Here is a 130867-nt window from a genome sequence, read left to right as displayed (position 1 = left end):
TTTAATATTGGATAAATGCCTACAACCTCAACTGGCATGCAACTTTGTTTGGCTTCTGGACTGCGAGGATATCGAAGAATGATGAAGGTGAAAAGCCCATTAGTAAAGTGATGTAGGACGTGCTCTTCAGAGTATGAAACCCTTTCGATCAGGAGATTCCATGCTCAACTGACCTTTGCTCGACATCTGGTCGATGACAATAAGGGCAGATATTGTCACATCTATGTCAAAATATCGTTTTCGGATGTCGACATAGTGAAGGGCGCAAATCCTATTCACCAGATGACTGCCCGTTCTTATGTTGTACAACAGTCCAGGTACAAAGTTGAATTTCATCAAAGTCTAAGAGCTTAACCTTTGAGAGCCAATTTTTTGTCCCCTTTATAAAATAAACCGCAGTCAAGTTTTTCAGATTTTTGCCAGAATTTTGAGAAAAAGAAACTAGCCAATGAAAGGCGATACCCATTTGGTCCAAAATTATAAAAAAGTACAGAAAAATTCATAAAAATTGGTAAAATGTTGGACTAAAATTTGGGCGGGAAAAAAATTAGAGCTCTCAAAGTTTATGATAGGTGCAGTTATTTGCACAACTCTCCTCTCCTTGTAAAAGTCGATAATAGCACAAACTTGAGTAATGGTACTACATTCCTCGATATACTCGCGTATAATACGATTACTTACAAATAGCCCTTGTTGTTAGACACGGTGTCTTTTGACCTTCAATGGTGCTGTATCGATGGTAAATGGGATGTTTTGCAGCTCGAACACAAGGAATCTTTATATATATCTGAAAAGAAAGCATCGCGCAATTTGAAATCTCATCGAAAAACCACCACAACAACAGTGACTTGATGACATCCTAAATAAATATTGAAGTTCAAAAAATAACCGGATGTGAACTGAAAATCCCGTGTTTCATTATATGTTGCAGTTGTCTGTAAATTTATTTTTCTCCGACATTATTAGCATGAGTTTATAACCTCATTACAATTGTTGTAATCAGCATCACTAGTAATATTCATCACGAATACCTTTCATGAGGAAAATCGTTAGGTATATGAATTAGAAATTAACAGAGATGGAAATGCTAAATTTCTTTCACTGCTGTCATATCATTTAATCATCACTTTATGTAACAAGTTAAATTACTTTCGGTCAAGATCTTTGAGCTGCAAATGCCAAACTGTGAAATCTCATTAAATATGCAAGTTATAATTAACTGACGCAAAAATGCAGAATGTGTTTCTATACCATTATATAATTTTGATCAAGTCAAGTCAGATACACAACACGCAACACGTTGACACATATTGGAATCTTCAGACGCCCCATACGAGCCGCATGAAATACAAAATGCTTGAAATGATTTATTGCGGCGGGCAGAGTAACAGTTTGTAAATAATACAAAGAAAATAATAGGAGTCATAACGTAAACGGTGACCACAGACAAGACTGCTTGTCCGTGCTGCGTCTTAGCCGAAGAGGCAAACTGGCGAGGATCCACTGTATATCCTTTATTAGAAACGTTCTTTAAAATGCAAATTAATATGTAGCTGACGTAAAAATGCTAAATGACTTTCAAAAATGTTATATCATAGTATCTTCAATGTTTGTAGCAAGTTTTATCAGCTTTGATCCAGTCAATTCACATATATCTCTAATTATAAAAGTTCAGTAAATATGCAAATTTGATATTAACTTTCATGTCACCCCTTCCATGGCTGATGTATCCTAATGTTATCATCATTTGAATCAAAAGTCATTAAATTTTGTGCAGTAGTTCTCCATTTATATCCGTTTATAATCTTAAATCATGAATTGCGCGATTAAGCACAAAATATATAAGCCAATCCCACCAAAACTAATCAGTTCTTGCCATTCCTAAACAAATCAAGAACCAGATTTTATTCCAAGCCTATCAGCTGTTCTTCAGATATCTCGCCAACAGACAGACACAGACACAGCCACCGGTGTGACATTAGCTCCCATGTGTGAACAAGTGGACTAAAATTGAAGAATGCAATATGTCGATGCGATGATTGTTAAAGTTACGTCAGGGAAATACTCTGTAGGTGTATCTTTGATTGAGTTAGTTTCTTTGTAGTTTGACTGACAACACGACAATCATTGACCTTCTATCATATATATTATTCGTTCTTCCGGAAGGCATTTCTTGGAAGAACGATAAATTATTGATGCCGTTTTAGCTGAGTAATCGCCATCATCTATTTTAAATGTCATCATGCATTTTCCAAATTTGAACTCATTTTCCCCATGCTTTTGAAGATATGGCTACTGCATGTATGTTCATCAGAACATCTTGAAGTATGAAATACGATCGGTCAATAGAAAAATGATTTTACCCAATTTGCCACCACATAAATTGGCCATGCTATGAGTTCATGCAAAATCAGCAAGCATCATTCCATAGTGATGGTGCGGAGCGTTTGTGTGAAAGATGTCTTTACTTTTACTTCGTCCACATTTTGTGAGTGGTAGCAGTTAGGTCAACACTCGGGGAAAGCATTGCGCCAACACAATAACTTAACTCTATTGCTAATTTGATATCTCGAAGCGGAAAATGAAATACGTTTTTTTCAAAAAAGCTACGCAGTATCATGAATGGATTTACAACATTTCCACTGTTCCTATGCTAGCTAAACATAAACGAATAGAATGGATTTAACAAATTTAGCAGTGAAAAGGTCCCACTATAAGGCTGCATCAACAAACAACTCTGGCGGGGGATTCTAAAAAAGTTAGAATTTTTCAAATGCCCTCTAACAAACAATGCGTTCAAGTCAAGCAACCCTTCTGACTTGCTATTATTTTGAAGCCCACCTCCACCCCCAAATCAAAGGAAGGCAAAATGTGGCCGATATAGTGCTTCGTTCAAAAATATCAAACTATATCTCTAAATTTATATGTATTTGATAATTCATGTAAATGTTCTTTGCTTTAAGTGGCAGGTAAAAGGTGCACGTGTGTACAAAAACACTTATTTTGGACTTCATCGATAATGTTGGTTCACCATACATGGTAGTTTATGAGAAGACTATGAACATTTTTTCCAGTATAAAACCAGAGTTTCTCTACTCTCTATGATAAAGCTAATAATATCTATGCATTTATAGACGTTTGATAAATAATATAAATGTACTTGATTCGCATATGGTGGTTGCAAGTGTACATGTGGACAAGAAATTTAATTTTTGAATTTCACCGAAAATGTCGATTCACTACACATAGTATTCTATGAAAACTGTGAATTAACTTTTCCAACATAAAACAAGCAATTACCTTGCATTTATAGACGTTGGATAATTGATATAAATGTACTTAAGATAGAATAGGGCGGTTACAAGTGCATATGTGTACAAGAAATTTGATTTTGAAAATTTTACTTAAAATGTTGATTCACATTGATGTACATCGGAGTCTATGAGAAATATATATATATTGGAATTTCGCCCAAAATGTTGATCCACTATATAGGGAATCTATGACTAAACGAATATTTTTCCCAATACAAAACTTACTAAACTTGTGCACATAAATCTTGTATACTTGACATAACTGTACTTCGTACTTTGCTTCGATAGCTTTGCTGGTGGACAGAATTGTCCCCGAGGCTGTCTTTAGCCCGCTTCGTTAAAGTTTGTGTGCGATGTGTGATAGTGAGTGTACGAGCGTGAGTGCTGTAGAACTCTACAACGTGAGATGAAAGTCATTCAACAGCAAGCGTATGACCACCACATGAATGACCCTTTCATACAACGACAAATGCCAAGAGACTGACATGGACAAATGTACCACATAAATTGATGAACGCTCCGCTCATATAATTGTGAATATTACGTGCCTCATATATCGAACGTAGCCGGCCCCATAAAGGATTCAATGGTAAATTGTTGATGACGAAGCATGCTTCATAGTCATCATTTGACTGGAAGCGAACCTGAACTGTTTTCAACTTGAAAACTTCAGGATTTAAAATGATCAAATTAAATGTTTGACATAAGGAATATTTAGAAAAGTCTGTTTAAAAAATCGAAAAGCGGCACGAGTGTACTTAAAGATATCAGGACGACATTTGATGATCAAAGACGTTCGTTTTAGCGAATTTTCGTCTTCATTTAAATAGAGCATAGGATTGTCTTTGGCAAATAAATACTAAACGTTGGAGAGAAAAGTATGTACGAGAGACATGTACTATTTTAAAATGTTGTAGCCCAAACAAGGGTCTGTGTATCCTCGCGGTAGGAGACCATTTGCCCTTGGGTACATGGTCCCTTGTTTGGGCTGTAATCTATAAACCCTAAGCTACAAATTGTTGGTGATCGATGGGTTTCGACGATGAAGAAAATGTCATAAGGATAATCAAAGAATCTCGAATGGGCTTTCTTCACTTGTATTTATTTCAGAAGAAAGAGTGCTGCTTATTAAGTTATAAGTTCACCCCTCTGCTTCACATAGTTATCTTGAGCTGGAACCGAATCATGAATATCTTATGACCAGTTATAATTTTCCATAAGTGCGTCTCGGGGGCGCCTTTGGACTGACGCTTCCGTGAAGCTGACTGATCAAATATTTAAAGACGCGAGACGGTGTTTCTCCCGTCTCGGTTTTGCCGAGAGCTAAACCTGCGACTTTTGAAGAGATTAGTGAACAGGATAGTACTTGTATCAGCGAGCAAGGACTTAAACGATGAATCAACCAGGAGACCGGGATATTCTCAAGTTGTTGTTTCCGGCGAATATCTATTAGAAAAGCATCTGTTTAGGACAGCAATAACCCACTCGGTCCTCGTTCTGATATCACGTAGTCTTCAGATTTACTAACCACTCCGGGAATCTGGTGAACTTAGCGTGCTTTCGGAATGGTCATCAACTGCGTGTAAGTGACCCGAAACAATGATTTTCAACTTTAAAAACTACTGGGGGCAAATGGTCACGTGCCCTCAGGCACACAGCGTACGTGCCAAAACTTACACAAAAACACACAAACACACAAACACATACATACATACATACATACATACATACATACATACATACATACATACATACATACATACATACATACATACATACATACATGCATGCATGCATGCATGCATGCACGCACGCACGCACGCACGCATGCATGCATACATACATACATACATACATACATACATACATATACATACATACATACTTACATGTTTTGATTATGATCCCATTATTTATTGGTGTGTTGTAAAGAGTATAACTCGCTATCACGTCTCTGTGCTCATAGGCGAGCTACAACTATGAAGAAGCTGTTTCTTATTCAGTTCTGTTTCCCTTGGTAGCTGCACTTGTTAAAGGGTCGTATAACTATTGATTTGATATCACTGACATGTTAAATTCCAAGTGACAGTGTCGTGTGCAGGTTATAGCGTGTCGGTACACCAACTGTAATGCCTATGTTCCAATAGATTTGAACAACTCTGCTAAGCCAATGGAATGCTGCATTTTCTCGAGATCGACAATTCTTGACAGGTCCTGTGCTCTACACTCAACCAAGTCTGGTACTGATACATTTCTCATGTCACCTTGGCACTGTCTTATGGGAAGATTGAAAGAAGAGAGAGAGAGAGAGAGAGAGAGAGAGAGAGAGAGAGAGAGAGAGAGAGAGAGAGTGAGAGTGTGTGTGTTAAACCTACGGACCCTTAAATCTTACTCTGATTGCATATTTCAACTGGCAAACACAAGGGAGACGAGGTGAGTACCCTGTTTACAATAAGGAGAATATCACAAGCATTAAGCTCCAACAGTAAGGATGTTTTAATAAGCAATCCCCCATAGTAACCTCTCCCCCTATAAACCGGAATCACATTTATTTCTCTATTGTTTAGATATACCTCCTATAACACGGAATCATACTGATTTCGCCATCGGTTAGATAAACGAAGTGTTATTAATTACACTCTTTCAGTGTCTGTTATTGCTCTTCATCTTTATAAAAGTACATTGAATTTCAACAAGTCTACATTGTGGTCACGTCCTTCAGCAGATGTAAGTAATAATTCTGCTCACCAACGAAAACAATTTGAAATGTTACAACAACGTGGCTCATATGTTTACATGTTGTGTGAAATCAGAATCACGTCAACACTTATCAGAAGCAGGCAACAAGAAAAGGAATACCACGGTCAACGTTGATTCCGTTGATTCAGGCCTAGAAGTTGCCCACGCATTCCTGGCTGTGCTCTGTAGATAAGTGGGACGCTGATAGCAAGGGTGAACGATGAATCGTAAAGGCTAATATACAATCAAACAAAATGCATGATTTGCAAGAATATTCAAAATTGGCGAAGTTGATTTATTCCAAATGGGAAAACCGACCAAGGGCAAAGATTTTCAGGGTACATGACATATACTTGTTTTCCGAGTTCAGAATTTTTTATAGTATTTCTCTTACTTTGTGGCTTTAGTCGCGAATGCGCAAAGGCCTGCAGTATGTGTAGGTAGATAACACTTACATTTAATATAGTTGATTCAAAAGTAATTTTAGGGCACTGAGACGAAGGTAAGAACACTCACTATTATCTCAAAAATGTGAGAGTATTTACCAGACTGTTGAATTGCCTGACGGAATCATTGCAAGCCCTGTCAAATATGTATAGAAAATACGTAGGTTGGAATCTTGGGAACACAAATGGTGCTCCGACTTCGTGTAATACCTTGCTGGGTCGCTATAAAAGCTTTTAGTTGAATCTAGTTCATAATGCACGTCATCGTATCTGTTCAAAAGTGACGCATACACGATCATACTGCTCCTTTTCATAAAGCAATGATAGCGCTGAATTGATCACATACAATTCGCTTCATTTTGCAAAGAGACTACCGAATAAAAATTTTGAACGAATGTCGTGATATCGTCTGTGGCGAAAATGATGCCACGTTCCAGATCATGGGCAAATGCATGACGAAATTTGGAATTATGTGTTTTCTTTCCAGAACAATGACGTGGATCAGATCTCCAGGGGAGATAACAACATACAAAAAACGAATGAACCTAATTAAAATCGTTTTATGGTTGAATTTCTTTTCCATAGGGAACAACAAACTGACATTTGAAATTGAAAATGACAGTTAAAAGTTGGGTTTTCGTAAGATGTTTTGGTAAATTGTCGATGTTTTTCTCACGGACAAAATTACAGAGACATACGATACAAAACAGCTATACCGAAAACATTTTATCGGAACTCAGTGATGTTCGCACTAATGGTGTACAAGTTGTGCAAACAGTATCTCCGCGCCATTAGTAAGAGGAAAAAAGAATTCTACACGTTTTGTTATAACTAATACCTTCCAAGGATTTACGCTAAAGGCAATATATTGATGCTGTAGAAATTGATTTGAGCATGGCATAATTAGTCAGCGAACCTCTAATCGTGAACATGACCAAGCAAACGTTACACGACCACAGGAAAGAAAGTTGGAGAACTACATTTTTTAGCTGATTTATCAATACTTTTACCCTTTGTGAAAGGTGCAAGCCCTTCAGGAATATTTTCCCGCCCAAAATGAAAACAGATTTCATCTTATAGACTTCCAGTTACTCGCCATTAGATGTTGATTTGGAGCGGAACATAACGTACCTATCACACACAGCTATTTGATGTTTTCCGTGTAAGTGGCGCTAATGTTTCATTCCCCTGCCTTCATTACTTCATTATTCGATGAGGACTGACTTCTAATTTTCTGGAAAGATCACATAATCACATATTTAAGACAGTCAATGCGAATGAATAAACCATAGAACTATTTTCTGTCGTAAAGAGCCAACGATGATAATGATGTGTGCAAAATGCTATTGCTAATAATAACGGCTCCGTTCAATTTGGACAGTATATTCCTTTAAGCTTCAAGGTAGTTTTAACCCCTTTATTATCTTTCAGTTTTCACTAAAATACATCCGAAACTCAAACATTTCGGTTTTCACGTCGACACGCTGATGTTGGAATACTTTGTAAGACAGTCTTACGGCAACAGGCGGTGAAATGACGAGACATAGAAATTAGGTGAGGAAGAAAGTTACATTTTTAGGTCAAGTAGGGGACTGTCGTGATGACCGAGTATCGGCAAAATGTACCAGATGAATGTAAATCTTACAATTTTATGCCTATGCAAACCTTAAATGCCATGGCAATTTCATAATGGTCCTTACTCTGCGCCAAAAGGGAAATAAGTATTAGAAAATGATATCTAGAAAAAGGACGATTTCTTGGCATCAAGCACTGTCAGGGGCCAAAACAGGAAACTTACTCGAAGATTTCTATCGAAGAGCTTTAGGAGAACTTGACTCCTTAGCTTTACGCCGGCTAAGAGGGATTTCCATTGCATTTAGAAGTATAACTACACTCTTTTCGGCCTTGTTCTCTCAGTGAGCGATGACTTTGATAGATTCTAGGTTGCAGGAGTGAGTTGTACTGATGATCCTAGTACATTAATAATTCATTGAAGCTCATTTGGGTTTTTTGACGGTAAAGCGTTATCTACTATCAGATACTTGTACACAATAAGAAGACTATTACGCTCTGTTTTGTTTGTTTGTTTTCTTTATGTTTTGGGGTATTTTGACTGACTAGGAGTAAATCTTTTGTGGTCCCTGGTTACGTATTCCTAGATTAGTCTAGTCGGAAGGTAGGGTTCCCATGCACCCCATGGATGTATTTTTTAACCTACATTTTTGTAATCCTTAGGGTCTATATTTAATGAATTTTGATGTTCCCAAAATCAAATCGTGTCCCATGGGGTTCACCATAAGTTCCCGTTCCTCCAAACAATTTTTCATAATGTATTTATATATTTTTTGGAAGAACTCAGTGCAATAAACAAGAAAACAACATTAAAAGTATGTGTCTTGAGATTTAGTGGGTGCATGAGCTTGTTTTCTTATTACGCGGTATGCCACATATCCGTGTGTAACATAAGGGGTAGGGGTAATGTTTCCCTTTCTGTTTCGAATCATGAATGATGAAACCATAAAAATGTTACATTTTTTGGAAGTGCTGTATCAGACCTTTCTAAAAATATATAGATTTATGGGGAAAAGTTGCATAATTTAAAGTTACAAAGCTTAAACCTTTCGGTTTGTGTCGATTTCAAGTAATTGTTTAAGAACGAAATTACAACATATGGGGTAGGGGTAATGTTTCCCTTTCTGCCTCGAATCATGAATTACGAAACCATATAAATGTTACACTCTTTGAAAGCTCTGAAATTGGCCTTTCCAAACAAGTATAGTTTTATAGGTAAAAGTCAATATTTTAAACTTACAAAGCTTATGCCTTTCAGCTTGTGTCAATTTTAAGTGATTTTTTAAGAACGAAATTACAACATATGGGGTAGGGGTAATGTTTCCCTTTCTGCCTCGAACCATGAATTATGAAACCATATAAATTTTATACTATTTGAAAGCTCTGAAATTTGCCTTTCCAAACATGTATAGTTTTATTGGGAAAAGTCCATATTTTAAAGTTACAAAGCTTAAACCTTTCAGTTTGTGTCAATTTTAAGTCATTTTTAAGAACGAAATTACAACATATGGGGTAGGGGTAATGTTTCCCGTTCTGCCTCGAATTATGAATTATGAAACCATATAAATGTTATATTGTTTGAAAGCTCTGAATTGGGCCTTTCCAAACATGTATAGTCTTATTAGGAAAAGTCCATATTTTAAAGTTACAAAGCTTATGCCTTTCAGTTTGTGTCAATTTTAAGTGATTTTTTAAACAAAATTATAATATAAGGGGTAGGGGTAATGTTTCCCGTTCTGCCTTGAACCATGAATTATGAAACCATATAAATGTTATACCGTTTGAAAGCTCTGAAATTGGCCTTTCCAAACATGTATAGTTTCATTGGAGAAAGTTGCATATTTGAAAGTTACAAAGCTTAAGCCGTCCAGTTTGTGTCAATTTTAAGTGTTTTTTTAACAATATACACAAAACAGTTAGTCCGTTGGCCAGGTATCGAAATCATCCCCTATAAGGCATTTTACCCACTATGATTTTCTGTTAGCTAGTATTCTCAGCTGTCATAATCTGCTTATTTCCATTTAACTGATAGTGTGTGAGAGTGTAACGACTTGTTTGTGAAGGGCTGTCACGCCCTCCGTAGTAAAATAGGAATGGGTTAGGGGTAACATATTTACCGCTAGTCGGAAACAAAAACAAAAAAGTACCATAAACAATACATTCTTAGAAAGCCCGGATATTCCCCTTACCATTGGTATACAACTAAATGGGGATAAATCGATATTCAAAAATCGATTAGATTTTATATCGGACATGAAATGTAAATTGTAAAATTTGCTTAATTTCAAACCCAATAATTAAGTTCATGTTCCTCCAAACAATTTTTACAAGGTATTTATACATCATTTGAAAGAACTTAATGCAGTAGAGAAGTAAAAAACATTAAAAGAGTGTATCTTCTTGAGACTTATGGGGTGCGTCGATTGTTTACCTAATATATGGTATGCCGTACATCCCTCTATAATATACATTTAAGGGATAGGGGTATGGGTACTGTTTCCTCTCCTACCAAACGCAGCGAATAAGGAAGCCACATAAATATCATATCTCTGAAACACTAACGCAGTTGCTTTTCCAACAAGATATGGCTTGATGGGGTAAACTCAAAAATTATGCAGTGAAAATGCCTAAACTCAAAAGTTTGTGTTACTTTACTGACATTTACTTGTTAAAAGGAACATAAAAAAATACTCTTTCTATAGGCATTGAATAGCACTAAAAAGCTAAAATGGTGGTTAATAAAAGACGTTTTACTCATTTCAATAACTCAAATTAGGGAAAGAAAGTTAACAGCTATAATATGTCAAAAATTATATATTCCAAACCCACAAACACTAATTTGGATGTCATAGTCGTCATGAAAAGTTAATATGACAGCAGCAACAATCAATCCCTTTTCTTTAATTGTATCGCGAGAGATATATAAGCAATAAAGCACCACTTTGAAAGGATACCACACGGTTTCGACCGGTAAACAACATATACGCACGAACTTCAGTCGTGTGTATAAGGAGTGAAATGGTCAAAACCGAGCTCGAGTGGTGTACCCAACTTATAGGGGTTATTTATCGCTATATTATATCAGTATATTGAAACTTGTGATGAAAATACAAACAATGTGAAAGAAACCCACTTTGGAGATAGGAATGGCCAACTTTACAGTATATCGTAAATACATGCACAGTCACGTGACCGTCTGGGCAAATCAGAGCTCACTATTAATAGTGTTACTTTTAATACACACGGGAACACGAGAGAATCTTTTATCGCTGAAAACCAATCACCATTAATCCACAATATAGCTTCTCCATAATAAGATAAGATGGATCGACAACACTTTACCTTCCTTACCAGAAAACAAGAGATCATAACCAATTTTTCGAAATTATTTTACAACGCAGAACACTATATACTCCCAATGAGGATTACATTTTCGACTAGGTACTGAGATTCAATAGCAAAATAATTCTGGAACTAAAACCCGAAAAGCCAAATGTCACAGAACGCATTCAAATTACGCAACTAAATAGTAAACAGAAGGCGAACAAACACTCTCTACACCAAGCAATAAGAAGGCGAGACAAACCTCAGAAAATGACTAAAAGGCTTATATTCCCATTGACACCTCAATGTTTAAAATGCCTTGTGAGTTAATCTATCATTAGTTTCTTATCATGGATGACATTTAAGCAATGTCAGACCCTGACGTCTTTGAAGCAAAGACCCTACAAACGGACGTTTTAGGGTCAATGCTTGAAGATACCATTCCCACCAGCATGATCGAATCAGAGAGACTAGATTGATCTAACTTTCGAGCTAGATCAGCCACCAGCAGCTGAGAAAAAACAAGTCAACATAATCATTAGAGTCAAGCGAGCTAGACAACGGCTTCACACATTATACTCCACAGAGAGGACATTCTTACACAATTCACAAAAAGCGTTCAAAAGCTTCGATAAAGGCAATGTTCGCGATCCCAGGGACGGGCATGGCTGGTTGCGTGGCAAATGCAAAATGTTGGTCATGCTGAATCAAGGTGTAATCAAGTAATAGCTTATTTATAGATTTGGAAAATCCTAATCCTGATAGTAGTGATGGAATATAAACTTTGTGAAAAGTTGAGAAAATTTGCCACTTCTTTGATTTGTATGTTTTACATTCCATGTTGTACTAGTCTGTTACTATACATGAACAGTCAATACATCCGGCAAGTATTCTGTGCTGTTCTTTTATAGTTAGGTCCCCGCAATCCGAGATAAGTCTTTCTATAGTGTCAACCATTCTCTTCGATTACTGTAATCTACTCCAATAAATTCCCATTTAACTCATTGTATGATTACAGGGAAGCTTAAGCCTATCTCTTACAATCTAAGATTTGAGATATTTGACAACAATATATATGCAATTTTCATATTTTTCATAGGCCTAAATAACACACAGAAGAAAGTCATACTCAATGTTTTGTCCAATTGAAAGTCAAATTTTCACCGAAACAAATAGAGGTGGCCATCTGTAAGCCAAACGAGAATTAATATTAGCAAAGATGGATATTAATTAAGCCTTTCCCATTTCCGATCCCAGTTACTCATACAACGGGGTATAAGCGAAAGCCAAGAGTATCGAATGTGTTTGAAACCTAAGTGGCCCCTATTCAGTACCACGTAGCCTACAGGTACACCTTAAAGAATACTTACCAGGCCAAAATACCGAGTGTTGAATTCCTTCAAAAGTGGCAACACCTGGAAAGACACTGCGGCAACCAATTTATCACCCTGATCTCTAACTATTTACCTCTACACCCAATAAAGCACCGGGACTCAAGACAGTTGTACATCACAAACTTGAGAGAGCGATCGAAGACACTCGCTACACAGAACGCAGGATGGAAGGCTGCAAAGACGATTCTTCAAATAGGCAAAAAAAGAGGCTAAAAACAACACAAACATTCACAGCAACGACGACAGGTCGGGTTTTTTCCTATACTACAGTACAAAACCAAACCAAAGGGTCTTTCAAGGCCACTGCACTTACCTTAAAGCGCGGCTCGAAATGGACTGGGATCATGATTAGTGCCAAGTATGGCTCTGCATAATGAGTCTGTTGGTAACGGTTGCGATCGTTCGCATTATCTGCGGATCTGTTTGCTCTCAGATCACGCTCAGGCTCAGACTAATATAGATACGTACAGCCTTCGTTTCAAGGTTCGTTTCAGTCATGCCATGGCAAATACTCGAAATAAAAAAGAAAGGAAAACTATCAACTTAATCAAAGAAGAGTTTGCTTGAATGATTTACCGAAGTTTCAGGCCATATCAACGTTCGTTATGTGAATGATTCAGCTGCTGACCGCCATGTACATACGGTATATTGGCGCCATCTAAAGTCGAATAATTATCAAAAAAAGTAAAAAGCTTATATCTGGACTTTCTAAGAATGTATTGTTTATGGTACTTTTTGTTTTTGTTTCCGACTAGCGGTTAATATGTTACCCCTAACCCATTCCTATTTTACTACCGAGGGCGTGACAGCCCTTCACAAACAAGTCGTTACACTCTCACACACTATCAGTTAAATGGAAATAAGCAGATTATGACAGCTGAGAATACTAGCTAACAGAAAATGATAGTGGGTAAAATGCCTTATAGGGGATGATTTCGATACCTGGCCAACAGACTAACTGTTTTGTGCATATTGTTCAAAAAAATCACTTTAAATTGACACAAACTGGACGACTTAAGCTTTGTAACTTTCAAATATGCAACTTTCTTTAATAAAACTATACATGTTTGAAAAGGCCAATTTCAGAGCTTTCAAACAGTATAACATTTATATGGTTTCATAATTCATGGTTCAAGGCAGAACGGGAAATATTACCCCTACCCCTTATATTATAATTTTGTTTAAAAAATCACTTAAAATTGACACAAACTGAAAGGCATAAGCTTTGTAACTTTAAAATATGGACTTTTCCCAGTAAAACTATACATGTTTGAAAAGGCCAATTTCAGAGCTTTCAAACGGCATAACATTTATATGGTTTCATAATTCACGGTTCAAGGCAGAACGGGAAACATTACCCCTACCCCTTATATTATAATTTTGTTTAAAAAATCACTTAAAATTGACACAAACCGAAAGGTTTAAGCTTTGTAACTTTAAAATATGGACTTTTCCCAATAAAACTATACATGTTTGGAAAGGCAAATTTCAAAGCTTTTAAACAGTATAACATTTATATGGTTTCGTAATTCATGGTTCGAGGCAGAACGGGAAACACTACCCCTATCCCATATGTTGTAATTTCGTCCTTAAAAAATCACTTAAAATTGACACAAACTGAAAGGCATAAGCTTTGTAACTTTAAAATATGGACTTTTCCCAATAAAACTATACTTGTTTGGAAAGACCAATTTCAGAGCTTTTAAACAGTGTAACATTTATATGGTTTCGTAATTCATGGTTCGAGGCAGAAAGGGAAACATTACCCCTACCCCATATGTTGTAATTTCGTTCTTAAAAAATCACTTAAAATCGACACAAACCGAAAGGTTTAAGCTTTGTAACTTTAAATTATGCAACTTTTCCCCATAAATCTATATATTTTTAGAAAGGTCTGATACAGCACTTCCAAAAAATGTAACATTTTTATGGTTTCATCATTCATGATTCGAAACAGAAAGGGAAACATTACCCCTACCCCTTATGTTACACACGGATATGTGGCATACCGCGTAATAAGAAAACAAGCTCATACACCCACTAAATCTCAAGACACATACTTTTAATGTTGTTTTTCTTGTTTATTGCACTGAGTTCTTCCAAAAATATATAAATACATTATGAAAAATTGTTTGGAGGAACGGGAACTTAATTATTGGGTGTGAAATTTAGCAAATTTTACGATTTACGGCCAATGGCCGATATAAAGTCTAATCGACGTTCGATTATTAATTAATCACTATTAAATTATATATCAATGAAAAGGCCATGATCTTGGCTTTCTAAAAATGTAACGTTTATAGTATTTTATTGTTTCTGTTTCCGTCGAGCGGTAGATACGTGACCCCCACCCCATCGTTGAAATCCAAGATGGCGGCCAAGATGGCGGCAAAGATGGCGCCAAATGAACCCCATGGGACACGATTTGATTTTGGGAACATCAAAATTCATTAAATATAGACCCTAAGGATTACAAAAATGTAGGTTAAAAAAATACATCCATGGGGTGCATGGAACCCTACCTTCCGACCCGACTAGATCCCCTAAGAATAATTGTTGTAATCACGGGGTAGGTGTGCGCTTTTACATGCATCTCCAACTACATCGAAACCTTTTTCTGGATAAAAGATACATACAGGGTTTACTTTCAATCAGAGTTTCAACATCTATCGTGTTTAATGTACTCAATGTCTCAAACCTTTCAGATACTCTATACGGACAGTCCTATAGTATATAGCGCAGTCCGTACTGCTTATTTAATACCTCATTCCATGTGGTACATGACAATTACATACGTTTACTTGCACACTGCGCAAGGACATTTTTGTGGCGCCAAAATGGCTCAATTCGTGGATGGGTCAAGATTAGTATTCCTTCTTCTCCTGTAAAAAGTTAGATCGAAGTAGAAACATTCTTTGTTTTGCGTAGCCTTAGGTTTTTGGAGTTTTTCATGAAAGAAAAACCAGTACATTGAAATATGACTGTAATTATAGGACTTTACCGTGTAGCTTTTCTGCCGACAAATCCATATACAAATTAAGTAAAATGTACTTGAAACGCCGAATTGCCGGCACATGCTTGCAGAAGGTCATATTGTAGTTTAAATTATGCAGATGAAAAAGAAACTTCTCCTCTGATCCTTGAATGAGCAATGGACATTTTTTATGATCTGCAGCACAAATATAGTTAACTACCTTTAAGTATTATTCCGTCATTTCCTCTATGTAAAGCTATTTCCTAACATGGATCGTTAAACATCAATTTGCAGTAGATGTGTAGCCATTACACTGTTTGATCGACGACTATGACTTCAAGAACGAATACTGTTTTGTATCGAAGTGTTCCGTCTGTCGTTAATGTACCAGGAACCAAGCTGGCAGAAAATTGCACAATGTCACGCTATCAGGCTTTGTGTCCTGTCAAGTCACGCCGAGACGTTTATTGAGTCACATCCATTTTTATTGAGGGCTTGCTCCCGTGTCATGATTCATAGATGCGTGTTGCCAGGGTTCGTTTGTTTGTTTTATGATTGAAATCTCAAGGGAAGGCTTGACGTCGACGGATTATAAATCAGAAAGATTTCCATAAAATAAGAAAACCCGTGACTGTAAAATTGGAAAGGCACTGCAGCTGCAAACTGTTGTACATCGTTGTGCCATATTACGATGCAAAATTATCCTGGGAATATTGTTATTTAATTGTTAAGAAAGGCACCCAAGGGTTAGAACATCACTGCGAAAACATAATTTGAAATTCATCCATTATTCTTTTGGCCAGGAGCACATTGGAAAGATACATTTCCTAAACCTTTGACATAACGGTTATTGCATACATCTTCGTCTTAGCGTTCTGGGTCTTTAGTTCACCGTACAAGGAGATCTCGTGTCCTAAAATGGATTACATTCAAGGGTATATTTGCAAAAACTTTTAAAGATTGAGGCCAGATAGCGGGTCAATGGATGTCAGAATGCCTAAAAATTTACAATATATCTATTCAGGGACGCTCCCTATATAATGTCTAGAGTCACTTATACTTCTTCGTGAAGCTGTACAGTAAACGTCACTGAATCATAAGCCGAATTGCAATTTCTCGTATTGAAGAAAATGATAGTTTTTTCAACATCTACCATTTCTATTTTTTGTTATTGCGTAAAAGGCACTTATTGTGACTGTTTTTTTCATGGTGAGATGACACAGAAACTAGTATAAATAACCGGATGTGGATCACATCTAGCGAGGTTAAATTGTTTTATAAAATTTGCCAGAATAATAAGACAGAATGGAATGGTACGAGAAAAGAATGAAAGCGTCTCTGTCGCTGTGCGTTCACGACAGAAAACAGCCCAATCTACTTCCACGTAAATTGCGCACCTACGCGATTATAATTAATCCCCTTGAGTATCTAAAGTCAATTCAATACAGCGTTCAATCGAAATATCTTCAAGGGGTATGTGGATTCTATTTCACGGTGAAACAGACATGCGATAGCCTGAAAATCTGAACTCTATTTTGATCCCATGCATAATTATTTTCCTCCATGCAGGAAATGGGACAACAGGTTATTACCAGAAAGCTTGCAGTGTACGTCAGTGATCGTAGGGTTACGTCTGTTAGCTCTAGCTTCTCGGGATTTGATCGGATGTACATGCAATCAGACGCGTGCACATTGGCAGTAAAGAAAACCACAGCAAATTAGAATTATATTATACTGGACTTCAATGCATTTGACTTCTCCGGGAAATGAGTCAGTCGGTATTCCACATATGTACCGTAATTGCGGTTGGTTTGGACATTAATTTTGTTTGGATTCTGAATGTTGATTGTCAGCAAAGTGAAGCCGGTACGTCCAAACCGTGTGTGACTGTGCTTTTACAGGTTTCAATTTTCGATTAGACCAGCTGCATGACAGTAAAAGGATATGATGCAAGTCATCAATATATATTGGTTACCAAGGAGATGGCTTCGATTTTGAGAATGATTTGGGAAGTGAGATGGATTGCAAACATTTGTGGTGAACCTCCTTTCAGAACACTGCGGAGCAAGCATCATTCTCCACAGCCTTAAAAACCAGAGAGATGAAAGATAAATTTACATAACAATAATTGTATATTCTTTTTTTATGAAAACGTTTCATTTTGTGTGGATATTAGCATACACGGGTTGTTCATAAAAGCAGAGCTGTGGTCTGCCCTTAAAATCCTCCAGCGACGAACCTATTCAGAAGGGAAGTCATTTCCGAAGGTGAAGTCGAAATACGTTGTTTTTCGAAAAGTGGATGTGACCTCAACAATTTGTTGTAAACAAATGATTAGAAACTGCATTGACGTCAAAGTCTATACATAAGCCAGGAAGACAATTTCAAAGTCACGCAGTCCCCGCCGCCGGGACCAAGAAGCAGTCTTGGTCAATTTGTAAACATTACACTTTTGTGTACATTTGATATCATTACAGCAAACCCATTATATATCTTTTCTGTGTCACGTGTTCGAATAAAGCGATGGAAAGTACTGTACAAATGTATGATAATGACTTATACAGGTCAGTACAGATGAAGGCTCGGATTATCTTGATTTCAATCAAGGATGTTCAGATGGCCTGCTGTCTCAATTGAAACGAGTTTTTGTACTCGAGCACTTTAGTGATCGACACAGAAAGGTCTACTTATTTGTGTTTCGTATATATTTTATAGTTGAGAGTGAAATCTCATAAAAGGAAGACCGAAATAGTATTGTAACTTTTTGAGAGTCTGAATATCTGTCCCTAAGGTGCATACTATCTTAAATGTCAATAACTTGTTTTGTTTGAATATGCGTGTATCATTATCTTTCCAAAGTTCGAGTGCTATCAGGGTAGAGCATTCCATATCGGAGGGGTTTGGGTGCGGGGTTAGTCTATGAAAACTGATTGACATATGTGTTTTGCGATATCCTCTTTGGCTAATACCATACCTCTCAGTCACTCGCATTAATTTTGTTTAAAGTCCTGAGCCAACCTAAGAGATCAATGAAAATATTCCCTTTTGTGGTCTAATAAAACCCATTTGAATGCGCTCTTTTGCATGAATTTCTTTTCATTGCATGGATTGCCTCGTTCAACGAAGATAGGTGTCTGCGTTGGAGCCCTATGGATCTATAGCGAAAACACAGACAATGTTATTGTTAATAAGATATCATTAAAAAGTTGAAAAGGAAAAATAATATTTCATGCTTGTGTAAATTACTTGTATAATACTGGGATTTCGGTCTTGGAGGTACATATGTATCTATTTTGATTAAATCCATACATTAAAATAGAATGGACTGTACTTTTAAGTCTTTTGTCAACAAACCATCCTTGTAATTGAATGGCATTTCGAATATATTGAGATTGGGTGTAGGAGTCTTCGAATTTGATGAAATTTCAGTATTCGCATTTACTCCTCATTTTCAGTAAAAATGTCCTTCTAGGCCTATATGAAATCACTCATCTAGTAGCGTTTGAGTTTGGGCTGTAGCTTCTCTGATCAATCTCATGAAGATTGGAATAATTGTGATGAAGGTTTCAATATTGTTATTTTTATGAAACAGGCGTTATTCATTGTTAAGTTTTTATTATTTTTAGTTTTTTATCTTTATGAAACATTGTAATGAACATCGTTGGCAAGATATGTTCTTTAGCTAGAACTTTGTTGGGCAAAGTAATCTCAAGAAAAAGATCGTTTTCTATACTGACAGAGTGATATCGAATGCTATACGAGTACATAAAGAAAACCAAACATGTTTAAAAATCTCATTATATTGTGAAGTCTGTTCATACCGCTCATAATTGTTGCTAGAGAAGCCATGTTTTAGTCTTATACAAGGAAAATGTGAAGGACAGCTTATTCATTTCAAAGAATTTGGCCTACGGATAGACACGTTGGATAATGAAATAATCTGCCATTTTCACATAATGCCCAGATGACTCGAGGAAATAAAACAAAATACGATGTCATACAATATATGTACTTGCAGGTTGGACAGAAATGTGATACGAGATGCCAGAAGGTTCTTGATTATGTTTCTTTCCAGTGTCTACAGGGCGAGGTCGTTTTCCTCTTGTAATCTTGGACAGGACATTCTTTTTCGAAGTTATCAACAGAGGTTCGTGTTTTTTGCAAAATCTTTGCAAGATACGCCCATAGTCATTCCGTAAGATTTAAACGCACGATCATGAATATCAGGCTAAATAAAAACATGATTCCCATGAGTGGAAAGCGGTTTTCAAAAGTCAAGGAACATTTTCCGGAGCGTGTTCAAGTCCATATTTACAAAATGAAGCCGCCAAAGTCTGATAAAGCTAAATCACAGGGGCTCATAAATGGCTATTTAAGTCAATATTACAGCGTTTTTCTTTCTTTTTCAATGTTACAAATAAACCAGCTGAAGAGCACAACACTTGTGTAGCTGTCTTTTGTGTAGCTTGTATTGGCATGTATAGTGCGTCCTCGTAAATGTGACCTTTAGTTCTGTGACCTCTAGCCATGCCTATTTCCTGCCCTGCCCTCGCTATGCTTACTGTACTAATATTTAGTACAGTAAACACGGCGACGTCTGTACGCATGGCCAGAGGAATTGGCTAGAGGTCACGGAACTAAAGGTCGTATTTACATATGATCACATTCCCCATTGAGGACGCACTATACATGCCAATACAAGCTACACAAAAGACAGCTACACAACTGTTGTGCTCTTCAGCTGCCATTTGTAACATTTAAAAAGAAAGAAAAACTCTGTAATATTGACTTAAATAGCCACTTATGAGCCCCTGTGGCTAAATGCGTGACCTTCGCTCCATTCGTTGACTGTTATATTCAAATTGATTTATTCACGTTCTCTGTATGTGTCCACTCAAAAAAAATCATAAAACAATTTGTTCTTAAATCTATTTGATAAAAAAGAAAATTGCATGTTTCAGCAAAAATACAAACCCCCCTGTACAATCTTCTCAACAACAAAGTTAGTTTTCCAGACAAGAGTAGTTTTATTGTAATTATTGTCCACATTTGACCAGGGTGATCTTATCCATGGTACTAATACCAGATATTAGAAGGAAATTAAACTTTAATCTTTGTAATCACTACGGGGGCCTAAGAAGACGAAAGATAAATCCTCATCAGCGTCGAGACGGCAGGTCACTAAATCATGAGCGCATCTGGTGAATTTGTTTGTGAAGGAAATATTCCTACAGAAAGTAATATTTCGCGTCATGTGTAGCGCATTTATAGGGGTCATTTCCAAGCAGCCATCTCCGTTGAACTAAATGACGTATTTTTCAATTCAAGCGTCTTATTTTCACCATGCTTGGTTCAAGGTCATCCATAAATGAGCAAGTGTATTTTAATTCAATATTGATCCGATGAAAACCCAACGATGAAGACAGTTGTGCATGACTCATCCTAATTAAAAACCTCGACTGAGCAAATATTTTACAACTTGCTGGCGAGAGGCGCAAATGTGTCTTCCCAAAGCAGATGATTAAGTATTAGCTATTTAACTTTAGATTGAGTGAAGCTATATGTATAGATTGTTAAATCGAGAATCACACACCCTTATTCAATAAAGACTGAGGATTAAAAAGTATGAGTCAAATCATTTGACAGGAGAATTAGTCGGTAAATATCAAGCTACTAAGGCGAAGCTGTAGCAGCGACCTCTCAGAATTGTTACTTGACCAAAGAGTGGTTTTTGACCGTTCCGTTAAGGCATCTGTAAGCCTTTTTTATGACGTTATCGACATGATTAATTGCTTCATAAGAAGTATACACAACTCTCTATTAGTCATTTACTAGTAAAAGCGGAACTTGAAGATGTCCTCAGCAACTACTCCAAACAAGTCTTATCAGCCTTTCAGGTATCCAGTCGCCATTGACCATATCATTGATATCCGATCAGAAGTAAATGGCTATTTTTGTAAAATGTCTTTCATCGTTACGTTTTATATGAGTCATTAGGTAAATGGCGTTACTTTTGTAAGATCTCTGTTTATACAGGTCCCTCTAATCCCCTCAATCATTAACATGAAACCGGAAACTAATAAGGATTGTCAAGTGACACAATGGCGCTTATACATCGATGTCAATAAGCCTACATGTAGCCTTGAAGAACTTGAAGAACTGTAACATATACATCATCATAAACATACATACATAAATACATACATAGACACACACACATACATACATACATACATACATACATACGTGTATGTGGGTCTCAGCGGTACGTCTACGATTACGCTCGGCAGATATTTTAAACGCAGTTCAGATATCGACAAGTAATGGCTACACTCTAAACTGCACTGTCGTGTAACCTTGGAAGGGAAAATGCATTTCGCTGGGAAGCATTTGGCCAGTAATCCAATTTTGATTTCATGGACGACTGAATAAAAAAGTAATGAAGACTAGCTGCAGCTCAATCGACATCTTATTGAATAGTTTAACGAGCAAAGGCGATACAATTGATCATGAATCGCACAAACGAGCAATCGTTGTGATAATCTGCTGTGGGATTCAGGTTGTAAAAGACGTCTGTAAAACACCATTCTATGAAGCACTCTTTCTCGTTAAAGTTGTTGTTAAACCGTTCTTGCGAAAACGATTTATAGACTTCAATATTCTTTTACTTAGCTTCAAGGCAATTTTGCCAATAAGATTGTCATTTACTCAGACCAGAAGTGTATTTTTGACTTTCCAAAGGCCTATAAATAAGTCACGTTTCAAACATTACAATGTATGAAATTCTCCAGATCTGGGGTACCGATGTGAGTTGGCTATCTTTTAGCCTAGGGCAGTTGTCGCTAGCGATGACAGTCCTTAGGCACAGTATAACAATTTTCATATAAACTTACCAATATCACTCCATCGTGGTGATGTTTACCATAAATATCAGCTATGATATATGTTGGTGTTGCAGAACTACACTTGCACTTTGTTGTACATGTATATGTTTGGAAGTATACAAAACCAAACGATTTTCACTCTCCACCTACGATGTAATCTCGCAGACATCAATATGTGAAGTGCTCTGAAAGGATACTTGGGTAGCTTAACAAAGAAATAATATGGTGACTCCCATAATGCTATTCATGCTGATACGACACTGGAACAGGTAATATTGAATAATAACTTATGAATAGTTAAAGTCTTGTTGAGAACAATAAAAAAGGAATGCTTTTCAAGTGTCGAAAAAACTGCAAAATCCATTTCCCTACTTATAAAAAATGGGTTGTGCATAGACGACTGTGATATGAAGTTATTACAGGACTGTGACTTCATTTCTTAACATGTATAAGTCCCGGAAGACCGTAGAGCTGTGTTCTGGAAGGTGATTCTTGTACAAGGTCAGGTGTGGCTGAACAAGACAATGCGGGAGTAACAGTCCCTCTCACATTGGATACAGGTGAAGGCTAATGTCAATGCGAGGTCTGCTCTCCTTTCTCAAACGATACGATTTCTACCTTTAAGTTACTACATATACTCAAAAGAGTGATCAGTGTCACAGAAAACACTGTTAGCTGGAAATCTACTTTGCCCCTTCAAGCGCTCACCCTGTAAAATGCCAGAAACACATCGATTCAAGTAATCTAATAGCAGTAACCCTCTGTGAAGGCAGTATGCATTCGTTTTTTTGTGCAGTTTAATTCGTATATGCTGTATGTGGTACACTGTACTCACTTCTTGTTTTCATCAGACTTTGGCGGGGCTATTACTACAATAAATAAATCAATCAATCAATCAATCAATAAATGACACTATAAACATGTTTAAGTTTTCGCTCGCAGTACCTTGACCTATCGAAATTTCTTAAAGTAAAAAGGCAAAACATTTCGGACAAATTAATTATATAGCAGTTACATTTTATTTACCACTTCTTACGTATTTATACATTATTTTCGGTATTTTGCCATTTAGTCTCCAATGAAATTTAGGGGCACCTCCCATCGTTGCCATGGCAATTGACGTAGGTACAACATGTTTCTATGGGAACATTTCATTTTTATGAAGATCAAAGTATGGCAATCTAGCCTTTGGCTGTACGTGTGCGAGAGGTTGTTTACGATCTATTGACTTTCAATCAGATCTCGCAGGAAAAATTCCGAAATAACATCGCCGATTCAAAGTGAAAGCTCTTCACTTGCACGCATTTCGTTCCATTGAACGCATGGATGACCTCATTTTGTTTCGAAATAGTAAAATTTGGGTCATCATAAAGATCGTGGACCAGAAAATAATTATATCTCAAGTTGAGTGGTAAAATTCAGAAAAGCCAATACAATATAATTACCGTGTAATTTACATATTCCCAATTGTAGAATTATTGCTGTCCTTTGCGGTCTGCATGCCTGATGATAGAAAGCGACTACACAGTAGATTTTAAACGAGACATATTGGAGAAATATCGTGGGAGGTTTGTTATCAGCTTTATTGTCCTTGTCACTCATCCACCCTTGAGGAACTTTACTGTATCTTTGTGTGGTTTGCAGAGTAGATTTGTAGCTTTACAAATTAACCCAAGAACACTTTTAAAATTCAAACACTTAGCCTAAGGATAGAAAACATGTGTAAATCTTAGATTAAAAATATGTCTATTGAACATGCTTAATAATAGATAAGTCATGAGCCATCAGTCTCTAGAAGGACAGATCAAAAGTTAAGAGTGAAAGCGATGACTAGGAAGTATGCGTTCAACCCGAGTGAAGTTGTGAAGGTTTATGAATATTGCACATTGTCATTTATTTTTAAAGACATTGATATTTTTCGAGCCAAGACAATGTTTATCTTCATTCTGACAACACCTAAGGTTTCATATCACGTGGATTCCCGACCACCATCATATCGCCAACGCAATGAAAACCTGCAATTTCAATATAACAATAATTCCTTATGCAAAATGTTTAGAAGTTTTGGCTTTGTATACATTTATATAAAAAGGGAAAATCGGAATCCTTATGTAAATATGAATATCTTCTTATTAGCCTTGCTTTCAACGGACAATTTATTGGTAGTGTCACATAGCCGTTTTGCTCGTTTTCAAGTGTCAGGCATGTGGCACTCGGACAAGATAACTTGCACTAAAGTGAAACATGCCAAAGTCACGAGAGACAGACAGACAGACAGACAGACAGACAGACAGACAGACAGACAGACAGAGACAGAGACAGAGAGAAAGAAAGAGAACAGACAGATAGACAGACAGGAAACCTGAGATACATCTTGACCACAATGATTGCCTTCATGCACCTACATCTGATTTCACGCCTTTGTGTTTTAGTAATGTCATGATGAAATGCAAACTATCCGTGAGGTTTGCAAAGATATGACGTACATATATATCTTACACTTTTCTTGACAACGATGTAGCAAATGTCTTCAAACTACACAGACTCGTACAAAGACTGAAAGACAAACTATTCCGATACTGTCCACCTGAGGGAAAGTGACATAAAACACAATTGGAACTAATGTGGGATATCTGGGATAACTGGATGGTGAAGAAATGTCGATTTAATCTGCGAATGTAACCTCATCTGCTTTTCTTTATAAGTTCCACCCATTTTTATGATTAGTATGTAATATCGCAACATTCAGCTATAGGGCACGCAACACTTTTGAGAAATTTGAAAAATATAAAGATCCAAATTAGTTCTAATCGCGTAATAATTTTTCTGATTCAAACTGGTAGTTTTATTTCAAGTACTTAGATACCAAATGGAAATCACATCATTGTCTCACATATGGTTGATACATCAATGTCACTGATGTAATCGCCACACTTTAAAACAATATTTTAAGTTCTTGTACTATCCGCAGTTGATCAGCATGTATTTCTGGGAAATCATAGACTTCATGACACAGCTTTCTCTATCTTGTCTGTACACGAAGGTATAGTTTGCCAATCAGCATTGCTCATTGTTTCATAATGCCTCAACAGTATTCCACCTTTCGTATTACAGTGTGGTAATACAATATTTGGTCCTGGCACGGTGATTTTATCACTCCAATTGGTACGAACAAAAATGTTCCCTACTGTTATGAATGTATACACAATACAAAGGAAAAAACTAGACACACATGTAAAATGGTAATATAATGTTCTTGTAAAGATAAACATGAAAACTAGGGACAAAAACTCTAAATCGACAGGACAAGATCTAAATACTGAAAACAACTATAGAAACACGGCCTCTTCACCGTTATGTGCTGATCATTCAAAATGTTAACTCAAAGCATGGTTATGAATGGTCTCGTCGCGACAGATAAAATGTATTGATTTCAAACTGGCTTACTTTTTAAAGAGAAGATGTGTGCATGTTTTGAATAGAGCTACCTCTTCAACAGTGCATAATTCGCATTACGTCTTTGATGGTGGCGAACACAGACTGAGCAGGAAGCAAAGTGAGTGTTTAGTCAAGGAACAGTAGCAACGCCTGCTTGCTGAATCATCTACTTCAAGGTCATTAAATCTTATTCTCCATGTTTTCCATATATCTTCTCATTTAGACTAATGTAATCAATTAAGTTCGGAGGGACATTAGGACAAGAAACGTTGAACGTATAAGAAGGATGTCTGCTCAATGACCAAATTTATCCGGTGATAAAGAGTAAACAGAAGCTCTAATTCCCATCACGACTTGAGACATTTCCTGGAAACGCTTCCGTCCTTTGCTTCGTGGGACCGATAACTGATTGGGAGTAGTTTTCCAACCATCTTTTCATTTGAATTTCACTGATTTTCCAGTCAAGTGAGAAGATCTGTCCGAGAGCTGCATGCTGTGCTGAAAGTTTGTTGTCTTGGAATCTGCACTTCGAATCTCTGTCAGCTGTCCATACACGTTCTGTTGAACAGAGATTTATTATAAGTTGCTCCTCAACACAGCGATCGGGCATAATCCTTAAGTAGATAGGTAATTTGAAATCCGATTTTCTCTTCGTCGATTAGTCGTTACAGACCTCGAAGGGAGTTTCGATGATTGCATGGAGTGGACTGCGACGAGACAGCACCGACAATGAATACGATGCAACTATCAAATATCGACACGATACGGAGTCATTGACGCGGTCTTTGACCTATAGACACGGAGGGAAGACTGGAGTTCGCATTTAAGCTTATCGCCACATCGTAAACCATAGTAAACCAACAACAATACAAGATATAGATTGCAACCCATCTATTTTGAATTATATTATATGTGAGGGAACATGTAACTACTATATTCCTATGTAGCAAACTTGGAACTACCGAGGAATATCCCTACAGTTAATGTCTCACGCCAGAATGTCAATATACTGCTCTTGTAATATGACAACAATAAACAAACTTAGCAACGGGCATGCCCGGTATACCTTTCTGTTCTGACCAGTTCACTCTGTCTATACATTCGCCATCTTACACATATGTCATGAACTGGTCAAATTTCTTCTGGTATACCCGTTGCTGGAAGGGGCTATTGTATAAATGTCAGAAATCTACCTCTGAGCCTAAATATACCGGCATGCGTAACTCATTGCTCTTCAAGAAACAAATGTGGTGGAAAGGTCATAAGTTCTTTGACAATATGAAAGCCTTTATCACTTTGTGCCAAGTGATTTAAAAACATGATTATAGGAGACAAGCTGATACATCATGGCCAGTAATAGATAAATTCCAGCGACAAAATGTAAATTACAGAGCTGTAGCACTTGAATGCAACTTTTTACTTAATTTTTGCCGTTGAAAATAATGAAAATCGTCTGAAAAATGCAAGATGAGCATGTTCATGTTTCGACACATTCGAATACCTAAAGTTATTCGATGTTTAATACTATACGAATATTTCCCATGTGGCATACTTTCAAGTCACAGATGTTCGTCAACTCTTCCGCTGAGTTATTGTCATTTATGAATATTGCAAAGAGTGCATTGATTTTTATCGACACTTTCAACATCTTATCAAGTTAGCCGATGAAATATGCCCGCGCTTTACAAAAAGAACAACTGTATTCGATATGAGCCGGTATTACGTATAATTTGCACAATTATCATCAGCGAAAGTCAAATTGATGTGTTTAGATTGCATCCTCTTTTTGTCAATCCAACGTGCAAACATTGACACCTCACGAAATTATATGAGCTGACTTTTAATTGTAATCTGAATATTATGAGCGAAGAATCTGAAGTCTATACTTTTTTTCAATCGTCCCTGTTGAATAACATTTTGCAACGTAAAATGTTACCAATGTTTATTGCAGTACCATTTTATAATTGAACTCATTAGTTTTACATGTCGGCATTGACGTATTTCCAATGCATATAGAGCACGCGAAAAAGTACAATTTCCATACTTTGTACAGGAGAATATGGAAGCATAGCGGCGACTATACAGACATGATGCCGAAACAGTCAGTAAATTGAAGAGGGGAGATATTGGGGTTCAGTGTTGATATAACGTTTTCAGGCTAATTTTTGAAATTTGAAAAATATCAGGCAGTCTTTAAAACCTCCGTATTAGATAAGATGGCACGTGCCACTCTAATTCCAAATGGTAGTTTCCATCTAGCAGCCTGGGTCGATCTAACGGAAGCATCCTGCCGGTCATTGAGGAGCAGTGCACATCCTCCAGTTTCCTCTCCTTCATACTTATGGTGTTTTTTCTTAAGGCAAATAATGATGACCGTAGTCAAAGTGGTCTGAAATGTGAAAATATTCCCAGAATTCATCTCAAATCTGTACCTCGAAAGTCAACAACCTCTTCTGCTTATACGTACTCTCAGAAATTGCGTTCTTTTATACATGTAGCAAAGAAAGGACTTAAAGGTCTCTTTACTCAATCGAGAGTGGATAATGAAAGTCAGCTTTGAATGGCAACCCCGAATAGTGACACATACTTTACAAGTGCAAAATACAGGACGGCGCCCTCAATGTCTTGTGTAAAATTCAATTCTGTTGAAGGATTTGTTCGATTAATAAATAATCAAACTTGAAACTTTCATTTACGATAATACGTGATAGTTGAGCATGACTTACGCAAATTATTGACATTCAATGTTTTGTTTTTATTTATCAATTTATGCGCGGAAAATATAAATACATTGTTTACCCTAGTGTAAACGCACATAAGCTTTTCTCATTACGTTTTTTTCGTATTAGTATTTCAATAACTTCGGAGGGGTGTTGCTATTTAAAAGCAAATATTAACAGTGACAAAAGATTTAAAATGTAGAAAATCATCACTTAACGTCCATGGGAGACGAATCAATGAAATTGTTCAAAGGCATCATGCCAGCTAGAACGTCAGCACTTGAACATCTCTCATCAACATTGACTTTTGCTTGTCTGCTCTGTACGCAAATACAAAACCGCAAAAAGGATATTTGTCCAGGTCAGGAGATGGCCGGCTCGTGAAAATCCATCCATAGTTATCCTTCTCTCAATATCGATACAATTGGCGTTTTGAACACATAAACTCCGACTAGAACTGAGAAACTGTCGACGCTCAAACTGAATTCACACTCAACATAATGTACGCCTCTGTTACATTGATTTCGTATATTATCTGTAATATACAACAACCATGGAACCTTGGTACTCCTGCTTTTTCGATCTGCCTACGTCTTGTCTCTTGCGAACACCACTGTTGCATATAGATGAGTAAAAAACTAACAAACTTAATTACACACTGTGATAGATAGATAGATAGATAGATAGATAGATAGATAGATAGATAGATAGATACATACATACATACATACATACATACATACATACATACATACATACATACATACATACATACATACGTACGTACATACATACGTACGTACGTACATACATACATACATACATACATACATACATACATACATACATACATACATACATACATACATACATACATACATACATACATACATACATACATACATACATACATACAGAATGTGCATCAATTGAAAAGCAATAAAGGTGGTAATATTATCTATCTGAATACTACAATAAAAATGTCAGTATGATACGTCAAATCGAATATGGCGCATAATTTATGAATATTATGTTTATCCAAGCCTGTCATTGTAATATTTCAGGATTTTCTATTATTTCCAATGAGATATTGCAAAGGACCGATTTATTGGCATTTTGGATCTCGATAAAGGGTTGACACATTGTCAACAAAAAATCTTCCCTTGATGACAAAGGATCTGTGACCGTTACACGAGGAGGATATTCCTTATTTCGCGTTGTCGTTATGGTTACAGACACTCTGAAATATCTACTACAGGTTGCGCTCGAAGACTTTAAGTGTAACCTTGAGAAGTAAAATGCGACTCATCGGGAAACGCTGCGCCGTCATCACGAATTTGATTCCATGAAAAGATAAATGAGAAGAAGAATTAAAAAGTAATGAAAGCAAGCTGCAGTTAAATTGACTTTCTATTGAATAGTTTAACGAGAACGTGGGATACAACTGATCGCGAGTCGCGAAAATGAGCAATCCTCTTAATAATCCACAGCGGGATTCAGATTGTAAAAAAGGTGATAAAATTCTCATACCTTTCGATGGGAGGCATTTTCTCGTTAATGGGATTGATAAAACCACTCCTTCACGAAATTAAAGTATTTTATGAGCTTAAACATACTGAACTTGCATGGTGATTTGATCAATATATTTGTCATTGTCAGACAGGTCGTGTATATTTATTTTTTAAAATTTTGGTCAAGTTGTCTAAGGTTAAACCACATGGAGGCCCTTTAGATCTGCGATGCCGATGTGTGTTGATTGCCATATACAATAACACTACCAGTAAGAGAGTAGGAATTATAGGCCAATAGCTACAGCGATATATTTTGTACAGGAGGAGACGACGAAGTGGAATGCATAGCTGTGTAGAGGGTGAGGGCAACTGTAGCAGTAAACCAACAGTTTCTGCTTCAAAGAGAAGATAGCTACTTTGAAGAAATAACTTAGGGGTGTGAAATTCTTTATTGGTATAAGAAATGCTGTTCCATCGAGCGTATATATACCATCAGTTACAAAATCGTAAGTGAGCGTCACCGAATCGAAGGCACAAAAAGGCGCCATGTCTTCAACATGACGGATGTCTCAACGGTTGAGTTGCAATTCACAGTTTTAAATGTAAATGTTTAGGTTCTATTGCTTTTCAGCGCATTAGTCCAAAGTGTGACAATAACCGGCATTTTAAACGAGACGCCCCTTTTGAGGGATCTTGAGAATGTTTTGGGGTTAACATTATTATTGCTGCCATGGCATGCACCTGACACATATAAAGTGACTACAAATGATCACACATGGAACACTCTGCAGATAGAGTATCTAGACTCAACAAATCTAGAGAAGACAAACGTACACATTGCTTCAGTCATTTCAACATAAGGAATAAAATGCTCTTCCTGGATGATCTTTACTGTGAAGAAAAAATAATGCCCGATTAAAGTAATCATAAACTAAAAATATTTTTGTGCATGATATAATGAATGTAGACTATATACTTACCGAACTGCACTTTGCAGTTTTATGATTTGTTAGATCAAACATTAGTTTACTCTGCAAATATCTCTCTTGAATTTAAGTTTGATCATAAGGTGACTTAATTTTACACAAAAAAATTGTCCGGAGATTCAATAATGTACTAGCAGTATATGTTTCTGGTCTATTCCGGTCATAATATTAGCCCTTGCATATTTGCTTTGTAAGCGAGTGCTTTAAGCGTGTTTATTTAATTTGTTGATCACTTTTTTGGGCTTAATTTACAAAATTGCGAACAGCGTAGCTTACTTCTCAAATACCAAAACCCATCAGCGCGTTATCCATGAAAGAGACTTGTGTCGCTACGATTACTTGAACACAGACGCAAAAAGCTGTTATTATTTTGGCTACAATACAAATATGTCATAATAAATACAAAACATAATATTACTCGCAGTAGCCTTTCCTATTCTGGTCCCGTCCTTTTCAATGCAAAATACGCTTACGTCAACTCACGGCACGATATATCCGCCAGGGATTTCCAAGCATTTTACTTTTTATTCCACATGATTGTGTTTCAGTGAAATCATGAGCATCATCAAGCACACAGGAATTGCAGATAGTCATGATAATGTTGGTTTTATTTGCCACGACGTCATTGAATTTTACGTGATTTACGGTTATCAGTAACCTTCACTAACAATAACACGACTGACCCTCTTTCGTCAAAGGCTGGACCTCCAGTAAATGATTACTTCTTGATATCTCTATCAATGGATTCATCTGGAATACTAGAAGTAGTTTCAGGGGCAAACGATCTTGGAAATACCGATGGTACTCAAGATTATTCCATGCTATTTTTATTTGAAAGAAGTACAATTTCCTGCGAAAAATATGTAAAAAAGTCACAATGAAAGGATGCGGGGCACTTGTTTCAGCCAAAGAATGCTTGTGACGTCTGAACTCACTACTTACAGGATCTTATTTCTTCAACTCCTTGAAAATGTTCTTTTCTCATTATGTTGTCTATTTGCTTCGGGGCATCAAAGACCTTTAAGGAATTAAAGGGATGCCTGCTCGCTGACTACTTTATCTTGTAATGACGAGTGAACATTAACCCTAATTCCCATCACGACTGGTGACACTTCCTGCAAACACTTCCTGTCTTTGCTTCAAAGGGGCTGTAACTAATCGGGAGTCTTTCCGTTGCTATTTTGGATTTTGACCTTGTCAATGATTTTCCGGTTGAGTGAGAAACTATCTTGGAGAGGAACCGCAGTTTTATTATTAAATAAATCGCCAGTCCACAGCTATACGACTGTTGTGTGTGCACATTGCCGAAATTCGGTCAAACTGCAGGGTTAAGGTGAAGACTGGATTGAATCTCGACACAGTAGAAGAATATATCCACCCAGTGCACGACTAAATTTTGAATACAATCGACTCCAAGATGATTAGAAGGCGGGAGAACCCGAGAGAAGGTTATATAATTATATGGAATGGACCACAGGTTATAACCTGTGAGTGTCATACGACAATAAAATGTCAACGTGCAATATTTATAAGCCTTTGATTCATGGGAAAGAAAGAATTTTGAATTTTGTATATTTTAAATCTATAACTTACATTTTGAAAACTATACTGCTTGCTTTGTAAAACGTCAATCATTACTTAAATGGAAACTTAAGGGATTATTACTTTTCTCGACTGATGTCAAATCACGCGTAGCAGACAGGTCGGTATACCATTGGCACGCATGTTTTTTCATTCCGGTTTTCATATTTCGATACACTACCAACACGTGTCGGTCTGCCACTGCGCAGGCGTACTTTCAATTATGTATAGACGAGGTCCAGCATCATACTCTTAACATCATTGAATGAATACCCGTCATCCATATTATCTTCTTGGACATTGTTCTCTTGGCTTCCCTCTGAAGTTTTCACTGTTTGTATCGTTGAATTTTACAGCTTATTACAGGTGGGCACTATAAAGGATATTCAACTATCGTGTTCGACAAGTGAATAGACATGATTGACGTCATAGGCGTGTCGATAGCCTTCCTCCATTGTCGATTTCTTTTGATATTATGACCGTACCCGCCACAATTGCAATACAAACAATAATCTATTTCTACCGATTGCTATTTATTTCATATGAGCGTCTTTACTTGAACGTACTTTCATTCTTCGGAATAGCAGTTGCATCAGAGGTAGTTACGTCGATCTGTTTATAACGGTACAGTGACATGTCGACAGCGAAATCCCACTGTACCAAGATATGAAATTTGTGTATCGTGTTGAACTTAGGGAGCCTTCATTATATTACGGCCAGAGGTCGGAGGAATAAGAGTGGGGGTCATTCAAAAGTTTAAAGCTACAGCTAGGGGTTGTTCAAAATGTGGAGAGGAAGAAAGCTACTGACTTTTTTGGAAAAGATACTGATGCATTTAGTGCAGTTATGAAATGATACAAAAAAAAGAAATAATTAAAGTCACTGTAGATTAAAAATGATACAATCATATATATATATATATATATATATATATATATATATATATATATATATATATATATATACACCAAGTATATTGACTGTTATTATTAAATGAGTAATTTTTCAGTATTTCCTAATAAAAAAAATTACATACTTGCCTGATCAAGCATAGGAAATATATACTCTCTTTTTTATAGGGTACTGATTATTTGGGAGATATGTGAAAGCAAACTAATTATACAAAGTATACAAAAAAGTGGACTGCCTCGATGACAAACATCTTTTATTGCAAGAAAATAATTTGTCATTGTCAAAAAAATTCAGAGCGAAAAAAATCCTTGTATCTTTCAATATAATATAAATTTAATCTCAAATTCATCATGGTTGGCGAGCGGGATGGAGGGGGGTTACTCGAAACTTCGGAGTTTCAAATATAATTCCTCCGATACGGTGGCCACTACACGCCACGGAACTCTATTACTTTTGAATATAAACTCTAATTTTTCTTGACAATATCTTTAATATTTGTGAGAGATTTTATTTCTCCAACGCAAACTTTTAATTTTGTACGGGCAACTTTATCTTAACATTATCTTAACTTTAACTTCTCGAAAGTAGCTTTAGTTTTAACAATAAAGAAAATATGTTTCTCAAAAGTATTTTTTATTTTGTAAAACAAACGTAAATTTTTTCAAGATAACAGACTCCCCTACACGTCATGGAAATTTATTACTTTTGAACATAAACTCATATTTCTTGGCAATATATTTAATATTTGTAAGAAATTTTATTTCTCCACAGCAAACTTTTATTTCTGAACGCAGAAACTTTATTTTTGGGGTAAACTGTTTTTAAAAACTTTTAACAAAAACACTTTAACTTTTAAAAAATAACATTAACTTTGAACAAAATATTTGTTTCTCAAAAACGTTTTTTATTCGAAAAGAAGTAAAAATTGTTCACAGCAAGAGTTGAAGATATTTGCTGAGCGCAAACAGAGTTACTTAAATGACATAACCTTATGTCCTTTACGAAAAAGGGATGAAAAAGTCAAACTTACTTTTCTTCAGAGCGAAATTTATTTCTGAGAGGAGAAATATTTCATGTGAGGGCGCAATTACCTATAATGCATAGCAAACTCTTTCTAGCGAGAGTAAACATATTTTTGGGAAGAGTAAAACAATTTTTCCGACGAGCAAAACTATTTTAACGGCGGCGGAAGTTAAAGTATCCCACCATGCAACACCCAAGTTTGATGACCCAGAGTCTCCGAGTTGGTAGCCGGTATCGGACAGTTCGTGTTCATGTCGGCTACATGGACGATCTGCTCTCCGAGACAACCATGACTGACTTCATCGGCGATACGGGCACGCCTGCCCGCCCTACCCTGCCTGCGTACGATGCTGTGTGTTGGGGCCGTATAACGCCGGGAACTCACAACATCGTACACAGGGCTACGGGCACGCGGGTCAGTTGCTGCGGATCCATAGCCCTACCATTCCCTGTGCTGGTTATGTTAACCAGCACAGGGAGTGGTAGGGCTACGGATCCGCAGCAAGCGGGTCAGTTGCCACTTGTCTGAGTCCCCGAAGAACGGTTTTATGTTTGAGTGATTCATCCTGACGGCAGACGGTGTGCAACTGGACCGCATTGGGGTTCTTCATTAGCTCTGCATGACATAGCCCTGCGAACAGGTCTGTGTGTTCCCGGCGTTATTATACGTTATTAGAGAGGTTTAGTTAGGGGAGAACCATTTGATTTCTGGGGGGGGTATGGAGGATTTTGAGAAAAAAAATTTGTCACCAGGTGAGAGAGAAGAAAAAAAAAAATTGATCCTGTCATGGCCTGAGAAAAAAAAATTGTCATAACAGACAGAAGAGAAAAAAAAATTGTCACAATGCACCAGAAATAAGCAAAATTTGGAAACCTTATTCTCATGTATTCTTTGCCGGCGCGCCGCCATAGGCGGCGCAAATGTTTTACCACAAGCAATTCTTATGTTTCTTTTCCCAGCACTTATGATATAAGCATGCAAGTTACATAGGTCTACTTTACACCTCAGTACACTCAATGTTTTCCTTCCATTTTCTGACCCAAGAAATCATTTTCACGATTTCTGTTGCAATATCTCAATGGCATAGGCACTATCTAAAGGGGACTATTTGACTTCTGTAAATTGTGAAAATTTAAAACACAAGACAGGAGTCAATCAACTAGTGTTAAAGCCAATATATTATTTTCTCAATATAAATTTGTTAGAAAGATGTACCTTGACAAAGAAAAATTGAGGAAAAACAAAATATAATGAAATACAATGTGTGAGCCTTGTTTTTCTGACCACAAACACCGGATCGCAAACATACCATATTCAGGCTTTTCATTAGAAGCTGGCAGCTGTAGAAATGACACAAGAAGGTCACAGATTTTCCGTTCCTGTATATTCATTTGTCTTCAGTCTCTGGCAAACAGAACTGTTTTTCACAAATTGTATTGTCATTGTTTGGTTGTTGAATATTGTGACTCAAAAACTGATCATGCAAAAAATGTAAAAAATATCAGTGTTCAATGTCATTTTCAAACAGTTTTACCGAGTGCAAAATAAACTGAAACTCCTCTCAGATTGCACCATTAAACACATCAATTTCTCAAAATTTCCAATACGAGAGGGGGAACCCCCTCTCGTGCTCTCCCCCTATGGGTATTCTAACAGTTTCACTTAGTAAACAAATTAAAAACCTCTCAGATTGCACCAGACTGCACCATTGCTCACATCAATATCTTAAAAATTTCCATGCAAGATAGGGGAAAGCCCCTGTGACACTTTCCCCCTAAGCCTCTCTCATGTTCTCCCCCTGTACTTTCAAATTATGCCCGGTCAGATATCCTAGTGAAAACCCTGTCATAATATCCATCCAAATTAAACAATATACTATATGATTAGATACTGCGTGATCTTTTATATCTTTATTTTATTGTGACTTTGAATTTCATTTTGATATGTTCACCTTTTTTGAACCATCATGAGATAACTGATGATAGTCTAGCAAGGTACATCAGGATTTGAAGAGTCTTTACTGTTGCTGTATTTTGTAAATTTTACAATTACATGTATTGGTATTTAACTTTTCTAAGTGGGGAATGGTCAAAATTTCAGAGTTAGAGAGGAAGGTTACTCAAATTCATCATGGTTGGTGAAGGGGGGAAGGTCACTCGAAATTTCGGAGTTTCAGGCCGTCAATAATGACGGCCCCCTTATATACAACGCATTACAAACTTGATGACCAAAAAAAAAAAAATTTGCACTGCTACTCCATTTGGAAAAAAAAATTGATGCAGGTCTGACAGTAGAAAAAAAAATTGCTGTCACTCTGACAGGAAAAAAAAATTTGCTGCCATACCCTCTTCCTCCATACCCCCCCCCAGAAATCAAATGGTTCTCCCCTTACACGTAATTACGTGTAACTAAACCTCTCTACTATACGCCGGGAACACACAGACCTGTACGCAGGGCTATGCATGACAGGGCTGTGTGTTACCGGCGTTATACAGTCTCCCACCACATAACACCGGTAACACACAGCACACACAGCCAATGTGTGTGATATTCATCTTTTCTAAGAGGAGAAGCCAGATTCGTAATTTATAGAAACTGAAATTGAACCGAGCCCGCCAGATTTGACCACAGTCGCGGACTGGTTTTGACTTTCACGTACGTGTGGTTTGCGGGGTCAAAAACGTGAAAGTCTACCAGCCCGTAAAAGGCATATCCCATCCGAAAACACCACAGCTGTGGACCCACAACTACTGTTTTGAACCACGCTCGACTGTGGTCAAATCTGGCGGGACAGGTTCAGTTTCAGTCGAAGACTCTATCAATTACGAATCTGGCTTATAGAAAAGATGACTATCACACAACATAACATTTCACAACACAGCAACTGATGAGGAATAGCTCTGGATGGCAGGGCTGTGTGTTACCGGCGTTATGTGGTGGAAGGCCGTATAACGCCGGTAACACACAGCCCATGCACAGCTAATGAAGGAATCCAATGCGGTCCATCCCGTCGCACAACGAATCACTCAAACACAAAACCGTTCTTCAGGGACTCAGACAAGTGGCAACTGTTGAACTGACTCGTTTGCGTGCCCGTGCCCATAGCCCTGCGTACGATGCTGTGTGTTCCCGGCGTTATACGGCCCCAACACACAGCATCGTACGCAGGCAGGGTAGGGCCAGGCTAGCTGCAGTACAGTACGGCAAACCGTCCGACCCAAATACCTAGGTAAAACCTCGAGGTACTGTACTGCAGCTGGGCCGGGCTAGCGTGCCTGTATCGCCGATGAAGTCAGTCATGGTTGTCTCGGAGACTCTGGGTCATCAAACTTGGGTGTTGCATGGTGGGATACTTTAACTTCCGCCGCCGTTAAAATAAAGTTTTGCTCGTCGGAAAAATGTTTTACTCTTCCCAAAAATATGTTTACTCTCTCTAGAAAGAGTTTGCTATGCATTATAGGTAATTGCGCCCTCACATGAAATATTTCTCCTCTCAGAAATAAATTTCGCTCTGAAGAAAAGTAAGTTTGACTTTTTCATCCTTCCTTTTTCGTTCTTTCTCAGTTCAGTTTTACCAAATTCTTAAACCACACTCATATGTGGAAAATATATCTTGAAAGAATTAGTTTTGTTGTCGTCAGAAAATAATTTCTCGCCATTGAGAAAATAGTTTTATTCTCTGTATTTCAATTTGCTGCTCTGAGAAAATCTTTTTTCCATAAAGAAATTAATTTTACTCTTTGAAAAACAAAACTTTTCTTTAAGAATTTAAGTTTTCTACTCTAAAGACATAAGGTTATGTCATTTAAGTAACTCAGTTCGCGCTCAGCAAAAATCTTTAACTCTTGCTGTGAACAATTTTTACTTCTTTTCGAATAAAAAACGCTTTTGAGAAACAAATATTTTGTTCAAAGTTAAAGTTATCTTTTAAAAGTTAAAGTGTTTTTTGTTAAAAGTTTTTAAAAACAGTTTACCCCAAAAATAAAGTTTCCGCGTTCAGAAATAAAAGTTTGCTGTGAAGAAATAAAATTTCTTACAAATATTAAATATATTGTCGAGAAATATGAGTTTATGTTCAAAAGTAATAAATTTCCATGACGTGTAGGGGAGTTTGTCATCTTGAAAAATTTTTACTTTTGTTTTACAAAATAAAAAATACTTTTGAGAAACATATTTTGTTTATGGTTAAAACTAAAACTACTTTCGAGAAGTTAAAGTTAAGATAATGTTAAGATAAAGTTGCCCATACAAAATTAAAAGTTTGCGTTGGAGAAACAAAATCTCTTACAAATATTAAAGATATTGTCAAGAGAAATTAGAGTTTATATTCAAAAGTAATAGAGTTCCGTGGCGTGTAGGGGCCACCGTACTCCGACGACCCCTCGCCCAAAATTATGATGGCTTCCGTACTCTGATATTTGAGTACTGGTATATCCATGAGTGGCGGAAGATGCGTGTCTTTCATATTCACTTATGGAACGTCATGCGTCACTGAATATAGTTGCTGTGGGTGCCACTCAAGTTGTCTAAGAAAAAAAGAACACAGGGAGGTAACTGAATTACTTCAAGTGATTTTGACACTGAACCAGGCTGTCTTTGGTTTCCCGCCAGCAAACGGACGTCGTCAATAATAACAATGACTCGTCCTGAAGCGGGCACCTTAGATCTCGCAGAAAAGAGAAAAATATTTCAAAATGCTACGACTTACTACCAACAGGCAGAGATAATTTGAATTAAACACGAATTACATTGATCCATTGAAAGCAAATAGTTTATAGCTCAAGACGAAAATCATGATCGACTGAAAAACAAGTCATGTCTGTACTCTCTTATTTCATAATAGCATCACCCAGCTTATCTGTGTTCGCCAATGATGGATACAAAATATGATGGCACGTTGTTTGTCAGAGCGACCCAACACTGCTGGATAATCAATACTACATAAGACCGAACAAGAATATGTTCGTAAGCATAATCGGACACGCACACACTACGGTGCTCTAATACTTCTAGGCTTAAGTTCTATTAATGTACATTATCGGCGAGTCAGAGTTGCCATCGTAGTTCAGCTTATTTCATTCTCTCACTTTCTGAATAAAACATTTTCGAAGGAATTATTGGAAAATGGCCTAAGCGCAAAAATATGTGATGGCCTGGAGACCGTATAATTGGTTTACGATTTCAAAGTTACCAGAAATAAAGATTTAAACAATACCCCCTCCCCCATCTCCAGAAGATCTTTTTGAAAATCCGACTTGCAACATAAGTAGACCTGCTCCCGACGAGACTTGCTTATATCTGGTTTATGTTAAGGTGGTACGTGCCTGGAAATTGACAGACTTTAACTTTTCTTAAACTTTCTGTACGCAAATTTTAAATCGCTCTCCTTTGAAATCAAGAATAAAGCATTGGAGTCACCGTGCAAAACGTGCTACTAGAGCAACAAACTACCCAATATTTACCGACTCTGAAATTCAAAATGGCCGCCAACCCAATTCTATGGGTACAAATTAATTAAGCAACTGAAAACTATGGTAACTCAGTGGAATCAAAATGAAGCCCCGCGAAGCGCTAGACCTAACAAAATTGTAAGAGTTTCAGATTCCGAATATTTGTTCCCGAGGAGAATCTTAATTCAGCATGCAAAGATTGATATCATAAAAACCGAACGCTTTCACACAATCTAAACTTCACGAATGGAGAACTGAGTTGAGCTGAAATTTAAAACTTCAATGCCAAACACCAAAGACTTTGGAAAAGTCTGATGGTGACACGTTTGCTAAATTATACCTCAATTATCTCATCATCATGTCAATTTTTATTGCGCATGTGTGTTCAAATATTGCCTGCTTCCTTCTAAGTCATGATTCTGTACAGAATTACGTCAGTCGACTGAATCACGGCAAAATGTGAGACTGTTTTTGCAATAAAAATCCCAGAAAATATATGAAACTGCGTATTTTACCAATAAGAGCTTACTGCAATTTCAGATAGATTTAATTTGCCATTGAGGGGGAGGGGTAAATACACGGGAAATGCAACCTTAATTCTTGAGTCAAGTAGAACCCCCCCCCCCCCACCGCAGCTTTGCATTCACAACAAAGCACGTGTTCTCCCTCCTGCGGAGCAATGTCTGTTCCCCTGACACACAGGGAAAGTCGAAAAGCCGTGTTCAGCCAAAGACACCATGTCAAATATAATATAGTGCTTATTAAATGTAATTTAAAGCGTCATTTAATTCACTTCGTTGGACACGGGATTAGCAAATGAATACATTTGACACGTTTTGACATTCAGTTTTGCGAGCAAACAAGCTTATTTGTCGATGGCAGAGTCTAAATTAGTAGAAATTATTCTCTGGGGACCAATTTGTGCGACAAAAATAGGAAAATTTGTAGAAACACAAGAAAAATGCTCATCAAATCTCATAGCCGAAGAAGCTTGTTAAGTTGTCTGTCTGTGTCCGTTTCTTTCCTAAACTGGTCATGCTTACGTGAAACCTATGGATTTTCTCAGTAAAACGTAATACATCAAACGCATTCTCGGCAGTACAAGCTCGACATGAAAGTAGCTGGTATCCTCCCGCAAAAGTAATTACAGTAACATTCGGTTATATATTTTCATCAAGCATATTTTGACCATGAAACGTCGAGACGATCGAAGCCTAATCATTATCAGAGCATTCACAAAATGACGGGAGAAATTTCAGTTGGTAGGAATGCAAGAAACGGTCTACTCCATATCGATTAGGCTGTTAAGGAGAAGGAAGGTATGGTGAGTTGAACATGTGCGGTGAAAAAACCACTCATCTGAACTATTTTCCTACATAAGAATACTTTAAGGAAATTGCGTGTTTTACAAACGTATCTGTAAATGGTTCCAAGTTCCATTACAGAATTTAGAGCGGACAATGAAATCCTATCATGTGTGGCAAATTGATCAGTAATTTAAGTGCACAGCTGAGTGCACATCTATGGACGGTGCCCTCAACGTTTTATTGGTTTACATGATAAGTAGTTTTCAAGATATTTTTAAGTCTCCCTTATTTCGGTCACACAAATTGGTCTTTTTTCAGAGAATCAGTATGCTTCAACTTGCAATCCACTTTCGAGAAAGTAGCCCAATTTCTTTCAAAACGATTAAGCGCCAAACATATTCATTCGCTGATTAATTGTGCGAATCCAGTCCAAAACAACATCAAATAGCAATTAAAGTCAAATGAAGGGTAAGCTAATATTTTAGAATCATGCCAGATACGTGTCTTGGGTTTTCTTAATTGCAGTTGATAGACTGCATACTGCGACAGTGTTCACTGACAATAGCAGACATACTGTATACAGTTCTTGTTAAGCTAGTACACGCCTCCTTGGCAAATTAAATTGATAAAACTTATGCTAAAACTTTCCGTATGGAAGCATTCTATTATTGTCTTTCAAAATCAAGAATAAAATTTGGGTGGGGGTGTCATAGTGGAAATTTGGTACTATGGAAACAAATTACCTATAAATTTAATGATATTTTCAAAGTGACATCAATTCCTTTGTTAAGCCGAGCGGACTATTAAATTTTAGATTTTCACAAAAATAAAGGCTGAGCATTGTATTTACCCCAAAAGCTTCAAAATGAGTCTAGGCAAACGGTACATCAGAAAATGATTGTAACCACGGAAGCATGATTTTTTCTTCAAATATCAATTTAGCTTGTCTTTGAATTGTTCAAACCGATAAAATTACATGTATTCACGAAGTTGAACACACAGGCGATGTTCACAAAAATAAGTTAAGAAAGAAATAGCCTACAATACATTGGCAGATGTATGTATGGGTTGAATTCTCTATTCATGCCATGTGGATTATAGGTTTATGCAGCTTTCTGCTTTGATAATGTCACGAACAATCAATGTTTGCAGGCTTGGTTAAAATACATAAAGCTGTAATCCAATATTTTCTTGAGCTCTTCTATTCGTGCTGCCAGTCAGAACTCTAGATTGATCTGCGGGCGGTGAGGCACTATGAAGTTAATCTTTGTTTCCATATCTTTACCTTAAGTAACCAGTGAAATCATAAACTGTTGTACAAATGCTGCCATAGTGTAATACAGGGGATTAGTTGGACAAGTCCCCAAAAAAAGCATTAGTGTTAGTGTTGCATTTTGGGCGTTAACACGGGCTGGCTCCAAGGTCGTGGATGCTGTGCTATGCTTTGTTGTTCTAGCACCTTTCCACCGATTCCCAAGAAACCTGCCTCTTTCTTCAGCAAGCGATCGCAAAGCGTGTCTTCGACATATCGCAATGTATATGAATAGACTCGAAGCCTTGAAAGGCGCTGTCGTGAGAGCTCTGTCTGCCATTATTTAACCAGATTATTTGACCTTCTGAAAGGCAATTGCCAACAATTCCCCTGGTCTCTAGAAAACAAAGTATTGGAAATGACTTTCTATAGTTCTGTTTGTTTCAACCCGAGCGAACGAGTCGAAGATAGGTTACTCCTCCCTGAAGTACAGCATTAAAAAGGGGATCAACTTGTGATGGATCCAGATTCAAGTAGTCTCAAGATGTTGATTTATTTTTTTTCTTATCGAAGGCGGTGCGGTTTGAAATTCATCTCACATTTTCCCCGGTACTCGGGCAGAAACGGTCCTGGGATAGGTGACCCCTGACACTTTCCCGCCAGGTCGCGGACACTTTCCCTAGTAGCGCCAACTGTGATGGGAAATGTCCAGAGTGTCGGTCTTGATACCGTTATAACAGATGCCAAGGAGTTGTTTCAGAAAATGTTTAACGTTTCAAAACGAAAGCCTGGAATATTAATCAATGGAGAACCTGGTATGGATAGTATTTTATTTACACGGGAAAAGAGCTACCATGTTGCAAGCAAGGTCGTGTTTCACCAGTAGATGGTAACAGATCAATCCGCCTCCTTGGTCACGTGAATCGTATACCGCTGCCAACCGCTGCCAATTGGCTTAGTTTAAATCACAAAATATAAATCACTAAAATCTCTCCGATTGCTTTGAAATTTAAAATACAGGTTCCAAAGGGTGACCTGAGCTAAGTTTCTTTAACTGATAGTTAAATTTGCATATTTGTTTTTGGGGGCAGTTTTTTCCCCTTTTAATTTAATATACAGGTTTCTGAGGTAACCTTAGCAATATATATATATATATATATATATATATATATATATATATATATATATATATATATATATATATATATATATATATATATAATATTTGTTTTGCTGACGATATATTGATCGATTGACTTTTATCTGTCTTAAAACTGAATAATTCGCCACAAATATTGTCAGATTTCCCATTGTAGAGCATTTCCCACTCTATATTCATTACTTTGGTATTGTGCGTTGCAAAAGTCGTCGTGGAAAGCAATATCCAAGGCGCGATGTAGCCCATTGTAGTTGTTTCAAAATCTGGAGAAAATAGAGTGGACAAAAAGATAAACTTTGCAATTTTGATTCAAAATTGAATGAACATGCGTAATTATTTTATGACACATAGGATCAGCAACAGTGCACATTGAGGAAGATAGCTGTTACATTGTCAGCTTAATCTATGGCGTCACCCGTGCACTCGTATGGGAACTACGGCGTTTAAGCCCTATTTGGTACTGTGAAAATTTGCTCTGAATGCTAAGCATTTAACGTCATTTTAAAGCAAGTGAATTTGAATGGCAGAATTCGTTTAGTAAATAAGCCAACAAGCAGCAGAGTCTAGAATAAATGAGCATTAATATTTATACATCGAGCTGAACAATCCTGGAACAATTTATTCTCCATTGAAAACTAGGAAGTTCCAATTGTGACAGCAGCGATGTTACTCTTCTCCGCCAGCTACTTTCGTTTTCTACCCTTGAAGAACGTTTTTCTCATTATATTTCGATATCCCCCTAGCATCCTGAGGCGCCAAATTAACGCTTCACTACCTAACCACATCTCTTTTAAAAGCCCGAACATTTCTCCTCAGTCTATATACGTGCGTGTTGTTTCCCGTACTTCCTTGTTCGGTACTTTTTGGGTAGGTTTCAATGTTTCTGGCAACGATACGGCGTTTCATTCATAGCCTGTAAACTTCCTGTCTATACGGAAATGTGGTGTACTGCCACCGCCGGTGTTAGCTTTCATATATATCTGTTGTATGATCTCTTTCAAGTTGCCGCTGTAACCTCCATAATAATCTCCATAAATGTAACATCAACCATAATTGTAATAAAATGCACCCATAAATGTAATATCTGTAACAAAAATCGACCATAAATGTAATAAAGACACCGACCATAATTGCAATAAATGGCAACCATAAATATAATACTAACCATAAATGAAGTAAATATATATTATCATCGCAATTGATGAATCAGCCCATAAATGTTTATCTATGTAATAAAGGGGGAGCAACTCTGTACATCGTTCATATCTTGGTTGTTCGCGTTCGGTGTATTTTGTGTATTTTGTAAATTTTACGTTTCGCTGTTTTGTGTATAGAACTGATTTGCCATGGCTAGACACAGCTGTAATATGCGTGTCAGTGCAGTCCCTACTCCAGAGTGGAACGACTGTAGACGATCCTCTAATGCTACGCTTCGAAGATTTACCATACTTGTCTTCACCAGTCGCCTAAAACTCAACATCAATAAATAAATTGTGTGAAATAATTGACAGATTATATTACTATGTTGTCCCACTTGAAGTTTGGTCTTTCATGGGGGAAGCCAGGATGTCTAATTTTGTTCTATTGTGTTCAAGGTAGTGTTCGTATTATGTTTACCGGATTGAAATATAGATATGTTCTCGTCAAAATGTTTTGTATCGTACGTTTCTGTTATGAGGTTTTTTCTCAATTGAATTCTTAGTCGTCCGTTGTTCCACTTTATCTAACGGTATGATTAGTATCTCTCTCCGTTTTCTAATAGCGTTCTCAATGTACTATCTGTGTTTCGGAAAGGAAACCCCAGGAAAGTATGCAACAAAATTACACTAGTCTTATTAACGATTTTTTACTCAGGGCATTGATAAACAAATGATCATATATACAAGTTCAAGTTCATTACATCTATGGTTAATATAATTTGTTTATTACATTTGTGGTTCTGGGCTGTTACATTAATAGTTGACTGTTTTATTAAATTTGTGGTTGATTTTATTACAATTGTGGTTAATGTTACATTTATGGAGTCTACAGCCGCCTCCTTTAACGTAAACAAATCTCTGTGACAAATATGGCCGACAGTGTCTGTACGTACCACGGTTCCATAGGGTGACTACCTCAGCCAAAATATCCTCATGTAACCACAGGCGACCCAAGTATTACTGAGTTTTTCACACTGTTTTCTCTATCATTTTCTCTTCTTTCTTCATGCTCTGAATGATCGGAATAAATAAAATAAATGGTTTATATAACCTAACCTAACCTGTATTTATTTTACACTCCATTACAAGGACGTATATCTCTCATACACACATGCTGTAATTAATTAGTCAACACAACTAATTATGCTAATCCGTGGACTTATCAGGGATTTTACGGGTTGGTCAACATCGCTAAAGATAGGAATGGTCACTTTTTCATTAACATCACTATCTTTCCGATGTTGACCAACCTCTGATAAGTCCACGGATTAGCATAATTAGTTGTGTTGACTAATTAATTACAGCATGTGTGTATGAGAGATATATGTCCTTGTAATGGAGTGTAAAATAAATAAAGAGTCACAGGTTAGGTTAGGTTATATAAACCATTTATTTCATTTATTCCGATCATTCAGAGCATGAAGAAAGAAGAGAAAATGATAGAGAAAACAGTGTGAAAAACTCAGTAATACTTGGGTCGCCTGTGATGTAAGTAAACATACGGGTTACATTACCCAGAAACCTGGATAAAAACTGGGTAACTGCTTCAATCACTTTCTTTTCTCAGAAGAGTCCCTTCAACGATCTCCTTGAAAACCGTGTTAGATCGACACGGTTTTTTGTCACAGTGCCACTCCTATTACAACTCAGATTCTACTGTAGACTATTACAAATATATTGCTTGTTAACGCGAATCGTGATCGTATTTTATCGCTGCACTCGTTAAACTATCCCATAAAATGTCAATAAATGCGCAATTTGTCTTCATTATCACATCTTAATTGATGGCGTAGTGCCCACTATTGATTACTGCAGTGCGTGGTGCGTGGGGTTATAAGAAATTTCAGTGCTATTATTTCGTTCAGAATAGAGCGATACAATTCTACCGAGGAGCCGATCGCTAAGCTTCTACTAATGCAGCTCCTGGAGATATGTGGTCGGCCTCACCAAGGAAAAGACAGAAACTAAATATGACGATAATGTGGAATAGGTTAGTCTCAATGTCAAGCTACAGGCTGACAAAGAAGATTTTCAAATTGGATTAAGCCTTGGTCATTTGAAACGTATCAAATTTTTGATGAAATAGGATGGGCAAACATTTTTTCTAGTTTCACCATGCGATCTATCTACAGCAAAGATCTGTTACATAACCACACAAAAATGAGTGGGCAAATATTATTCTAAACAAGCCAAAGCTTTCTACATATTACATTCAAGCAGAGTTGTGCGGTTGAACAGTTCTTGAAAGTTAATCTCAGTCGCAGTCAGGTACTCCCCCACCTTCATATTGAAACAGGTGGTTACCTAGGGCTTGATATTGAAGACCGAATCTGTGAGTTTTGTGATATGTGTTTTCCAGAAACAGAAACACACTTTCTGTTTTATTGTAAAGTTCAGGTTCATCAAAGGAAACTGCAATTTGATGATTCTACCGTGAAATTGTCAGTCTTGGGTACAATGTTTTCTATCCCTGTAAGTGCAAATGTCACTATAATAAATGAACCATACCATACCATATCGAGCCATCGATGAAATCAAATTGCTGGCCCAATGCTTCCAAGCGAATTGTATTGTCCCTTCCAAGATTGCGTACAACTCGCGTAAGTCAGATTCCCTTTATTCTTCTCAAGTATACATGTCTTCACTGCTCATAAATCGTAGGGAGCGATTAACAGAACTAAAGTATGTTGTTTTTAATCAATTTAATGTGTGAAGTCAATTTTTCTACTACCATTGGCACACTAACTGACTGAATGTTGCACAGATAAACAATGGTAAGACAGAAATAAAGCTGAGGTTTTGTCATCAATTCTAGCGGTCAAAACAACCTTGAAACTGTCAAACACCCGTCTTTAAATCCCGGTTCAGTGCAATAATAGTATGTTTTACCTCAACACAGCTCCTTTGCACGGCCGAAGAGCTGTCAATGGTCCATGCGCTACAAATATTTCGGACCCTGCTTTCAGTTGTGAAAAGTTTAGTCAAATTTGTATATAGCTTTTTGATCAGTGATTAAAATATATCAATTTTCAAGCACATGCAAATAAAACAGCAACTATAAAGTTCGAAAATAAATTGTGCTTGTGTGCAGACCCTCGTCACAAAAAAACAAGCGAACAAAAAAACAACAAAAACCTAATTCTCTAGATGAGGGCGCTATCTATTTCAACGGTGATTTTAAGCCTGACGACCATCCGGCAATCATTGAGAGGGATAAATAACCAGTAACTGTTTAATGTATGCGGTTTTTAAGTATTATAACTTACTTTAAAGAATCTTCAATCTGTGCAAAATAATAAAAACTATAACGTATTTCATTTCAGACAACAATGCCGACGATTTAACTGTCATCGCTTTACAATAAAATATTTATAAAATTTCTCACGTGTACTATCATCTCTTGAATAGAGATCTTTTTTTTTTTTGAAAAAGATAAATTTATTTCAACATAGTGGCAAACAAAACAAATCTACATAACTGTGAATGCATTAAAATTACAATGAAAACTTGTCTGGAAAACAAAAACAAATAATAAGCTGTTTAATTACAAACTTAAGATCATCATATGAATGCATTCAGGATGCATTCTTCTCCTTCAAGTCTTACAAGGCTTGAAAACATTGCGATAAAATCCTCAGCTTTGTTCATCATCTTATAAGTGACATATAATGTATTCATCCATGAAGAAAGATAACATTTTAATTGCATAACATAGTATTGAACGGAAACTTTAATCCCATCAAGACTCGAGTAACCGAATTTCGAATATTCTAAACTGTATATTTTACAAGGAAGTAATACAGTAAATAATGCCAGATGTTGCATTATTATCATTTTGAATAGAGATCCCATTGCTTGCTGCAAATAGGGACGCCCTCAGTCGGTGCTGTGAGAAGCTCTTCATGTTTTTTATTCTTTTTTTAAGATGTCCCTGAACTTCTCTTTAAGCTTCGATATGCTCAGTCGGAACATTGGAGGAAAGCCTACGTTTAGATAGTTTTTCTTAAATTGACAAAATCAACAACTTAGGTATAAAAGGAATTAAGTTTATGACATCGACATTCTTCGGACAACCAGGCAGGGTTCAGTAGAGTAACTTCTGGCATGAGATGTTGGCCGCGAATACTGAAATTCAAGTACAAGAATCAACAAAACTGGTATCAGTTTTGCATCATAGTGTCTTATAGTGAATATCCTTCCAACATATTACATAGTTTTGCTTTTGAAAGATGTTGACGTTTTCTCTGTAAAAATTACGGTAGGGAATTGACAAGTCTCTGTTTGCGGAGAACCATTTGGTGTTACTAAAATATGTCGTAAATATCAAGCTGCGTAAGCGCGCGCAAAAAAAAAAACAAAAAAAAACAAAACACAAAATCAAAGAGAATTATTTTTACTTGGTCGGTCAAAAAACACAGCCGGAAAAGTTTGTCTAGTCTGTGTTTGAGGTAAAAATAGGGACTATCCAAGGGGGAAATAACAGATGGTTGGAGAAGATCCGTAGACATTATTTTGTTATATTTTTTCTTTGTTCGGCGAACGAAAATACAAGTGACGTAATGACCGTGTCACCACGAGTCGAAGACGAGTTGTGACACGGTTATTAAATCACGACTCGGAGTATTTTCCGAGCTAAACGAAGAAAAAGATAAGAGAGTAATATATTTATCATATACACAAGCCAAGAATTAATTACTTTTTGCGAAATGAAAGTAGTTTTCCTCAACAATGCCATTCTTATGTTTGTGTAAGGAGCAAATGCCAGATGACCTAACACACTGCGTTCCTTCCGCGAAGTTGTACACGATTTCAAATATAGCGTAGGCCTAGAAATTTAACCCAGGCAAAGTTATGTTATTTTTCGAGGACAAAAACCGACTGAATCTCAAGGGCTCGAACACTGTGTAACGTCGCTCCCGACCGTACCCTGATGGCTGCAATGCTCACGGAACCCACGGTAATGCGACCAGATTCGAGCTTGTTGTTTCCGAAAATTGTTCACGTGAAATACACAAGTCTGAGTTTTCGTGGTTCGCATTATTATTGGTATACTCTATGAAAATAATTATTTCACTACACGACTTTTTGAGGCTCAGCGTGCGACCTGGATGAGCACTTTACTCCCTTAGTTGCAGTGAAAACTGCATGTCTACTGAATGAAAGTACTGTAGCTGCAATAATTGTAGCCCACAGGCCGTTATTGCAGCTAGAAAGTACAAGTACTCTGTGCGTCGAAAGTTCAGGCGGCGATGGGGTCTATACGGATACGGACCTTCATATATTGTCGACAAAACTAAAACAGAATGACTCGAAATTTGCTATGATCAAAGTTTGGAAAGTGGTCGTGTCTTCTTGATCACCGACCTGTTTGCCTATCTATATAGGATGCGAGTTCGAATTATCGTAGTTTCGCTTTCAAGACCTTGTTCGCTTCGCTGACGCAAAGTAAAGTGCGCCGCTGGCGGTATGGACAGACACATCGATGTCATGGAACGAAGTGACCGAGGGTAAGTAGACTACCATTGCATCCATTATGATGATGTGAACTAGGGCTAGTATCGCTAATTTTTGATGATTTTTTTCTTTTTGAATGTCAAGCATAATTTCTTGCTCTACTCACAAAAGTATGTTGAGATACACAGTATTCAGCTTGTCAACTCAGCCTGTATATGATATGAATAAAGTGCGTTGTTATAATTGACAAGTGAATTCTTGTCCTGACTAGAATTCGTTATTCAAATGTAAACAATAACAGTGCATTTTGAACATAAGCTTACAGGCCTATACGCTGTGTTGACAAGCTACGTAGAGGGTGTTTCAAAATAAGATTTTGGAATTGACTCACAAAATAAAAATAATGATAAAATCATCAAAAGTTAGCATCACTGATCCGTTAAATACGATTTTGCCGCCACATTAAGCCGTAAATGTTTAAGTCGATACTCCGTACTTTCTTTTCTATGGGTATTGACATGAAACTACAGATGCCCGAGTAAATTTTTAGTGGTACAGGAGTTCCATGCCTAAAAAGTTGAAATAATGCAAATGGTTTGCTAAGTTTCACTATCAAACAGAATTTTTGCAATGACAGCGATTACATTTGTGTTAAAAGTGTATGAGATCACTGTCTCAATCTCTTGCTGTGGTGAGAAGTTGACTTTTTACCCATGGTGCATTTCATTATGTAGTTTGACCCCCTAGCACAAGACAAGAACTGAGGTAGCGAGAAACGATGGAAAACACAATGAATCTTTCACGCTTTGCTGGTTTTCCCTGTCATATTAATCACAATTTAAAGAATATTCTGTCTGACTTACGCACCATAATGTCCCTTTAAAAGGAGAGATTATTTTTGAATTTTGAATAAAGAAGAAACAAGCGATTTACGCCAACATATATTAGTATGTACACATTTACAGCGCTCTTATCCTAAAGTTTTCCACCTCGTCTGATTACAATTTCACACATTTTAATAGTAATGTTGGTATTGAAATATATACATTTAGAAGCTTTATTTTCTATTTCAATGGTATGATTTTAGTCATGCATAACAAAAAAATTAAGATAAACTATTTAGTGTTCCAGGAAGTACCAAAGTGCATCTCTTCGCTGTATTTCATCGGATGCAAAATGCTTTGGCATAAACTGTCTCATATCCGTATCGAAATTAAGGATGTATGCACCTTGAAAAGGGAAGACTTAAACTTTTGCTCAATCTTTCCTCAATTAACTTGACAATTTCAGCCATACTATTACCAATTGAAATCAATAAATGGGGATCCCCGCGCAAATTTTAGTACTAGAGAAGCATGCAAATTACCTGACAATTTATGGCCGCCATCCCTGTATTAAGGCTAGGGGAATAAAGTTCTCTATTTTCGAAAAACTATGGTGTGGAATTTTTTTTCTCATTCTACGAGTGGTAAAATGAGCCCCCGTCACCAGTGGTAGATCACGAAATGCCGTTACAATCCTAGTAATTATCGCGCAGGCTACAGCCAAGTCGAATCAATTGAATTTGTGTGAGTATTATACGTCCGCTGAAATCAATAAATATGTTCGCAAATCATCTTTTAAACAGACTCACAAGAAACTCTGGCCAACTAACCAGCACGACCCAAGCCGACTCGTAGTGAGACTAACTCCAGCCAGTACTAACTGTGTATGATACGAGATATGATGTGATATGATATGATATGATATGATATGATATGATATGATATGATATGATATGATATGATGTGATATGATATGATATGATATGATATGATATGATATGATATGATATGACACGGATAACTTACATGACATGACATGACAACTTGGCGTGGAATGCAATACGTGACATGAAGAAAAATTTAATCAAAGTAAGTACATACATTTCATTTCGATTCAAAGCATACTTACAATTTGAAGTCAGTCTGGCCAATGATACATGTAAAATACTACGGCCTTAGAAGCCTCGCAAATGTTTCCAACACGCCCGCTCCCTGAGTCGGGGAAGGATACTAAATTTATAACGTAGGTGGCGCACTTAACGGAGGGGCGTTCCAGACCTGCAGGAAGTGCCCTGACCTTCCGCTCAGAAGAAGGGCGGTGAAAGTTTGTTAACCCCTGCTTTTATCAAGTCTATGCACGTACCTTTGTCGTGTTTCACTTTCAATGCTGCCGTTGCATTTGCATTTATGGTGAAAGCATCTAGATCCAAGAGCAAGAATTTTACGCTGACAGTAATATTACGAGATATTAATGATTCATATCAATTTCTCTGATCATTATCTGTAGTGAGTATATAGCGAGATCTAGATACAAGTTGATGCCGGTTTGTAAACCTTTTCGTGTGTGAACATGGACACTTAAAATCAGACGATCAGGGCCTCTATTCTTTTGACTGTATATGCAATTAACGCTTTGTGGACGCGCTCTCCCAAGCTCTGTCTATGTGTATGTATCCCAAGGGGCCGAGTGTAAGGCCTGCCTGGCGTATTCAATCGCAATCATGCGTACCGTGAGTCAACGGTGCTGCAAGTGTTCCTATTTCGAATTTTATTGTTCTCTATTAAAAGCAAAACCAACAACATTACTAAGAATGTCTTCATAGATTTACAAGGACAAAGGCCTTAAATTTTGTTAATATTTTCTTAATTTTTGTTTAAAAAACTAGTTTATGGTTTTCAAGTGTCTACCTCAATTATGTTGAAATACAAAGCTGTACAAGCAATATCATTGTGGGTAATTGAATTCTAGTCCCGACCAAGATGCAGTCATCTATAACATTAAGCTTTACGTTCAGAAAGGTAGTTTTAACAAACTGAAAACTAAGCATTTCTTCATGATTTTGCAAGTAGAACATATTTACAAAAAATTTACAAAAAGAACAAAATTAGTGAAAAATACGTCGAAAGATAAAGATAAGTTATAGGTTTTAATTTTTGTAGTTAAAGGTTCAAAGCTAGTGCATGCCCGACAGCCTGAGTGACTCCACACATGGTGTATTCGATATATGGCTGCCCTGGAAAAATATCGTGCACCGAAACATACATTCTCACAAACGTAGAAATTTGATGTTGAGTATTTTTTATGTTGCTGTGGGCTAATTAATGATTATTGGTATTTTTCCCGAATTCATCCGAAATGTGCAGTTAATCTCATGATTAGCTGTGCATAGATTCTCTCTATATCACTTCTCCATGGATCGAAATACGCGACCAACTTAGAGGAGGAACAGCAGCCGAGTATTCCAAACATATTCAAACAAATTACACACTGTTTGGTGTTGAAATAGATAAAGTGATCAAGTAGTGGTTATGCCGATTTCACTGCTAGTTGGTTTCTTTCGTACTTTACATAAAAGAATAATAAAATATCAAAATCTATATCCCTCATGGATAAGTACATTTGCAAAAAAGTCAAAAAGTCAAAAATTAAAAATCTACATCCGCATGGGGCATGGTTCCCGGGCGCTAAATCGACTGTACATTGATTGGTGGCATGGTACAGTTGGTTCAGCAGTTTGGCAGCTGTGTGTGATTTCCGAATTAGGGATACCCCAGCAATCACGTGACACCTCAAATACACTCTAAACGTTTGGACGCTTATGACGCGTCGGATGCGTTCAGTTAAGTGTTATGTGTGTTCAAGTATTGAACATTTGTGTTCAGAAATAGAATGGATGTGGTCAGCCATAGATCGCTGCCATTCTAACACCAACTGACAACAGTGTTTGTCGTGTGTTTTTATCCAGACAATATTATTTTTAGTGAGAGACACACATCACGATATCTTTAATTTGTTTTCTGCTCCAGTAAACTCCTCTGAAACAAAAAACGAACAAAATATTTTGTTTGACTCGTATATATGTGAATTCGAGTCAGTGAACACTTTTTGAAATCAAAGGCACATGTTGGTAGTTCCGAAAATGTTTTCAAGTTTATTAATTGCTTATAATAAAAGGAGGTAAATGTCTTTAAACCTTTATTTCGATAAAATCGTGAAGACAAAAATCTTCCGGAACACTGGTGTTCAATTTGTGAATATTCGTATTCTAACAGAACGCCAAACAGAGAACACTAGTGTTACAAACTAAATTAACACTTGTGTTCCTGGGTGTCCCGAGTATGACGTCACGGATAATCGGGCTTCCTCGGGTCACACGAGGGCCCCTCTGAACATGCGCACATTAGATGCAAGCCGCGCTGCTGCTGCAGACGACACATTTTGTTGCCGGCGGTATTTTCATATTCTATGATTTTAGCGATTGAGTTCTGCCAGTATTTTGTGACGGTGTGATAGCTGTTTACACAGAGAGTTTGACTGCTACGGTAAGTATTGTATATCGTGGCAAAATGGCACTGAATAGGCACCAAGTGTGAACTGTGGCCAGGCGATAAGCATATGGGAAACCTCAGAAGTGTATTTTTGCCGTAGAGTACCCTCTCTCGCAATATTGTGAGTCACTTACGGTCTAATTTTAATAATTATCTCGTTTTGTGTTTATACTACTAGACAGTTGCAAATTTTCGGGCCATATTCGTTAGTCCAAACACAAATTTTGTAAATCACAAATAGAATGCTAGTGTTCGGTAATGCTCAGCATTGACCATGCAACATTTTTTCTAATATAACTGTAACCCAAACGTTATAGTCTGTTGTTACATTTCAAATGCATTTCAGGCCAGTTAACATGCCATTTTGCCACATTACAATATTTGTCAGTCACAACATTTCTATGTGTACATTGTTAGGTGAACACATGGTGGTCTCAGTGCTTTCCAGAACACATGTATTCTATTTACTTACTCTGCACACTTACATTGTGTTCAAAAAGTGTTACAGTGTTCTGATGCGTAAACAGTGTTCTATTTCATGTAATTTTGAACATATGAAATGCGTTCAAAAATAAAGACACTATATGTTCTAAACCTGAACACATGCATTCTAGTTTTCTTACTGAACACTTAAACTGCGTTCAAAAAGTGTTACAGTTAAGCGTTCTAATATGTGTTCAATAACTGAACACATGACTTTAGAGTGTATGTCATTCATGATCGGCTTCTAACTCCTCATATGATTTGGAATTCGAAAGAGCAAGTCCTGCGTCGTGTTTACCGCTGACTGCTCAATCAGTTTGAGTTTCAGCCTGCCAGAGAAACTAATTATCGTTTAATCGATGGAATCTACAAATTACTTATGAATCGATACACGTTTTGCGCTTTCAAATGTAATTGCTGTGACAAAGCGGGTCTTCTATGATTGGTCAATGCCAGGCACCTGATGCAAGCGACTGCAGAGTTTATGATCTATTCGTATTCCCTTCATTTTTAATGTGTTTTTTGTAATGGCGCAATAACATTGTGCTTTTTATATAAAAGAGTACTTTCCTACCAAAGAACGATAGTAAATCTTGTATCAGGTCCTACAAAACAATTTTACAATTTCATAAGGTGATGTTGCCAACGCCGTTACTCCTCCGTAATGGGGAGCACAAATATTGCATGGAACAGCTGCAGGATCGCCCGATTTCCAGGACGAGGGTTATCTGTTACTTATTTACATAATTATTAGTCGAAGTGTACCGTCACCACTATAGCGGTGCACCCACGGCGAGGTTGTCGAAGGGAGAAGTTCCCGGCAAATTAATTATCCAAGAGACTAAAACAAATTTCGGCGAGGGAGGTAAAAAGCTTCAAAGAATCGTCAACCGAAGTAGAGATGAACACTTCACGTGTTACCTTCCAATACAACAACCACCGGGTGTTCGAATTTGAACAGGGTTTCGACTATGCAGAAAAAATTGCCTGGTTTGAGAAGAATTGGACCAACTCGATAATCTATGGAGCCGTTTACCTGCTCTTTATCTTTGCCGGTCAGCTTTACATGCAGTCACGTCCCAAGTTTAACCTACGGACCCCGTTGACACTATGGTCCTTCAGCCTGGCCGTATTCAGCATGATGGGCGCCGTACGACTTTGGCAGGAATTCGTGTACTTCGTTGCCAAGTACGGATGGAAAGCCTCAATCTGCGACCCAGTGTTTTACAAGGGCATAAGCGGATTCTGGGCATGGGCGTTCATCGTTAGCAAGCTTCCTGAACTTGGAGATACCTTGTTCATTGTACTGCGGAAACAGCGATTGATATTTTTACACTGGTACCACCACGTCACGGTTCTGCTGTATGCCTGGTACAGTTATGCTCATCTCATCGCACTTGGGCGCTATTTTCTGACCATGAACTACACCGTGCACGCATGCATGTATTTCTATTACGCCCTGCGCGCCTCAGGTATGGTGAAAATTCCCGGATATGTCAATATCAGCCTAACTGTCATGCAGGTGTTCCAAATGGTCGTAGCGTGTGTAGTTAATATTATGGCTCACGTATATAGACAACGTGGTGACTACTGCTCTACAACCGATGTTCACACTTATATATCTACGTTTCTGTACTTCAGCTATTTTGCGCTGTTTTCCAACTTTTTCTATCAAACCTACGTCGCTGGAAAAAGGAAACTCAAAGCAGTTGATGAGTTCAAGACCAAATAATTCCGTTCCCTTGCAATTTACAACGAAGACTTGTGAAATGGTGGCAACTTCTCGCTCCAGAAGAACTTGAGCTCCCACACGTGATCAGAACCACATGGAGGGGCCAGTGATTACACGTAACTGTTTCCCCACTCTTATTATTATTCAAATTTGAGCTTCAATAGTAATTGTTAACACATAACTGTTGTATTACATAACAGCTTCTCTAATGCAAATCTTCCAACCTGACTCTGACAAACCCGTTAGATTGTGGTACAAGCGCGTTCATGTCACCATGACAACTGCATTTAGGACGCACCCGGCCAGGAGTGATATCCCTTGATTTATCAACATACTTTATCCACACCCAAAAAGCAAATGCGGTTGATTATGTATAGTATCATTTTATCCTAGGAGGGCGTTTGTATCATGGTAACAATTGCGTTATTGATATCGGTCTCAAAAGATATCTCGTCACCTGGTACGGTTACCAAAATATCAGTAACGTTTCGACTTCCCGCTCAATTATCCAAGCCTGGCACCGATAGTTTTAATTCCGCTGTCTGTACAACTCTGATACTATCAACTGTGTGTAGTAACCGTGTGACAGTAACCAAAATAAAAATTCGGTGTTGACGTGCGAATGCTCACTTGGTTGGTCACATCGTTTTCGGCAAAACCCCGATACAACGGTATTTTTATATTTAAATGTTAAAACTTCCTTGTTTTTTTTTTGTTTTTTTTTTTGTTTTTTTTTTGGGGGGGGAGGACTTTCCAGTATCCATGATATCGTGTGTTAGATGTGTTTCATAGGGAAAGATCCAGTATTTTTCAGCAATTAGAGTCATATAGTTCACGACATGAATTGTTCATAATTCCTTTCGACTAATGTTAGGATAGGCCTACCACTTGTAAACTTACATTACATCCCCTTGATAACAGGAAGTAGCTCTCTATGATCATGCAATATTGAAATGTTTTTGATCATTTAAACAGATCTTAGAATTTTCAAGATATGTTCTGCCGTCTTTGACAAATAGACGTTGTTTTTCTTAACATTTTGTACTAGTAGTTTCAGAGCGATGCTGCATTATTAGCCAAGTGTCAGCCAAGAAAATACTGACAGCACAATACCAAAAACAAACAAGAAAATAATTTTAACAAGAAACCTCAGTGAACCAGCATACAGAGAATTGGACCTGTCTGTATGCAAATTGAAGCTTTACACTTTTTCAGGCATAATTAAAACGTGCAAAATTATGGAACTGAAATCAAATGATTATTTGTGCAATATGGCGAAGACCAATATAATAATTGAGATTTTTGCAAGTTCGCTAAATGTAAAACCTCACTCATTTTATTTCTTTCTTAATATAAAATATCAAAAAATAATAGTTCAGAAAATTTCCCCCAAAAAAGTAAGTTAAAAAAGGAACATGATTAAAAATCTGCTTGAATTAATTGGAGGAAAGAAGTGAGGTGAAAGGTCAAGGAATTGCAATCCTTTGTACTTTCTGTATAAGAGGACATAGACCGAGTAGTTTGGGTTTATTAATCAGGTCCTGTCTCAGTAAGAAAGTGTAAAAATTTTAGATAATGACCAACATCTTGACTTTTGTATCTTTGAAGCTGAATGTAGCTTTCTGCGAAATGAAAAGATGATGCGATGTCTATTTTGTGAGACTTCTGTTGAGTTGGACCACTTTCTAAGAATAAAACTGTTCTGTAACATAAGGTAAAAATACTTACCGTAAAAAAAGTGTACATCACAATTTACATTGTACTCTTGGTATAATCAGGAGTATGGAAATTAAGGCATCTTTTTGACATCGGTCACAGGTAATTATTGTGGTGAATGTAGCCATTGTGTAAATATTTGGGAGAATTAGAATTTCTGGTAATTAGAGATCATCATTGTTCAAAATAATTTGAGTGAAGCACAAATAAATTATTGTGGCGACATAAATTATTCATAGACTTTAAATATTACTGATTAAATTTATTTCTGGAATTGACCAGTTTGTACTAGAAGTCTTTCCATCATTCAGGAAATTTCATCCAAAATGTCAATGCAATATATAGACGTGTTAAGGTTTACCTGTCATGCTTCATTTATCACTTAGAATTGTACTTTTTCAAGCATACCTACTTTAATGTACTTTTGGATATGCAGAGAGTGTGTTGTTCGTCTTTGTGATGTGAAAAGCTAAGAAATGGTGCAAAACTTTGAGATATTATCTAGTATACTTGAGACAATGTGGATTTCCATTCATTGTGTGTTGACTGGGTTCCAATGTACAAGTAGGAAATGTACATTCAGTCATAACTCAAGATATTTGATCTGATCACACCATGCTTAAGAGTATGTCCTCTTTTTATGTAGTCATGACAACACCGGAAGAGGTGAACAAGGTCACTTAAACCATGCTGCAGATGTCACTTGCCTCAAATGTCACCCAAAAATCAGTCTTCGAGGGTCATTGACAGCCATAGGTGTACTTTAACACTTTGAAATGCAGTGCTGTCAAATAATCTTTGCACCTGGTTCCTGATAAGACCAAGGTTGGCTCATGGTCGCTCTATCACCGACTGTGATTGGCTCAAGCATTTCAAGGTATAATTATGTATAGGAGATAGAATAACCAGCAAAAATGTATCGTTGTGAGATAAGGATCGCTGCTTTGTTTCTCTGTAATGCATCACCAATCAAGATAACTGGATATGATTGGATGAATAAAGATGCTTGATTCTTTTGTTAAAACGGTTGTTCTGTGTTTTGTTCATATGTAATGATACAGATTTTGATAGATTCATGAGAAAATACCAAGCAAGAACTGTTGAAATGATAACAATCCCTGTATTTCAAACACACAGCAATTTCATCATGATGATGCTGGACAATGGAATATTATTGGCCAGAAGTTGATATGGAAGTCCTTTAAAAGAACAACTTGTCAAATTGCGTGGTAAGATACTTAGATTACAACAGGTTTATGGCTTAATTTGTTGATCTATTGTTAGAGCAAATTTGGGACAATGGATTTCTCAATAGCTTGTTCAACAAGTTTTCCTCCCCTAATCACTAAGGTGGCAATAAAGATGGTTTAGATTGGCTGCTCTTTCATTGGCCTTTTCCATTCTGGTACGGGGGTGCCCACTGCTTTTCAATAATTACTGTCAGTACACGTCTATGCTTCTTGAAATTCAATACAGGAATTGAAATAAATATTATGTGGATCTCTGAAACAAGGTATCTCTCACATTTCCTAATGCAAATCATGCTATTTTATAAATCATTTGTCTGAGATCCTGAATTATTTAAAGACAAAGTCAATGTACAGTGTAAAGGTGCTGAGGTACCCATAATTGTCAGTATTTCCATAAATTTTTCCCCGTAGCGTTGCACAGAGTGGCGGTCAGTTTGAATTTCATGTGTCCATAAATGTTAGGTAGTCTGTATTTCCTAGTACCAAAATTTGCAATGTAACCTAGGATTTCTAATCTGATTTTTAGGAGATTTTGGGATTTGGCACAACAATTTTAAGTCTTGCAGTTTTGAGACTCATACTACCTTAAGACATCAGTCAAAAGAAGAATATATGGATTTATTTTTTAACTGCATAACAGCTATAACTTTTGATGATATATTTTTTTTCCTTAAAAGCTGAATTTTCTCTTCGTCTTCTTCCTAAAGAATGCTGAAACAAAATGCTCTGCCAAAACGCATCACGTAAAATATTCAATGAACTCCACACTTGACAACAATTCAGCATTTTTGCTTGCCATCCATTGTCGCTGACAAAGCAGTTTTTATTCCGGCAGAGTTCCTATGTAGGTCAGGAAATCTGTACCAGTCTGACCAGGCTCAGTCATGTAGATTGCAAGATGACAGTCCAACTGTCAACATTAACATCAGACATTTACACTCATACAGGCAAAGTTTGCAAGTTTAGCACTCCAGTGACTCTGCATTTTGACAGCATTTTGGGAATAGAGAGGGGCAGACCAATAACACAATATACATTAATGCAGCTTTAAGGTAGTACGTTCCTTGACAGTGAAAGACTTAAACTTTTGCTCATATTTTACTTAAGGAATATTTCAGCTGTTCTCTTTCAAAATCAAGAATAAAAATCAGGGGTCACCTTGCAAATTTTTGTACTATAGATACAAGCTACCCTAGCTTTACTGATATTTGAAATACAAAATGGCCACTAACCCTTGCTAATTCAATGGAGAAAAATATGATTTTCAATTTTCAAAAAACTAAGACAGTGAAAAGTTTTCCTACACCAAGAGCTTTAAAATGAACACCCACAAGTGGTAGATCAGAAAAGAATTGTAAAAGTGAGTGAGTCTGAATATCTGTCCCTGAGGCGCATTCTACCTTAAACATCAAAACATCAGCATACCAGACACCAATCTCCTCACAGAGATTGAAGCCCAGTGGGGCACCACAGCAGCGCGGCGTGGATTATTCGAACCAAGCTAGAGGGTCTCCGAGTCGTTGACTGCGCCCCCACCAAGTGTGACTACTGCTGAGACTCCCTAGCTAGGTAATACTTTTCCACGCTGCTACAATCTCTGTCCGGAGATTGACCAGACAGATTGACCAGACACCTGCAATCTTCCAGCAAGCTTGAGCTGATTGTGAAATCAAATTGCTGATTAGATCACATGGGAAATGGCATGACCAATACTATTGGACAATCCTATTCATATGCAAATAAGGTGTTCTACTTTTGCTGCAAGATGGCACTGACATTACATGACATGTCCTGCATAAATGACATGACATGCTACTACTTGTCTGGTAATTGATTTTGTTGTCAGTTATCTTAACCAGGTTGCCCTATTGAGCTTTCTATTGTTCTAACAGTTTCAAGGTTTCAAGGTGGGTATTTTGATTATGAAGTAGGTCATTTTAAGTGGACTCGTGATTGTCTCAGATTGGTAATCATCATGTTCACCTGTTGTCATCATCCCATTGTTTTTGTATTCCCTCCATCAGTTGGACTTGAACTATGGTTTTATAGAGCAAATAATTGCTTTTTTTAAGCTTGCGATGAATACTTGACATTTTACAGCAATGGAACCAAAAATAGGCCAATACAATATACTGCTCCATGCTTTTTAGCAATTTTGGACTCTCATTGCAATCAGCGGGGTTTTAATTCAGCTGAAAAGACCATCTTGACCATAGTGAATATAGAGAAAAGTGGCATGTTAAATTGTTGAATTTCAACACTCAGCTAAATTAGCTATAAAATTGGTAGCTAAAAAGACTTGCTTTACAGAAGCCAGATTGTGATTAGAATAGTCAACCTTCAAACTTTAAACCAGGATGAAATTTAAGATAAATTCAAGCATTGTAGAGTTGCTCTCATATCACCTAACAAATTTATCTATCATGGGACAATATAAACACTTAAAGCGTTGTTCCAATAGTTGATTGCATTATGTAAAGAAAACAAAATAAGACGGTCACAGAGTATAGAAAAATCCCAATGTAGGATGATTTCACGTTATGAAATTTGACATATGGTAGTCTTTAATTTTCCATTAAAAAGGTATATTTGTGGAATAATTTCAACATATTCTATAAAATCACTCATAAAATATCATACTGAACAAACTGCATGATGTGCAATCTCACTGGGAAATTATCAATAGTATGGGAATTGAGTATCTTTTGTTTTAAAATTAAACACAAATTTCAAAGAAATTGATAAAACTTCATAATCTGATTCAGAAGTAGTAATTTAGAATTTCATGTATGATAAATAATTCATCTTAATTCTAAACCAATGCTGATTTCTTGATCATATAGGCCTCACTTATGATTACAATTAATTTATTTGCATTAATTATCAGAAAATGTACACTTTCAACCGCTGGTTTTTGTTAATGAACATATGCACAAATCACATTTTGACTTGAAACGTAAAGGTTGTCAATAATGAAAGATTTTCTTCATGTGATAAGGATCTGAGCAGTTTCAAGCTGATGTCATTTATTATTGTCACTTTTGTAAATAGTGATATTGCCGTTTTCGATATAATCTTGGTAACCATGACGACACTGACTTTTTTGTCAAAGACAGTAAAAAGTGATTTTAGATCACACTATCATCATTATAGATTTTCTGCATGAACATCATTTCATTGATATGAAAATGATATTTTTCAAAATAAATAAAACACACTGAAATATTACATTGCAGAAGTACTTGGGGTGGTATTTAGTGATATTTAAAAACAGAGGGCCAAAGTCCCTGAAGCTACTATAGACATGGATACAAAATTAAGTATTTCCTGACTGTATGAAATTATCTCACTAAGGTCATCCTAGGGACCTGTAAACCAAATATTGAAGCTGTCTGACCAGCGGTTTTGAAAAAACAAGTGTCTCAACAGTTGACAGAGCTCTGCTGTGTTATGTAAAGAATAACCTTTTGTGACACATGTATTGATGAAGAAGGTGGATATCTTTGATAGCTCATTTCAGGATGGCCCAACCAAAAATGGAAAAAAAAATTCCGTAAAAATACAGATTTGCATATTTCATCACAATTTTAACAAATCTAAGTTGGGTTATCCCTAGGGACCTGTATACCAAATAACAAAGCTGTCTGACCAGTGGTCATGAAGAAGAAGATTTTTTACCAAAAACGCCTTTTGAGTGGACAGACGCCTCACAAACGGACATACATACATACATACATACATACATACTGACAGTGCACGCCAGACAGATACCCATCCCAATAGCTTCTATAGACTATATTAGTCTATAGTAGCTAATAAACGAGAGTTAATTACATTCTAACTAAAGTAAACAAGACTTGCTTAGATCAAGATTTTCATCATAAAAAAACAGCATATCTGTCAGGTTATAAAGAATCTTAAGCTGGTTATCTTTTTATCAGTATTTTCATCCTATTAACGAAGCACATTTTAACTTTTTTGGGTTGTTTTCAACATTTTTGACAGAATAACAGCTTTCCTACATAATTGTATACCAATTTAATCCAACTTTGAAATGAGATATGGACATGGAATTTTTACAGCCTATTAACAAGGTTACAGATAAGATTTGTACGGCACAATTTTCCTGTATTTGAAGTACTTTTTGAAAAATCACATTTTGAAATTTGAAAGAATTTTTAATAATTTTTTGATATATAAACCCATGTAAAATCATAAAAACAAATTTTATTTACAAATCCTGCCGTACAAATCTTACAATAAATAGTGTCAACATATTTATAAATAATTTGGTAATATTAATACTATCCAATTATTATTAAATTAAAAAATATTTAAAAAAACATGAAAAATTAAATTTTAATATTTACTGGTGTCATATTTCAAAATCATGGCTGCAAATATACAATTTCTATATTCTTTGGAGAAAATATTAACTAAGGGAGTTATCCTGAAAATTTGAACTAAATATCTTGATTCTAACACTTGAAATTTGACATTAACTCTGTGAAAAGAATTGTTGCAAAAATAGCCTTTCCAACCACCTTAACATTGTAAGTTCTGTTGAATAAGTTGAAACTGTACGTACTCAGAGAAAGCACACTGAAGAGACAAATGTTTGAAACTTAAGAAGTTCAAGGTCATCAAATGCATCATGTAACACTTTCATTGCACTGTTTACACAGATTGCATAATTGCTAGAAATAGATGACGAATCTTACAGCCCAGCTTTACCATAAAAACCCTATCACTTTGACCACTCTTTTAATTGACCACTCTATTTTTTTCCTCAAAAAGTAATTTTATTTTATCCTTACCAAGTCAACCATAAATGGAAATTAGAACTTTCTCTATCTCTATTTATTTGACCACCCTATCATGACAAACTATTTTGAGCAATTTCTTTTAGATATCATACAGGGCACAATAAATGACGGTTCAGAATATGTCAAGTTGGGATTCAGGAAAGTTGCCTTTGCATGTTTTAATCCTCCAAGGTGGTAGGCATTTCACTATGAACTGTCAAAAAACGTTGAACTTTCTGATAATTCTACACTAAAATTATTTTAGCTTTGATGATTTCCTAATTAATTCAATTATTTAAAATCATATTCATTATCTTTTTCTGGGTGAATTGATAGGGTTTATACAGTACAAGAATTACATACAAAGTAAGTCAAATTTTGATCAAAAATGACCAAAAAAATTCCTTAAAAATACAGATTTGCATATTTCATCACAATTTTAACAAATCTAAGTTGGGTTATCCCTAGGGACCTGTATACCAAATAACAAAGCTGTCTGACCAGCGGTTATGAAGAAGAAGATAAGATTTTTTACCAAAAACGCCTTTTTTGGCATTAATTTGCCTATTTTCAACAATATCAAAAAATAAAAAAAAAAATTTCTCAAAATCATATTTTTCATCTACACGACAAATATCAAATCAGTAAGTACTGCGGTTCTCAAGATATTTGAGTGGACGGACGCCTCACAAACGGACATACATACATACATACATACATACATACATACATACATACAGACTGATGCCGGACGCCGGACGGATACCCATCCCAATAGCTTCTATAGACTATAGTCTATAGTAGCTAAAAATGATTAGCAAAAGTATAAACTGCAGCTCTGAGGAGGAGTCTATTAATTAACCCTGGCAGTAGCAAAGAAATACTGAAAGCAAAGTCAGACTAGCAATATTCAGTGTTTCTATATTTATGTCACATAAAGAGAATCCTGAGATAGCGTATTATGGATGAATTTCAATACTCAGGATATTGAATCAGTAATTCGTCCTTGTGCTCATGCTTCAGTTGCCATGTTGAGGATGTGACTGGAATTGATAATTAAGATGGGGAGATTATGAGGATAGAGAGATAATCGATGAATGTTAAATAGGACTGAGGATACCGCATCATAGATAATTCATCCTTGTACTATTAATTGTCTGCACTGGCTGGCAGAAATGTGACTTGCATCTATAGGAAGGAACACATACCTGGTAATAGATACATATGTATGTATGGTATGTAAACTTAGAAAAATTAGAAATGTAAATGTGCATTTGGGTGTAATCCGTGTCGGCAGCTAATTTTTTTTCCTGAAGCACCCATTTATTGTAGTTTCACCATGAATAGGGGATCTGTATAAACAGTATATCAAAAACATTTGTGGCACACATGCCACTTCTTGTGAGACATTTTACATTTGAATGAAAAGTTCGTATTAGATTGATCAATTCTTGGTGTCTGACTTCCTTTTGTGCTAAAGTGAAAGAAATCTGAAAGGTCAAAGGTCATCTAGACTGACAGCAAACAGATTTGGCACTATCACAGTAACGTATATCATACAAGATTGGTGACCTCTGTACATACTGTACGACTGTCATTTTCCCGGCACTGATTGCAGTGTCATGTGTGAATAAAAGAAAGGTACTTAATGTACCTTAGTGTACCTTTCTTTAATTCAGCCAAAAGAAATGCTATTCAATCGAGGCAAGTTGACACAAAACAGAGTTGCTCTTGACATAATAATACAAAATTATCCACGTTTGAGTAAAAAATATAGTTTCATACCTGTAGATATTTTTTATTCAATATGCCAAGTTTTCTTGGCATACTACCTACCAAATATCAAATCATCAAATACTTGGCTTAATTACACTTTACATATATGTGAAGCCCTGATGAGGCTCTTATAATTCTTTGTTTGCCGCCCCAGTGCTTGTAGGTTTTCAGAAAAAATTAAGAAAACAAACACAATGTTAACAATATTACAAATAAAAATATTCTTTTTCCAAAGGAAACAAATAAAAAATGAGCTTGTGTTATTACACTTGTGTTTTTTGTCTGGGTTTGGTTTTTTCCCCGGCTGGCTGGTAGGTTTTTCAAAAATCAAAAAACGGCAAACAAAGAATTTTCTTTAAATGGCCTAATTGATTTCAAATTTGGGCAGTAGTTCAATTGTCAACAATAAATGATGCACTGAAGAGATTATACGCTGCTGTGTTCACATATTTTCACATGGAGTCATAAGTAGACCAAAAGACTGTGGTTGAATGACAGAAAAGTTGTGGAGAATTACATACAGTTATGCTAGCACACCACTGGGCCCATTGCCTCTGCTTGACCTGGAATGACTTTACAATGGAAAAGTACAAACATACCCCCTAGGATGATACTAACTTGAAATACTCCTTAGGTTTACCAAAGTTTTCAAAAGTTTGTTTGCAGTGATAATTGACTGGTCCCCGCCTCAGTGACAAGCACAAAGAGGCAGGTAACGGGAAACCGCCATGTATCGAATTACGAAATCTGATTGGTTGAATCATGGGGCACTGTCATTGGCTGTTCAATTTTACTTTGAAGTAAAGCTAAAATTATCACAGCGAACATGGCTAGAATTTAATCGAGGATTTAATTAACATTCTTACAAGTTTTGAAATATTGGCAGGTACCAGACTAGACTAAAAAGCCCGCGATAAAAAATGATGCACTATGTGCGGGCATGCGCAATCAACAACTTCCAGGAGACCAAAAACTGTCTCATTTCAAAATGGCGGTTTGCCGGTATCTGTGTCTTACTACGAGTTGCGTCCAGTCAAGTCACGTGAGACGCAGTGATCAGCGAACAGTGATAATAACCAGGAGTACTTCTACTTTTGTCTTTTTTATAAACCTTTCTCACTGTTATTAATACAAGCCTGAAAAGGCAGAAGTGAGAAATTTTTCAAAAACGTAAACAATCGGACATTTTCTGACAGAGTGAAGATTGACGTCTAACTATCTTGGTTATCACATTCTTATCAAAAATCAAGGTTGTCAAAGTGTCAAAGTGCACCCATGAGATATTTCCTCATTTTTGAAAACTGCACAGCCTGGTTTTAGGTTTGTAAATACTTCTTCAAAAATTTTTATCATCGTCATAAAGCTTGACTTTCAAGAATTATATATCAGTGGCTCTTTCAGCTGAATTGCCATAATTACTGAAAAAATTAAGAATATAAAACTCAATATTTTCTCCTCAAATCCAAATGATTAAAATGTAATTGATACTCATTGAAGTTTACAATATTTTTATCAGAATGTCTCTGAGGAAGTGGTTACACATACATTACATGAATCCTGAAAGGAACTGTGAACAAAGATACCGGCAGATGTTTGATATTAAATGATAAAACATTTCATGAATTTTTAACACACTGATAGAATACTCAAGCCATGCATAGTGTATGTTCCTTGAACAATATTCTTACAATAGTGGAACATATAGTGCTGGTTGGCAATGATAGCTGCGTTTATATTCAAGTCACTGAAAACTGACATACATTTCACTGCATTATTAATTATATATGGCAAAGATGCTCATGGGCAGACAGTAAGTGAAAATGAGGTTACAAACCCTTCAAACCACAAACCACTATAATTTTCAGTTTCTTCATCATGTGCTAGACAATGTACATTTTGAGTCAATGTTACACTAGTGAAAATTTTTTTGCCACGTATTTCACAAATTTTTACATGATGGAACTAACCCATTAATTCTTGTTTGAAACTGAAATGTTACCATTGTCCATGTAAACTCAACCCAAAAAATTCAAATGACAAATTTTTGCCAAAAAATACTTACTTTCTCTCCAGTTTGGCATATTATTCCATACAAATTACAAATCATTCTATCTACAGAGTTGAAGATTAGTCAGATTAGAGACATTTCTTCTTCTGAAAATCTTTTGTACGGTCCACCTCACATCTGGTTTATGAGCTGCCATCTTGGGAGCCATGCATCTTATTAACCCTTTGAGTGCCAACGTCAATTTTTGTCGCCTTTATAAAATATATCCTTCTCAATTTTTCTCAGATTTTTGTCAAAATTTTGATAAAAAACTGTAGCCAATGAAATACGATATCAATTTGGTCTAAAATTATAAAACAATTTCAGAAAAATCCATAAAAATTGGTAAAATGTGGCAGCAAAGTTTTGGTGGGAAAAATTACAGCACTCGAAGGGTTAACTCTCTCCACTGATATTCACGGTGAAGATGACACGTTCTCTCCACTGATAATTAATGCACCTTTCATGTGAACTCAAAGGGCATTTATATTCGTAACATTATTTTGACACAGAAGTGATTTTGTGTCCACTAAGACAGAAATAATAGACAAAGCTTGCAGGAGGCAAAAATCTTGTCTTGCGGCAGATACCAGTCCAAGCAAATCAGAGATTCTGACAACAAGGAATAAAAATACATCTTGAATAAGTGATGGATAAAATTAAATTCTCATTAATACTGTACTGATGGAAATTAACTAACTTAAACATCTAAATCAGCATCTAAATAATTACTGCAATTTGATATAAAACAGTCGCAGTGAAATAACAAACGATGAATTTACTGATATTGCTTATGAACATTGTGTAAGCGTCATTGAGTATATACATGTACCCTAGGAAAAAATTCAAAGTTAGAATTTGTGAAATACAAAATACTCTTGATCAGCTAAAACTGTGAAGCACCTTGGTGATGGCCTTGTGGTAAAAAATGCAAAGGAATAAAGAGTGGGGAAGTGTTGTATGACAGGGACCAGGCACCGGATGACATTGTCAGGTCATATCAGTGGATACCTGTGTCATCCCTTTGTCTTTATGTAAACATGAATGTAAATATGCTTGATTGATTTGCGTTGGACTCTGTATAAGTTATGGGCTTGTATCTTTGAATCACCCTGCCCTAGTTTTACCAATGTGATGTGGAAAATGAAGTATTTTAGGAAGAGAAAAAAAATGCTGGATTATCAGCTATCTATTTAAGGGAATGCTGAAGTGACCGAGAAAATATTTCCATACAGAATGCACTGTCCTACAATGCTTAGGTATATAGCATTGGCTCAAATTTGATTTAAGGAAATTTCTTGTAAGTGGTTCACAACATAAAATTTGCTTTAACTTGATAAAACACTGCATTTACTGAACTGATTTGAACCACAAATTTGTCCAATTGAGCACAATGGTTATAGAAACCAAAGATATCTCGGTATCACTGGATAATTAGCAAAAAATTTCATCTCTGCAAAGAAAATGAGAAAAAATGTCAATAACTGCAGTAAAATATAACAGCAGTGCACAGTGTCCATTATTTTGTTGACCAAAATTCAGGTTTATTGTATTTCAAAATTACACATTAATTACTCTACACAGCAATTGTACAGGTGATGATAAGCATTGAAATTTGTAATGAAGTGTGTACAAGCCTACACATACCAGTGAAGCTCTGTACCTTGACTTTGAAATTATGTACTCACTTTTGGTCCGTAATTTCAGAACAAATTTCTGAACAAATCTGCTACATATGGTTACGCATGTGAAATACAGGGAAACAGCATGATTTCGCTGAGAAAACTGAATGGTGCAAATCAGTTTTGAAAATATTGTGTTTCTTTAGGGGACATTAAACACATGGTCATTGCAAGCGTGACATTTGGAACATTATTCAATAATTTCAATAACAGTAACCAAGAACCTTTCCCCATGTACCGTATACAAGCCATCATGACATACTGCACAGTTCACCGAAGTGTTCAATGCATGAAAAGATAAGCATCCCCGTCAGCGCGTCTGACTGCAACTTTTTATGAGCTGTCAGGCAACTTGTCACATGAAAAGTTTAACGGGCCAAACTCAAAACATTGTGGCGCGAAACCAAAAACATCCACTCGCCAAACAAAAAACCACGCCTCCAAATGTATCATTTTTTTTCGAGAAATGTGGTATTTGTTGTACTCAAGACTGACCATCAAATGCAAAGTTACTGCAGATCTCATATACCGCCGTATTTCAACTGCTCTTTTGCCACGCAAAGCATGACTAGATCTGGGGTTGAGATCTAATTGGTCAATTTTATACCAGCCTCATCAAAGAACTGGATTTTGTGCGGGTCTAGTTCGTGCAGAAAGTTCACGAATTCATTGCAGTAGGCAATATTCGCATCAGTGAATTTTCATAAGCAACTGGCCTCAATTTTTTGAACGTCCAGGGCCCACCCGATAGACGTGTTCTCACAGCTCGTCCAATCGTACTGATGGAGATATCACCATACTCCGCTATCTTTACTTGAATAGCCCTGTACGTTATAGATGGCCGAGAGCGTTTTAATGTTTCAACCAGTTCAATGTCACCATCTTTAAGCTGCGGGTACGATCCCCTGTTTCCCTTTATTGGTTTACATGATACAAAGCGGCGCCTTAATTTTCATACCCCTTGATCACTTGATCACGTCAGACGTGCTGACGGGGATGCTTATCTTTTCACGCATTGAACACTTCGATGAACTGCGCAGTATCTAAGGACCATTAACACTGTGAGGGCCAAAGTCAATTTCACCTTCATAAAATGTACCTCAGTTAATTTTTTAAGATTTTTGCCAAACTTTAGATAAAACAGTGTAGCCAATGAAATGTGTTGTCCGTTTGATCAAACATTCTAAAAAAATAACTGAAAAATTCATAAAAATGTTGCACTAAAATTTTGGTGGGAAAAATTATAGAACATAAAGGGTTAAAGAATGATCAATGAATTCAACAAACAAAATTTTTCAGCGTAGATCAAAATGCCCTCACCTGACTGAAATTTCTCAAATGCAAAGTGTTGATGTTATCCACAGAGTCAAATGTAAAATTTCATGACTTTCTTCACAAGTTGAAGGGAAATTTAGTTATTTTATTTATTCCCACTAAAGAAGCAGTTGAGTAAAACATAAGCGAGTGGGAAACCCTGTTTTGTTTTTTACAAAGTATGTTAAATTCATTGTTAATAGTGTGCAGTTTTCTGTTTTATGTACACAATGAAAATAGTCACTGCATTAAATTGTGCAAAAGTAAAGTTCAATTAATTGAACTGAGGTCAACAGGACAAGCTTTCCATCTAAGAATTTGTATGAGTTTTGGAAATGCAGAAAAAAACTTCATATTAATATCATGCCATTTTATGTACTATATATACTCTAAATTTTGAGATATGTCAAGTAATTTCATCTCACATTACTAAACTCATAGCAATCTGTGATGCATGATTTGAAGGTCAAAGATCAAGACCTTTGACCTCACACGGGGGGGGGGGGCCACTTGACACACTTACATTATGTCAGGTAAAAAGTAGCACATGTTCAAAGAGCAATAAGAAATTCAAATCTAAACAGCCAGGGTTAACATTAACTACTAATACAATTCAATGATTTCCTTTTGATATTAAAAAAGGCGTACCTACTCTGGTACAGTTATAAGCTAATGTCATAGTTTAAAAAAAGGATTTAGATTACAATCTAGCATGATTATAATATGGTCTGACAAATGTATGACCTCAATTTTTTAGGGTCACCACTGCCGTACAGAAGCTATACAGTCTATATAAGATTAAATCTATCGTCAATTCCTTGAAATAATTTTATCAAACACAAATCTCAGTGAGCGTTTTACTTTGCATAGTAGCTTGGGAAAAAATATGAATAGCAATAAAAAAATCTCCGAACTTTTTAAGTTGTTGTCATTATGTATGTATAATGGATGATACTCAGACAGATGTTACCTTAAGGTGGGGGATGCTTATGATCAAAGGTCCTTTGTCCGATTCTTATCATTGAATAATTTCAACAATTTTCCATTAAATCTATTTCGTCAAATAATGCAAACAATTTCAGTTGCCAATTTTCCATTTTTGTACCACTTGCAAAGGGTATATCAATAAATTTGTGCCAACTATAACTTGCAATAAATTAAAATTCACGAGATCTGTGAAGTACTGAAGATACAGAGAGAATTGCACAACCACATGAACTTTACCAGAGTTGGAACAGTGCTTGCCGATAAACTACTGAAAAATAAAATACCTTTGACAATATCTAAACCTCATTGTCGCAGCAAATTACATTGTGACAAAGACACTGCCACCTAATTCAATCTTTTCAAAGCTGAAATGTCTCCCGGTGTTTATATGATCATTGTGAGAACTATAAGGGACAAAGACTGTAAGCTTGTTGCATAAACTTGAACTCATCAAACAAACATTCTTTTCAGAACAAAACCACTCTCTTCGTCCCTCAAAATAAAAATAATTAAAAGTGTGACGTGATAGTATCTGCAGACTGGGAATCCAATGTGTGACAGTCTAGCTATCGCTATCAAAAATGTAACTGCTGGATGTCGTAGTAACAATATTCTGGATGAAATTTTACAAAGAAGCAATATTAAACACACAGAAAATGTCAAGGACTCATTCAATTTGCATTCTTTTGGGTTGATCGATAAAAATGTTTCACAACACGGGATTTTATAGTTTCCCTTGCCTTATTTTTCTTCTCTAAGGCTCTCATTAATGTTTTACAGAGAATACCTTCAACACTCCTTACAGTCTGAGTGTTTTTTTGAACAGGCATTGTTACTGAAATTGATATAGCTAGGTGGAATACATGCAGACACAACAAAATATAAAATTGTATACTTTACGTCATATTCACGTTATGAAACCTTATGCTGAATATTAACTGAGCTATTCTTTTGAGTAACGGCATATAATGCTATTAGTATTTCACTATTTTCAGTATTTTGCTGTCTTTCTGTTTAACTTAAGAAATTTTTTTTCGGTAACAAATATCAGAAGGTTGACTGATCGAACAGACCTTAAAATCCCCACTCAGTGAGGGACATAACTTGGACTTTCAAATTTTCTCAATTCTCTTCTTATCTACCACTTGTGGGAGGGGGGACATGTTAAAGCTCTTGGTGTAAGAAAACTTTTCACCGTCATAGTTTTTCAAAACTAAAATTTTATTTTTCATAGAGTTTACACAGGGATGGCAGCCATTTTTAATTTAAATATGGGGAAATCTAAGCTAATTTGTCTCTCTAGTACCAAATTTTGCACGATGACCCCTGATTTTTATTCTTGCTTTGGTAAGAGAATGGTCAAAAGTTTCATTGAGGAAAGTTTGAGCAAAAGTTTAAGTCTTTCATTTTCGAGGTGCAATTCTTTTAAAAGAAAGTATTTCAATCAATAAACTCCTGTGACAATCTTCTGAGACAGTCTTTTAATCCAGAGACTATTGAAATCAACTTCAATGGTATCTGAGGGAACAATCAACAGATTTAACACTTGCTTAGTTTGCCTGAGAGTTAATTCATGTACGGTTAAAGTAGAAAGACTGAACCAGTGAAAATTTGTTGGTCCAAGGGATGTATGCCCAACATTTTGGAATGGGTTGTCTGAATATGTGGAGACATTGTAGCTGTAACCCTTAGAGTGCCAAGTCAATTTTTGTCGCCTTTGTTAAATATAACCCCCACAATTTTTTTCAGATCAACATAATTTTTTTCCAGATTTCCCCAAAGTTTTGATCAAAAACTGTTCTCAATGAAAAGTGATGACCATTTGGTCTGAAATTATAAAAAATTTTAGTGAAAAATTGATTGAAAATCAGTATGTTGCACTAAAATTCTGGTACGAAAAATAACGGCACTTGAAGGGTGAACATCCTTTATAATGATGATACAAAAAGTTCATACTTTAGCTGTGAAAGTGTGGATGAAGTTTTTACATAATATTAAATACTGAATGCCACTGATGAAAACTTAAAACACAATTTTAAAATGAGGACAACCGTAGAATCCTCTATATGCATATGAAGATAATATTGATAAACAAATACAATGGATTCATTTCATACACAATGTTTCCAAACTTTGATGGTTGATGGCAAGCTAAATAAAACTTACTTCAGTGTCTTTGCATTTTTTGAAAGAAACAGAGTTTGCAGAATTCAAATAATGGACAATACTGTAGCCTCTGACAACATAACATCCGAGCTGACCAACTCTTTTATGGTGTACATGTCTCAGGCTGTACAATACAAGTACAACCAAAGCTTATCTGATGGGCATTATATTGTATAGCTGCAATAATTGTAGCCTTGGTAGGGTGGGCCGTGCGGCTTGGGCTTCTGTCATGCGTGCAATGCCCAACCAAGGATCACGCAAGCTACACGGCCAAGCCTACCAAGGCTACAATTATTGCAGCTATATATTGTAGTACACTCAGATAGAAAAAAAAACTGGGATGATTATCACTTACTGTTGAAGAGCATGTTTGCAAAGTGCATAACATTCTTACTGTATTCAAATACATTGTGTTTTATAAACTGAATGTGGTACATAACACTTACTACACTGGTTTTGACATACAAAAATTGAGGGTCAACACAAAAGTACAAATTTTCGTCCTAAAACTAATAACCAAATCTTAATCAAACTTACTGTATCAACTCATCAGATTTTTATCCCAAAGAATTTGGAAATACCTGAGAAAAAATATATCAGCTAAAATTTTGAAGGAGTCAATCCATCGATCTCAAAACATTCAGTTTTCAAACCAAACAAATCTTTTGATTGGTACACTGAGTTGATATAGTCTAGATTATGAAGTCCTGAATCTAGCTGGCTGCTTTCTGACCCTTGGAAAAAGAAGAACAGCCAAAAGTACCATTTATAATAGCTTTATCTTGAACAGTATGTAGGGATAAATGCACATGAAATTAGACGTTTCAGTTGAAATGGCATATTTGCAAAAAAATTGAACACTCAATATAATATTGAGATTACATATGAAGCTGTTGATTCATAGGAAATAGATGGCACTTTGTAAACTTGCAGCTGATTGGTTGGCACTTTGTAAACTTGTTACTGATTGGTTGAAAACACACTGCTAGAATATAAGAACATCTGGCTGACAAAAGTCGCACTGACAAAAACCAAACTAAAATACATAAAAGGCACACTTCTATACCAGAGAGAGTTGTTTCATAATATAATAATCCACAATATTATTTTTGAAAACTTAAACACACTAACTCAGAACACCAACTCAAGATGATTTGAAAAAAAACATGTACAGGCAAATCAACAGTTACTACCCGGTAATAGTTTACCGAACAGATAATCGTGATACATTGAAATTTGCATAAAAGCATTCAATTGCATAATATAGAGACAATTAAATTAAAGTTACACATAAACACCCACTCTTGAAGTCCAAAATCTGTGTAAAACCAATAACCAACATTAAATTAAAGACTATTATTCTAAACATATTTGCATACATGCTAACTAAATTTTTTTAAACTTTATTTGAAGCCACAATGAAAGACCAATTATATATTCAAGATTGAAAGCCATAATTGACATTTACAAGAAAGGCTAATGTATTTTGGAGTTGTATGCTTGTTGTGCGTATAGAATTCTACATGTATGTATCTATATATATATTTCAATGGTGAGCAAATCCACATACACTCAGAGGTATATTTCTTGATACAAAAGAATAATAGCATGAATAAGAATGTTTACAATTAGAAGGTTAATACTTGTACTGCAAGTATTGTGTTGTGAAACACACAAAACACTTGCTGGCAAGGACACAACTTGTATCTCATGACAAAAGATAGAAATTAACTATGAACAACAAATGAGCATTCTTAGAGCACAATCTCCTGACTGGTGTTTCACTCCCAGTAGACTGCTGCCCTCTAGTGGCTGACTTACAAAAAATTATGAAAAGAAATTTCAGGTCGGTTACAACATCATGAAGGTAAAACAAGAAATACCACAATTCATAGTACTGATGTTGAGTTATTTTCAATCAATAGTGTTTTTATTATATGTCCATCTCTTATATTAATTAATATCATGTTAACATAAAAATATGCATAAGGCCAAAAGCTTTTATGGGCTTGTTTCTCATTCTATAAAATGACTGGCAAAAATGATAGAGTGACAAATTATTTTCATTGTTGTATCCTTAGTTTTTGAGCTCACACTATCAAGGTAATATCATGAGGATGAGAAACAAATCCTTGTCTTTTTTGGCCTTACTTGTTAATTTCTTCCAAGCTTTACAAACAATTCAAATTTCAGATCAGTTTCAGTGTGTTCAGAAAATGTTTCCTCTTATTCTTGAGTTGTAAATAAAGAGAGACAGATGCTACGCTGTCCAATCTAATGAAACATTATTCAAGTTTACCATTTTTTGACTCATAATTCATATCTACTTTGTTCTTTCTTTTGCTGGGTGTTTTTATAAATGCATGGTAATAAAAGTTTGAAAAGAGGTAGAGCATAGTGAATGCGTAGAAGAAGCTGTATACGCAGAATCCATGGTACAAATACCCCATGGTGTTGTGAACCAATCCGCCCAGAAACTGTGCAATCTGAAGCTGTGTCATGTTTTTCTTCCATGATGGTGCTTGTGTCGAGTCGTAGGCGGTCTGTGCGTAGTATAGGTAGAGGCAAACGTGGACAAACGAGTTTATGGAGAGTCCAAAGGCGATAGCAGGCCAGGGACAATAGTTGTAGCTAAAGTCGCTCAATAGGAGCATGCTAGCGTGATGATAAACATGGAGGAAAGATATCTGACGACTTCTGTGACGTAGAATCATGAAAACAGTATCCAGAAGTTCCAGAGTTTTTGTACAGAAATAGATAAAGAAGAAATGCTCCAAGGTTGGCGTCGCTTGTTTTTGAAACACTGAGTTGGATTCATACATACCATAGATGAAGCCACATAATGTGTAGAGACTTACAAGACTGCATGTTAGATTGTACAGGATCAGTATCTGCAAAGGTGAAAAGCAAAGTATAAGCAGGGCTTATAATGAACTTTTTTCACATGGTAGTCAAAGTGGACAACACTTTACAAATACTAGTTGTCCAAAGAAGAGATCCGGTAAATCCTCTTTAACCCTAGCCACATGGCTAATTTGAAATTATATAATTACTATTTCTGACAATCTTATGAACAAATGAATATCATACTCCAACATCATCTATCATTAGTTCAACTTTAATGCAGTCAGCAAAGTAACACAGTGACAGTGAATGAAAGCATTTCCCAGCTAAAATGTTGTATACTCAGTATTTTGTCATGTAGTTTTATACAGTCACTGTATAATATAGAAATAACTGGCGATGTGCTGATCATTAACGTTTATTTATGGGCAAGGGCGAGAGGAAAGCCAAAAATTAACGGGCAAGGCTTGCTGAGCCCTTTAATTTTGGCTTTCCTCAAGCCCGCACCCATAAATAAACGTTAATGGACAGGGCAGAGTCGGTTATTTCCATTATATTATCAACTAACGCAAGAAAACCGTCAAAATTTGCAAAAATTTTCCAAGTGAACGACAACTGGGCCCCAGAACTGAGCAATATGCGACGCTGTCATGCGTGCTTTAAAAATTTGGCAAATCCGGAGATGTTTTCAGAAAAAAGTATCTCAACTTGACCTACAAGTGCTCCATTTTATTTTGTGATTGATTATGATTTACATTTCAGCTGTAAAGTTATGATACTTTGAGTTTTTAATCTTATTATTCATATTCACGGGCATGTGAACAAACCATTACTGTGTATTTGTGGTCAGTCACGTGGTTCAGCTCGACCAATCAAAATGTGATGGGCAAGGCATTGTAATATAATACTATATCACAAAATACTGAATTTTTCCTTATATTAGCTAATCAAACAGACTAAAACAAATAAACAAAAGACAAAATGCTACACTATACTCCAGATCCCTTCTTTTGTTATAATGCTGAATGATCAAAGACAGTTTCACATGAATAAATTTTAGCTGATGATCAATTGTTCAAATTTTAACAGGTTTAGACATGACATTCATTCACTGACTGTTGTTTGATAAAGTTTACTAGCAAGCTTGGAACAAACACACACATTTACTGCAGTTTAATTCATGACACATTTCATGATTTGGACAAATGGTAGCCACAAGGGACAACCACTTTTAGAAGTTAGCAGTCTAAAGGCAATGTTTGGTTGTCCTGGGACCAAGGGCTCCTGTTGAATTTTGATCACTGTATTAGTAAAATGCCAGCAAATTTATTTCTACAGATAAACGTTTGGTACAATAAAAAGCCTTATTTGAGCACAAGATCACTTTTAATTTGGTAATATCAGGTGTTTTGGTGTTTTTATCATGGAACAAGAAACCAATGGTACAAACTTCAAGTCAATTTATACTAAACATTCAGGCTGTCCTCTCTCTACATACAATTTTTTGTTCTGAAAAGCAGAGTAGAAAGTTTGATAAAACAGATTCAGAGGTGATTCTGTCACTAACTCATAAAAATTTGAATTTGAACCAATAACAGCAAACAGTGAAATTTGACTATACTTTCTGTAAATGGAGAAGAAAAATACGCCAAAAGAATTTGTTAACTTCATACATCTAAAAACTGAATAGATCAAAATGCAATTACAGTATGTAGATTACATCAGTGTTATAGCACATGATACACAATACAGAACAATAACAGACAATTGTTTATTCTGAATGCACTGTTGTACAATGAAGAATGCTAGTAATTTGACCCAGTATCAATGAGAAATCTCACCAAAAAAACCACTTGATTCTTCACTAAAATGATGTTTCAATTACATTCAACAATCAAATGATAGCCAAAGATATATACTTAACATGGTCATGATTGAAAGACTGGCAGTGAGAAGTATCAGAGAAACAAAGAAACAAAGTCCATGGAAATGTGCCTTTACTAACTTGAATATGTCTCTCTATTTTTGCAACCAACAACTTCAAAAATATCACAAATTTACTTCCAAAAGTATCAAATATGGTACAATCACATATACTGCTGTTAATTTGAATTCAAATTGAGTATAATGATGGTATTTGAAAAATAAATACCAACATTCACACAATGGAAGGGCATTCCACTGATGAGCTATCAAATCAAAAATGACTCATTGGAGATACCTGTAGTTTGTGTTGTCAATTCAAGAAAAGAGTGGCACTGTGTTAAGGGGAGAACCATTTGATTTCTGAGGGGAGGGAGTGAAGGAAATCGTTAAGGTAAGAAATTTTTTGTCACTATGACAGCAATATTTTTGTCTATTTTAGTTCATTAATTATTATAATTTATCAATACTTCTGTATGCAGAGGCAATGCAAATCTGCTGGAACTTTTTTTCTTAAGCCATTAAAGGATAAAATTATGGGTTTCTTCTCCTTCACCTGTCAATTTTTTTTTGTCAAAGAATCCTCCACCTCGAGAAATCAGTGTTTCTCCCCTAACTAAATTAAAGATTGTTGAAATGAGCTGTGCGCTCTCACAAGACAATGGATGAAAAATTGTTAATGAAACTTACTGGTTTGAGTGACAGTGGCGATGTATACCTATGATAGTACTTTGACAACAACACCATCAGAAGATATATCATCATAAGCGGAGCTGATTTCAAACCTAGGAATGTGACTATAACTTGATGAGTTGTGAACCGAGCCATGGTGATAGAAATTCACCGGACTGCAATCAGAAAATATGGAACAACAAAGCAAAAAAGCAATTTTTATTACCATTTGAATAACAGTTGTAAATGACAAAACATACTTGATTGTAATAAAACCCAAAAGTTATATGATGTAGCTTACAGTTGTATATTGTATATACATATACCCCATACACATAAAAATCTATCTATCTATCTAGATATATAGATACATATATCATACACACCTGGCTTCCTCTCCCCCACTCTAAATTTCTCTCTCTTTCTCTGTGAAAAGGTCTAGCTGATATTCAACATATACAAGTCTCAATTTAACATGTATGGGTTCCACTGTTAATTTCTTTGAAAGAGGTCTCATTAACAGCTTGTTCAAGCTTTTCCATTGTGCACATGAAAATTAGAATGTAAATGCGCACACAGAAAGGGACGACTAGATTGGAGTAAACCATTACAGAATAAAAAGTATGTGATCCCAGTTGGGAAAATGGACACATTGACAGAAATATGACATATATCTAGCCACCCTCTGGATATCCAATTGGGAAATAGTAAGTTGAGATTCATAAAGTTTATAAAGTTGTAATATTTGATATTTAAATATTCAATGGAAATGATTTATTTGCTGTGAACAATACTCCCTACAGATACAAAAGCCACTCTTGTGGTTGTTAGTATTAAATACATGGAAGGGATGTAAAATTGTTCAATCTTATTATTGACAAATGGAAAAAAAGACATTTGCGAGGAAACTATATTACCTCCTTGCACAAAATCAAATTCTAACAGAATTTGTGGACTTTAATTATTGTAGATGAATTTCTTCATCCACCCTCTATATGATATAAATAAAATTACATTCATACAGCTAAATTTATATAGTTTTCTAGTTATATGAGGCAAAAGAAAAATAAATTGTGCTGTTCCGATAACATGGTTTTCAAAAATAGGGTAGGTAGGTTGGCAGGGATTTTTTTTTCCAAAATATTTTTATTTTTAAATATGCATTTTTTAGGGGTTCAGGGCAGTTAAACACTGGCTACAACATTTCCAGAAAAATGTATCATACATATAAAAGGAAAAAACAACATAAAAGACATCCTCATTCAAGCAATAATCAAATGCCAAGTAACAAACGCGTGATTTTACGGTTTTTTTCTGTCCTTTTTTTTACTCCCGTGTTTATGTAGCTCAAAAAAGTTTTGGGTCGGCAGGTAAAAAATAGAGCAGGTCGGGTTAATGGAACAGCACAATTTTTTTTGTTCAGCCTGACCAATTGTATAAAAAAACTGACCCCTGAAGTATTTTTTTCCCATTTTCAGACTTGAAGTGATTCTCGCCTTTTCTTTATTGTATTTGGATTGCTGCCAAAAAAAATCTTTCAAAACCAAGCAACCATATTTCCGCACTGCAGGAAATACATTTATTCTGACTTTGATTACAAGACGCTGGAAAACAATTGAAAAGATCATTGTAAATGATCCTAGCATAATTAAATAAACTTCTATGTCTAGGTGAGAATGTAAATGCAAATTAGAAAGAGAAAATTCAAAGTGTACATTTGCCTGGATTTCATTTCATTAAGTTGCCTGGACAAATTACCAGCTGCAATTATGTGAAATTTTCAAGGGTAATATGGAGTCTGCATGAACATGACTGAGATACATGTATCTCACAGGTAGAAATATGTAGATTAAATCACGAGACAATGTGTCTGCCACTTCATCAACAATGTAATAAACCTCACTATGGCATGCTGTCAATCAATTTCATATCATGGGCGGGAGCTGAGAAGTTGGCTAAATAAAACCAGTTTGAAAAAAATCGCACCTGAAGCAATGGTGAATACAAAAGAAAATGACTGTACGATAGAAGGAGTATATATTGGCTTCAGATTGTAACGTTGAAATGGAAAGCTACATGTACACTGGACAAGCAGAAATGCAAAAGGACTAGAGTCTAGAGAAGCAGATAAGACCCCACTATATTAACCCTTTTGAGTGCTGTAATTTTACCCACCAAAAGTTTAGTGCAACATTTTACTAATTTTTGTGAATTTTTCTGAAATGTTTTTGATAATTTTGAACCAAATGGATATCACATTTCATCGGCTACAGTTTTTTATCAAAATTTTGCCTAAAATCTGAAAATTTGATTTCGTATATTTTTAAAAGCGACAAAAATTGACTTTGGCGCCTAAAGGGTTAAAGGGGAAACTCAATCTCTATAGGTACTGTAATGAACTGGTGGGCAGATAGTTAATCCATCAAAGGCGTGTAACCTTGGCAACAAAATACTCATTCAAGCTGTGGATAAAATAATTACCAGTGTGCATGGAGGGTCAGTTTTACCTCAAACAGAATGATCACGAGTGTTGATCAGAATCTGGAATATGCTTGCAAACTAAACTATTCTGGGTTACATACAAGTAAAGCTACAGCCTTTGACTCAAGGTGAAGAAACACAGGAAATATCTATAGCATTGATTGAAATATTTATACAAGGCTCACAGATACTTTGATATTTTTGAACAATTAAATCTTCATTACTTATAAACAAATCTTGATTTTTTTAAAGAAGAGCCCACTATTGTTATAGATGTCAATATGTTGCAAAAGCCATTAATCAATGATGCATCTTATCAAAAGTGTCTTAACTCCGCATTCATGCAAATGTCTCTAACTATGATTATCATGTAAATGACAATATTTTGACAAGTTGGATTCATTCGTCTTGGAATAATATCTTTAAGTAAAATTTAAATAGGAGATTATTCAGGTAGATATCATGGAAGAAGAAAAAAGAGTGTGATAACAGACAGATTGTTACATTAAATCAGTGTTAACATTTCATGTAACTCTGCCTTGTACAATTATAAATCTTAAATATTATTCTGTTGATTGATCAATCAATAAAGTATTTGCATTAGGAAGCACATAGCATTGATAATACAGTATTCAGAGACTGGCCTATAAAATGATTGAAACACTTTGATTGTGTTACATTTTGGATATAGATAATGTACATATGGGGTAGATAGATGGTGTGCGCACACACACAAACACACACACACATATAATATTATATAGGGCTCAGCCCTTGGTGTCGCGCCAGGGGTCAAGATTGGCAATGTTATTTGTATTGATTCATGATAATATAATTAATTGTTACTTCATAAATGTTTATATGACAACTATGCCCACTTTCCCTCTGATGAAAGCATTTCACGTACGTACGACGTCAAACCTTAAAAGCAATGCAGGTAAGCTTATAGGTTTTCTGTAATGTGTAAAAACGTTGGACAATAATTGACAATTTTTTCCATGATAACAGCCTCTTGCTTTAAACAAGGGACGTATTATGCAATCATTATCATAGCAATGGTAACCGCACTGCCCACCTTTCACTTGCAAGCTGAAACTATAGCGAGCGTACCGTCTAAAAACTGGCAATTTTTGAATCTAATTATTGACATAGGGGCGCTTTTCTAATCTTCAATCCCAGCATTCTTTGCGTATGCCCCACTCATATGCACGAGTTTTCTCCCTTTTTTAATTTTTTATGCGTGATATTAGCGACAAGATGTATAATAACACTTACTGGCTAATAAAAGAATATATTTTATAAATGGCGTGTTATAAAATAATAATTTGCACATTTCGTATTTGTTTATTTACGAGTACTCAAATAAACATGGCGGCCCCCATGAAAGTAGGGTACACTTCCGGTTACTCGTATAGTATATTATGAATCTGCGCATGCGTAGTCAGTAAGCCGCTGGCGCGACTATAATATATTGTATGTATGTATGTATATACCATATATTTATTATACACCTACTGCCGTAACCTATGGGAGTTTGACCGTCCAATAACTTTCCGTATTTTGTATAGTACGCGGAGTCCCAAATACGGGGACCTTTGACCTAGTGATTATCAGATGTAAACAAACTATTTTATGGTGAGTTATAGACATAATAACAACTTCAACCAAAATGTATTCGTAGTATAAGGTTTAAAACACACGAAACACAAAACTGAGTCTATAAATGCAATTGATTTTTATTTTAAAAAACTAATTCAATTGAAAACATTCAGCGAAGTTTGCTTCTACTGCACTGAAAATTAATTGGTTTCATGCCAACGCAAGGGACTTGTACTACGGAGCAGTAGATCGCGCGCATTCCACTCCTATCGTGCATGCCGCATCCCTCAAAATTTACCATAGAATTAGTTTATACGGACGATTAATGGAGGGAGGTGTTTAATAATAGGGTTATACACAAAATACAGCCCTGTATGGACGAGGGCTCAGTGAATGACGTATTGGAATACGTCACTCACTGAGCCCTCGTCCATACAGGGCCTTATTTTGTGAATAACGTTATATATATATATATATATATATATATATATATATATATATATATATATATATATATATATATATATATATATATATATATATATATATATATATATACACACAAATTACTACAAGTACAAAGAAATAATCTCTGTAGAGGAAGTTTCATGTATCCTGCAATCTTCAGACAGACGACTGCAGGAGATCTGTATGAAGATTGCAGGATGCATGAAACTTCAGTAAGGCCAATGAAGAAAATTGATTTGTTTCCGGTCAGCGCGCGCATCACTTCAAAGTGTGCCCGTCAACTCTTTTTTTTTCCTGTTTTTCATTTACCCCGATGGAAAAAAGGGGAAAATGTATCAAATTCCACCAAAAATAAAAAAAAATTGAAAAACAAAATATCGCGTCGCCGCATCATTTTTTCCACATATCAATGACCAGAAACAAACCTATTATTTTTTTTGGCCTAACATATTATTACTTTGTCAGCGTGTTCATTTTTAGCCGGATGCCGGCCAAATTGACCGGCTACTTTCGTATTTTGGCCGGCTACTTTACAGCACTGTTTCGCTCTCTGGCCCGGAAATTCTGGTTTTGATAACAATAATTAGATTTTTTTGGTGGTCTTGCAAGCCGCAGATAATATTTCAGAAGTGCCGATGTGGTAGCAATTTACGCGGTGAACTTGTTGCTATCACTGTAGTACCGCGATCAGCGAACGTGTTGTACTATACACTGGGCATCGCTCTCGAGGTCAACCTCGCTCGCCCGATCACAGCCCGAATTATTCCGACGTTCACATCGGGTATAGCCGAAAATTGGACTAACATACAATTACGTTATGCCCGCGAATAGCCGACCATTTCCGAATGAAGCCGACTTTTGTTTCGCTCAAACGCGGAAGAGAAAGTCGACGCTTGAGAGCTTTGGTTTTCTGCGTAAGAGTAGGGCCTAGTCTGATGGGTTTGGTAGGTTTTTGATAAAATCTAAAGCGACCACAAGTTACTGAGTCTCAGTGTTCATACTTTCGAAACGCCACGTCAATCTATCCATGGTCGATCACGATGTCAATATTCAACTCAAGTCGATCGACATCGCGCTTTGTGGAGGGGCTGTGGTTGTGTGCATCGCGGAAGAGAAAGTCGACGCTTGAAAACTTTGATTTTGTGACTTTGTCTGTTGGTTATGGGAGGTTAAAATTACTTAGTCTCACTTTTCGTACTTTTGAAACGCTACGTCGATCACAGTGTCAAATTTCAGGTCGACCGATATCGCGTTGTGTGTACTGTGTAGTACAGGCTGGCGTTCAGTGTCGTTTATAGTTTGAGGTTTTATCAAACATGAACACTGAAATTTAGCTCTCTTTTTCAATTATATTCAACATCAGCAAAAAATCAATAATCAGCTCGCGGATTCGTTTTATTGTGAAATTAGTACAGTGAATTAAAATCACTGAAAATTGTGTTCCTATAATTCATTGAATTGAATAAACTCTTTGATTTTACTGTATCTTCAATCAAGTTTATTTAAATCAGTAAAACACTTTGTACAGCCAGGCTGGTCAGGATTCTAGCGGATCGTTACCTGGGTTGTGAAAACCCTAGGCCCCATTCTATGATGTATTTCAAAATGTTTGTTCAAGTCATGAGCTAAACATAATTCTACACAACAGTCTGGTGAAATTTTGCTATTATCCTTGTCAACTGAATGTAGTTGACAGGCCCAAGTGATATCAAATTAATTTTTCTGACTTTTTTTAAAACTTTATCCCTTGAAAACATGTTGTAATTGGCAATGATAATGATTATTCTGTATGCTGAAACGGTCTTTAATACTGTACAAGAATGCATAAAATTACTCCAAAATGTCTTCAAAATTTAAAAATTTCTTGCCCACCCCCGTCCCTGAAACCCTCCCCCTTTGTGTATGTTGAAATAGCCTTTTATACACTGTATAAGAATGCATGAAATTGCTCAGAAATGTCTTCAAATTTAAAAATAATCCTTAACACTCTCATGCTGAAATGGTTTTTCATACAGTACAATAATGCATGAAATTATTCCAAAATGTCTTCAAATTTTAAAAATTTCTTGCTTTCAGGGAGGGGACCCCCTCCTTGAAACCCTCCCTCCTGTGTGTATGTTGGAATAGCCTTTTATACACTGTATAAGAATGCTTGAAATTGCTTAGAACTATCTCCCCCGCCCAGGGAACCTGGTTGCACACATTAGCTAACCGCCTACTTTCTGAATTTTCCGCCAACTTCAAAAATTTTTGAGAACCCTGCTTTGTACATGAAGTAATTTGTGTCATTATTAATAACGCTTAGCTTTCCACATTGGGCACTGTAATTTCCCACGAGGACATCTGTTAATTTATATATATATATATATATATATATATATGCATGATTGTTGTACAGAAGCTTTATACTTGACACGGCACGGTTGATCAACGTTGAGACTGGCTGCACCTATCGTGCAACAACTACCATCATACATGTATCCATACCACAGCCACATGTGAATCAATGCACGACGGTACGACCGCTGTGTGGTATGCATTACAGCGTCGTGTATCGATTCACAAACGAATATGTGCACCGCACCCAACTAGCCCTGTGAACCGTGCTGTGTATTCCCGGCGGTATGTGGTGGGGAGGTCTTATGCAACGCCGGGAATACACACAGCACGGTACGCAGGGCTACGCACCTACCCTGCCAATATTACCTTCCGTATTGTATATTTTGGTGACCTCTCCACACACAGTTCAAAACGTGGTAAAAGTGAAATCTTGCTCCACTCGATTGCAGGTCAAAGCGCGAGAAACTCCGTATTACATTAAACCTGTGGCACCCAAGTAATCATGTTGTCGTCTGCTCTGCCTTCCCTCGTATCCTGATTCTGGATGCAGAAGTGTGTTGGCACTGTTGCGAAAGGCGCGCCCTCTCTCAGTAATTGATCGGAAACCGTGAAGCATTGTGGGCTTAGGCCACGTCTCCACGCGTGCGCACATAGTGCCAGTATACAACATCGAAATAAAACATGGCCAAGTATTTCCGTGGTATTTTAGGGTCGCAAAGTCCGAGTTCTCAGCCGACTGGAGCCGACACGGTAAGTTATAATGCCAAACAGGCTGTACTTTCCATTATGGTCGCATATCATGTCGGAATTCAGTCCGCGATGAAACTACTGGTGAACACTGTTACCAGCTTGGATCAGAAAAGAGTACATGTAGCAATGAAGGCTGTACACACGGATAATGGCCCATGACTGTTGTGTGGCGTACTGCAGCTAAATGACACGTATTATTAGTGAGTGCTACTGTCACAATATGGAAGAGAGATGCTGCCAAGTTTCCTTCCTAAACATAAGTTGCAATACTAATTATTTATTCGTGCTATCAGAAGGGAAAAGTTCCGTTTGAATCGTGGGGGTGAAGAGGATATACCCGAGGCCAGCTGATTCGCCCACGTCACGGCCCATCCCACTTCATTTTGTGGCAAGACATCCCAACCCAGACTACTACTCCCGCTTATTTTATAGAGAAAGTGAACTTCTATGCCAAACATGAATTTACTGCCAAATGTTATATATGGTTCAATGGTTAGCAATACCCTCGACAGGACAGTCTTGTCCTAAAGGTTAAAGAATCCAAAACAGCGCCAAACAGATGTTTAAAACTCTCAATTTTACATGTTCCATTTATAACCCCACAGTCTTTCAGGACACCAACAAACTAGTATTGTTAATGCTTTTAAATATTGTAGTAGTTTTTCTACCCATTCTAATGATTGTATACCATTATTAGTGTGACCTACCTCTCAGCTCATCATCAGACATCTCCAAATATGAAGTATAAAAAATTTGGACTTTAGAACTGTGCCAAAACTCTTATGATAATCTTGCGAAACAACAAACTGCATTCACACTGTTATGAGATACATGTAGGTATTAAAAAAACCCAGTTATGTCATCATAAATAGAATTTATGGAAGATAGTTTGGCATGAAAGTTCTCTGAAAAGGAGCTGACTGTCAAGTAAATTCTGGTATATGTAGTTGTTAACTGTAACCAGTCCAGAGAACAATAATTCAGTATGGACGTAACTGCATTCCACTTGGTAGGACTTATATATACATGTAGCTTAATATCGCAGTTGTGCTGTGGCTTATCCATTGCACTTGGGTCCAGGGTCATCACCACAGAACCGCTACGAGCAACCCCATAGACCTTTTTGGTAGTTTACTACAATACTGATAGGTGTTGCTGACTTAGCTTGCAAAATAAATCAACTTGTACATTTACCTACTTTGTCATTGACTATTTATGATGCATTCTCTACTCCTGCTAGCTACCTTGACGATAAGAACATGTATTTTCAACCATTTTCCCATAAGCTGTCAACAATTTATATGTGCCATTTGCAGCTGAAACTGTTTATGGCTCACCAAAAAACAGTTGAAAGTACATGTAGTCACTGTCAAAAAAAGTTGGCACAAGTAGGAGATGAGTTGTTGATAGTCAGTGATGAAGTTGGTACAGGTTGCATTTTCATTATTTTGTGAGCTAAATCAGCAATATCAGTCGGTATCAGAGTAAACTACCAAAAAAGTCAATGAGGTGGCTCACAGCGGTTGTGAAAATAGGTTGGGGTCTAACCATGATGCTACTTGAAGCTGTGCAGGAGTTAGTGTGGTATGACAATTATTATATTGATGGTGCAAATACAGCAATCTGATTGGTCGCGACGTGACATGTTATATTGGCGATATACCACGGCTGGCATACACACAAGCTCTCAGCTTGAGCAAATATCCAGGTTTTTTTGGCTTTACTTGCCAGAATTTCAATATACTGTTATAATATAATAACAATAAATCACACCCAGCAACGCTATACCATTCGATTTTGACCAGTTCACTCCATATATGCACTCACTATCACTTGTGCATATATGTCATGAACTGGTCAAAATCTCATGGTATACCGTTGCTGGGTGTGTTTATTACTTAATTATTGCTTGCAAGGTCTGACATTGAAACAATGTCTTTGCTATTGTTACCAGGTGGCTCGACTGGTAGAGAGGGTCCAGACATCAACTCTTCTAGATGACAGAAGAGACGCGGTCAGAGCTCTTAAGTCTCTGTCCAAGGTAACAACTTTTATACTTTATCCAGTAACGCTGAAACTTTGTATTGTAATCCACTTATCCAGTGATAATTCAAAGTAATGACTTTCATCATTAGAACTACCTTGCCAGTCATGTAATTGTGACACCCTATAGAACATATACCTGATCCATGTGAAACGCTATTGGTAACAAAGGAACTTTACAGTAACCCTTATCCTGCATACTGTAGTTCATATGTCACCATCAAGTCAAGTTGGATAAAAACAATGAGGCATAATGTATCCTGTATGTTGCATTTTTAACAAAGACTTGAACATTTGAAGGCCCCTGAAAAATACTGTAACCATTGTCATGACTTTTGCTGACTTACCCTTCTCCACCATACCAAAATATCATGTCAAAATAATACAGCTTTTACTGACTTTGCAGATTGGGTATTTAGAGACCAGGCAAGATTGAGGTTAAAGTAAAGCATATTTTACATGATGAACACAGTTATCTGGTCAAGTGATTTGACCAGAGGTGTATCAGGCAACTTTGACAACAGAAACGTGAACTTATCGGGCCGTACAAAGCCATATTGCCGAATTGAAATTTCTCCAAATAACCCCAAACTTATAATGCACATCATGTCTAAAATTTTCTTGAGACAGTGGCAAATCAAATTGGCCTAGAGGGCGCACTGCTCCTAATGCAAGTAATTGGTTTCTTTGTGTATGGCCAGAAATCTAGTTAATCCTTTTAGCATCAAAGTCAATTTTTGTCACCCTTAAAAAATATGCCTAGGTCAATGTTTGTTACTTTTTTGGCAAAATTTTGATAAAAACTTGCCAATGAAGTGTTGAGTTCATTTGGTCCAAAATTATCACAAAAATTACAGAAAAGTTCATAAAAATTGGTAAAATGTTGCACTACAATTTTGGTGGGAAAAATCAGCACTCAAAGGGTTCATGATGTCATATTCGTGCACTGTAATGTTACAGGAATTCAAATTCTGTTATTCAACTTACAAGACTCACACATTGACTGACCAAATGAGTCCAACCACTGACCAGGCATTCTTCAGCAACAAATATTCAGCGTGTCAACACCTTGCATATTATGGTATTGTGAGGTGCATCACAGTATGTCAGTTTCAAGACAATAATGTCCCTATGCTGTTAACACTTTTTAGTAGCATCTTTCAAGGTATAGATGACTTAGTGGCAAAAGTCTGACTTTTGTTTTTCCACAAACTGGAAACTGTCAACAATAATGCATCTTACATTTGCAGAGCAAGCTTTCACAATGAATGTTTTTTTATGCTATTTACCAAGAAACTCTTCATAGAACAAAAATATTAACACTTTGAGCACCGAAGTCAATTTTTGTCACGTTTAGAAAATATACTCCAGTCATTTTTTTTCAGATTTTTGTTAAAATTTTGATATCACACAGTAGCCAATAAAATGTGATGTCCATTTGGTCCAAAATTATCAAAAAATTGCAGAAAAATTTATAAAAATTGGTAAAACTTTGGCTCTGAAATTTTGGTGGGAACAATTACAGCACTCAAAAGGTTAAAATGTTCAGAGTTTTTGCTTTATCCATATTACTTCCATGATTTTGTAGAAATTTCGCCTTGAAGTGGGAACTCAGGGTATGGATGTCTTGATCAATGTGCTGCAGACAGACCGTGGTGATGGAGAGATAATCAGCTATGCATTAGACACACTTTACAATGTTGTTACCACACAGCCACCAGATGAAGAAGGTATGTATGTTCCCTGCAGCTATTATTTGTTTCACACTATGCTGCTGACTATCTCATGTCATACTATAGGCAGAATTTTCAGTGTCCAGTGTATATATAACCCTGCACAGGCCACCTAAAATTTCAAATGTAAAGCCACAATAGTTGCATATGTGTATTAAACCGATCTTAAAATATCCTGTTTTCCTAGTTTTCTTTGAATACCGTTAAGACCCATTAAAGACTGAAAAAGTGTATAACACTGTCATAAGTGTTGAGGTAAATTCAAATGTATTGACATCATTTTAGATTTCTTGCCACTTTCAAAAAACCTAATCATGTGCCAGAAAAAATAAAGATTACAACTACGAAATGTTGGCCATCATGTGTTGTGCATTCAAGTAAATGGTATCATGCTTGTTTCTTAAAGGGATATAGTTGTCGGAACTGCGCCTGTGCGAGTTTCTTGTTTACAAACAATGTATTTCGTGCACGATATCAAGATGCACCTCATCATCAGAGCTGCAACATTTAAATTATACGATGATAGATTATGACAGACATGTTTTAACTGTCATTAATCACCATTGTGCCTTGGATACATTGTTGCCATGGGTCGTATGGGTCCCATACGACCTTTGAGCGCAGTTCCGACGACTATATCCCTTTAAAGGTATGGAAATCGATCCCAGGGCCTAGGAGTGGCACATGTAAAACAGTGTGTATCTTTGCGTCAGAGGCGGAATAAATCTTTTTATCCAGGAAATCTTAATCCCGACTGCTATGTTTGTACGCACATAGAGCCAGTCGACGTTAGGGACACAAAAAAACAACACGAGGAACAAACAGGCAGTGGTTTTGAACAAAATCAATGTACCCGGTACTTCACCGATGTCTGTAACTCATTACATGAAAATCTTCGTAGATTGACGCACTTGGAACATAGCTCGTAACAAGGGAAGTGGAAAGCCCACAAACTACGTGTACAACTATAACAGCCACTCATGTAGTTGGCGCTCAGTGAAGATTTTTCGATCAACAACTTTGACGGATGATGGACTGACCTTTTCTACCGCAATTGTTTCTCCCTCGATTCAGCACAAAATTTTGTATGGACTGTTGATGCGGTGTTTACAGTTGTTACGTGGTGGTAGATCCTAGTCGTATTTACGACTGCTGCGTAAACAGTCACTGAATAAATTTTGAACGCATTTACGAGCACTGGATATTACTAACCGTTTTTAATCGAAAACCGTCCGTATACGCGTATGACGGTTGTGACAAAAACAACACAAAGAATCTGGCGTACATTGTTACTGCATTACTTTGACCAAAAAATCACCCAAATGCCGAACGGTGATCATACAGAACTCTGCTGCAGGTTTCTGGACTAAACGACCCTAAACCGACCGCGTCCCAGTCAGCTGTGCCGGGCTCGACGTCTACTCTAACAGCGTCAACTCAAACTTTCACTCCAGAAAACTTTACCCCACAAACTGGGAATATACTAAATTTACCTTGAAAAAATTTCAAACTGTGTATCGTATTGAAAAAATCTTACCGGGCCACGGAGCAAATTAAAAAACCAACAAACCACAACAGAAACAGTGGAATGATCATTAGTGTGCAAGGTCGCTGTATTATATGTCAGGGTGAAAAAATCTAGCTTTGAAATTTCTGGACGGCACAAACGTCGGGGCAGAATTAGACAAGATTACGACCAATGTGTTACCGCCGATGGTACATAACGTACTGTTGATAGCAGGCAGTTCGGTGTCCAGTGAGAACACGATTCCGAATATATCACGGCTGTTGATTTGAGCTGCCTCCAATCGAAAATTTTTAACACAAAGACATGATATCAATAATTTTGCGAGATTATAAGTACCCGCTGTCTTCTCGCCAAATAGCTGCGATCAAGATCATTATGATAGAAGCAATTGACCGCCGAACACCTGCTTGCTGTTCTTATACACAACGTGTAAAAACTTATTATTCCTGCTGAGAAATACGACAGCAAATATTGCAATGTGAATTTCTTACTATCTTCCTCGCAATGGTTTTGCATCTGTGTTTATTTTATCACGGTCACTGGACCATTTCTGACGATTTTTACTAACAAAGAATCAGTTCACACTCATCGTGGAACACATTGCAAAGACGTTCACAAAATTTTCATCACATTCATCACATTACCGTAATCCCAGTTTCAAAGACGTAGGAAATGTATAATGATTTGTTTATCTTGAAAAATCCCGAACTGAAGCCTCTAAATACAAAATGATTTTTCTTCTATTTAACTTCCCGACAACTTTACAATCACACTCTGGTCATCACATGGCGGTTGTAACCGTACATGTGCCGCTGCCAATGGAAAATCAAAAGACTTCAAATCAACAGTCAAAACGTATGGAAAAATATCAATATCCAAGCAATGTAAAACAGAGTACTTTGATAAGGTCAATTTATTGTATATTATAAAAATCTCCAGACCACTCGGAACAGCGTAAGATTATGATCTCACTCATTCGAATACTACACTCGTACGGTAGGGTAAAAATATGGGAACTCAGATCGTTATATACTGCTTCCGTCAAACGAGTCCGCTTAGCTAAAGACGGCAAAAATGGTAAAAAAGACGGTAAAATGACCATAATTATTATTGCTTATCTCTGTAAATTTTGCCGACTATTCGTTAGTAGTGTCGAATTTCTTGAGTTTGTTCGAAAACTATTCAGTGAATGACGTAAGTTTCAAGACACCCGAGTGCGAACGCAATATCGATATTGGGATAGCAAAATCAGTCACAGACAATCGAGGAAGAACATAAGAGTCTATTAATCTGCGATTTAATTCATCCTAGGTTACCATGAAAGTAAAAAGGTAATGTTGTGCCCTGGTTGGGAAAGAAAATTGATTAAGTTTTCAAAAAAACGTCAGCTAATACTCGAACAATTAGTAAAAAACTAGCTCAGAAAAACGTATAGAGAAGAAAGACATCACCGATCACGGCGATCTTCAGACCTTTTATCATGTTTCAGTCTGAACGGTCAACATTTGATGCTATAATCTATGGCAAGTGTCTCTTTTTGGTCAAATCCGACAGAGATGAATCAATCACGATTTAGTTTCATCGCCCCGACCCGACAGGAAATAATGAAGCTCATGGGCACCTGTATACATGTAATCGTGGCATGAACGTATACAATGCCCGTCCACTGCATGAGCCATTGACCGTGCATCGCGAGCAAACAACGGTTTTGGACGTCACGAGAGCATTTTTTTTCGCAGTCTGTGAGCGGTTGAGTGGTTTGGGTAGGCTGCATACATGTAGATCGGAATCGAGTTGATTTCGGCCGAAAACAGTTAGAAAGTAGTTTTTCGTGCTCCGTCCAAATTGGATCCACATGTTGCCGGTTTTGTCCATGGTAATCAGCAGAGCTGTGGTGGGAGGCCGTATAACGCCGGGAATACACGTCATCGTACGCAGGGCTAGGCCACAACATACTTCCAAAAGCGATCTATCGTAAATATCGTACTGCAGGTCAACACACACATCACCCATTCATAGGCCTACAGGTACACATATCAACGAACAAAAAGGGAGAGGCAATCTGCTTGAAACCATGAAGTAGTCCGTTTGTGTCTGAATTCATTGAGGCGCGTGTTCAGTAACCGTTGGTCAAGTTTTTTCATTCAGTAGTAAGAATCGTTTATTCATTGTTGACATCGTAATCGATCCGATGTACACAACAAATGTTTGATCGTTTGCACCTTTCGCGTCCCCTCGTGATTGGCAGCTGTTTGAATGCTTTCATCTATTGTTTTGTTGGACGCTTCGAACACAGCATCGAAGCAGTTTTGGCATAAAAAATCAACTTAAAATGGAAAAAATGAGAGAATTTCGCCAACAGGGTGATGCCACAAGTATTCACAAAACGTAATATGTTGGAACAGTGCTTTAATTTACACCATGGTTGTTGAAAGATCCAGATTTTCGGGAGCATTCGTTGACGTTGTTACCATGTGCCACTCATGTTGGATTATGAATCCCCAGGGAGATAGGGGGTATTTATAGGCTCCCCCTGCCTTTAAATGGTCATGATGTATATGTGCAGGAAATACTGTATGTTTTGTACTTTTCTGTAGGGCACCATTTTATGAGTGCAGCACCCGTTTATTATTTAACCTGTTAAAATGTGTAGGTATAGTTAAAACCAGTGAGCATTGATACTTCCATGCACGTTCTTCAGTTAGCACATTTACAGGAACCAACTTTAGAAAATAATATCATGAAAATAATGCATAAAATTTGTATCTTTTGTGGCTTTAATCAAGTGTACATTCTTCTGGCACATTGTTTTACATGGGGTAGTCTAAAAGTGAAACTAATTTTACATCAGAAGTTGAGAGTAAGTCAAGATTACTGATGTGAAGATTAGTGTCCCACACTAAAACCTTTACATGTATTGTAAATTAAAATTATATGGCATAAGACCACTAATTAATTTCCCATAGCCACCACAGTAGCGTTGAGCTCAATTTTCCTATTTTAAAACATTCAGCGGCACGAATCCTCTTAACAGGTGTTAGATTAATGTCAGCTTGACTACTGATGAATTCTTCGTGTGGGAAAGTCCACGGAAATTTTGAGATAGCGATGAAAATAGCGCCCTCAGTGGTGTTTTTGACAAAATTCAGGCTGATTGTTATGATTTCTATGGGCCTTAGAACTCACCATATTACTACAGTATGCTTCAGCTATTATTCACAACAGTCTGCATTTTGATTCAAGCAGAAAAATATCTTTACAAAAATACTTCAAGTTTAAGTTCAGACTAAACAACCATCCATGCAGGTGTCAAAACTTCTAGGTCTGCACTATTTTTCTTCCAACCTATCTTCTTGGGTAACAAACCCGGAAGTGAATTAGTGGTCCTATGCCATATGATATTAAAAGCACATTTGTAGTTGTAATACTATTTTTTTGCTTTTCTTGTCAAATTGGCAGTCTTTTGTTCCACATTGTACCATATATTCCAAAGACCTTACGGCTTCATACTCTGATGCTAAATGATGTTGTGTGAATTGAAAAAATTGTATCTTCACAAATATGAAACTGCTCTTGAAGCTTTCATAATATTGAATTTTTTTTCAATTTTCGTGCAAAAAGCATTTCAAATATAACAGTGCATGAGAGAATGGTATTGAGGAATTCATTGCGTTTAAATCCTTATAAATCCAATTCTTTTCCTTTCTTTTCGTTATCATAGATGAAGAATTTATTTCTGAAGCACCAAGAAATTTGGATCCAGAGGATCTTAGCGGACAATTTACTGAAATATTCATCAAGAGTACAGAAAATGTTTCCTTGCTTCTAGGTTTATTGGAGGTAAGAATTACTTACACACATACATGTACAGGGTTCTCCACAATGGGATTTTGAAAAGTGGGCTGCCTTTGTGTATTTGAATAATCTATTCATATGTTAATTACAATACAAAAGAATGTACTGTGAAACATGTCTATCAAACAGGAACTTCCCCTATAAAATCGTAAATCTATGCAAATGTAAAAAAGTGTTGGGTCCCAGAATCCCATAATTTTGCCTTGTTTCAGCATTCACTGTTATTGTATCTTGCATATGATGTCTGCGAATATATGGCAATTAAACTTGAGTTGAAAATAAACTGAACAAATGTTCCATTTTTTTGTTGGAGAATGCATATGTTTCAAAATTTGTTTCCAGTACGACCATTTGACCCCTCTTTGCATATGTCATGAAATTGCCCATCATGATTATTCAAATTTATCACACAATCAAAGCGATGCTATGAGAATTCAAAATTCCTGCCCAGTGTTTGCAAATGGCTGCGTCATCAGTAATCCCCTATAGTGCGCCCATGGTCCTGTAACTTCCCGTTTAATGACACCTTCAGAAATGGAAAAAGTGTCCTTAATATAGAGGTGTCCTTAATAGACAGGTGAAAATATATTCAAAGTGTAACGTTTGGTTTGATGAATCTGTCCTTTATAAAGAGGTTTCCTGATAAGAGAGGTGTCCGTAAGTACAGGTTTCATCGCATTTGACAATAAACAAATATGTAAATTATTTATTGTTATGTGAATTGGTCTTCCCTGTTTTTCCGGGCAGTGGAGAACTCTGACATACTGTATGTGTATTCAAATATATGAATTCAGAAATATGAATTCAATTGAAATTTGATGGAATCAGAGATACAAGCTTCATTTAGCTACACTTATGAAGCTGTTCACCCCACTTTTCTGTAAACAGCTCCTCTTCATCATTGTTACAGATGGGTTTAGGCCAACCCATTATGGCTAAAGGGTTAGTCTGACCATTTTTCCAGTTGATAACATGTATTTGCTGGTCAATTTACAGTTAGAGTGGTAGTCATGAGGATGTAACATTACAGTTGCTAGTTATCACTTACTATTGGCAGTATTTTAATCAGTTTTACAACAAGTTGTACAAGTTTTTACCATTTTGAATGAATAAATGGTTTTGCTGTGAGTATGAGATTTGTAGACTACCAACAGACTTGCTCACCATAACATACTGACATTATCCTCCCGAATCAGGAATATGATTTCCATATCCGGAGACCGACAGTAAAGTTGCTGACATCATTGCTAATGAACAGAAGCAACCAACTGCAGCAAGCTATCCTAGTGAGTCCTATGGGAGTGTCCAAGCTTGTTGATTTGCTGTCTGACAGCAGAGAAGTCATCAGGAATGATGTAAGTCAATTTTCAGTGTTACTCCCTTGTGTACATATGACATAGTGTACTGGAGATATCCCATTATCTGTTGTGATTTGTACCGTCAGAGATTACTTGGTGAAGTCTATAGACAAATTTATGAGCAAGTTTTCAAAGTTTAGAAAATGTATTTTTAAGGTCACGATTCGTTTCAATTCTCATTTGAGTGATTTGAAAACATATGTTTGATTGAGAGAAGAGATCAGATTTTTGTAAAATTTCTCAAACACTGTGTCCTCAGCCGTAGAGAATACTGTTTAGAGAAATAGGGAACTTGTTGGTGGGAGCTTTGGTCAAATTCACATTGTATACATTGTGTACAGTCTTCACGTCAGCAATAATTGCAGATATCTTCCTTCTGCAATCCACTGTTGTATTTGAAATGTACATTCTCTACATGTAACTTATGAAAAAGTAACTGATTCAATTATTTGACCAAGTCAGCTGCAGCTTCAATTTGGTCAAATTCAAAATTTATCTTTACAGATACAACAAGCATAGTGGTTCTCTGTTGAATACTAAACACTTTCATTTTTCCCCAGGGTTTGTTGCTTTTAATCCAGTTAACCAAGAGTAATGCTGCCATCCAGAAAATTGTCGCTTTTGAAAATGCATTTGAAAGATTACTGGAAATCATAACAGAAGAAGGCAACAGTGACGGTGGAATCGTTGTTGAAGATTGTCTGCTCTTGCTGCTCAATTTAATCATGAAAAATAGTTCCAACCAGACTTTCTTCAAAGAGGGAAGGTTAGTGAACATCAATGTCTTGTGTAGATTCTTGTAATAGTTTTGCAACCAGGTGGTACAAATCATCGGACACAAATTGTGACCAATAACTTCCAAATTAATGGGTCATCTGCGAATTCATTGGTCAGTAATAATACATAAATGCATTATTCAAACTACTGAATCGTGATAATGTCAATATTCATTTTAATGTATAGAACAAGACACATGTAAAGTTGACATTTAGAAACAGTTCAAGATATATCCTAAGTCAAGAATCATTTTGCATTAAAACTGTATGAATTTTAGAGTTAAAAAAATGGGAAAAACTACCATGTTGGTGCACTTACTCAGTAATCCAAAATCGACTGTAAAAATGAAATATGATTAAGAAGCATAATTTATGTGGCTGCAATGAAAATGATGTGAAAATAGTGAAAAAAACACTTCATTTGTGTGTTGTAGAAATTCATTATTTACAGTTCATATTTTCTTCATACAGCTTTATCCAAAGGTTGACGCCATTCTTTGATCTACAGTCTGCAAATCAACCCAAATCATCTGAAGCTGGCTGGTCAGCTCAGAAAGTCACCAACATCCATCTCATGCTCCAAGTCATCAGGACCATGGTTTCCCCTAGCAACCCGCAGCAGGCCACGATAGCTTGTCAGAAAGTTGTTCATCAGTGTGGTTTATTGCAGCAGTTGTGTGTCATTCTCATGGCAAGTGGAGTACCAGCTGATATACTCACTGAGGTTGGTAGGATACAGTGTACAGAGATGTAACATTGTTCTGCTCAAAGTACTCACCAGCTTTGGAAAAGACTTTGAAACTTTAACTCTGTCAGGGCTTATGTTTACCTTGGTTTCACATCAAAGCTTAGTTCGCTATTGATCATCATATCAATTCAGTCAGACTTCAGAGAGTTTAATGAGGCTGTGGCTGTAACATTGTTGATTTTTTGCCATTTTTGTTTTGCATGTCATATAAGGTTTCTTGTTTTACTTTCTATTTATTTAGATCCACACAGTGTTCAGCTTGTCAACTAAGTGTGTACATGTACAGACTGCGTTAGTATTGTTGACAAGTGAATTCTTGTCTAGACTACAATTCAAATATCATCAACACCAGTGCTTTTTACACAGTCACATAGATGCTGCATTGACAAGCTACAATAAATAGCATTTCAACATGCTTTAGGGAGAAGAGCAAGAACTTGCAATTGACATTCAATACAATAAATAGCAAAAAAAATTATCAAATGCCACAGCTACTGTCCCTTTAAAAATGAAAACCTAGCAAAAACATTCAATGATAATGTAACAAAATATTTAGGAAGTCACCAAAGTGTTATGAGATATAGCAGAATATTCTGTGTACGTTGTTGCATGGTTGTGAATGTGAACCATCTTGGTGTATTTAAGCCATCATCAGAAAGTGGTGTAAATGTCCCTGCGGTGCATGACAGACATGGCATGGCTTGCCAATCTACAGGAATCCCACAATCCAACAGCCCAGATGAAACACTGTTAACCCGATGCACAATGTGTGCTTAACTCCACAGACTATCAATACCGTGTCAGAGGTCATCCGAGGGAACAACACCAATCAAGATTATTTTGCATCTGTAACAGCGCCCTCTAATCCACCAAGGTAAGTAAGATGAGGTTGCAAGTAGTTGTCTGGAAGTCTATTTTAATTTTGGTTTCTTGGCAACACCAGAAGATAATTATTATCAATTTGATATGGAAAGAAATAGCTGCAAGAATTTGTCCAAGGACTAGCACTTTCGCCCTGTTATTTTTTAGTCCCCATGGACACCGTCCGAGGGGACTTATAGGTTTGGTCATGTCTGTGCGTGCGTGCGTGTGTGCGTCTGTCCGTCCGTTCACACAGATATCTCAGAGATGCAAGAAGCGATTTCATTCAAACTTGGTACAAGGATTACTTCATATGTCATACAGATGCACGTCGATTTGTTTTGTGATACGATCCAATATGGCCGCCAGGCAGCCATTTTATTACGATTTTTTCATGTACAGAGCCATAACTCAGACATGTTTCAACCGATTTTATTCAAAGTTGGTACAAGGACATTGACCAATGTCATAGATATGCACGTCAATTTGTTTTGTGATACGATCCAATATGGCCGCCAGGCGGCCATTTTATTACGATTTTTAGCTCACATTTGGTTATACCAATGTGAGTTTATCGTATAGGCTGAAGTCGATGGCGTCTGTATGTATGTGTGTATGTATGTATGTATGTATGTATGTATGTATGTATGTATGTACAGTATGTCCGTCAACATCAAAAACACGCAAACCGCTGCACATTTCAGCTTGGTATTTGGTGTGTGGATGCATCCTGGGCTATAGATGGGATTTTGTTCAAATAAAGTCTGCATTGCCAAAATTATGCAAATGAGCTTACAAAATGTGAAAATGGTCAAGATTTAATATCTCGAGAACCGCTGTTTTGATTGCTTTGAAAATTTGTGTGCAAGTACCTTAGGTGAACCTAATACAGTTTTATGAATATTGTGAAGATATCCTTAATTTTGTACTTTTACTGAATTTTTTGGTGATTTTTCTCATTTTCAGTAAAAATTCTTCTTCTCTGAAACCGCCAGCCCAATTGCTCTCAAATTTGGGTTGGATCTTTGCGAGGGTGTTATGCTTCTAATTTGTTGAAATTATGACAAAATTTGGAAAATTACTATTTTGGAGCAATTTTGTCATTTTTGGTCAAAAAATCTTAAATAGTCTTTCTTCTTTTTAAAACCCCGGACAGACAGCTTTTGTATTTGGTACACAGACGTACAGAGATGACAATAGTTAGATATGTGGAAATTGTCCGAAATATACAAATTTGTATTTTAAGACAATATTGTCATTTTTGGTCAAAAAAACTTGATCTCAAAATTACTTGTTTGAAAAGCTTTGTAATTTGGTATAAAGTCCCGAGGGATGTTATTAGATACATTTTCTGTTCAAAGTGTTAGGAAACCCCCAAATTTGTATATTTTATTTTCTCAGTTTGTGACCTTAAATGACCTACACCAACCCAGGATATGTTGTGAGACAGTTTTGAAGGCTGTGAACATAATTTTGTCATATTTGGTATCAATATGTAGGAAAATTTGATCCAGAAAACAAAGCTTAGTGAATTTTTTCATTGCGGACCAATTTTTTGCAACTTTTCTATGTAAGACATACAGAACTCAGTGTTCTCCCCAGGATTTTGTTAAAAGAGGGCGAAGACGTGGTGCGAAGCACCATAAGCGACCGCTAATGTGGTCGCGGTGGGAGGTCAGGAGGGGGTGTCCCCCTCCTGCCATTGGAGCTTTTGAAAACAGAGATTAAAATAGTGTTATTTGGTGGCACTTGGGGAGTATTTTTTCAGATTTTTTTCATATAAAAAAGCTCAAAGGAAAAGAAATCTGAGACAGTGTTCCATAACTTTTATTCCAGTTCACTGATTTCAATGAAGATTATATTTTTTGAAAACGAAAACATAGCGACAGACATACATTTATTCATCGATGTCAAAATTATCACCATAACACTTACGCTTATGTGTTCTCAGCCTGATACACGTACACGTCCGACCGAGTCTAACAATAGGTCGTTTTGCTTTGGGAAGGAATACACAAGCGAAATTCTAACCTCCTATAAAAACTTCAGAGTACTCTGCTGTCCTTGGTTACCCTCAAGTTCCTAGGCATGTTTATACAGCTAAGTCGGTTACCTAATGCACGGCCCGTATGGAGGGACTGACCGTGGCTAACGTTACGGCCTGTGCCATGCAAATATGGCTGCCATCAATGAATGAGTTGCACATGGGCTTATGATCTCGGATGACATCACAAACTTGCGAGATTTGCAAGATCGATGAGAATTACGTTTGCAGCCTGCAGGATCGACGCTCAAGCTTGCATTTTGCTTGTAAATCACTGTCAACTCCCCCCCCCCCCCCCCCCCCCCCCCCGTACATTTTATTGTTTTATTCTTCAAAAAAATAAATCTTTTTCATTTCTGGCAAGGGGGCGCTTGGAATTTACAAGAGGGCACCACGCCCCTGTTACCTTATTTAAGGAGAACACTGAGAACTGATGAGAAATTTGGATCCAGGATAATTCCAGATGTTGTAATCACCATCCACAGTGGAAGGCATTTCACCATCTGTAACTAACTTAAGTGCTGTTTACATTAGAATGATAACACTCATGGCATTAATTAAAAAATCCCAAGGTTGTAAATATATTTCCTGTCATCTGGCGTTATGTAATACCAAGGGATAGAACATTTGATATTCAGGAGGGGGTAGGGTCTAGAAGATTGATGAGGTAGCATTACTTTTTTACCAGATCCCTTGTACATTTTTTTACCCACTCCCACCTTTTCTTCTTATCAAACCTTCTCTGTCTATTTTTTGTGGTTGACATTTGCTTATGTATTTAGGATCTGCTTGTCCCATTGCTATAGAAGTTGATATGCATGTTCCTAAAGATGACCTCCAGTACCTAAGTTGGAGACCTTATTTGCTTTTGTTATTCTTGTTTTTCCTGGTTTAAATATTTCTCGAATGGACCAATTCAAACCGAATGTGAGCACACTGTCCTTGACGGTATTTTTTCATGTACAGAGCCATAACTCAGACATGTTTCAACCGATTTTATTCAAAGTTGGTACAAGGACATTGACCAATGTCATAGATATGCATGTCGATTTGTTTTGTGATACGATCCAATATGGCCGCCAGGCGGCCATTTTATTACAATTTTTTCATGTACAGAGCCATAACTCAGACATGTTTCAACCGATTTTATTCAAAGTTGGTACAAGGACATTGACCTATGTCATACATATGTACGTCGATTTGTTATGTGATACGATCCAATATGGCTGCATTGCGGCCATTTTGTTAAGATTTTTTCATGTACAGAGCCATGATACTCTCAGGCATATCTCAACCGATTTTATTCAAAGTTGGTACAAGGACATTAACCTATGTCATACATATGTATGTCAATTTGTTTCATGATATGATCCAATATGGCTGCATAGCAGCCATTTTGTTACAATTTTTTTGTGTCCTTAGCCAAAACTTGGGCATGTCTCAACTAATTTTATTCACCGATTTTATTCATTGTATAAGGACATTGACCTATGTCATACATATGCACATTGATTTGTTTTATGATACAATCCAATATGGGCGCCGTGTGGCCATTTTTTTCCGATTTTTTCATGTCCGGAACCATAACTCAGACATGTATCAAGCAAATTTATACAAAGTTGGTACAAGGAAATTGACTTATTTATACATGTATGTCGATTGGTTTCACGAGATGTCCAATGTGGCCACATGGTAGCAAGTTTGTTATGGTTGTTTCATGTCGAGAGCCATAACTCTGGCAAGTCTCAACTGATCTTATTCAAAGTTGGTACATGTACATTGACTTACGTCATACATATACATGTTGATTTTTTAAACAGTAAGATCAAATATCGCTGCATGGCGGTGATTTTGTTACAATTTTCAAACGTACAGAGCCATAACTCGGACATATTTCCACCAGTATCATTCAAGTTGGTACAAGGACATTGACCTATTTCATACATATGTTCGTCAATTTGTTTCACGTCATGTAGCAGTAACATGTCAAGTATTGAAATTTCATAAGTAGGCTGATATGTCCAGAAATACGTGCTGCATCAAATTCATGAAACTTTATACAGATGTTAACTGATGTTAAGCTCACATTGCTTTAACATTGAAAAAGACATTTATCAGTGTCATTTAATTAATTTGTAATTGCATAAGTAATGAACTTTCCTAATTAGGGTGATATAGCCACAAATTAATACAACGTCAAATGTGATGAAACTTGATACAGATGTTGATCTCATAGTAATGTAAATACTGCATCAAACTTTATGAAATATGGTACCAGTGATAATCTGTCAAGTGTTAGAATTGTATGCAAAAATGTTTTGCAACATCCTGTTGATTAATTTGTAGACTTTGACTCATTTTCTGAACTTTAGGATGGTGGCCTACATTGGTTTTATGTTTTCATCACCATGGAACTCATTCTTGGCCAATGAGCGCCATCTGTATCAAAGTATTTTTATCACAGACCTAATTAATGAAGAGGACTCTATCCTCTCTGAGACTGCCGTTGTTTGTAACGTCTTGTCACGATCATCTCGTTGCCCGTGTATTGCTCTCGCCCGTCATATACATGTATCCAGGGATACTGTGCCTGAAAACCTAGCCCAACAAGTTTCTATGTCAGTAAAACAACTTTTTGATTCCATGATCCCCACTAGCTGGGCCCTTCCTTTACCACAGCCGCGCTGTGTTTTTATGTCAACAATCATTGCGCTGCAGTTCCCATGTCACTCGTTGTGACTGTCACCGTCACCTTTTTCATACGGTTCTGTGAGGGCGCATACAAGGTATAACAGTCCTCATGCCTTCGGCACTCGATCTCGTGCCTTCGGCACTCGGCCTTGCGCCTTCAGCGCTCGATCACCTACGTTGGATTGCTACCGCACTTTAATAAAGTGAATCCGGTCAAAGAAGGCACGAGGGACTGTCGACAGTCTAAGCTACATACTGTGAATCTCAACATGCTTTTAGGAGTAGAACACAAAACTGAAGGTGAAATTGAAATACAAAATAGTGACAAAATGGCGTCGAAACTTATAATGATTCTAATGATGCAATTATTCAATTCAATTCAATTCAACTTTATTCATACCTTAAGGGCAATTCAGTTTGGCGGACAACACACAAAATAACACAACAAAACAACAATTACTAGACTAAAACTAAAATACAGTAACAACACACAACGACCATTAAGATACATCATTTAGAAACCGCACAGCGGTAGGGATAAAAGAATTCTTGAGTCGGTTTGTCTTGCAAACTGGATACTTAAAACGTCTTCCAGAAGGAAGCAGTTGGAATTCTGAATTTAAAATATGATCTGAATTTAAAATGGAACGTGCTTTCCTCAGACACTGTTGCTTGTAAAATGATAAAATACTCCTCTGTGGTGCGCCAATAATCTTTGAACTTAAAGTAACAATATTTCAATGGAATTCTTATGTTGTTTATTTAAACTCTGGAACCAGCAGATAAATGAGAAAGTTATAATACCTTTGATAAAAGACTTATAAAAGAGGAATATTATGACATCATACAGACTGTATTTTGATATACTTTTATCTTTTGCAGGCCAGCCATAGTTGTTCTGTTAATGTCAATGGTGAATGAAAAACAGCCATTTGTTTTACGATGTGCCGTTCTCTACTGCTTTCAATGCTTTCTGTTTAAAAATGAACACGGACAGGCTCAGATTGTCTCTACATTGCTCCCATCAAGTGCTGAAGGTAAGATTTTGCAAACACCCCTGCATGTTCTTGAAAATGGTTTGATTCAGCTTGGATTATACCATTTACTAGATGAAGTGTAATGCTGAGTAAATTCAGTACAACTGAAAAGAACAACCTGCCAATCTTCAAACTGAACTACAACATGTAATCAGTGTAATTTATCAAGCAATTATTTCGGGGGGAAAATACGAATTTAAGGAAGAACAAGCTTGACAGAGAAAAGTTACAATGAGTTAAAGTCAAAAATGTTCGTACTGTTTTGCAACCTGTAGTCAAGTTCATGTGATCACATTTTGCCAAAAGACCACAAAGAGTTTACAGCATTATCATCAACTTCACAATATTCTGTCGATTGTTTGTGTTGAAGTGCAACTGAATATCAGATTAAAAGATATTTACCAGCTTTACTACGTAAATCCAATTGAATTTTACGTCAAGCATATCGGATATACCGGTACTAGTATAGAACTTGATCTAGCCAAAGGTTCATGCTGATGGCAGTAAAGTCAAAAAATTGCAAAAAAATTGACCAGGTTTACCCTTGGAGATATTCACAAAATCTATTGACAATAGACGTCATGGCATACATTTTGTCATGAACACAGCACTCCTAAATAGTGAGTTTGAAAGACTTGTCACTTAGGGAGTATGGAGGGAAACTAGAGAAACACTGAGTCTCATATTCTACATTCAATTTGTTAAATAGATGAATTGTTATTGTTAAATATTAAATAGATGTTTTGAACTTTTGAAAGAGACTGTTTTACTACTCAGAGTTTACTGCCAGCAGCATGCAAATATTCAATCTTTTTATGTTTCTGAAAATAAATTGTATATTGTTTGTTTGTTTTAGTAAACGTTCATTTTAGTCAAACCATGTCTGTCTTCTCCTTGTCAGCTTGTAATTACTACGTGCTACATGTATGTTTTATGTTAACCAGTAACATTCCTGTTTTTCATACTGTGTGTCCCTGTCCTGAAAAACCGTCTTTTTGTGTGTTAATCCTAGTGTGATAATACATGTACTTCCATTGTCATTGTGTTTCCATGTCTCCATCCAACCATTATCCGGTGTGACACTTTCCATTGGTGTGGCTTTCCCAACCTTTCCTTATCCTGCTGTGGGGCTGTGTTTTGCATCAAGTTTGTTACATCGCTGTATCTCAAATCTTTCCTAAAACACTCTCTGAAAGTGGTTTCCTCTCATCGGGCACTGGTCACTTATTTCATTTCAAAACAACAATAATCAGAATGTTCCAAAACGTGATTGCAGAAAAATTAAAACCTGGTGTCGTCTTTTTCTCTCCGGTAAAACAGTGCTCTATGAGAAAGGTACGAAGATGTGTCTCATTCTTTTTTGAAAGCAAACTCCAGGCCAACCTTGCAGTTTTTATAGCAAACTTGTGATTTCTGGATGTTGAATTTTCTCGTTGAAAGTTATTAATAAATTAATAACGGTAATAGTGTATCGTTTATTTCAGTAGAGAGAGGGTCAACTATGTATGCTTTAATCTTGTGTTTGACAGGGATCTTAATGTAGATGAAATATTTTCAAGAGCTAATTTTTACATTCATTTTGCTGAATGCAAATTGTTTTGTCAATTTATTTACTTATCAATGTTAATTTATTATCGTAATTATTCAAATTATGTAAATTATTTGGAGACTTAAACTTTGTTTTGACAAAGTTAAAAATATTTACATGATATTTAGAAATTTGTGCAATTTTCAAAATTATTAGTTTTGTTTTATCTAGAGTATGTGAGGATTAATGTTATTTTGAGAAGCACATTCAGAAATCAAAGTTTGTGTGGTTGAAATTGCCAGGGAGGCCGCATGTGCATAATGGATGATTAATCAAACTGCATGTCCGGTGGCAATACTTTTGAAGCAACTTTGGAAGGAAAGTTAAAAAATGGGTGCTTGTTCGGGAAAATGACTTTGCATGGAAAAGTCCATCACTGGAATGTGTTTTCATGGTAACATGTATGTTTTCATGTCAGTGTCTCATATACATATATGTGTATGTTTTTTCACCATTGTTATTTGGTGTAAGCCCAATGCTAACATCAAGACTTAATAAAGTGTATGCAAAGATAGAGGTTAAAGGTTAAAGGTGAAAAGTTCAGGGGAATCCAGTCACCATACTAACTTTTTCTGGCAATGTGCAGTGGCTCAGAAGTTTGTATCTGATTGGTAGATTGTCATTATTCACAGCAACTTAAGGAGTCTGAATCTAGGATGGCGCTTTATCTGATAGGCTGGTTGGAAATACATGTAATACAGTAGAAAACGATGAGCTTCATCCAACCAATTGGCTAAAAGATTCTGAGACGCTGCACATCAGCCCAACTTTTTTTTGATATTTTTAGCAGTAAGGGTGTAGTATGCATGTCTGCCTGATAATGAAATAGATTGTGTTTCATTTACAAGTACAAATACATGTACCTGTCAGCCAGCTCCATCATAACAAATGTTATCAAGTTCCTGATGTGCTCTGGCTCGGAAGGTTATATCTGATTCATAGAGCTTAATTTTTTATAGCAACTTAAAGAGTCTTAACTATGGCTATTGTGTTGTTGATTGGCTGTCTGGAAATGATTCCATCATGACAATAATAGTCACCCAACCAATAAGCTATGTTCTTTTGAGATGTGGTGCATCGTCCGTTATCATTCTCAGAGCAAAGTGTTGCCATACAGAAAGGTGCAACCTAGATAGTGACAAAGAAATTTTGTTTTGTGCAGTTTTCAGCAAAATATTATATGCAGAAAAAATCTCAGATTACATTTGACAACTCACCATTGCTCTTAAACATGTTAAGAAGTTATTTTGCATGAGAAGAGTCAAGGCTGTAATAATCCCTCATTTTCACATTTATGAAAAAATCAGTTACAACAATAGACTGACCTTTGACCAGTTCCCAAACGATTGCTATGATAGGCTGTATTTAACACATATACCAAGTGTGACAAAACAGTACGGTGATGATGTCAAATACCTAAATGCAAATTTATCTGATTTGATCTCATGTTTATTGGTTGAAAAAAGTAGGAGTCTTGATCTGAGCGTCGTGGAAGCCTTGTAATACCGATTTATTACTTGTTCTTATCCTCACATATCTGTATGTTTACACGCTGAACAGCAGCTTGTCTTCCATACACAATCTTTAAGCCTGCAGAATATTCCTTGAAACTAAATTTAAATCATTAAAAATTTAATAAGCCACCTACAGTTTGCTTAAACTGCAAATTATTATCATGATATTGTAAAAGTGACAAGTAAAATGACATGTAAAATATGATAAATTGGGAAAATGATATCTGTAAATTGGTATTTTGGACTTCAAAAAGTCCTAGAAAATTGTTGTAAAAGTCCTTGAAAGTCCTTGAATTTGAAGTGACTTTGCTTGTATGGACCCTGAATTGACAAGCAACAGCAAGCACAGCAACTGAGCATCTTGTGAAGAAAGTGTCTGCAAATGACAGAAATCAAATGAAAATTGTAAAACAGTAGTATCTTACTGCACCTTTTGCAGGTAAATTTTGGTACAAAGGCAATACTCTGCAATACCAAATCAGAACTCTGCATGAGGGTCAAATAGTTGACTATCAAGTAGTGAAACTCACAATGAAGGGTAGCATTACACAAGTGGAGAGTCACAAATTAAAAAGTAGCACCACTGGGTTGTATAAAACGTAGAACAAAGCGTTGAGTGGTCTTTACTCCTTGCTGCTATGGTTTGTTGAACATTTCATGGATGTTATGTTACGATGGCAGTAATGTCTGTGTATGTACAAAGTAGATTCAAATGGAATAGATAGATACATGTAGTGTTACTATCATTAAAGGACCAGTAACTGTAACTTTTGGTGATTTTTCACTTTTTATGTTTTTGTATGTCTACTGCAGTTGTTTGTTCTACTGTCCAGACCATGAAATATTCAATATTCAACCTGTCAACTCAGTCTGTACATGTGTAGACTGCGTTACTACATGTATGTTGTTGACAAGTGAATTCTGGTGTGGACTAGAATTCAAATATGAACAATTACATATGCTTTACACCTTTATACGCGTGTACAGTCTATGTTGACAGTTGGATTGTGGGTGTTTCAACAGGCTTTGAGAAGTAGAATGAGAGAAAAAGTGTCAAAATTAACAAAAGTTACTGCTACTTATTATCCCTTTGAGGATCAGCTCAGCATTGATAGTGTACATGTACATAAAGGGTGCAATAAAGTCATTAACAAATTATGTCCGGGTTACAGGCAATGGTGATATGAAGAAGTTACAGTTGTGAGCATGACACACTCTGTACATGTGCTTTACTTCTGCCAGCCCCTCTACCCTGCCCCCTCCCCCCTAATAAATATGAATTTCATGTTATCAATAATTTGTGTATCTGTTACAGTTGGGGCAGTGACGGCGGGTCAGTTGCTGTGTGGTGGTTTGTTCAGCTTAGATTCATTATCTAATTGGTGTGCTGCAGTGGCACTGGCACATGCACTGAAGGACAACAACAATCAGAAGGAACAGCTGCTTCGTGTGCAGTTGGCGACAAGTCTTGGCACGCCACCAGTGTCGTTACTTCAACAGTGTACAAATATATTAGCACAGGTAGATAGACTGTAGATGATGTACACAAATACTGTAAAATTTTCGAGGCATGTTTTGTTTCCTCTTGAAGTCATTTTACATGTTCTCCTATGCATTTCTCCTTTGTCAGATTCTGATCATCCTATTGTACGCACCAAATCAGATATACATTAGGCACATCTGAACAAAACTCAGACAAATTTTCTTCACAAAATATATAAGATTATCTTTGCGAGCCATTCCTTAGTTCACAAATATCAGACCCCCTAGGATTATGTTTATATGTCATTTTGTTTAGCAAGGACCAAGTATAATCCATATTCAGTTTAGCAATATAGAATTCAAACCATCCACATTCTTCATTCATTCAACGTTACACACAGATACCCATATACTCATACACATTGACACCCACATACTCATACACACGGACAACCAAGTACTCATACACACAGACACCCATATATTCATAGACACAGACACCCATATATTCATGCACACATCCTATGTAGTTGTATGGACCCAAGACATGTACATTATATATATAAACTGTATCATCATCATTCTTAATGATGCTTTCAGATGAACCTAAATCATCATACAGTTTCAATCAGAAATGATGTTTTGATAACCTTCTATAATCAGCTGTAAAATTAACCACTCACTTTCTTTCTTGAACAGCCAACCAGTAAGCTTCAGAGTAAAGTTGGATTGCTGATACTGCTATGTTCATGGTCATCATCATGTCCCATTGCTGTGACTCACTTCTTAAACAACCCATCAAATGTGCCATATGTATCCTTTGATCAAAGACACACACAGCAGTACACAAATATGTTGGAGTGAGGGGATGAGGAGGTGGGTTAAAAAAGAGGATTGAGAAATTAAAAACTCAAGCCTAAGGCAGTGGTGAAAAAGATTGTAAAGCCTCAGATAGGTAGACAAGCAGGGATTGTTTACAGAGATATATAGACTGACATTGAGATTTAGAAATGAAGAGAAGAGAAGTGACCACCAATGGTTATTTCCAGTAACAGATTTGTATTTGAAGTCCCTCACTGCTGGTTACAAACAGTATGTTCAAATGAACGTGGTAGAATACGTCCAAGACAACAGTTCATTACTAAAACTTTGAGAAGAAATTTAAATTTTTCTTTAACAGCAGAATATATATGATGTAAATTAATGCATTTGAAAATTCAATTCAGGTTGGAATGGCAAGCTGCCCATGCTGCAAGACAGCGCCCTCATGTGTCATTTCTTATAAAGTAGTACTGCCATACCAGTACAATGTACAACTTTGTTTTCGCTTGAGAACACCCTCATGTACTAACTCTGGTAATTGTAGGTTCTGGAATACAGCACATATTTGACTTGTGATGTTGATTTCCTTGACTGCCTAATTCACCAGTTAACTTCTCAAGTAGCTGACAATGTTGATGAAACTGACCAGGTCATTCAGGGACTGTGTGCTTTCTTACTGGGTATCTGCGTTCACTTCAATGATGACTCTATAGCAGCATTTAATAAGTGAGTATCATATCAGATTTTTGAACCACAATCTATTTTATCCCTTGTCCATGTTACGGCTCAATTACATGTAGCTGTAACTTTTGTTGCACTTTCAAGTATCTTGATTGTGTTTGTAAGATAGAGTATCTTGATCTACTTCCAAAGTTATGTCAAAATGTCCACTGTTCAGTTTTTTCAACCCAGCCTGTATTTGTGTATTGTCTATTATCATTGTTAACAATTGGAATCTAGTCTAGAATGTAGTTAATAATTGGAATCACTGTGCCACAGTCAACATCATCATTGTTACTGCGCTCCCATTGTAAACTCACATGTACACTGACCACTTTAACATTCGTATATTGCCTCCATCACAAAACTGCACAGAATGCTAACGATAGGTTTTTCCTGGTACAGTGTGTACGGCAATAATTGGTATTTCCTACACTGAACATGATCTGTAAGTGAGACCAGTGGACGTCTTATTGGTTAAATTGTTGCAAAATCTATCAAAGGAGAATGTTTGCAATGGATGCAGTTGGCATTATTTTCTATCACCAGAAACGTTTTTCTAATCAGCCAAGCATGTTGTAATTCCAAGCTATTTTGAAATTCACTATAAGGTAGAATGTTCCTCAGGTACAGAATTTGGACTGTCAATTTTTGCAATACATTTTTGGTCTGCCACTTTGGGGGCTCATTTGGAAACTCATTTATAAATAACGTTTCCATCAGCTTACTTTTGTGAAAATTGACAACTTTATTTTTCTCCATGGAGATTAAGGTATGGCAGCTTTTTTAATTTAAATTGTAAGTGTTTAATGTTCCATTCGTACCAAAATTTGTACGGTTACTGTTATTTTATTCTCGATTTCAAAAGGAAATGATTGAAAGTTTCCTTACTGAAAGTTTGAGCAAAAGTTTACATCTCTAAAGTTCAAGTTGAATACTAGCTTATTGTTAACCTGAACACTGTACGCTATATATTGTGTATTATATGACCATGCCATGTCCAACACATTTTAATTAGTCAAGCTGAACCGCGTGACTGCCCACAAATACACAGTAATGGTTTGTTTACATGCCCGTGAATATGAATAAAATCATAAACATAGGAACTTTAAAGCTAAAACGAAAATTGTGATTTGTACAAAGATCATAATCAATCACAAAATAAAATAAAGCACTTGTGGGCCAAGTTTAGACACTTTTTTCCAAAAAAATATCCGGATTTGCAAAATTTTTGCAGTGCCCACACTACAAACTGACCAGTTCTGGGGCCCCGTTGTCGTTCGCACGGGAAATTTTCGTAAATTTTGACAGATTATGGGGTTCGTTGATAATATTGTGGAAATAACTGACTCCGCGCTGACCATTAACGTTAATTTATGGGCGCGGGCTTGAGCAAAGCCAATATTAATAGGCTTGGCAAGCCTTGCCTGTTAATTTTTGGCTTTCCTCTCACCCTTGTACATAAATATATTAATGGTCAGCGTGTTGTCCGTTATTTCTATAGTAGTATTTTCATTATTTGTGAACTTAGAAATCTTTGTTTCTAATTCAACACTATGAAGTATGTTAAAGGCAGGGGGAGGCTATAAATACCCCCTATCTCCCTGGGCATTCATAATCCAACATGAGTGGCACATGGTAGCAGCGTCAACGAATGCTCCCGAAAATCTGGAGCTTTCAACAACCATGGTGTAAATCGAAGCACTGTTTCAACATGTTACGTTTTGTGAATACTTGTGGAATCACCTTGTTGCCGAATTCTTTCAGTTTTTTCCATTTTAAGTTGCTTTTTGATGCCAAAACTGCTTCGATGCTGTGTTCGAAGCGTCCAAAGAACAATAGATGAAAGCATTCAAACAGCTGCCAATCACGAGGGTACGCGCAAAGGTGCAAACGATCAAACATTTGTTGTATACATCGGATCGATTACGATGTCAACAATGAATAAACGATTCTTACTATATACTGAGCAAAATACTTGACCAACGGTTACATGGACATTTATACCGGACCCATTTTTGATTGAGCACGAAAAGCTACTTTTCTAACTACTTTCAGCCGAAATCAACTCGACTCCGATCTATGCCTACACATGGAGCTACCAAAGTAGTAGCTCCATTGGCTACCCAAATCACTCAACCGCTCACAGACAGCGAAAAATTGCTCTCGTGGTGTCCAAAACCGTTGTTTGCTTGCGATGCACGGACAAAGGCTCATGCAGTGGCCGGCCTTTGGATACGTTCATGCGACGATTATACAGGTGCCCATGAGCTGCATTATTTCCGGTCGGGTCGGGGTGATGAAACTAAATCGCGATCCATTCATCTCTGTTGGAGTTATCCAAAAAGAGACACTTGCTACAGACTATAGCATCAAATGTTGACCGTTCAGACTGAAACATGATGAAAGGTCTGAAGATCGCCGTGATGTCGTCCTTCTCTATACGTTTTCCTGAGCTTGTCTTTTTTACTAAATTGCTCTCATATTATCTGACGTTTGTTTGAAATCTTTATCAATGTTTCTTTCCCAACCAGGGCACAACATTACCTTTTTTTTACTTTCAAGATGCACGGTAACCTGGTGTTCATTTATTATTAATTTGCTAATTAATAGACTCTTCTGTTCTTCCTCGATTGCCCGTAACTGACTTTACTATCCCGATATCGATATTGCGTTCGCACTCACGTGTCTTGAAACTTACGTCATTCACTGAAACAGTTTTCGGACAAACTCAAGAAATTTGACAACTATTAACGAATGTTCGGCAAAATTTACAGAGACTAGCAACAATAATTACATGTATGGTCATTTTACCGTCTTTAGCCTAAGCGGGTTCGCTTGGCGGAAGCAGTATATCACGATCTTTTTACCCTACAGTGTGAGTGTAGTATTAATTCGAACAACTTAGGTATAATCTTACGCTGTTCCGAGTGACCTGGGCATTTTTTATAATGTACAATAAATTGAACCTATCAAAATTACTCTTCTTTACATTACTTGAATATCGATATTTTTTCTATATTTTTTTACTTTTGATTTGAAGTCTTTTTGATTCTCCATTGGCGGCAGCACATGTACGGTTACAACCGTCATGTGACGACCGGAGTGGGCTTGTAAAGTTGTCGGGAAGTTGATCAGAAGAAAAAGCATTTTGTACCGGTATTTAGAGGCTGCAGCTCGGCATTTTTCAAGATAAACGACCCATTATACATTTCCTACATCTTTGAAACGGGGATTACGGTAATCTTTCCTGTGATGAAAATTTTTTGAACGTCTTTGCAATGTGTTCCCACGATGAGTGTGAACTGATTCTTTGTCGTCAGAAATGGTTCAGTGGCCGTGATAAAATAGACTCGGGTGCAAAAATCATTGCGAGGAAAATAGTAAGAAATTCACTTGCTGTCGAATTTCTCAACAGGAATAACCTATTTTTACGCGTTGTGTATCAGAAGACAGCGGGCTCTTATAATCCCGCAAAATTATTGATATTATGTCTTTGTGTTGAAAATTGTCGATCGAAGGCAGCAGCTCAAATCAACAGCCGTGGTATATCGGGAATCGTGTTTATCACTGAACTACAGAACAGAACTACAATGTATACAGAACTACAATGTATACTTTGCTATCAACATTACGTTATGTACCAATGTACGCATCTGAAAGTTATAGAGTCAGCTGTGGTATCGGCAGTAACACATTCTGCCTCGTCTTTTGTAATTTCAAAGCTAGAAATTTTTACCCTGACATATAATACAGCGACCTTGCACACTAATGATCATTCCATTGTTTCTGTTGGGGTTTGTTGGTTTTTTATTTGCCCCGTTGCCCCGGTAAACTCTTTTCCATACGATACACAGCTGAATTTTTTTCAAGGTAAATTTAGTATATTCCAAGTTTGTATGGTAAAGTTTTCTGGAGTGAAAGGTTGAGTTGACGCTGATAGAGTAGACATCGGTACAGTTGACTGAGATCCGGTCGGTTTGGGGTCGTTTAGTCCAGAAACCTTCAAAGTTCTGTATGATCATCGTACGGCATTTGGGTGTTTTAACTCAAATTTTTTTTGACAAAATTCCTTGTGTTGTTTTGGTCACCGTCATACGCGTATACGGACGGCTTTAGATTAAAAACGGTAAAAATATTCAGTGCTCGTAAATGCGTGTAAAGTTTATTCAGTGACTGTTTACGCAGTATAGTCGTCAATACGACTAGGATTTGCCACCACGTAACGAGTGTAATCCTGCATCAATAGTCCATAAGAAAATTTTGTGCTAAATCGAAGGAGGTAAAAATTACGGTAGAAAGTCGGTCCATTTTCCGTCAAAGTTGTTGATCTGCAAAATCTTCACTGTGCACAAACTACATGAGTGGCTGTTATAGGTCTACACGTCCAACGTGCTATCCAATGTTCCTTGTTACGAGCTATGTTCAGAGCGCTGAGTTACAGACACTGATGAAGTACCGGGTACATTGATTTTGTTCAAAACCACTGCCTGTTTATTCCTCGTGTTGTTTTTTGTGTCCCTAACGTCGACTGGCTCTATGTGCGTACAAACATAGCAGTCGGGATTAAGATTTCCTGGATGAATAGATACACTCATAGTTTATTCCGCCTCTGACGCAAAGATACACACTGCTTTACATGTGCCACTCCTAGGCCCTGGGATCGATTGCCATACCTATGAAGTATGTTAAGATTCAAAATAAATCACTGATGTATTCTTGACATGACTTCTTTATTTTCAGGGAGAATCTTAGACAACTGATTGCAAAGAGGATAGGTGTTGAATCATTTGTTGAGAAACTAGACGCCGTATCCAAACACGAATGTTATACCAAAGCCGCTAAGAAACCACAGATGAAGTACGACAGCTCAGATCAACTACTCTTTGATTATGAATTTACATCACTCTTTAAGCAACTTGAAGGTATGTGTTTTTGCCACTTTTCTTATCATATGTGGTATTTTTGACCATCCTAGGTTTGTTTTCAAGATTTTCAACCCTCTTTGGCAAAGGGGTTGCTGTTTGCAATTACACTGTACAATACTGGAAAGTATGCTGAATAAACTTACAGATAATATAAGATAAATAGGTACAAGAATTTTAAGGTTTTGGCTTAAAAATTATTCCTGTATGTTTTAAGAGCTGTCAAAGGTACTTCCCAACATTTCTCACAACCAGTGTAACTCAAAGACATCTTGATTTGAAGATTTTTAATAATTTTTTCACAGGACTAATCGTCAAGTCTGTGCAAGGATCAGCAACCACAGAAAATTCTACAGAAAATCATCAGAAGACAATAGAGGCCCATGACAACATTGTAACACAGTACAAAGAACTCATACGAGAACAGGTGGGTAAAATTTGAAAGTTTTCCAAAACTTTCAGAAGAAACTCAGCATTCACAAAATAGAAGACTAAATGCAAACATTGTCAAGCAATCTATTGTCTTGAGAAAAGAAGTTTAAATTTTGTTTCTTACGTATACACTGTAACGAATCAGAAAGACAGTGATTTCTCCCATCATCACATTTATCCGTAACCATTCAAAATTCTCTGCCCTCCACTCCAGGACAAAGAGCTTCAAGACCTGAAAAATAAGCACAAGGTTTTAGAATCAGAGCATACGACTGCCAAGACGCAGATTGAAGATCAACTGGCACAGATACAACAGCTTAAAGACCAATATGCAGTTCTCAAGGGACAACAAGGTAACGGTTTAAATCTTTGAACACTACAAGCTGTATATTTCTTATCTCTTTCACCCCTTTTACATGTATATATGGTTCCATCCATCATCTCATTCAAATGTGACCATCTATAATATATTTCATTGAGAAGACCTGATAGGTCCCCTGTTCACACAGGAGACTATATAACTCACCAAATTTTGTCCCCAAGTCCATGAATTTCAACTTCTCCCCATCCTATGCATGTGTACCTCGTTAAATGTATTTAACCAAATAAATTCAACATATCCGTAGATCAGCCATTTCCGATCACTGTTTTACCCTTGTTCACCCCTAATTCCGTGTAAACAGGTCCAAAATCACCATTAATAACAACAAGTTTGGGCAAAACCAATGGTGATGGCAGGGTTAAGTTGAGCGGTTGATATGACCAGCAATGATACAAAAGATAGATACATAAGCAACAGGAACACTGAGTAAATTTATCATTATCCACTTTCACTTTGTTTCTACAGATGCAATGGGGCAAGGCGACGTGGCAACCCAGCAGGTCCCACATGCCCAACAGGCGGCCATCATGGATTCATTCGGGATCAGTGCAGATACAGAAGAAACATCCAAATTACAACAAGAAATCGAAGAAATGAAAAAACAACAAGAAAATTTACATCAACAATTAAAAGAAAAAGATGAAGTTATAGAAAAACTTGTAAGTTATAATGCAAGTTAGTCAGCTTATTTAAATACCTTAACACATTTCCTGCCAGACATTATCACTTCCCCATCTGCTAAGTCTGTTAAAAACGGTATAGAGCAAAAACCATATGTATTTTCACCAATTTGGCTTGGTTCGTTTTAGCAGCTTTAGTCTGTGAAAATCATGTTTACAGGGGCCTGGATATAAACTGGACAAGATCTTTTAACTTAAAGCTTTTGTTACTAAAACAGCCAGATCAAGTCTGTGCAGTCAACTAACCAGCTTTTTGGCTTGATGGACTTACCAAACACTGGTTGACTACCATCAATTAATGAGTCAGGGACTTCTAAACGTATTTATACCTAGGTTACCAATTATATTGTACATTATCTCATACACTGAGTTGTGGTGCTTTCATGATGATTGCTCTAGTTTAAAAGGGGCCAGTAACACTAACTTTGGATGATTTTTCACTGTTTTTATTAGTACTTTGTGCCCTGTGGGCACAAGGTACTAATGTGATGGCGCGGCCCAATACAGCCAACATAGTGGGCCGTATGCTGTGGACGCAGGTATCTCAGAAACGCTTCAGTAACTTTTTCTGAAATTTGGTCTGGTGGTCACTTGGGCATGTATCTCAAACGGTCTTTTTTCTTTTTTTGATTGAATCATTTTAAAGTCACTTTTTTAGCTTTTTTCTGAAAACCACTATTTTCACTTTTTCCTCAAAACCACTGATTTGATTATTGTGATGTTTGGCATGGGTGTTCGTATAGTTGAAATACCGTCAGAAATGTTCAAAATTTGGTGATACATGCCTTACATTATTTTTAAACAATATTTTTATCCATTTTATTTTATATTTACTTGATTTTGCCTCACTTTCGCTAAAGCTACCGTCTGCGCATGCGCACAACTGTAGGACAAAAATCTGAGTTGAAGAATCGAAACGGACGCCATCTTGTTTCTCGGTATGGGCACATTTTTTACATTGTGAACGTTTCACTGTGTGTTTCAACATGTTCTATAGTTATGAAGTTGACAGTGATGCACTTTTGCAGCTGTCGTATATTTTTGGGTACGAAAGGCGCCTTTGATCGACTGAAGAATGATGGCCTCCGCAGGCGATAAACACCGGTACTGCAGGGTTGGCGCTAGGCTTTGTAGTTTTTACGTGCAATGCACGCAACGGATACATTTTTTTTACGTGCAGACGCAATTTCTTTGAGTGCAATAAAAAACACTGACTACCGCCTCCCTCCCCAAAGCGTAAGTGGAATCGCCTCATTTTTATGACCTTCACCACATACCGGACGGTACATTCGCATCAGCATGCAATGGTAGATAGTGAGACAGTCAATTCATTCAACAACCTTTTTATTTTCACGAATTTTCTCAATTTAAAGCTGATGGGAACAGGAAACACAAGGAAAAACCCACAAGAAGTGCGCAATAAAACAATGTGCAACAGGTCACGTCTCCAACCAGTCTACGTTGTCTTATTTTGATCATCAAAATGTTTGCTCTTTGTCACGCACAACGTCAACGCAATGAAGTTCGAACAAAACACCGCTCAGAACGCTGCTCAGAAATAGACTGCAGCAAAAACAAAGGTTCAACTGTAACAAGACAAATTCATTTTACGTCATTAATTGGAGCAGTTAGCGACTGTACTTTTTCAATTCCGAAGGATGACTATGAGACATCCGGCAGCAGTAACATGATCAATATTTAACGCCTTTGTTTTCGGGAAAGGAATATTTCCCTGGCTCTACGAAAGTCAAATATTGCCATGTCTGGTCCTTCAATGGATACCCGCATCAGTGTTTGTAGACGGATTTCACCGAGACGGCTTCGAAACTTTGACTTGATACGGTTTTGGCAGGAAAATCCGCGTTCGCACTCAACACTGGTCAGTGGAACTGCTAGGGCAATCTCAGCGATCGTTGCAAATTCTGGAAAGTTGTCACTATGATTTGTGATCAACTCCTCACAAAATTCTGGGAATTGGAGATTCCGATGTGCGTTCACGAAGTATTTGAACTGTAGAAAGTCAGTACGGAGACTTTCGGCATCAAACAGATCGTTCTCTTGCCCGTAATGGTCAATGATCGTTTGGAGAGCTGCTATGCCATGCTGACCTATCTCTCTTTGAACGGCAGGCAAACGTCGAGGATTGAACACGATGTCAAACGCTGTCAAAATGTCCAGGGTATCGGCTGGAAACCTCGTGTTCATGTTTTCGATAAGTTTATCGATAAATTGGCGTACCGCGTGATCAAATTGGGTTTGCCGTATTCTGCCTGAATCCCTCATCTCAACATCTCTGAATCGAGCTGCAGTATGCTCATCGTCTGGCCGTTCGATGTTATTTTTGAAGTGGGATAAATGCGCAAGTAAATTGTTGTCATCCCGCATTGCCGTCAAACTGTCGATCGCGGTATTGATTATCACTCGCGGTACGGCCAAATCGAGATTTTGAGTCTGGAAAGTCTTACTGACCCGTGAGATTACGGGAAGTATGTCTAACAGTAGGCAGGTAACAGCGACGAATGAATATTCTTTCACTTTGTTAAGAATTCCGTGAGCTTTCGCGTTGTTAGTTGCGTCGTTTTCGAGCGTGGCACATAGAGCAGGCCAGCACTTGTCGATGGACGTAACCGCAGCGTCAAGTGACAACCATCGGACAGGCGTCGGCTTTTTCAATTTCACTTCCGTACTGTCGATGACATCTTGCATGGCTCGCAATCGTTCGTAACGCTGGGCTGATGCATCAAAATAATGGAACACTTGATTGACTGTGTCCTGATATTGTTCAATCAGCTTTACTGATGCCGCGGCTTGCGAACTGACCAATGCTAGTCTGTGAGCAAGGCAGTGAATGTGGATGAGATATGGAACGTCAGCTTTCATTCTCACGCCAACGCCACTTCTCTGACCTGTCATAACAGCTGCTCCATCGCACCTACCAAGTCCGACCAATTTATTCAGAGGTATATTATTGTCTCGAAAATATTGGCAAACTGCAAGGTAGATGGTTTCAGCTCTCCCATCAGTGACATTTATATTCCCAGCGAAACGTGTTTGGGATTTTCCATTTAACACTAATTTCATGTACAGATCCAATTTCTTGAAAACGGCAATATCAATACTTTCATCCAATTGTAAGCCTACAAATTTACTCCGTCCGATTTCCGCGCTGATTTCATCTTTAATGACGGTGTCAATGCAATCTTGCATTTCCGAAACAATTCCATGGTGACTGTAAACATTAGCACCGACTATCGCAGGGCAGTCATTTAATCGCTGTAAGTTTAATAAACTTGGAAATAAATGGGATGGAAGCTCTTCCTTCATAAGCCAGTACACGGTACGTAGTTGTGCTGTCACTGTATCATCACTAGATTTGCTGGCATTCTTTGTCGCTACCACAAAATTCTGTTTCAGTTTGAGCTCTTTCAGTGACTCAGTGTGATCTTTACTTTCATTGTGGGAAACGAGAGCTGACCTCTGATAATTACTGCATCCCCGATGTAAATCTATTCTTTTTCTTTGTGCGAAGGCATACACTGCACTCATTTTTCGGTGTGGCTGTTGACGGATCATCTACTGTCAACCATTCGAATTGCTTCTCCCAGTCCCGCTGATACCGCTTTAACACGTGAATTAACCCCTGTCTGACTCGTCTCACCTGCATTGCTTTGTCGGTTATTTTCCTGAGATTGCTGATTCTGTTCAGGTTCTCTTGTTGGGGATCCTGTTTTGCGTCGTTTAGAAACGTGAAAGTCAAACAGAGAAAGTTGTCTTCCTGCCATGATTTAGTACAAATGATTTACCGTTATTTTGATTACGGCCAAATTTTTACATTTTTTTCAAATTTGTACCGTCATTTGCATATCAAATAATTGCTAACATCATGCACGCGTCTACGCTTACAACGAGTGACAACTTTGCAACATTTTAGGCAACTTTTTACAGACTGACTACCCATGACCTGTTGCAATATTGTTTCTTTTACCTCAGAATCAGGGGCGCAAGTGGAGTCACAATATAGATATATGGTTGCCTAGCTACTGTCAATGTCTATTTATAGCTGGCAATAGTCACCATCGCCTTTGGGGGTATTCCAATCTACCGGACACAATAGGGGAAATGTTTGCGTGCAGTGCTCGTAAAAACTTGTATTTTTTTGCGTGCAATCACCACAGTCTTGCGTGAAAACGTAAACAATTTGCGCTAACGCGAGCCCTGTACTGGCAGGCATATCAGTTCTACTGAGGAAGTAATCCACTGGCCCGTATAGGTCAGGGGCTCACTTAGGGGAGAACCACTTGATTTCTGGGGGGGGGGTATGGAGGATTTCGAGGAAAAAAAAATTGTCACCAGGTGAAATAAAAGAAAAAATTAAGCCTGTAATGGCTTGAGAAAAAATATTCTCATAACAGACAGAAATAAAAAAGGAATTGTCACAATGCTGTTGAAATGAGCAAAATTTTGGAAACTTCATTCTCATGTATTCTTTGCTGGCATGCTGCCAAAGGCACGCAAATGTTTTTACCACAAGTAATTCTTATGTGTTTTTTTTCCAGCACTTATGATATAAGCATTCACTACTGTACACCTCGGTGCACTTGATGTTTTCCTTCCCTTTTCTGACCCAAGAAATCATGTTTCAGGATTTCTGTTGCAATATCTCAATGGTGTAGGCAATATCTAGATGGGACTATTTGACTTCTCTAAATCGTGAAAATTTAAAACACAAGATAGGAGTCAATAAATTAGTGTTAAAACCAATACATTATTCTCTCAATATAAATATGTTAGAAAGATTACAAGTTGACAATGAAAATTGAGGAACAACAAATATAATTAAATACAATGTGTGAGCCTTGTTTCTCTGACCACAAAAGATAACATCTCCCCTGAGAACTTAAAAGGAATTGACTGTTTTAAAGAAAAGCAGGTATACATGTAGTACTGATCACAGTTGATTTGCCAAAAAAGTGTTCTATAATTTAAAGTTGTATATATAATAGACTTTCCATTTTGTTTGTCATTTGTTGGAATGTAAAATGAATAAATAAAAACATCCTGTGATATGTGAAACACTGGCTTAAATTTGAAAAATTGCACTGCTATTCCATTTGAAAAAAAAATTGATGCAGGTCTGACTGTAGAAATAAAACAATGCTGTCTCTCTAACAAAAAAAGTTCCCATACCCACTTCCTGCATACCCCCCCCCAAATCAAATGGGTCTCCCCTTAATATGCGCATGCGCACATAACAAGTTAGCGTTGTTTTTCAGGACTTGAACCGACCATCATGTTTCTCGGTCAGTTGCGAATTTTGACGTTTTAAAGGTTTTAGCGTATATTTGATTGCTGTCATGTATTTTTTGGCACGAACCGCTCCTTCGATAGACTGAAGAATGATGGCCTCCGTACTCCCCAGTACCGGCGAATCCATTGCTTTTAATAGCGAGGCAATCCCACCGGCGGCCCGTACTGATAGCTGGGTGAGAGCGAGGGAATGCTCTGTCCTTCTACCTCCGGCCTCCATGTCATAACAAACTAGCGTCTTTTTATGTTGATATACTGTCCTTTCGACACAGCGATAACTTTTAGTTTTCTGTTGCTTATTTTGGGTAATTTCGACAGTTGTGCATTGATTTTGACATCATCTTTTACTTAATAACCGGTACCGTCGATGTCGGCAACTCTCTCGCTAGCCCTGCGTACGATGCTGTGTGTTAGGAACGCACACAGGGAATGCACTGCGTACACTGCGTACGTACGCAGGGCTAGCGAGAGAGTTGCCGACATCGGCGGCTATTTACGAAAAGTGAATAAAAGACTGGCATTTTTGGAAGCGATCGAGTAGCTGAGGCGGGCAGGGATACGACTTGGGCCCAAGAACGCTGAATTTCGGCAGTAATTTGGCTTTTTACGTCAAGTCCCAAAATGGATTTGAAGTCACCGACCCTACATACGGGTCTTTGCAGGGCTGTGGTGAGCGGGGCGAATAGCTGTAGCGGAACACACAGCATCGTACGCAGGGCTAAATCCGACATGGTAATTTGGCATGATCATTAGATCATACATGATCCGAGATTGCAGTTTAGCAAGGTCACGATAACTAATGTTGTTTGTTTCACTGTCGTTTAATACCTATATTTCCACTAAAAGACCATTAGAATTTCCTCCTGGCTACTTTGAAATCGTGCACTGGCATGCATGTAGTTGTCAACATCACTATGCTTTAATGTACAGTAGACTCTCAAACTATGAATATATCGACTGTCACTGCATGTGTGCAAATCACTCCATATCATATCAAAAAATGTAGTATTGCGACGTTTGAGCTGCCAGAAGCCAGAATTTACAGTTTACGAGAAAGTTATCTTACATGTAAAACTCAGTTCTACTGTGAACAAAATGCAAGCTATGTTGTATAACTATCGTGAATAGCATAATATTTTGTACCTATCACCGTGTCAGAAAATCAGAAGGAAACAACCAGTCAGACAAACTGTGGTCAGGATGATACTGTCCAATTTTAATATTTGTCTCTCGGCACACACCAGATACTCATGACTGTAAAACAACATTTCCATATAATTGTATATTCAGTTTTTATATTTAGTTTGCTTTTCACCATATTGTATGTCCTTCCCTGCACTACATATTCAAAATTAAATATTGTTTTTGGCCTATACATACTTGAGGGGTAAGCTTATTTAGTCTCATACATTAAAGATGCACTGTTGACCTACAGAGTCCAAACTTTTTATCATTGTATTGAAGATAGGTGTACACTCCAAATACTAAGTACAAGTGTGGTGAGTGTAACAAGCAAATGTTTTTTAGTCAATGGTTCATATCAAGGTTGTTGATACTTAGAATCCACACTTGAACTTATGCTGGAGCGGTAACCAACCAGTTCAAATAACTTTCATTTATGTCAAAACAATTTGACTTTTTGCCAAATTTCACATTTATGGCAATTAATAAACAGTAAGGAGGTACAAAGGACGTCGGTGCCCCCGGGCCCCATGTTTTTAATACCAAACCGTAATTTCTTTTTCTACTCCCCCAAGCATGTTGAGTTATGCAGTATTCAGCTCCTTAACTGGGCCTGTACATGTACAAACTGCACTGTTATTGTTGAAATGTTAATTCTGGTCCGGACTAGAATTCAAATGTAAACAATAACAGTGCATTATATACACACAGACACCATGTTGACAACTAAATAATGGATGTTTCAACATGCGTTTTGTAGTAGAACAATAACTTGCAACTAACATACAAAATAAAGATCATGAAAAAATCATCAAAAGTTAGAGTTACTGATCCTTCAGGAGAAGTCATTGAGAAAATACGTAATTCCTCTGTATTCTCCCCACCAGGAAAATGACTTGACCGTATCAGAAGCTAAGACTGTCTTACACGAAGACTCACAGCCAGATAGCAGCAGTGACAATTCACCAAGGACGGCAGAGCTAGAAACTAAAGTCACAGAACAGAATCAAGAATTGGAAGAATTAAAAACAGTCATTTTAGAACAAGAAAATGAAGTCAAAAGATATCAGGCACAAGTTGAAGAACTTACGAATCAGATCCAGTCAATGGTGAGTGAATAAGTTAGTACTTGTCTTCCCTACCTTACTCCACATGGAGTAAGGTAGCCATGGTCAAGCATGAAAATAATCAATAGATTGCCATTATATCAGGGTTGCCAGGATTAATACTGAAATCTCTTGGTCTATTTTGTGAAGTACAGGATTACATAAAATCTGTGCTAATGTTAGATCAACAAAATTATATTTAGGAAGTCAAATTATGTTCAACCTTTATTACCTGTGTTCTGCCTTTGGAAAAAAATCGTGTTAAGCATCGTTTAAGAATTTTCGACCTTCCATCAGTTATTAACCCTGTACATTCACTTTCTTTATCTCTATTTGAAAAGCATGTGAATGTGATCTTTAATAGGAATCGTTACAGTGAATAGCTAAATGCATTGTGGTTGCAGAAATTGAAAAAAGTCTCTGTGCAAATATTTCTTGTGAGTTTAATTTTGACCATAAGTAACTTGATTTAACACGGTTATTTTTTGAGAAAAAATTGTATCAAGGTGCAAAATGTGGTATATTTCATTGCTGCAAGTTAGAATGAGTGCTACCAATATTATATTACAGGGTCAGGGGTCATCAGAATCTGCATCTGACAATGCTGCACTAATTGCAGAGAAAGCAGCCATGGCAACCAAGATCTCTGAGCTGGAGAGTCAAGTCGGCAAAGCCAATCAGGAAACAGAAAGACTGACCAAGGAAATGGAAACTGTCATTAAAAGGAAACAAGAATTGGAAGATGAAAATAAGACTCTTAAAGAACAGAGCTCAGTTCAAACAAACGATGAAGAACTTACAAATCTTAGAGAACAAATGAATCAGCTCAGAGAAGAAAAGGAGAAAGTTGAGGACGAGAAGAACAAAATTTCTGAAGATATGGCATCAACGAAAAAAGAACAAGATGATCTTTTAGTTTTATTAGCAGATCAAGACATGAAAATAAGTGAATATAAGAAGAAGTTGAAAGAATTGGGTCAACAGGTGAGATAGCAATTTTAAGCTAGATTCTTACCAGCTTGAATGAAAGAAAGCTAGTCTGTGAAGCTGTGAAGCTTAGATACTGGAATAAGTATCTTTGTTCGAGTAAATAGTTTGTCCAGTGTACCTTTCATAATTAATAAGTAGAAATGTTATCACTCCAATTGTCCCAGTACAACATTCATTTACAAAATTCATTATTGATTTCTCGGCATAGTTTAACCTTTAGCATGTTTAATAAATTTATCAGTTTTGTAGCATCAAAGCAGAAGTAAACACAACTCAATCGGGGCTGTAACAGATATCAATCAGATCTCGAAATGGTACCTTTGGTGACGTATTGAAAGATAGCTCAAATACTCAGTCGTGTCTGCTCAAAGATGCAAAAATTAACAATGATAATATTGTCATGCACATGTCAATGATGTGTCTGTTTAGTATACTCATCATTTGCGTCTCCTTTTAGCAGTTTTTAAGTTAGAAACGCTGTCATTTAATGTTTGCTCAGAAAAAAATTGTTTTTGCTAAGTTTCAATGTAGCCTTGGACATGAATACCCTAACACATGCCAGTATGTACATTTCAACTCAATCATCTCTCTCCTCTAGGTCGATGATGACGATGATGATCTTGATGGTGATGATCTTGAAGACGATGATGATGACGACGATGATGACGATGATGATGATGGCGAAAACTAACAGATTTTAGTGATTTTATTGTAGCATAATTTGATATCTGAAATCAAATAAAATATTTTTTCAGTAAAGTGACAAACTGAAAAATAACACGCCACAAAGCACTATTTTTGCAAGATATGATTTTCTGGCAGATTTCTATTTTTATTTCATAATATGTAAGTTACTTTTCATCAGTTTTACTTTAAAAACCGCAGACTTTGCAGTTATACCGTTGAAACTGAGGAGAAGATGCTAGCACAATGGAGAAAGTTAATTTTCCTTAAATGCTGTATATTTTTCATCAACGTAATCTCTGCTTTTACTTGAAGACTGCATACAAGTGCACAATTGTGATCCTCTGTGAATTGAAAGCTATTCTGAAGAACAAAAAAGGAAAATTCTTCTCTGATTTCAAAATATTCAGAAATTATGTAAAACTGTTGTTTTATTGAGATTGGTAAGAAAGGGATTCTGCAAGACATTGTTATGTGTGACATTTTTATTGAAAGTGACAACAGATCTATTTTTCATTATATTGAAAGCCACTGAAAGAGAATAACAACTTCACTGATCTTTCAGGATTTTCTATAATTTATTGAGTATTTCTGGCAATCCCATTGAATCTTTGACATGTCTTGATGATAAGGTAGTTCGCGCCTCAAAAGTGAAAGACTTAAACTTTTGCTCAAACTTTCCTTGAGGCAATCCCATTGAATCTTTCAACCATTCTCTTTCAAAATCAAGAATAAAAATATGGGGTCACTGTGCAAATTTTGGTACTAGGGAAACAAATAACTCAAGATTTCCGATATTTAAGATTCAAAATTGCTGCCATCTCTGTGTTAACTCTACGGAGAAAAATAAAATTTTCAAATTTTGAAAAACTAAGCCAGTGAAAAGATTTCTTACACCAAAAGCTTTAAAGTGAATCCTCACAAGTGGTAGATCAGAAGAGAATTGTAAAAGTTTGAGAGTCCAAATTTGTGTCTCCGAGGCGCCTTCTGAAACATCATAATTCATCCAGTGTTTTAACATGTCACACATTGCGATCAAGATAACTAAGTATTTTGTGACATGTATGTGTGAGAGCGCTCAACCTATCATCAAATTAATGTAAGTTTTAATCAATAAAATAGTGTACACCCTTCTGGCTTTTCACGCCACTGCTAAGCAACTTGTTCTTTGGCAAACATTTTGGTGTCATCATTGTTATGTAACCTGTACATATGACTGGCTCAGTGCAACCATATTGAGAATTGACACCGATGTTGGAGCCCAATCAATAAATCCCTATTGGCAGATAGCAAAATAAATGAGCATTTCAGATTGCTTGATGACAAACATCATGTAAATATCTCATAGGATAAAATTTTATGTGTCAACTGCAAAACTGTAATGTACAATGCAGGGATGAGTTGGAAATGAAAAATGCCAAATAAAAGAAGTTCTAAAAAAGAATAATGGAACAGGGTACTTAAAATGTAATTCTGTATGAATAACTGAGTGATCAGCACAGGATGTGGACCTGGGTACAGTATGTGAAAAATGCAGTATTTCACACTGTACACAAACATGATTACATCGACATCTCAGTTTGCTAAGTATAGCTGAAAACAATCAACTAGAGTACCATTGCCAGAAAATGTCCCAGTTGCGAACAGTAATTCATGATAAATGATTTCACAAAACTGGACTGCTAATTATTTCACCTTTAAATTTCAGTTCATTTTGCAAAAAGTATCTGATGTGAATCTTGAATATGTGAGAGGCAAGCTTTCATGTGACCTCAACTTGCCTGTTTTTTTTCAAGTTCAAATTTGAATCTGATGTAAATATGTGCAACAATTTTATTCAACTGGCTTATTAAAACATCAGTAAGTTTACAGCCGGAATACTTGCATCTCTGCCATTTGTTTTTAGCTCACATTTGGTATACCAATGTGAGGTTATCATATAAACATAAGTCGGTGGCGTCTGCATGTGTATGTGTATGTATGTATGTTTGTGTACGTACAGTATGTCTGTCAAAATCAGAAAAACGCAAACTGCTGCACGTTTTAGCTTGGTATTTGGTGTATGGATGCATCCGATAGATGGAATTTTGTTCAAATGAAGTTTGCATTGCCTAAATTATGCAAATGAGCTTAAAAAATGTGAAAATGGTCAAAAATAAATAACTCAAGAACCGCTCTTTTGATTGCTCTGAAAATTAGTGTGCAAGTACCTTAGGTGGACCTTATACAGTTTTATGTATATCGGCCAGACATCTTGATATTTGTATTTTTGCTGAAATTTCCGGCTGCAAAGTAAAAATTATTCTTCTCTGCAACTGCCGGCCCAATTGC

The 130867-nt window shown here is 36.7% G+C and overlaps 3 protein-coding genes across 5 annotated transcripts; 2 read left to right on the top strand and 1 right to left on the bottom strand.

Moving 5' to 3' along the window:
* Positions 1-56254: 56254 nt before the first annotated feature.
* On the top strand, positions 56255-59968 carry LOC139123183 (very long chain fatty acid elongase 6-like). Its single transcript, XM_070689281.1, has one exon. It carries the CDS (start codon positions 56398-56400, stop codon positions 57226-57228), a length of 831 nt encoding a protein of 276 aa, XP_070545382.1. The 5' UTR covers positions 56255-56397; the 3' UTR covers positions 57229-59968.
* Positions 59969-74271: 14303 nt separating this feature from the next.
* Positions 74272-87897, bottom strand: LOC139123182 (very long chain fatty acid elongase 5-like). 2 transcript variants are annotated; one of them, XM_070689280.1, is made up of 4 exons: positions 87665-87897; positions 81861-82014; positions 80429-80586; positions 74272-77862 (listed from the first exon to the last, which is right to left on the bottom strand). In XM_070689280.1, the coding sequence occupies exons 3-4, from the start codon at positions 80564-80566 to the stop codon at positions 77257-77259; spliced, it is 744 nt and encodes a 247-aa protein (XP_070545381.1). In that variant the 5' UTR covers positions 80567-80586; positions 81861-82014; positions 87665-87897; the 3' UTR covers positions 74272-77256. The 2 variants fall into 2 exon arrangements, with proteins under 2 accessions (XP_070545381.1, XP_070545380.1); XM_070689279.1 differs by lacking the exon at positions 81861-82014 and having other exon boundaries at positions 87665-87896.
* Positions 87895-130414, top strand: LOC139123181 (general vesicular transport factor p115-like). 2 transcript variants are annotated; one of them, XM_070689276.1, is made up of 21 exons: positions 87895-88048; positions 90003-90089; positions 91680-91821; positions 97074-97192; positions 98404-98562; positions 99126-99331; positions 99813-100065; positions 100875-100963; positions 106568-106722; positions 108043-108057; positions 111140-111345; positions 112006-112119; positions 112736-112854; positions 117592-117773; positions 118079-118200; positions 118420-118558; positions 119053-119246; positions 126644-126865; positions 127433-127846; positions 128451-129130; positions 129224-130414. In XM_070689276.1, exons 1-20 carry the CDS (start codon positions 87980-87982, stop codon positions 128541-128543), a joined length of 3099 nt encoding a protein of 1032 aa, XP_070545377.1. In that variant the 5' UTR covers positions 87895-87979; the 3' UTR covers positions 128544-129130; positions 129224-130414. The 2 variants fall into 2 exon arrangements, with proteins under 2 accessions (XP_070545377.1, XP_070545378.1); XM_070689277.1 differs by lacking the exons at positions 108043-108057; positions 129224-130414 and having other exon boundaries at positions 128451-128644.
* Positions 130415-130867: the final 453 nt, after the last annotated feature.

The sequence above is a fragment of the Ptychodera flava genome, chromosome 22, assembly GCF_041260155.1.
Source record: "Ptychodera flava strain L36383 chromosome 22, AS_Pfla_20210202, whole genome shotgun sequence".
NCBI lineage: Eukaryota > Metazoa > Hemichordata > Enteropneusta > Ptychoderidae > Ptychodera > Ptychodera flava.
This window is presented reverse-complemented; position numbering and strand designations above follow the sequence as displayed.

Coding starts and splice junctions, on each gene's coding strand:
- LOC139123183 (XM_070689281.1), top strand. CDS start 56,398: ATGAACACTTCACGTGTTACCTTCCAATACAACAACCACCGGGTGTTC.
- LOC139123181 (XM_070689276.1), top strand. CDS start 87,980: ATGGCCAAGTATTTCCGTGGTATTTTAGGGTCGCAAAGTCCGAGTTCT. Junction 99,332..99,812: donor ACTTTCTTCAAAGAGGGAAG/GTTAGTGAACAT, acceptor TTCTTCATACAG/CTTTATCCAAAGGTTGACGC. Junction 127,847..128,450: donor TGAAAGAATTGGGTCAACAG/GTGAGATAGCAA, acceptor TCTCTCCTCTAG/GTCGATGATGACGATGATGA.
- LOC139123182 (XM_070689280.1), bottom strand. CDS start 80,566: ATGGCTCGGTTCACAACTCATCAAGTTATAGTCACATTCCTAGGTTTG. Junction 77,863..80,428: donor CGCCACTGTCACTCAAACCA/GTAAGTTTCATT, acceptor TCACCTTTGCAG/ATACTGATCCTGTACAATCT.